Source organism: Melanerpes formicivorus, unplaced genomic scaffold (assembly GCF_026170545.1).
Source record: "Melanerpes formicivorus ecotype bairdi unplaced genomic scaffold, bMelFor1.0.p_v2 SCAF_6, whole genome shotgun sequence".
Classification (NCBI taxonomy): Eukaryota; Metazoa; Chordata; class Aves; order Piciformes; family Picidae; genus Melanerpes; species Melanerpes formicivorus.
This window is the reverse complement of record NW_027142358.1, coordinates 34,287,368-34,415,218: the sequence shown is the minus strand read 5'-3', so window position 1 is coordinate 34,415,218 and position 127,851 is coordinate 34,287,368. Positions and strand designations below refer to the sequence as shown.

The window sequence follows — 127,851 nt, the reverse complement described above, 5'->3', positions numbered from 1 at the left end:
AAAGTGTTGTTCCACTGGGATCAGAAAACACAACAGCTGACCTGAAGGTTTTCCTCAGCCTGAGTGGTGGTTCCCACCTCCCCCAGGATGAAGGCACATCCTTACAGGGGAAAAAAAAGGTCACTGTCAAAGCTTGGTTTGACTTCCCTCGCTGAAAGCAGCAGCACAGCGCTGATTACAAGCTGCCCATTCCAGCTCAAAGCTGAGCATTGCAGCTCAATCTTTCTCTCATACTGCCACAAAAGATGAGAGGAAAGGAAAAAAAGAGAGACTTTTCAAGAAAGCTTCAAGTGACAAGAAAGAAATGTCCTCAACATGCTTCAAAAATACCTTCCTCCCATCCAGCTGAGCGGAAGGTGTCAGTGAGAGGGGATCCTGCCACAGCGTGCAGGAGCCTGCACAGCCTGTCCCTTCACAGTGATGCCTCACCCTCACCCCCCACCCCGCTCCCTTGCTCACTCTGGAAGCTCTCCAAACGATTGCAGCTCTATTTCTATCCTGCTTGCTCCTTCTCTCAAACCCTTTCCCCCCAATAACTTGCAAGCCATTTGCAATGCAAATTATGTTTCATACAGGTGGGCCTCAGCCTGCAGGCACACCAGTGAGTATGAAGGAGAATGCTGGAACAGGGGTTACTCATTTAGTAATCTATTAATTTGTTTGGTTTTCAGTAGCTTGGTTGACTATCCTGCCTAATCAGCCCCACAAGATGCTGTCCATGTGCCAATCCAACCACATCCTGTCCTTGCCAATCCAATCACATCCTGTCCTTGCCAATCCAATCACATCCTGTCCTTGCTGCCTTGCTTTGCTGATAAAACATCCAAGGAATAACTCAGATCAGCATCTTCCCAGACTAGGTTGCTTTCCACAGCTTGCCCTGGGACTGTCAGGACCTAGATCATTCTGAAGCACGTGCAAAGGGATTACTGCTCTCCCTAATCCAGGGTATCTAAGGCTGTCTTTCTCAGAGGTCTCTGTTTAAAGATGGGATAATGCATGGGTGCAGATGCAGATGATGTAGATGGTGGGATACCGGGAACGAAGCAGTAAGGATTAGCTCTTCCATCCTCAGGCCATTTGACTTTTCTGATCAATGACCAGCCTTGCCATCTTTTTCACTTCCAAAATCACTTTGAGATAAGATCTGTGGCTCTGTGTATTAGCATCTACTTGATTAACCTCTGAATCTATGACTTTAAAGATTTGACATGAAGGGATGGAGGTTTTGTTCTTGAACTCTACCTTGGAATGTGCTGCCCAGGGAGGTGGTGGAGTCACCGTCCCTGGAGGTGTTCAAAAAGGGATTGGATGTGGCACATAGAGCCATGGTTTAGTTGTCAGGAGGTGTTGGGTGACAGGTTGGACTTGATGATCTCTGAGGTCTTTTCCAACATTATTGATTCTATGATTCTTTGTATAGCAATTTTCTAACTCACCTCTTCTTGAGCTGTGTAAAGGGCAAAAGGGCTGCTCTCAGATCATTAACTACATCATGAGGAATAAATCCAAGCTATAAGCTCTCTACCCTTTGAGGAGATCAGGTTTTGTAGACAGTGCCAAGTTTAAGCTGCAGATAGAAGCATGCCTGCCATTGTCATCCTGAGCCTGTCAACATGATTGTTACCGACTGTCTGAGAACAATTCTGTGTTTTTAAAGGCAGATCCCTTGAAGAGTAGTTTCCACATCACACAAACCGTGCCAAAACATTGTGGGAAAACAAACCTCTTTACCTCTTTTGCTCAAAAAAAGTATCAATCCATGAGTAACTGAAGTGTCCCTGGCCTCACATGCAGAGAGCTTTCAGTACAGTGCCACCAGCATTCCAGACAATAACACAGTTCAGCTCTTCTTCATCTCAAACGAGTGAGGCGTTCCTTCAGTCTGATCAGCTCCCCTGGAATTCGATTACCTGCAATTACCTTTAAGAGATCTGGGTCACCAGAGGAAATAGCCTACCAACAGCTGTTGAGTGTGGTGCTTGACAACTGGAAGCAAACTTTGTTATGCAGGAAAGGACAAAGTGTCCCAGGCCTTCTCACTTGAGAACATCACCAAACATCTGCATAATCTTTCCAGTGCCTGGCCAGCTAATTTTATCTCTGAAACCCTGCACGAGAAACACACATTCTTGTCGTTACATGGCAACTCAAAGTCAACAAGCAATCCTCTCTGAGGCAAATCCTCACAACTACAGCTGAAAAACACGAAGAGGGGGAGAGAGCCAGGCTTTAAAGCACCAGCATTTGCTCGTAGCTGTTGCAGGCTGGAGTGCTGGAGCACGCCTTTGAAACAGCTCCTTTAGGACATGCACACTTCATGACCAGCCTCCCTGTCTTAGAAACACACTGGCAGACACAATCGTGTAGACTTCATAGGTGATGTGGACTGTGAAACAAGTTATGCAGGAGATCATGAAACTACAGAACCTCAAAGGAGTGGCTGGCTTTTTGTTTCCCTGCTAAGGACAAAAGTTTCCTTCCCTTACCAGACACTCCCCTTGGCTTTTGGTAATGTCTCAAGCATAATCAGCAAACTCCTTTGAGTCTAGACAGTTTTAAATTGAAAGGACTAAGAAAAAAATTACTTACCCAATTTTCCTCTAGACTACAAGTGAGAAGGCACCACTCTGCCCCTGACTTTCATAACCTTCTTCACTGCTTCACTCCTAGCTGTTGTATGGATCCCCTTTCTCCCTGGATCACATGAAAGTGTTCTATTAATGTGAATTGGCTTATGTTTGAGAACACTATGCTGGAGAGCTATGAAGTGTAAGGAATCTGACCCAGGGAGCTGCAGGGCTATGACACATCAGTTCTTCACAGGAATGCTCGGTTGCTGGATGAGAATAACACAAGGCAGGTCCTGCACACTGGGTGCAGAGCGCTGCTGTTGTTCGTATGCTGCCTGCTGAAGGCAGTGAGACAAGCTCCATGATTCACCCCTGTCCCTGGAACCTTACCCTCTGGCTTTCCACTCGAGAACTGCAAGGAAGTGTGAAGTTGTCTGTCTCACCTGACTATTACTAAGCAAAGTTTGGGGAAATGAATCTGTTTAGCGCATGACAAATGTGTGTAACCACAGCACTGCCTTAAGAAAACCATTGCAAGGCAGCCTTGCTCTCCATATTTCTCCAGGAGTGCTTGGCTGGAGTTCAGAATAAACAGCCAGAGTCTAGAAATGTTAGTGGATTCCCTGGCAGGAGGCAGAGAAGGAAAAAGAAGTCTCCTGCCTCTGTTCTGTTCTTCATCCTTCTCCTTGTGCTCAGTCTTCTCTTTACCCACATGGTCAGAAAGGAAGGAAAGAGGATGGATAAATGGAAGTGGCTGAAGTTAGAGCATTACAGCTGTGAGCCTTTCAGAAGGGGGGAAAAAAACCCCAAAACCCAAAACTTGCCACTTGAGTATGGAGTTGTCTTAACTGTAACCCCCCCAAAGCACAAGTCACTGGAAGAGGAAATCCACACCAATCATAGCAATGACTTCTAAGCAGAAGACTTCCAAGTACAAGGCACTGGAAGAGGAAACTCACACCAATCATAGCAATGACTTCTAAGCAGAACATGTTCTCAGCTACATGGGGCTCTTGGAAACCCCTCCCTTAGAATGCATCATGTCAGAGAGGACAGCATTATTCCTTGTGCAGCAGGTTGTGATTTGCAGGCCTTTAAACACTTGTAATAAAAATACATTCCCAGCAGATGTAATCAAAACATATTCCAGCAGCATGAGATAGGAAGAAATCATTGCTGTGATAGGATTAAAGCTAGCAGGAGTGCTTAGGTTTAAGTCAATACTTAGCAGGGTGTTGGCTGTGTCTGACAAGCAACACCTGCTAGAGGTTGGTACAAGGAAAAGTGACTGTCTCTGGATTTACAGGAATGATTGGTACAAGAAAATAGCAGTGTCCAAAAAACCCAATCCAAACCAAACCAAACCAAAAATGGCCATGCAGTAGTGCAAAATATGGGTGCAAGCCTACACAGCACTAACTGGCTTTGGCTTTTGCAAGAGTCTGCCTTCCTGCCACATTTGCTTCTAATTCCTTTGCTCCTCCATCAGAAATGTGCTGGATGGACCAGCAAGGCAGCAGCTGCCTGGCTCCTCTCTGTGCTGAGGCATCCCTGGTGTGTGTCTCTCTGTGCTTTTCCTCCTCCTTCTTGCAAAGATTCTTTTCATCATTATTTTCCTCAACTGATTTGCTGCTGGATTGCAGAGGGGGAAAGTGGCAGCCCTGCAGCAGTTTGGTCTCCACCAGCACCACTTCCACGTGTTCTCCCAGCAGCCCCCTTTCAGTTTGTCACTTAGTGAAACCTTCCAAGTCATTCAGAGGAGAGTGCCTGGCGCTGGTGAGGCTGTTGGGTGGCTGGGTGGGTGGGTGGGTGGGTGGTTGGCTGGGGGGGGGGGGGTGGGTGGTTGGTTGGCTGGTTGGCTGGCTGGTTGGTTGGTTGGCTGGTTGGGTGGCTGGGTGGGTGGCTGGTTGGTTGGTTGGTTGGTTGGTTGGCTGGTTGGTTGGTTGACTGGTTGGCTGGGTGGTTGGGGTTTTTTTCCTTTCCCTCTGACATCCCACCAGATTGGGCCCCAAGTTTGTTTTCTTTTGTAAAGAGTTCTATTAATAGCTGTTCTGTTCTATTCCTCTGGAAATACCTTCTTAGATGGGCACAATGCAGGCTGTGATTTGATGTGCTGTAACCTAACCCACTCTGCTGAAAGAGTGTCTGCTGCCAGATCCCTACCTCCCACGGGATTATCTCTGTAAACATGGAAACAAAAGCTCCTGTGAGAAACAAGTAAGTGAAGTCACACTCCTGTGCTGCTAAAGTTTTAACGTCAGCCCCACTCATGAAAAGAAACTCCCCTCATCTGTGTTTGCTTGCAGGGCTGGCAGCTGAATGGCAAGGATCTCAGACAGGCTGCTTCTGATGTTTTCAGTTAGGCTAAGCCTCACTTCAGATCGCCAGGATTACTTTGTACATCAGGAACAGCCCCCACTGGGCAACAGGTCCTGTGTGACTCTGGTGTTAGACAACAGATTTCTTGCTTTATCTCTTTGTCCTGGACAGCAGCATTCAGGGGGTCCCCTCCAACCCAGACCATTCTATGATTCTGTGATTCCATGATTTACAGTCTCACAGAATCACCAAGGTTGGAAGAGACCTCAAAGATCATTGAGTCCAACCTGTCACCACAGACCTCACGACTAGACCATGGCATTCAAAACCATGGCATTTAAAACCATGTCTCTTTCCATTGAGGTCTGGGAGCACCTGCTAGCAGAGTGGGGATCTTCACATCAGGAGACCAAGCTTCCCAAACTGGACAAATGATTAGATTTGATACTAAATCCAGTGGTGGTAGATCCTGAGTTTATTGGCTCTAGCTGAGAGCAGCTGCATGCTGCACAGCTCCTGAGCTGTGGGGTGCACTGTGAGCACCACTGGCAATTCACTTCTCAGCAGGGTAAAACCCCAGTGCATTATTGCTCTGTGTGAGGACCCTAGAGACTGTCTCTTTGCTGAAACACAGTGCCCAGAGGAGCTGCTGCATGTCATGGGATGGACCAAATCTGCAGAGTTAAGGATGAGAAATCACAGATCATAGAACAATGGATGTAACTGGGAGACAGAAGTACCACCTGTGACCCTGCATATGTCACCAGCCAGGGCACTCTCGTTAACAGCAGCTCCTGCTCTAGCAGCAGAGGTGGGGATTGGCCAGCCAGTCAGGGACATGCAGTACAAGAAGGCTCCTGGGTCTTCAATACCCAGAAGAGACAGCAACAAGGCTTGCAGAGGCAGGTAGCACTCCTGCCTGAAAGATGCTGTCTGCAGAAACGTCTGTCAAGCCAAAAATCTTGAGTGCTGCTTTATCCCACACTGGTTGTCTGCTGTCATTTAAGATATTGGTGCTGCCTCTTGGGGTTTTGCACCCCAATAAACTATCATTTTTACCTTGGAGTCCACTGCCAAGTGTAAATCCAGTCACTGGGTTAGAATCACAGACTCCTAGAATGGTCTGGGTTGGAAGGGAGCTCCGAAGCTCATCCAGTCCAACCCCCTCTGCACTCAGCAGGGACATCCTCCACTAGCTCAGGTTGCCCAGAGCCCTGTTGAGCCTCATCTTGAATATCTCCAGGGATAGGGCCCCAACCCCCTCCCTAGGCAACCTGTTGCAGTGTTCCAGCAGCCTCACAGTGCAGAACTTGCTCCTAACATCCAATCTAAATCTGCTCTGCTCTAGTTTGAAGCCATTGCTCCTTGTCCTGTCACTGCAGGCCTTTGCAAACAGTCTCTCTCCATCCTTCTTGTAGGAGATCCTCTGCTAAATGCCAGGCACTTGGTGTGTAGAAGAGGGAAGGGTGAAATCTGCACACAGTGAATCTCTGCTGGAATAAATCTGCAATATTTGTTTCAGGATTCCTCTATGGCAGTCTTCTCATTTCAAGGAGAACAAGGCTGTGTTACACCTGCATGTATGAGAACTGAATGGGCATCAGATGAGAAAACAGTCTTGGTGAGTAACAGCAGTTTGGAAATCTCACAATCAGCTGAGCCTGAACCATTTGCTTCAGTCACTGTTTTCACCATGGAGAGTGACAGTTGCCACAAATGCACAACAACAGCCAGGGCAGGAGGGGTCTGACCACCTGGACAAGCAGAAACCTCACAATAAAAATGCAGTCAGATGACATAAACCAAATGGCACCTCCCATCTGGTGGGCCTGCTTTTGCTTCCTGGGTTTTGGATTCACTGGAAGGAGAAAGCCCACATCCATGAAGGACATATGTATGACTGAGTCTTAATAATACCCCCCTGTACTTCCCCTCCTGTTGAAGCCCTGTGTTGGGAGTCATCTTACAGGAGGCAATGGCAGTGTTGTGGAAGGTGAGGTCTGGGATATGAGAGGTTTTATCTCATGTGTTGTAAGCTCATTCTCACATTATGTAATCTCACACACAGAGTAAGTGGCATCAGAGGCAGAATCTGCTGGCTGCACGAAGCTGTTAAACTGGGTTTGAAACCTGGCTTGCTGCACAGGCTGCTCGTGCCTTCCCCAGGAGAACTGGCAGTGGGATGCCCCAGCACCGTGAATGGGAGGTGCAGGTGCTCCTGAGGAATGCACAATATGCCCTTGCTCGAGGTGAGAGAGCAGCAGTTCCTCACAACCTGTCCTATGTCCCTGAGCACTGTTTGGAGCCCTCATTCTTCTGCTCTTCTGTAACTTTCACTGTCTGTGTCAAGAACCTGCTGGCAACAGCACTGCCTCAGCACTGGTCAGAAATCATTCACTTGGTAAGATATTCTGTAGACAACTGTCACAGCAAGAGCTGGAGATGAAGGATCCAGTCAAGAACCTAGACATCTTTGTAGAGCCAGGGCAGGCCTGCAGGAGGTATGTGCCCACCTACATGGCTCTGTGTCCCCCTGCACTCATGAGGCAGCACCCTGAGGATTGTGCTGGCTGACATTTCCACCCCTGCACCTCTGTCCTCCTGCAAAAAGCTGAAGGGACATTTACCCTCAGTGCTCCCAGGTGAGCCAAGGGGATGTGACACTTGATCTTGCTGTCTGAAACTGCCATTCTGCAAGGAGATGATGGAATGGGAGTGCAGAGAGCATCCATCCACCTTCTGTCTCGCACATGGTGTGTGCTGTGACAGACTGCTCCACAGGACAAGCAGCTGTAGGCTTTCCCTCTCCTTCCTACCGCTCCCAAGCAATATGTGAAAGAGGTTTTCTTTGTGATTAGAATGAGAAGTGAACTGGGATTGAACCCCACTGCTGGGTGTGGAGTCATCTTGTTTCACACCCAGCCCGATTCCCCCTGCAAACACAAGCCACTGCAGGAATGTGAGAGTGGCTGTTGAACGAGTTTGTAGTGCACAAAGTCCTTGCTGGAAGTGACTGTAAATAGTGTGTGGCATTTATTGTAACGCTGTGCTCTTCAGTGCTTCAGTTTGGGTTCATCTGGGCTGCCTCTGGAGGAGCACTTTTTGTTCCTCCATTGTGCATCTGGGACAAAGAGCAGCCTGTGGGATGTTTTGCTCTCGGACCCAAGGAGTGAAAGGCCTTCCTTGTCTCAGCACCAGGAAAGGTCAAAGGCAGATTTCAAGCAATCAAGCACCATCTTCAGGACCACAGGGACAGTGCTTGCAGGAGGCTGGACACAACAGGGCTTCCTCAGCGAGGTACTGAACCTTCCAGCTCATGCTGAAGCTTTGCCCTGCCTTGCCCCCCAGCCTCAGAGTCCTGCACAGTGCACTGTGCTACAAGGTCTTTGCAACAGGGAATATTTCCTCACTGGGTGTTTGTGTCCTGTGCTGTACAAAAGGCCTCAGCCTTGTTTGCACTGTCTCCTGAGACATTCTGTGTCAGGGTCCAAAGGAGTGTATTACTCATTGTGAATCTGCAAGGCAAATGTCACAGCCCTCAACTAGCCACACAAAGTGTAAGAGCAGAGAATTGCTCAAGAGTCCAAACTAGAATTCAGTCATTTTGTACTGCAAAATGAAATGTTGTAGAGATGTCTTTTGAGAGAGAGCTTATGCAGAGCTGCAGCCTGCAATCCAGCAGTGCTGATTACTCTGCCCTAGTGAGGCCCCACCTGGAGTGCTGCATCCAGTTCTGGGCTCCCCAGTTCAAGAGGGACAGGGATCTGCTGGAGAGAGTCCAGGGGAGGGCTACAAGGATGCTGCAGGGACTGCAGCACTGCCTGGTGAGGAGAGGCTGAGAGCCTTGGGGCTGTTCAGTCTGGAGAGAAGACTGAGAGGGGATCTGATCAATGTCTATATAGATATCTGAGGGCTGGGGGTCAGGAAGGAAGGGACAGAGACAGCCTCTGCTCACTTGTGCCCAATGGATGGAAACTACAGCACAGGAGGTTCCACCTCAATGTGAGGAAGAACCTTCCTGGAAGAGTCACAGAGCACTGCAAGAGGCTGCCCAGGGAGGCTATGGAGTCTCCTTCTCTGGAGACCTTCAAGACCCATCTGGATGTGTTCCTGTGTGACCTGTGCTGGATTCTGTGGTCCTGCTCTGGCAGGGGGCTGGAATGGAAGACCTCCAGAGGTCTCTTCCAAGCCCCAACATCCTGTGAGCCTGTGAAGACAATGTAGAGCCATGACTGTAGGCTGCATTGATCTGATCTATGAAGATGCTATGTCTATAGCTCAATATAGCTATAGGTGTATCTATATATCCAAAGGAGAAGGCAAACCCAGCATGGCACTCATGCAGCTCAGATGACACTGGTGCCAGGAGAGAGGGGAGAAACTCTTACTCTTTACATCTGTAATGACAAGATGCTCACCACAAAAGGACACTTGGAGTGTTGCTGACTTCTCCAGACTCATAATGCTTTGTTGTGGAGAGCTTAAAAATACTGCAGCTACATTTCCTCCCAGTTAATTAGTCATAGATATTCTTACATTTGACTCAGCTTTAACTTTGGTGGGTGTTGTATAAACAACCCACAGGTCATGTTTAACTACCCCAGGAGTCTCTTTCACTTCAAAGCATGAATTTGCTACTTTATTTGCCAGAGCACAGAACCCTGCTTTAGTGATGAATCAACCCTGCTGAGTGATTAAGCTGCACATTTATATGGCAACACACGTACTAGAGATGCTCAGTCAAGTTATCATCTCCTTGTCTCTAATTGCCACCTCTTCTGCTCCTCACATCACAGAATACCTCTGGTGGAGAGAGACCTCCAAGATCATCCAGTCCACCCCTTGACCTCAACACCAAACCATGGGCACTCAAACACCCCCAGGAATGGTGACCAATCAATGTCTTTATTGATGATCTGGATGAGGGCATTGAGTCCATCATCAGTACATTTGCAGATGACACCAAGCAGGGGGCAGGAGTTGATCTGCTGGAGGGTAGAGAGGCTCTGCAGAGGGACCCTGCCAGGCTGGGCAGATGGGCAGAGTCCAAGGGCAGGAGATTGAACACATCCAAGTGCCAGGCTCTGCACATTGGCTTCAACAACCCCATGCAGTGCTACAGGCTGGGGTCAGAGTGGCTGAGAGCAGCCAGGCAGAGAGAGACCTGGGGGTGCTGGTTGATGGTAGGCTGAACATGAGCCAGCAGTGTGCCCAGGCAGCCAAGAGGGCCAATGGCATCCTGGCCTGCATCAGGAACAGTGTGGCCAGCAGGAGCAGGGAGGTCATTCTGCCCCTGTACACTGCACTGGTTAGGCCACACCTCGAGTCCTGTGTCCAGTTCTGGGCCCCTCAGTTTAGGAAGGAGGTTGAGCTGCTGGAAGGTGTCCAGAGAAGGGCAACCAAGCTGGGGAGGGGTCTGGAGCACAGCCCTGTGAGGAGAGGCTGAGGGAGCTGGGGTTGCTTAGCCTGGAGAAGAGGAGGCTCAGGGGAGACCTTATTGCTGTCTACAACTACCTGAAGGGAGGTTGTAGCCAGGTAGGGGTTGGTCTCTTCTCCCAGGCAGCCAGCACCAGAACAAGAGGACACAGTCTCAAGCTGTGCCAGGGGAGGTTTAGGCTTGAAGTGAGAAAAAAGTTCTTCCCAGAAAGAGTAATTTGCCACTGGGATGTGCTGCCTGGGGAGGTGCTGGAGTCCCCATCCCTGGAGGTGTTCAAGAGGGGACTGGGTGAGGCCCTTGGTGCCGTGGTCTGGTTGATCAGCTAGGACTGGGGGATCAGTTGGACTCGGTGATCTTGGAGGTCTCTTGCAGCCTGGCTGGTTCTGTGGTTCTGTGACTCCACCACCGCCTGTGCAGAGCACCCCGGGGCTGGCCAGCCCGTTCAGCGCAGAATGCTGGGGAAGCTTCAGGAGATGGGAGCCCTGCTACCGCTCGGCTCCTGACCACATTCCCACTCCTTGTGGAGGTGAAGGCTGTAGGACTGTCCTGCTCAGTCTTACAGGAGCTGGTAAAAGCCATGACGGGAGAAGTCCCGCCGCGGGCCTCCCTTTCCGGATCTCTCGGAGACCGATTCGGAACAGGCGCAGGTGGTCCGGGGCGAGCGGAGGTGGGCTGCCTGCGAGCGGCCAGCGGCGGTTGGGCTGAGCCGGTAGGGGAGCGCCGTTGCCTCACCAGCGGAACCCCAACTGCTTCAGACAGCGCCCGCAGCCTCCCACTCATCCCGCCCCGACGGCGCCCTCCTGCGGCGGCGGCGGTCACAGCGGCCGCTCCTGCGCGGCTGCGGCGGCCGCGGCCTCGCCCCTCGGCTCCGCCTCCTCCGCTCCCGGCCGCTTTGGGCCTCTCGGGCCGCCGTCGCCACCGGCAGCGGCTTCTCTGCGCCCTCGGCGCCTGGCGCGGGGCCGGGCTGCGGCCTCCCGGGGCGGCAGCCTGCCGCTTCTCTACGCGGCGGCTCGGCAAGGCCCGGGCGTCGCCCAGCGATGTCGAAGGGGGCCGGGAAGGCGGACCGCTCCCTCTCGAGCTCGAGCACGGAGAGCAGCATCCTCTCGCAGCCGTCCACCTCGAGTAACGGCGCCGTGCCCCTGCACGGGCGGCTATGGGAGGGGGAAGAGCCGGAGGCGATGGACGAGCAGCTCAGGCGGCCGGGGAGCGCCGAGGGCGCCGGCGACGAGCGCAGCAGGAGGATGATCCGAAACCAGTACCGGGAGCTCATCTCCAGCGTGCAGCGTAAGCCGCGGGCGCCCCTGTCCCGCGCGGGGGGCCGGCCGGGCGCCAGCCTGCTGCCGTGTGAGGCTCCTCGCGTGAGGAACGCCTGAAGCTTCCGCGGGAGCTCCCCAGTGCCTTGTCCTGCTGCCATGCCGGGCCTGTGGCCGGCCGGGCGCCAGCCTGCTGCCGTGTCGGGGCTCCTCGCGTGAGGAACGCCTGAAGCTTCCGCGGGAGCTCCCCAGTGCCTTGTCCTGCTGCCATGCCGGGCCTGTGGCCGGCCGGGGTGCGTCTCCCCGGAGGCGTTCGCGCTCCCAGAGCCAGCAGGGTCTCGGGGGCTGACCTGCGCTGTGCCTGCCTGGCCGCAGGGTCACTGGGCACTGCCTGCTTTGCACCTGGGAACGCGCTGAAAGCCTTCGGTTCTGTGTTCCTGCTGTTTGGGCTTTTAGGTTAAAACTGCAGGCACCAGCATCTCGGATGTGTCCGGAGGAGGGCAACAAGGCTGGGCAGGGGTCTGGGGCACAGCCCTGTGAGGAGAGGCTGAGGGAGCTGGGGTTGCTTAGCCGGGAGAAGAGGAGGCTCAGGGGAGACCTCATTGCTCTCTCTAGCTCCTTGAAGGAAAGTTGTAGCCAGGTGGGGGTTGGTCTCTTCTGCCAGGCACCAGAACAAGAGGACACAGTCTCAAGCTGTGCCAGGGGAGGTTTAGGCTGGATGTTAGGAAGAAATTCTTCATAGAAAGAAAGATTGGCCATTGGGATGTGCTGCCCAGGGAGGTGGTGGAGTCACCATCACTGCAGGTGTTTAAGAAGAGAGTGGATGAAGCACTTGGTGCCATGGGTTAGTTGATTAGATGATGTTGGGAGATAGAATCCATAGAGTCAATAAGGTTGGGAAAGACCCTGACAACTAAACCATGGCATTGAAGTAAAATGTAAAATTACTGCTTCAAACTGATGTGATCTCCTCTCCTATGAGGACAGACTGAGGGAGTTGGGGCTGTTCAGTCTGGAGAAGAGAAGGCTCTGAGGTGACCTCATTGTGGCCTTCCAGGATCTGCAGGGGGCTACAAGGAAGCTGGGGAGGGACTTGTGAGGGTGTCAGGTAGTGATAGGACTGGGGGGAACGGAACAAAGCTAGAAATGGGTAGATTGAGATTGGCTGTGAGGAAGAAGTTGTTCCCCATGAGGGTGGTGAGAGCCTGGCACAGGTTGCCCAGGGAGGTGGTGGAAGCCTCCTGCCTGGAGGTGTTTGCAGCCAGGCTGGATGTGGCTGTGAGCAACCTGCTGTAGTGTGAGGTGTCCCTGCCCATGGCAGGGGGCTTGGAACTGGCTGATCCTTGAGGTCCTTTCCAAGCCACAACAATAAAAACTGGCATACATAATCTTGCAATTTAACACACTAGAGCTGTGTTGTGTGTTTGTGTGTTAGATGGGCTAGGAACCAGCCGCTTTTGCTTAAGGTGTAAGTAGGTATTTGTGGATGCTCCTATAGGTAAGTAATTTAGGATTCCATCTGTGTTCCTCCCCCCCAGAAAATCGTGAGGATATGCTGAGTTCAAAGACCAACAGACTGACAGAAGCTTTGGAGGAAGCCAATAAGCTGTTTAGTGGAGGTAAGACATACTCTGTGGCCCTTACATGTTTGCTTGACAGTTGGCTAAGCATGAGGCAGTGATGCCTTGTACACAGAAAAGGGCAAAAGAATGAAGCTGAGGTCCACTTACTGCATCAGAACCGTTAAAGTGTAACGTGAAGTAGACATCTTCAGTGGAATTGTTGGAACCAGCTGATGTGAGAAAATAAATAGCAGTACTTCAGTGTTTATTTGTGCTTAGAAGTCCTCCTTGCTTTAGCTTCCCTCTGGAACAGACATGGAAGCAGTACCTGTTCCACGTGTCAGTGAGAACAGCGTTCCATTTCATAAGACAACGTGCTGGTTTGCCACCTTTGCCTTTATTGGTATCATCCTCACCTTTTCTCTCTCTTCTGACGCAAATGTTGTTGTAAGGATGAAGTGAAAGAGTCTGTCTGTACCCAGCAGAGTGAGTCTGCCCAATGTTCTCTTTTGGACGCTCCCACCCTGCCATTCCATCTTCCCTGTAACAGTTTCCCGTGCGCGGGAGGCGGCGCTGGACGCCCAGTTTCTTGTCTTGGCATCGAATCTGGGAAAGGAGAAAGCCAGCGAGCTGCACTCTGAGATGACATCATTTGACTCACTAGTGTTTGCAGAAGACTTGGTAAGTCTCAGGCTCTCCATCTGCCAACAGTTTGCTAGAGGTTTGTAGCCTGTTTGTTACAGAGTCGTGAAGGCCTCAGGTGGTCAGGGGCTACGTGACAGTCGTGATGGAATTCAACACTCTTCCTGTGAGTCTCTTTGATTAGTGACAGTAACCACAGCACTGATTGTCTTAAACTGTGTACTGAGTGTCTCCAGGATGCACAGGGGAAAACTTGAGTTAAAATGTGAACATTTCCCCTCCTCATTGTTGCATTGCTGCTACTTCATCTCAGTTCTATGAATACAGACTTGAACGCAGAAGGTTTCACCTCAACATGAGGAGAAATTTCTTTGCAGTGAGGGTGATGGAGCCCTGGAGCAGGCTGCTCAGGGAGTCTCCTTCTCTGGAGACTTTCCAAACCCACCTGGATGCATTCCTGTGTGCACTACCCTGGGTGATCCTGCTTTTGGCAGGGGGATTGGACTCGATCTCTACAGGTCCCTTCTGACCTCCTTTCTTTGTGGTGTCCTAGGAGCTGAGCGGTTTCTTTCCTGTCCCTGCTCTGTTTTCGGATGGAGTTCTGAAGGCCATGTGTGATACTGCCACATTGTGTCACTGGCATGAAAGGGGACTTTGGAATGTGCTGCCCAGGGAGGTGGTGGAGTCCCCATCACTGGAGGTGTTTAGGGAGAGCCTGGCTGAGGCACCTGGTGCCATGGTTTAGTTGATCAGATGGGTGATAGGTTGGTCTTGATGATCTCAAAGGTCTTTTCTAACCCTCTTCTGTTGCTTGCATGCTTTCAGATTTGGAATGTTTGTTTCTTTGTGCTGCCACTACATGGAAGAGTCAGTTCAGAAGAGCTTTGAAGCAGACTTGATTCTTTTTTCTTCACCCTCCCTGAATATTTTCTCCTATGTCACAGCAGATTAATAAGGAGTCAGAATCTTTGGTCCAGTGTGGAGTGCTGCCATACCAAGTTCAGTTGTTCTACTGGAGTTTTTCCTGGGCAAGTCTGGGGTGGTGCATACAGGGATTGGGCCAAATGACTTCACAGTATTTGAGAAGCTTGGCTTCCTGGATGTGTGTGGTGCTCAGAAACTCAGACACCTTGGCTTTATAGTGCAGTTTAAGTAATGCTTTGCTGCATCATCAGAATGTAGGCTGAACCCTCTAAAAATGATCACTTTCTTTACCTCCAGCTCTTTTGTTTTCATTGCTTGCTAGTCCGTGCTGCATCCAAGGCTGTGAGTGTTTTTCTGTGTTCACAGTACCTTCAGGGAAGTCAAGGTGGTTCTGCAGTGACATGAAATGTTAACCTCACCATAATGCAGTATCTATCCAGTGGTATTTCCCTTCAGTGAATTTTCACTGCAGCTCTTTGCTTCTGTTGTAGCTGACCTTCATGGGCATAAATCGCATTGAAGGCCAAGAGGATGACAGTGACTCTGAGGATGCTCCAAGTGGCTATTTACCTCAGGATGCCTGGCACAAACTGGGAGCAGAATCAGAAAAGTACTTCAGAAGAGCACCTTGCTTTCACTACATGTAAGTTTATTTAAGGGAATAGTATGTACTGCAGCACAAACTGATGGCCTTCATTGATCATCTTCAACACCCTGGGCTGCAGAGTGTCAGCAAAAGCTTCTGTGTGGCCTCCCTTCTTGTGGTGCAGTGAACTCCTTGTCTCCAGAATATTCTAAAGTAATGCTTGCTTTGATTTGGCTTGGTTACAAAATAATACCACTTGTATCTAACAGATAGTCAGGTATTCCTGATACACCTGTTTCACACCCCAAGCAGTAGAAGTGGTCCTCTTTTCCTGTAGAACCTGATCTTCCCTCATCTTTCTCTCCCTGCACAAGCTGCAGCCAGAGTCATGAACAGAGGGATCTCTGGGACTTTCCCCCTCTTTCCCTGGTTGGTGTGGAAGGTCAATCTGCCAGGGTCTATGTCTTTTGTATTGTCATGAAAAGACCAACAGTTCTCCTTGTACATCTGTGTCAATGACTTGTCTTTTAGACTCTTGCTTGTATTCTGTGCCTGCAGAAGGAATCACCTAATTACTGGCAAGTGGCCTTATGTATGATCAGCATCATCTCTCCTTATGCACAAGCAACCCTTTTAGCAAGAGCTTTTGTGGCTGCTGTCAAGTGATCCTTAGTCATTTGGCTTACAGGTAACTCTCCAGCTGAAACCTCTCCATGAAGTCATAGACTCATACCTTCATCGAATGGTTTGGGCTGGAAGGGACCTTAAAGATCATCTAGTTCCAACCCCCCTGGCACTGTCAGGGACACCTTCCACTAGACCAAGTTGTTGAAGGCCACTTGTCAGCCTACAAGTAGCAGAATCTACTTCAGTGAAGTTACTAACAGTAGAGCTGGCAGAGTATTGTTCAGTTGTCTCTGCTCTTGGGCTTGTTCCACTCCCCAGAAAGTGTCATTGCAGTTGTAAGAAAGCTGCTGAGTATAGCAACTTGATCATATCATACCTGACATTTAATGTGAGACAACTGAGATCTTTCAAACTGATGTTTGCATTCTTGAGCTGTAAGCTCTACATGATGTTTTCTAGTCATTTGTGTGATCTCAAGACAAAAGTGCAAGAAGAGAGACTTTGATTTCTCATTGGTTGCATTTGGCCATCTTAAGCAATGAGCATTTGGCCATCTTAAGCAATGAGGGACTCCTTTTGATTGAGGATATAGGAATATTCAACGTGTTACTTTTGCATTAGGAAGTGCACTTCTCAGGTGAGGAAGACAGCTGCTCCCCATCTGTTCTTCTCTGAGGCCTCAGTTGTTTGGTGGGTTTTGGTTGGGGTGTTTTTCCTGCTCAGTCTCTGACTTCTGAAATCAACTCACAACTGACCTGAGCTAGGGGAAACAAATGTGCTGCAGAATTGTTGGGTACCTGCTGATCTAACTTGAATTGAGCCTCAGTTCACTCTCCTTTAGGCATCTAATTTGGTGGAGATTCAAGGCAAGCAAAGCTAGGAGCCTAAGTGCCTTAGGTAGTCCATGGAGAGAGGTGCCAAAATGTAGCAGCTGTGTTACACTGTTTAATGGGAAGTGTTGGATCTCAGTGCACTGAATGTTGCAGGGACTGACTCCACATTGAAAAGCTGGGGCTTAATTGGTATTCCTGTTGCAAACATCAACTTGCAGAAACTGAAAAAGAGATGGGGGGGAAAAAAAATAGTGTGGGGAAAGTTCAGGCAGGAAAGTTTGTGACCAATGAAAATTGAGATAATGGAGGATACAAACCATGTGCTCTTTCACTTCTCAGCTAGTTTGAATAAAAGTGGATACAGAGTTTAAAAGAACAAAGAAGGCTGGAATCTTTACATCAAACTTTATACAGCTGTTGATAAAGCTGCCTTGAGGCTGCCAGCATGTTTGGAGCAACTTGAGGATGATTGTTTTGAGAGGAGGCTTTGGTTTTAGGTATCATAGTATCAGTCAGGGTTGGAAGGGACCACAAGGATCATCCAGTTCCAAGCCCCCTGCCATGGGCAGGGACACCCCACACTAGATCAGCCTGGCCACAGCCTCATCCAGCCTGGGCTTAAACACCTCCAGGGCTGGGGCCCCAACCACCTCCCTGGACAACCCATTCCAGGGCTTCACCACTCTCATGGGGAAGAACTTCCTCCTCACCTCCAGCCTGAATCTCCCCACCTCCAGCTTCATTCCATTCCCCCTAGTCCTATCACTCCCTGAGATCCTGAGCAGTCCCTCCCCAGCCTTCCTGTAGCCCCCTGCAGATCCTGGAAGGCCACAATGAGGTCACCTGGGAGCCTTCTCTTCTCCAGACTGAACAGCCCCAACTCCTTCAGTCTGTCCTCATAGGAGAGGTGCTCCAGCCCTCTGCTCATCCTCCTGGCCCTTCTCTGGACACCTTCCAGCACCTCCAGATCCCTCTTGTCATAGGGGCTCCAGAACTGGAGGCAGTACTGCAGGTGGGGTCTCCCCAGAGCTGAGTCACCACTTCTCTCAGGCGATCACTGCTCACTGTGTCGATTTCTTAGCTACAGTGTAAAACATTCTTCCAAATGTATCTTCTGTTTGTTTTGGTTAGGTTGGGCTCTTTCAAGTCTGATCCTCCTGTACCGAGGCAACGGATAGAGAGGCAGAAAAAGGCAGCAAGAGGGGAAGAGAGACGGGCAATGCCTGCTCAGGTTTGGGAAATGTTCTCTTAACGCTGATTTGTTGTGGCATATTTATTACAAAGGACTCTTCAACCTTTCTGTTTGTGTTCCTTGGGGGTTTGAAGTTACCAACTGTAGTACTAAAGCATTCAGACTTCATTATTGGGTGCTTGAGTAGTTTTGCCTGGACTGCAGCATTTGAGTGGAAGGAAAGAGGATTGCCAGGCTGACTTGGGGTTCAGGAATGGTTGACAGGCTGGCTTTTCACATTCAGATTAACTTTCTTGCTCTGAAGCTCATGCCTTTGAAATGAAACAGGAAGAAGCTTCTGTACATTGATGTGTGTTCAGCTTCTGAAGTGGAAGTGTCTCAGCAGTGTGTGACATTTGCACAGAAATGGGGCCAACAGCAGCAAACTAATTAACTCCCTTGCCCACTGCTTTCCCTGCTTTCTGTCTCACCATTCTTTCTGTCTGTCTTTAGCAGAAAGACAAAAGTTTGAGGGTGCCTACAGGGGTTTATATTTGAAACCAGCCTCTGGGGAACCCCTGGCTGATACCATCAGTACCTAGTTTGTCTCTCTAAATACAGCCTTCATACTGACCCAAATGGTGGTAGAAACTCTTCTGATGCAGTTTGGACTGGGAAGAATAGACTCTGGAGGGCTTTGAGAGAGTTGCTTCCAGAAGTGACTGACTGTTTTGGAGGCTTGCTTAGCTAAACACTGCTGATCAGCATTTATCTTAACCTGTGTTAGACACATGGTCATGCAAGGAGCTCTGTAGCTTGCTTGATGGCAAGGTGCTTGAAGGGAAAGTGTTAGCTAACAGGAACTGCACACTGGTTGCTGGGGACTGTACCTGAGCAGTGGATTTGGTGCTGTGCTGCTTACAGCATTTGAAGGGTAGTTTGGAGTACCTTGTGTTACAGACAAGCTGTGAAATGACAATAATTGGTCCTTTGACCGTGTCAGACCTGCTGAGTGATGCTTCTTACACATCAGCTTAGGTGCCTTTTCTGCAAAGGAGTGAAAGATCTTGATGAACTGCCCCTCCATGCTTGGGAATAAACTCCTTCAGTAAGCTCAGGCCAGGTACCACTAGGGACACCCCAGTCCTACAGTCAGAGTTGGTTCAGTTGGGAAAGGCCTCTCAGGTGAAATCCAATCATTAATTAGTGGTGACTGCTAGGTCACCAATTAATCATGTCCCTCAGCACCACATCTTCAACTACTGGCAAGTGAGCACAGACTTGTGAGTAGGCTCAGAGCATGCCAAGTGTGGCCTTAGTTTGCCACTGGGAGGGGGGAGTGAATTCCTGAAGCACTTTCTAGGCTGTCTCACGTTTGCATGAGCGGGTGGGGTGTGGAGAGAAAGCTTTATCCTCTGTTGTGTTCCTTAAAGGCCCTTTTCAGGGTCTTGTCTTACCACAGTGGTTACTCAAGGTGAAACTGTGGTGGGGTTTTTTTCAGTTGAAAAAAATGGAGGAGTCTCATCAAGAGGCCACAGAAAAAGAAGTAGAGAGGATCCTGGGACTACTGCAGACTCACTTCAAAAACGATCGTAAGTAGGAGTCAGTTGAAGCATCCTCTGGAGAAGGTGACTGCACCTCATCTCCTGCCCTTGGGAGTGGCTAAATGACAGCACCAACACCACCTGCATGTTCCTAGGAGAAATCTTTAAGATGAAGGATGTAGCTTTGCATTTTTTGTGAGCACCAAGCAGTTGCTGTTCGAGTGCAAAGTTAAGTTTAAATCCTGTCCCCTCCCTCTCAGTGGAGCCTGCAGGCTGGAAGGGGCGATGGAACCGCAGTGCCTGTCTGTGTGGGAGCAGCAGGGGGTGGAAGAGAAGAATGTTCTTGAGAAACTTTGTTTCTCTCTGCAGGCAACTGGAAATTGATCATTGTCACTACATTGACACAGCCATTGAGTTAGCCTTTGAAAGCAGTGCTGCCCGGCTTGGGTCTGTTGATGTGTGTTAGCTCCCTGCAGACCACCTGTCTGTCTGTCTGTCTGTTTGTTGTTTAACGCCTGCCTTTCTTTCCCCCCTCCAGCTGATACACCCATTTCCTTCTTTGATCTTGTGATTGATCCAAACTCCTTTGCACGTACTGTGGAAAACATCTTTCACGTTTCCTTCATCATAAGGGTAAGGCATGGCCTCTTCTGCACATCTTGTCACACCCTGGGGCTCGCCACAAACACTGAGTTGTATGGCTTGGGTACTGACAGCTTAGGGATCCTGATTTGTTTTCTGCAAACAGTCTGGGATGTTTTGGTAGCCCTGGCAGTCTGGGGCAGTCCCCACAGACTGGAACAGGGGAAACATTGCCCCCATTTTCAAAAAGGGTAAGAAGGAACCAGGGAACTCCAGGCCAGTCAGTCTCACCTCTGTGCCTGGAAAGATCATGGAGCAGATCCTCCTGGAGGCACTGCTGGCTCAGAAGAATAGTGAAGAGGTGATTTGGAACAGTCAGCATGGCTTTGCCAAGGGCAAATCCTGCCTGACCAACCTGGTGGCCTTCTATGAAGAGGTGACAACATTAACAGATGAGGGGAGAGCAGCTGATGTGGTTTGCCTGGGCCTGAGCAAAGCCTTCGACACTGTCCTGCACCACAGCCTGGGCTCCAGGCTGGTGACACATGGGTGTGATGGGTGACCACTAGATGGATAAGGAACTGGCTTGATGGCCGCACCCAAAGAGTGGCTGTCAATGGCTCCATGTCCTAGTGGAGGCCAGGGACAAGCAGAGTCCCTCAGGGATCAGTCCTGGGACCTGTCTTGTTCAACATCTCTGTGGGGGACATGGACAGTGGCACTGAGTGCACCCTCAGCAAGTTTGCTGATGACACCAAGCTGTGTGGTGCAGCAGACACGCTGGAGGGAAGGGAGGCCATCCAGAGGGACCTTGACAGGCTGGAGAGGTGGGCACAAGCCAACCTCATGAGGTTCAACAAGACCAAGGGCAGGGTCCTGCAGCTGGGTGGAGGCAATCCCAGGCACAAATCCAGGCTGGGCAGGGACTGGCTGGAAAGCAGCCCTGAGGAGAGAGCCTTGGTGCTGGGGGAGGAGAAGCTCACCAGGAGCTCTCAGTGTGCACTTGCAGCCCAGAAAGCCAATCAGATCCTGGGCTGCAGCAGGAGAAGTGTGGCCAGCAGGGCAAGGGAGGTGATCCTCCCCCTCTGCTCAGCTCTGGGGAGACCCCACCTGGAGTACTGCCTCCAGTTCTGGAGCCCCTATGACAAGAGGGATCTGGAGGTGCTGGAAGGTGTCCAGAGCAGGGCCAGGAGGATGAGCAGAGGGCTGGAGCACCTCTCCTGTGAGGACAGACTGAAGGAGTTGGGGCTGTTCAGTCTGGAGAAGAGAAGGCTCTGAGGTGACCTCATTGTGGCCTTCCAGGATCTGAAGGGGGCTACAGGAAGGCTGGGGAGGGACTGCTCAGGATCTCAGGGAGTGATAGGACTAGGGGGAATGGAATGAAGCTGGAGGTGGGGAGATTCAGGCTGGAGGGGAGGAGGAAGTTCTTCCCCATGAGAGTGGTGAAGCCCTGGAATGGGTTGTCCAGGGAGGTGGTTGGGACACCGTCCCTGGAGGTGTTTAAGCCCAGGCTGGATGAGGCTGTGGCCAGGCTGATCTAGTGTGGGGTGTCCCTGCCCATGGCAGGGGGGTTGGAACTGGATGATCCTTGTGGTCCCTTCCAGCCCTGACTGGTACTATACTATGATACTTGCATGCTTGTACTGAGTTCAGACCCTGAAGGCTAACTCAGTATTTGATGAATAGCAATCATAGTCACTGTGTAATGAAACATTTGTTCCAGGGCAGTTGGTAAATGTTGAATCACATCAGCTGTGCTCTTTATGAACAAGAGATACCTGGAAACAATTTTTCTTGTGGTTGCCTGTTAAGATTCTTTGCCTGTTTATATGACTTAAACCCAAGAAATAGTCTGCTCTCCTGATTAACCTCTGGACTTTTCCATGCTGTTCTCTTCCAGGATGGCTTTGCCAGAATAAAGCTGGATGATGATAAATTGCCAATGATAGGTAAGATTCTGCTTTAAGAGACTCTAATGATTTCTGTTGCAGCACTGAAAAGCAGCTGCATGCCAGGTGTTCACAAGGTGTTAGGTATGTTCTCAGCTGCAAGAGCAGAGGTTTGGGGATGTGCAGTGTGCCATGTATGGCCAGCAGGTTGAGGGAGGTTCTCCTCCCCCTCTACTCTGCCCTAGTGAGGCTACATCTGGAGTACTGGCTGCAGTTCTGAGCTTACCAGTTGAGAGACAAGGAACTACTGGAGAGAGTCCAGTGGAGGGCTGCAAAAATGCTGAGGGGACTGGAGCATCTGCCTGATGAGGAGAGGCTGGGAGACCTGGGGCTGTTTAGCCTGGCGAAGCCCAAGTAGGGCTCTTGTATCTGAAGAGCAGGTGTCAGGAGGGTGGGACCAGCCTGGTGCCCAGAGGAAGTTCCACCAAAAGATAAAGAAACCCCTTTCCTGTGAGGGTGCCAGCCTGCCCAGAGAGGTTGTGGAGTCTTCTTTCTAACCCCTCTGGATGTAATCCTGTGCAGGGTGATCTAGGTGAAGCTGCTTTAGCTCAGGGTTGGTCTAGATGATCTCCAGAGGTCCTTTCCAGCCCCTGCCATTGTGTGATGCTGTGCAATGAAAGGCATGAAGAGTTTTAGGAGAGGAACTGCAACCATTTGAGTCTCTAAATACTAAGTTATGGCAAGAGGCCATTATTCTGATCCATATCAATCAATTCTGTGGCTAGACATAAATGGCTATTCTCTGGCCTTGTAAGTGGCACCTTAGCTAATAGATGGTTACATGCTGCTAAGAAGTCTCCTTTGTCTCTCTTGGTTGGGAATTGCTGCATCTCTGAGACAGCTGGAAAGGGGATGCCATGCAGGTGTGAGGCCCTTGGTTTTCATTCCCACAGGATACCAGTGGTACTAAGGCTTTGGTGGCATTTCTAAATGTTTAGGAGGTAAGCCTCAAATTCCTTATGTGGTACAGGCTTTTGAGAGAGATGAGCTTAGAGGAACCTATTGATCTGCTTTTTAAGAAGCTTTTGTGCTCCTGGAGGGAAGTGCCTTTAGAAATGTGCAAACACTGTTTTGAACAGAGCCCACAAAAGAAAATGAGAGGAAGGGCAATGACCACAACACTGGAGCACGGAACCAGGCTGTCCTGTCTCTCAGCCATCAAGAATGGAAGGTACAGTACATAGCACTTGATACTTCTGAAGGGGCAGATTGCATCCAAGAGCTGTGCTGTTGTGTGCTCTGAGCACAGGTGTTCCTGCATCTGCTAGTGCTATGTAAGCATAGGGTATGGCTTGCAGAACAATCACAAAGCTAATGAAGGCTTTTAGCTGGAAGATAATTGGGGTAGCAATTTCATCTTGGAGCCTCAAAGCCTGGTCAGTTTAAGTGCCTTTAAGGCTTACAGTGGCTTGCATTTACTGTTTTATGTCACAGTTTTACATGAGGACTGAGTAAGTGCAGAGTTTGTTCCTTCCCTCTTAGAGGGGAAGTTCTCCATACAATTTCCTCATAAGAAATCATAGACAGAAAGTTTTTAGCACATAGCAGGAAGATGATCAGAGGGCTGGAGAACCTCCCCTGTGTGGGGACAAGCTGTGAGAGCTGGAGCTGTTCAGCCTGGAGAAGAGAAGTCTCTAGGGAGACCTTATGGCAGCCTTCCAGAACCTGAAAGAGGCTTACAAGGAAGCCAAGAAGGGACTTTTGACAAGGGCTTGTAGTGCTGGGATGAGGGGGAATGGATTAAAGCTTGAGAAGGGTAGACTTAGGCTGGATATTTAGGAAGGAACTCTTTAAGGGTGAGGAGACCCTGGAACAGGTTGCTCAGGTGGGTTGTGGCTGCCCCCTCCCTGGAGGTGTTGAAGGCCAGGCTGGATGAGGCCTTGAGCAAGCTGGGCTGGTGGGAGGTGTCCCTGCCCATGGCAGGCAGGTTGGAAGTAGATGATCTTTCAAGTCCCTTCCAACCCAAGCCATTCTGTGATTCCTTTGTCCCTCACTCAGAGCATGCAGAAGAGTAATACTAGCTTAGCACTTCTCTGGGGGGAACTGCAGTTATGCTGGAGTGGATCAGCTTTTGTAACTTGGACACTCTTGTCATCCCTCACCAGGAGATTGTAGAAACATATGAAATAACAGAGCCCATGATTAGCCCTCCTTGTCACACAGAGGATGATGAAATGGACATAGCTTAATTCTTCAAGTAAGTTCTAATGAAGCAGACTAAGGATGTAGTGCATGAATTCCATGTGCTGTGGGAAGATCTGTGACTTACAAACACAGCTAAACCCATAAGCAGGGTAACTGTCTGCAGTGTTTCTGTATTCTCTAGCCTGTATTTCTATAGCCATGGGACAAAATGTAACTTAGCCTTCTGCAGAGTGACTAACTGGGCAAAAACCTTTATGCTTACACTTGATGGTGAGTTAAGGGATACACTTGACTTGATTCCTGCAACCTTACTTGGAATGTAGGACTGTCAAGAATCGTAGCTTACTTTTGGTGCTCTGTTTTAACCCACTGATATTAACAGAGGAATCTGAAGAGGGACTTAGGGAAGCAGGGAGTGAGGGCAGCCTGGCTTCCTCAAATCCCTTTTGAAAATAGGGTTGAATTCTTCAACTGTCACAGGGATTTAACTTCTTAATGCATATTTATGACTTACTGTCTTTCTTTCTTTCCCTCTAGGTGCCTTAATGTATTTTTAAACGCTTTCTCTGGAAGAGGATGTGTATATACTGTAAAATTAAATCTATTTTTATTGGAGTTTGTTGGCAGTTGATGTAAGATACCTCCTTTATACCCATGACCCTGACACAGGGCTTTTGCCCTGTGCTTCTGTTTATTATGGCTTTGTTTATCTAAAGTAGTGAAGTTTACTGACACAAGCTCTCAGGAGAAGGCAATGCTGTCCTTTTCCCCCAGCTCTGTCTTTCAGCCCTTGCCTTTCCCCAGGAGCAGCCTGCACATGGAATTGCCATGATTAACCATCTCTGCTATCATCACTTTCTCCAGATCATCTTGGGTGGTGCAGGAGGAATTGGGAATGCCTTTCTGCTCTTCCTTTAAAGGAAATCAGGGTTTGGGCTGGAAACTTGGTCTCAATTAGAGGTAATTCCTCCTTCCTCAGTGGAGCAGGAGAGCTCTGCTCAGCCCCCACACCCTCGGGAATAAGTGCAGTGCACCTGTCTGCAGAACATGCTCTTCAGAGGACCACCGCCTGGAGGCTGCAGGCTCTCTCGCTGAAGTGGGCAGGGTTTCTGCTTCAGCAGCCGAGGTAGCCGCGGCCTCTGCTGCCCTGCTGCTCGCGGGCTGGCGGGGGCTGGCCGAGCGGTGACCTGAAGCGATGGAGCCCCGAGGCCTGGCGAGAAGGCAGTTGGGTTGTCCTCCGTCATCTGCACCCAAAGTGACCCCTCTGCTACTCCAGGGCGAGCGCGCGGGGGCAGGGCTGCTCGGGCACGGCCCGCACCTCTGAGGCGGCAGCGGCCACCGGCTTCGCCCCGGCGGGGTCGTGACCGGGCGGGGCGCTGCGGGGCCGAGCGGCAGCGGCGAGCGGCAGCGGCGGGCGCCATGCCTGCCGCCGTGGTGGAGTACAAGGGCTGGAAGGAGGGCTACCGCTGCGGCTACTGCTCGTCGGAGCGGGGGAAGGTCTCTGCCGGTAAGCGGGGGGAAGGTTGGACGGGACGGGGCTGCCCGGGCTGCTGTGGCCGGGACCCAGGGCGGGGGAGCGCGGCCGCCCTCACTAAAGATGGAGGGGCTGGCCGGGCCCGAAGGGAAGCCGCAGCGGCCGCCCGCGGTAAAGATGGCGGTGTCGCCGTTTCCTGTGGGCGCTCCCCGGGTGCTGCCCGGAGCCAAGATGGCGGCGGCGGCGGCTGTTTCCGGGAGCCCCGGGGTGCCGAGTGGGGCGGCGGGCAGGGTGCTGTCCTGAGCCCGGCAGCGGGGCAGGCCCAGGGGGGCGGGAGAGGAGATGGCGGCGGCCTGCAGCTCTGCGAGCATCGTCGAGTACTTCGGCGGGGAGGATGGCTACCGCTGCGGCTACTGCAAGAGCGAGACCGGCAACCTCTCCTATGGTGCGGCCCGGGAGCGGGGAGGGCTGGAGGGGAGCTGTGAGCGGCCGCGCCGGTGCGGCGGGGGGAGGCTGCAGAGCTGCTCCGGGCTGAGGGCGGCCTGCGGGTGAAGGCGGCGGTTCGGAGGTAACCTCCGGCCTCTGTCCTGCCGGCAGCGGGCACTGCCCTGCCCTGCCCTCCGGGGAGTGCCCGAAACCCCTTACCGTGGGCTGGAGGAGGGGGCCGAGCAGCGCGGGCCCCCGGGGGCAGCCTGCCGGGAGACGCCGGGGCGGTGTGGGGCCGCGGCCGCCGGAGGCCCTGGGCTCAGCAGGAAACCTCGCCCCAGGGTCTGTTCTAGGAGTTCTGCAGCCAAGGACGAGCCGCCGCAGATAGCGGGCAAGCTTTGTCCAGGATAAAGCGTTTGAACTGTTGCCGTCTTAGCGGCTGCAGCCTGCCTCGGGGGGCACTTTGGAGCTCGCCCGAAGCCCCTTCCCTCGGTGCAGCCTTCCGCAGGGGCAGCTGCCCTGCCCGCCCCGCCGCCGCCAGCCGCAGCCCGGTTAGTCGCAGGTCAGAGCCTGTCTCGTCTGCCTGGCAGGGCTGCGGGGCTCCCCGGCTGTGGCCAGACGAGCGTCCCGCAGCCCAGCGGGGAGCGGGCTCGGCTCTTGGCCCGGGGGGAGAAGTGCCACTTCGGTGGCAGCGTGGTTGCGCCCCCAGGGAAGTGTCTGTGTCAGCTTCGGCACCTGGCGAAAGCCTCTGTCTAGCCCTGTGTTTCTGACTGGCTTCCAGCAGCGGTAAAGAGCAATTTTACTTTGTTTTGTTGGTCTCTGGGAAAGAGAGGAGGCGGAGGGGTGAAGTTTTAACTTGTGCAGTCAGAGCAATATAGTTCATAGAATCATAGAACTGTCAGGGCTGGAAGGGACCTCAAGGCTCAGCCAGTTCCAACCCCCCTGCCATGGGCAGGGACACCTCACACTCCAGCAGGTTGCTCACAGCCACATCCAGCCTGGCTGCAAACACCTCCAGGCATGAGGCTTCCACCACCTCCCTGGGCAGCCTGTGCCAGGCTCTCACCACCCTCCTGGGGAACAACTTCTTCCTAACATCCAATCTCAATCTACCCACTTCTATTTCTTTTCTGTTCCCCCCAGTCCTATCCCTCCCTGACACCCTCAAAAGTTTCTCCCCAGCTTTCTTGTAGCCCCCTTCAGATACTGGAAGGCCACAATAAGGTTTTCTTGGAGTCTTCTCTTCTCCACACTGAGCTGATTGCATCCCAGGATTTATGGCAGGCTTGGTTACTTTTACAGTTAATGTGGGTGTTGAAATCAGTCACTTATGGCACTTAGGAATATGCCAAGTCCTTGGAGAAACCTCTCCTGGCAAGTCACCATTAGCTGCTTGGATTTATTGTGGTATTTCTGTAGAACTTGTGGAATCTGCAAGCACAGCTGTGGGCAGTCAGGTGTGGTACTGTGTCTGTTTCAGGTATGTGGGCACACTCAATGACAGTTCAAGATTACCAGGATCTCATAGACAGAGGATGGCGAAGGTAAGCTTAAAATGCCTTGTTAGCAGCTCAGGTGCAGTGCAGAATCCAGGCTTAACTGCAGCTCTGTGAAGACAGCTGGCTAGTTTCCACAAGCAATTGACACAGAAGTGCTTGCCCAGTGCTCTGTGACTTTTTGCAAGGTGACACTGCTGAACAGGAAAACCCTGGGTTAGTTTAGAAGGACAGTGCTTAATGTAGCTGCAAAAAGCTGGAGAACTTGCTTCTGCACTTTCACTGCTCACCATGTAATGTTGGGATGCTGTTTGAACTGGGAAGGTGGATCATTGGTTTTGTGGTACAACAACAACAAATCAATACCTGTTCTTTGTTACTGTTTTTAGAAGTGGAAAGTATGTCTACAAACCTATCATGAATCAAACCTGTTGTCCTCAATACACAATAAGGTAAGAGGCACAAAGCACACAGCACACTGCTCTGAGGGATTGGGGCACTCCAGGTATGTTGAGCCATTTGCTTGCTGCTTTAAATACATAACACTTGAAAAGGTTGATCTAGTTGTGATGATACTTTGAGTGCTCAATATGTGCTGCAGAGTTTGCAGCTGGGCACACCAGCAGCTCGCTGATCTCTTAGAAGAGAATTGAATGAACCAGGTTGGAAGAGACCTTCAAGATCACTGTGTCCAACCTGTCATCCAACACCACCTAATCAACTAAACCATGGTACCAAGCACCCCATCAAGTCTCCTCCTGAACACCTCCAGTGATGGTGACTCCACCACCTCCCCAGGCAGCCCATTCCAATGGGCAATCTCCTGTGTCCCCTTTCCTTTTGGCTCGTGGGTCACAATCCGAGGCAGAGAGTCCTGTGACTGCTCTCTCACTCTTTGCAGTGAGCCAGTGGCTCTGTGTCCCACAGACACTGCTTTAGGAGCACACATAAGAGAGGCTCAACAGGTGTAAATAATTCTGGATGCCCTTTTCCAGCATCAGTAGGTAGTGGCAATGCTGTATCTGAAAGCTGGATCAGTGAATAATTCCCGGGGGTTTAGCCTCCTAGGAAAGCCTTTTTTTATGCAGTGCTTTAGGTCACTTGGGCTGATTTCAGTGGTTGTAGTGGTTCACAACCAAAACATGCCATAAAGGATGATTGTATGCAGACTGGCTGGTGGCCAGCCACCAGTGGTGTCCCCCAGGGAGCAGTGCTGGGCCCCATCCTCTTTGACATCTTCACTGATGATCTGGATGAGGGGATTGAGTCAGTCAGCAGCAAGTTTGCAGATGACACTGAGTTGGGAGCAGATGTTGGTCAGTGAGAGGGCAGAAGGGCTCTGCAGAGGGACCTTGTCAGGCTGGGCAGATGGGCAGAGTCCAACAGGATGGCATTCAACAAGTCCAAGTGCCAGGGGCTGCACTTTGGTCACAGCAACCCCGTGCAGAGCTACAGGCTGGGGTCAGAGTGGCTGAGAGCTGCCAAACAGAGAGGGACCTGGGGGTGCTGATTGACAGCTGCCTGAACATGAGCCAGCAATGTGCCCAGGTGGCCAAGGGGGGCAACGGCATCCTGGCCTGCATCAGGAGCAGTGTGGCCAGCAGGAGCAGGGAGGTCATTGTGCCCCTGGACTCTGCATTGGTTAGGTCACACCTTGAGTCCTGTGTCCAGTTCTGGGCCCCTCAGTTTAAGAAGGACATTGAGAGACTTGAAGGTGTCCAGAGAAGGGCAACAAGGCTGGGGAGGGGTCTGGAGCACAGCCCTGTGAGGAGAGGCTGAGGGAGCTGGGGTTGCTTAGCCTGGAGAAGAGGAGGCTCAGGGGAGACCTTCTTGCTCTCTACAACTCCCTGAAGGGAGGTTGTAGCCTGGTGGGGGTTGGTCTCTTCTCCCAGGCAGCCAGCACCAGAACAAGAGGACACAGTCTCAGGCTGTGCCAGGGGAAGTTTAGGCTGGAGGTGAGGAGAAGGTTCTTCACTGAGAGAGTCATTGGTCATTGGAATGTGCTGCCCAGGGAGGTGGTGGAGTCACCATCCCTGGAGGTGTTCAAGAGGGGATTGGATGTGGCACTTGGTGCCATGGTCTAGTCATGAGGTCTGTGGTGACAGGTTGGACTGGATGATCCTCGAGGTCTCTTCCAACCTTGCTGACACTGTGACATTTTTATTGTCTCAAGTGTTGATGTTGTTTCATCCAGGGAAACTTGAGAAATAATTGTATGGTGTAATTCTTTGAGTGATTCTGAAATCACCTTTCACAGCACAAATGCTGACTTTGTGTTGCTCTTGTTCTGCAGGTGCCAGGCTTTGCACTTTCAGACCTCCAAATCTCATAAGAAAGTTCTGAAGAAAATGTTGAAGTTTATTTCCAAAGGAGATGTTTCCAAAGCAGGGGGTGGAGGTAAGAGGTTCTAAGTGATGCTGATGTGTGAAAGGAGGATCCAGTGCCTGCTGGAGTGATCATCTGCCTAATGCACTTTGAATTTTGTGTGTAGACCCTTCTGCAAAGGTCTGGGGAGGTTCATAAAATATTAATGTGTTGGGAGACCTTTAAAGATCATCTTGTCCACACCCCTTGCAGTCAGCAGGGACATCTTCAACTCCATCAGCTTGCTCAGAGTCCCATCCAGCCTGACCCAGGATGTTCCCAGGGATGGGGCATCTGCTGCCTCTCTGGGCAACCTGTGCTGGTGTTTTACCACCCTCAGTGTAAAATACTTCTTTCCTCTATCCAGTCTGAATCTTCTCTCTTTTAGTTGGAAGCCATCAGGCCTTATCCTCTTGCAACAGGTCCTGCTAAAGAGTTCATTCCCACCTTTCTTGTAGGCCCCCTATAAGTACTATGAGTTTCCCTGGAGCCTTTGCTTCTCCAGGATGAACAACCCCAACACTTTCAGCTGTTCTTGGTAGGTTGTGTCTTTACCTTGTGGTTTGGCTTCTGTAGCCCACAGGCCAAATTGTGCATCTGACTTGCTCTGAAGAATGCCTTTCCTGACTTTCTGCACTCCCCAGCTTATTTGTGCCTCCTTCTCTGGGCATGTGTTTACCTTCTAGCTCAGGGCTGTAGAGAATTAGGCCCTGTTTTTACCTCTGCCATAAAAGTGATAATTCTGGAGAGGACTGAGCAGGGCAGTGAGTGGCAGAGAAAAGGAGGAGGAAGCAGGAAAGGAGAGGTTTCTTCCAGGTGATTGAATAGTCACACCCACCAAACCCAGCTGCTACCAAACCTCTGCTCTGTTACAGAATTAGCCAGGTTGGAAAAGACCTTTGAGATCATAAAGTCCAACCTATCACCCAACACCATCTGATCAACTAAACCATGGCACCAAGTGCCTCAGCCAGGCTCTTCTGAAACGCCTCCAGGGGTGGTGACTCCACCACCTCCCTGGGCAGCACATCCCAGTGGCCAATCTCTCTGGTTGTAGTGGAAACTGTACTGGGATCATTACAATTTGTCCCTGCTGTGTGAGGGTTTGGGGAATTTATTTGTGTGTTGTTGCTTGCTGGAAGTCATGGCCTGAGATGAGCTGACTGCCCTGTTTCAGGGGAGAAAACCAAACTGTTGTCATCAATGGCTGGGTGCTAGTGTTTAAGGGCCACAGTGGAAGCTGTCTGTTTCCAGACTGCTGAAGACAATCACTTTCATAGTATCAGTCAGGGTTGGAAGGGACCACAAGGATCAGCTAGTTCCAACCCCCCTGCCATGGGCAGGGACACCCCACACTAGATCAGCCTGGCCAGAGCCTCATCCAGCCTGGGCTTAAACACCTCCAGGGACAGGGCCCCAACCACCTCCCTGGACAACCCATTCCAGGGCTTCACCACTCTCATGGGGAAGAACTTCCTCCTCACCTCCAGCCTGAATCTCCCCACCTCCAGCTTCATTCCATTCCCCCTAGTCCTATCACTCCCTGAGATCCTGAGCAGTCCCTCCCCAGCCTTCCTATAGCCCCCTTCAGATACTGGAAGGCCACAATGAGGTCACCTGGGAGCCTTCTCTTCTCCAGACTGCACAGCCCCAACTCCTTCAGTCTGTCCTCACAGGAGAGGTGCTCCAGCCCTCTGCTCATCCTCCTGGCCCTGCTCTGGACACCTTCCAGCACCTCCAGATCCCTCTTGGAATAGGGGCTCCAGAACTGGAGGCAGTACTCCAGGTGGGGTCTCCCCAGAGCTGAGCAGAGGGGGAGAATCACCTCCCTTGCCCTGCTGGCCACACTTCTCCTGATGCAGCCCAGGCTCTGGTTGGCTTTCTGGGCTGCAAGTGCAGACTGAGAGCTCCTGGTGAGCTTCTCCTCCCCCAGCACCCCCAAGGCTCTCTCCTCAGGGCTGCTTTCCAGCCAGTCCCTGCCCAGCCTGGATTTGTGCCTGGGGTTGCCTCCACCCAGCTGCAGGACCTTGCCCTTGGTCTTGTTGAGCCTCATGAGGTTGGCTTGTGCCCACCTCTCCAGCCTGTCCAGGTCAAGGTTTACCTGTTGGAAAACAGTTGTGAAATTGGAACTGAGCAACCTGAGCTGAGCTGTGGCTGTGCAGGGAGGAACTCTTCATGCAGCTCTTCCTTGCTTGCAGAGGAGCCCATGGATGCCCATATCGAGGAGGTGGTCGCCTGTGACTTCCCGTACCAAGGCGAGGCCCACGCCGCTCCATCCGAACTGAATCCCTTGAGTCAGTGGATCACACACAGCATGGATCACACAGAGAAGGTGGAGAATGAAGATGAGGACCCAGGGGGAACAAAAGAAGCGGTGAATGTGCCAGAGGTGGGGTCGAGCTCTCCGCAGATAAGTGCGGCTGAAGGCACGGCAGTCCCCGGAGGAGCATCGCACTCGGCTAAGGCTGGGCATGCACCACCCAAGCCAGGTACTCACATTGCTGTGGTGACTGGAATGTACTGTCCTGGTCTCACTTGTTGGGGAGGTCTTTTATCCTGCATACTGAATGGCTTCCTTTTAATTCCTTGTGCCCTTCCCAGTCCCTGCTGTGTGAAGTGCGAGGTGCTTGCTGTCTGTTCCTCCCTCTCTGAGTTGTTCCTGAAGGTTGCACTGAGATTTCTTCATGATGTTAATTGTTTTGGTTGTGTAGTTCTTGAGAATACCTCTCTGCAGCTGACAGCTGTAAGCTATTTAGATTGGAATCAGGTCAGTGTGACTGAATCTTGGGAGACATTGGGGCCAGTTTCCAGTTTGGGATGCTTTTGTGTGCAGAGTTGGATGGTGTGTCCTGGAGGGACATCCAGCCTTCCCTTTCACCAGGATGTGGTGACTCAGGCTTTATGTACCTTGAGATGTGACTCTTAGATTCACAGAGTGTCTCAAGGTCAAAGAGACCTGTAAGGATCATGGAGTGCAGCTCCCTGAATTGGACTCCCTGGTTGTGCAATACTTGGGCAGGTACTAGGCACTGAGTTGTTGGGTTAAGGCTGCTGCTAGGTACTGAGTTAGGTTAAGGCCTAACCTTGTGGGAAACGAGTTTGCTGCTCGAGCAAACCCACTCCAGGTGGTGTTTCTTACATCTCTCCATGTTTGGAGGCAAACTTGGAATGCAGACTGTGTTGTTGGCACTGTGTGAAGACACCCTGGTGAATAATTCTGTGTGAGGCTGTGTTTCTGCTGCTCTCCTGGGCTGCTTGGCACAGGTGTAACTGACTCTGGCAGCAGGTTCAGGCTATTGTTGTGTTGTTGGTTTGTAGGCTGAAAGAAAATGGTGTAGCTTGCTACTGGTTTCTAGGTGAGCTCTTTGGGGGCTTTCCTTGTTTTGGCCACCTTCAGATAAGAAGAGCTTTATCACTATGGGATGTGGGGCAGTTTCTCCTTCCTTTCTTGCTGTGAACTCAGTATTACATTTCTGTAAGGCAGTACAAGCTTTTCTAGCCCTCACACAGTTTATGTCACTTGATTGCTGTGGCCATTTTCAAACCCCTCTTGACTGTAAAATAAGGACTGACAGATTCTGGGTTGCTTCTCCCAGGCAGCCAGCACCTGAACAAGAGGACACAGTCTCAGGCTGTGCCAGGGAAGGTTTAGGCTGGAGGTTAGGAGGAAGTTTTACACAGAGAGAGTGATTGCCCATTGGAATGGGCTGCCTGGGGAGGTGGTGGAGTCACCATCACTGGAGGTGTTCAGGAGGAGACTGGATGGGGTGCTTGGTGCCATGGGTTAGTTGTTTAGGTGGTGTTGGATGGTAGGTTGGACATGATGATCTTGAAGGTCTCTTCCAACCTGGTTCATTCTATTCTCTTCTGTTTTGGAAGCAAACTGAGAAGATACTGACAGTAGATGGCAGTCCTGGGTAGGTTATTAGTGGTTTAAAAAGGGGGAGGTGTGGTCTTCAGTTCAGTTAAGAACAACCTTGTGTAAAGCTTGAAGCACTGGAAATCCAGACAGAAGAAGCTGGCACCACTGCACTCTGTTTCAGAAACCAGGAGTTTCCTTTCACAGAGGATAAATGTTGCATTAATGTGCTGCCTGCTTTCTGGGGCTTTGAAATGCAATACAAACACTTAGTAAGAAATCTTCATTGATGATCTGGATGAGGGGATTGAGTCAGTCAGCAGCAAGTTTGCAGATGACACCGAGTTAGGGGCAGATGTTGGTCAGAGGGCAGAAGGGCTCTGCAGAGGGACCTTGACTGACTGGAGAGATGGGCAGAGGCCAATGGGATGGCATTGAACAAGTCCAAGTGCCAGGTGCTGCACTTTGGCCACAGCAACCCCATGCAGAGCTACAGGCTGGGGTCAGAGTGGCTGAGAGCTGCCAAACAGAGAGGGACCTGGGGGTGCTGATTGACAGCTGCCTAAACATGAGCCAGCAGTGTGCCCAGGTGGCCAAGAGGGCCAATGGCATCCTGGCCTGCATCAGGAATAGTGTGGCCAGCAGGAGCAGGGAAGTCATTGTGCCCCTGTACTCTGCATTGGTTAGGCCACACCTTGAGTCCTGTGTCCAGTTCTGGGCCCCTCAGTTTAGGAAGGACATTGAGAGACTTGAAGGTGTCCAGAGCACAGCCCTGTGAGGAGAGGTTGAGGGAGCTGGGGTTGCTTAGCCTGGAGAAGAGGAGGCTCAGGGGTGACCTCATTGCCCTCTACAACTACCTGAAGGGAGGTTGTAGCCAGGTGGGGGTTGGTCTCTTCTCCCAGGCAACCAGCACCAGAACAAGAGGACACAGTCTCAAGCTGTGCCAGGGGAAGTTTAGGCTGGAGGTGAGGAGAAAGTTCTTCACTGAGAGAGTCATTGGTCATTGGAATGTGCTGCCCAGGGAGGTGGTGGAGTCCCCATCCCTGGAGGTGTTCAAGAGGGGATTGGATGTGGCACTTGGTGCCATGGTCTGGTCATGAGGTCTGTGGTGACAGCTTGGACTCGATGATCCTCGAGGTCTCTTCCAACCTTGGTGATACTGTGAGACTGTGAATGCATCCTAGAAGCTGAGTTGAATTAATCCCTAATTCTTGTATTATTTCTGGGGAGAGTATGTGGTGTCCCAGGTCAGATCCAGTTTACAATGTTCCAGAAGGATGGTTTAGTTTCCTGGTGGAAATGTCTCCTTGGTCCATAAGCAGGGAGTTGAATTGCCTTTCCATTCCTTTATAAACCCTGCAGGTGGTTGTCCTGCAGGGAGAAGGGGCTGGTTCTGCACAGTTGCAGATAAAAAAGGAAGGTTTGCTTATGTCTGTGTGCACACTCAGGGGGTTAAGAAGTTTCCCTTGCTAGCTTACAGCTTATAGAAGATACAAGACGTGAAGCAGGTCCTGATACAGCTGAAGAGCTAATTCATCAAGTGCATTATGAGTACTTTAAATAAACTCTTCCCCTGACTGGTTTGCCCATGGACAGGTCACACAAGAGCTGGAAGCCTTTGCATTGTAGTTTTGGGGTGGTGGTTTTTCAACATATCCTTGGCTCAGGTGAAACTGTGGTCAAAAATGTTTGTGTTGATGTGCTGCATGAAACAGCTGTAGAAGAAAAGTCATCATAGAATCAGTCAGGGCTGGAAGTGACCACAAGGATCATCCAGTTCCAACCCCCCTGCCATGGGCAGGGACACCCCACACTAGATCAGCCTGGCCACAGCCTCATCCAGCCTGGGCTTAAACACCTCCAGGGACAGGGCCCCAGCCACCTCCCTGGACAACCCATTCCAGGGCTTCACCACTCTCATAGGGAAGAACTTCCTCCTCACCTCCAGCCTCAATCTCCCCACCTCCAGCTTCACTCCATTCCCCCTAGTCCTATCACTACCTGAGATCCTGAGCAGTCCCTCCCCAGCCTTCCTGTAGGCCCCCTTCAGATCCTGGAAGGCCACAATGAGGTCACCTGGGAGCCTTCTCTTCTCCAGACTGAACAGCCCCAACTCCTTCAGTCTGTCCTCACAGGAGAGGTGCTCAGCCCTCTGCTCATCCTCCTGGCCCTTCTCTGGACACCTTCCAGCACCTCCAGATCCCTCTTGTCATAGGGGCTCCAGAACTGGAGGCAGTACTCCAGGTGGGGTCTCCCCAGAGCTGAGCAGAGGGGGAGAATCACCTCCCTTGCCCTGCTGGCCACACTTCTCCTGATGCAGCCCAGGATCTGATTGGCTTTGTGGGCTGCAAGAGCACACTGAGAGCTCCTGGTGAGCTTCTCCTCCCCCAGCACCCCCAAGTCTCTCTCCTCAGGGCTGCTTTCCAGCCAGTCCCTGCCCAGCCTGGATTTGTGCCTGGGATTGCCTCCACCCAGCTGCAGGACCCTGCCCTTGGTCTTGTTGAAGCTCCTGAGGTTGGCTTGTGCCCACCTCTCCAGCCTGTCCAGCTCCCTCTGGATGGATCCCTTCCCTCCAGCTGTCTGCTGCACCACACAGCTTGGTGTCATCAGCAAACCTGCTGAGGCTGCACTCAGTGCCACTGTCCATGGCACCCACAGAGATGTTGAACAAGCCTGGGCCCAGGACTGATCCCTGAGGGACTCATCGCAGCCGAGCTTGGCCTCTGGCGTTGTTGGTAGCTGCACAGAGGAAGGAGCATGTTGTGTTCAGAGCAACCTGGCATTAATCCTGATTGTAAGGATTTCTGCTCAGGGTGGTGTAAGGACTGCTTGTTTGCTGTGGTTGTTAAGGCTTTGCCTGTGTCCTCGCAGGGCAGGGGGCTGACCTGAGCAAGCCGCCCTGTCGGAAAGCAAAGGACATTCGGAAAGAAAGGAAACTGCAGAAGCTCCTCCAGAACCAGATGTGCAAAGCTGAAGGCTCTCAACTTCAAGCAGGAGATCAACTTTCCCTCTTGCAGAACTCGAAATCTAAAGCAAACCAACCTAAGAGCATCGAAGAGTTCATCTTTGCCTCTTTGCCTGAGGACGCTCAGCACAAGTTAGAGGTAACGTTGCCTTTGCTGCCGGCGGGAGGGGCAAGTAGGGAAGGGTCTGGGTAAGGAGCCTTGGGACTTCTGAAGGGTTTGGCATCTGTGACTTCAGGGAATGGTTATAGTTGAAGCCTTGAAGTGTAGCTAGTACTGCCAGTGCAGCTGAGCTTGGTGTAGCCACGAGGGGGTACTCTTGCCCTTGCAGCCAGTCCTAGCACAGCGCAGTGCAGTTCCCAAACGACTTGCAAATGGATTTCAGCCAGAGTGACCTGAAACTGAAAAGCTTGGAATCACCAGAGTGGTGAATGCTGAGAGAGATTCAGTGTTCAGTTCTGCAGTACAGAAATACTGAAACCACCTATGCTAACGAATCTGGACAAGGAAGCAGTCCCTGCTGTTAAACAGAGCAGCAGATGGCTTCTCTTTGTCCATGTTGATGTGTGCTGATGTCTTTGGAGGCTGGAAAGCTGATGGTGGAAAGCAGTACTTAATGTACTGGTTGCTGTTCACCTTCTTACATTTGTTAAGCATGGAACCGTTTGGGAAACTCTTTGGAGAGAAGGATTTGCCTGTGGCTGGGGATTTTCAGTGATGCTAGTGGGAATGGGCTTTGAATATATTCCTTGGGAAATGATTCCCAGAGGTAGGAAGGGAAGGACTTAAAAAATTCACTCTGCATAAGTGACAAGCAGCCATGAAATGGCCTCACCTCCCTACCTGCTCCAGACCTGCTGGGTTGTGTGCAGAAGCTTGCTGGCTTGGTCTGAGCATCCTCCTTCAAAGCTGCAGGGAGAAGGGCAAGGAGGCTGGTCCCAGCAGCGTGCTCCCCAGTGGCCTTTGTGCTGCTGCTCAGCAAGAGTGGCTGCTTTCTGTCTGGTTTGGGCTTTGGTTTTCCCTTGTTGTTGGTTTCATTTAAATCAGAACCAATGCTCTTTGTGCAAACAGAACCATACAGCAGCTTGTACTTCCTGCAATGAACCTGCCCTGAACTACATGACAAGAAAAGCATTGTTGCTCCCATAATGTCATTCTTCTGGCTAGGAAACAGTCTTGGTTGGGTTTGTTGCTTTGGGTTTTTTTTGCTAAGAAGACATTTTAATGTAGAGATTACTTTAATCAATTCTATCATTTTTGGGTGTGTAAGGATGTTGGTGGGGAAGTTGGATAACTTCCTAGGATAATTAACTCCTAATTGAATCTGGAAACATTGTTTCCTCTTCCTTTTTCAATCTGCAAAATACCTGGAAATCCTCCTGGGACCACTGAATAAGCCCATTCTTTATCTTAGGAGCACAGAGGAGCCTGGCAAACCCATGGAGCCTTCAAGCATTTTTCAGCAGAGTGGGGGACTGCCAGAGAAGGTTTTTAAAAGTACAGAAAATGTCTTTGAAATGGTTGCCCTGCACAGCATCTGGTGTCTACTGAACACTCTTTGTGCAGCTCCTCTGTAGGCATTTTTGTCTTGGTTTGGAGTTGGAAAACCTTGCATGTTGTTCAGGGCAAATATAAAAGCCTTCCCCAGGCTACACCGAGCTGAGGAGTTGTCCAGGATTAATTGCTAGGGCCCTGCTGCAGGAAGCCAGAACTGCTCTCTGTTGTGATGTTTGCCTGTGTGTAAATACAAAGTCATTGCATGATGTTGTAATAATGAATGTGTTTAACTTCTTCTGAAGGTGAGGGTGGTGAGATCATCTCCACCAAGTTCCCAGTTCAAAGCCACATTTCAGGAGTCTTACCAGGTCTATAAACGTTACCAGATGGTTGTTCACAAGGACCCACCTGATAAACCAACTATAAATCAGGTCAGGAGGCCAAATGAACTTCATGTAAAGCTCAGCTTCCCCTCCGTTTCCCATCTCTCATTCCTGGGAGAGGCAAATGTGGATTTCATATCCATGCTATGCCCAGCAGCATGTAAAACACTGCATCAAGTAAAATCAACATCCTGAAAGTGCAAACACTTCTGCTATCTCTCTGTGAGTGCCACAAATAATCAGTCTGAATTGCAGACAGGGGAGTTAGGGAAGTTTAATGGTTGTGCTGTTGAGTAGGGGCTGGAGAGGATGAGGCCTTTGGAGAGGGATGTTGTGGGCCTTACAAACACAAATCTCATCAGAACTCAAACCAGCTGGACAGGTACCCTGATAACTGATCTCTTGGCTGTGGTTTGAATGCTTCCATAAGGAGGAGCTGGCATGCTTAGGGTCAAGGTGTCAGCAGAAGTTTATCACACCCACAAAATGCTGCTGGCAGGTTCACAGCAGTTCTGTAAACCTCTTGACTTGCAACCTGAGCCCTCCAAGAAGTCACCCACCTCAACTGCACATCCTTACTCCATGCAAGGACCAGGCACTGAGGGGTACTTAACTGCCAGCCATGCTACCTCTAATACTCTGAGGGAAAAAATGAAGGAGATGAGAGGAAAAGGTAGATGTAGTAAGAGCATGTAATTGCTAAACTGGGGCAGCCAGGCACTAAAAACTACACATTGGAAAGCTCCTTGAGTTTGTACAATGAAAATCAGGCTTGTGGCTGAGCTGGTCACGGAGCAGGGTGACTCAACTGGCACTTGGGAGTGTTCCAGGGTAACAGAATCCTTTACTGAAGGTAGCATCCACAGTCAGTGTAAGCTTGCTGCTGGTTGTCAGCCTTCCCCCTCCAGGAGGATTGTCTGGGTGCTATGTTTAAAGTAGAAAACTGACTTCAGAGGCTTTGAAGTGGATAGGAGGAGATCTTTCACTAGCCTTACCTTCAGAAGCATGTTAGCTGATTATACACACTCAAAATAGTATGCTTGTATTTTCCTTGCTCTGAAGGTGAGGTTAGTACCTGTCTCCTTTGAGGACCCCCAGTTCAAATCATCCTTCAACCAGTCAGCCACTTTATTTGCCAAGTATCAGATGGCTGTACACAAGGATACACCTTCAGAGTGTGGAGAAAATGAGGTACAGTTCCCTGCATGCACCTTTCTGCTAACACTGCTTCTTTAATGCACAGCTCAACAGATGGTCTCTGGGAGACTGGGTCTGACTATCACAATATTGGAGTTTCCATGTGGGAAGGGAAGTTCCTGTGGGGTTCAGCAAGCTTTTGGTGCAGGCTTCAGCCCAGGGAAACAATCTGAGCCAAAGAGAGAGAGTGGTTATGCCCCAAAAGGACTAACAAACTGATGTTAGCAAGGAGCTTAGTAGAGCTGCTGCTTGTTCCTGGAGCTGGGAATGGGCTAATGGTCTGGAAGTGGGTTTTTTACAGCAAAAAGTGTTCTTTAAAGCTCTTTGGTACCTGTTCCACATTTCTTTCTTTTCTTTGGTGGCTCTGATTAATGTAACAGGTGAAGGCTTTAAAAAGCTCAGGTTTAGTCACATTTCAGTGCTCAGCAAACCTCCTCTCAGCCAGATCTCATCTTTGCAGTAGAAATAGTGCAAAAACATGTTCACAGCAGCTGGTTGGCTGAGGTGCAGCCAGGATATGTTGCATGTGAATCAGGTCTGCTTTTCAAGTGGTGTTTACAGGATGCTAAGCCTGATGTAGTACGTGGGGGGGAAAACAACCCAAAACAAACAGAAGCTGCTCATGGGGGTTCTAAACCAGCAGCAGTTCTCCATTTCTCTGGCAGGTGGCACAACATCTGCATTAGCAGAAGTCATAAACCTGCTACTTAAGGTCTGTCATTTCCATCTTCAAATGAATGACTTCAACATTAGTGAACTTCAGTATTGGACCCCCCTGTACTCAGCACCGGTGAGGTCATGCCTTGAGGACGAGGTTCAGTTTTGGGGCCCTCACTGCAAGAAAGACATCAAAGGGCTGGAGAGGGTCCAGAGATGGACAATCAAGCTGGTGATGGGTCTGGAGAACAGGGCTGATGAGGAGCAGCTGAGGGACCTGGGTCTGTTTAGCTCCTAAAAAAGGATACAGCTGCCTGAAGGAAGGTTGGAGTGGGTGGGTGGTGGTCTCTTCTCCCTTCTAACAAGTGACAGGAGGAGAGGAAATGGCCTCAGGTTGCACCAGGGGGAGGTTTAGGTTGGACATTAGAAGAAACTTCTTCACTGAAAGGGTTCTGAAAGCCTGGCAGAGGCTGCCCAGGGAGGTGGTTGAATGGCCATCTGTGGAGGTGTCTCACAGAGGCAGAGCTGTGCTGCTGAGGGATGTGGTTCAGCAGCAGCCTTGGCAGCGTTAGGGAATGGCTGCTCTGATGATCTTGAAGGGCTTGTCCAAGCAAGATGATTCTCTGTTTCTTTCAAGTATCTCATCAGGCTGCTCTGTTCCTCAGAGTGATACTCCCAGAAGAGATACCCAGCAAGCCATGGCTGCTTTCCATGCAGAATGATAGACCCCCACAAGCCTTGCTGGCTGCAGTTCCAAAGAGTGTAAGGCGAGCTTTTCTTTTTCAGTGAGATCTCAGGGCTGCTACTGTGGACAGCCAGAACATTTATTTTGCTTTGGTTTGTAGGCTCATAGGACTTGGAACAATGAGTAGCAGGCTCTGCCCTCTTTGTAATTGCTGTCACAAAGTGGGTTAATTGTAATGATGTGAAAACTGGGCCTGTGCCAGGAAGGATTGAGCTATTTACTAGCCTTGTACCAGGTATTACCAGGTCTAATCAGGGACTTGATTTGTCTGCCTACCTTGATTTGAATGGATTCCAGCCTTAATGCTTAGATGCAGCCATAATCCACCATGCATCTGCTCTGAAAGTCTCCCTGCAGACAGGCTGCTAAGAGCTTCACAGACTTACTTAATCTTGCTGGCTTTTTTTGGTTAATACAATCATTACATCATGGAGAGTCAAGGGCAAGATCAGGGTGGCTGCTCATAGTGAAATTCTGAGCTGCCTTTACCTCTCAGGTCATCTAATCTCTGTTGGGGCAGAGTGCATGCTTTGGTGGCTTTAGTCAGCCATGGAACTTTGGTTGTTAACAGAGGGAGTGTGGAGAAGGAAAGATCCCTTAAGGACAGGTCAGATTTCCATCACCTTAAGGTGTGAAGTCTGTTATGGAGCTTGCAGCTGAGCAGGCAGGAGATGGATTTCTGGTTCCTGCTAACAGTTTGTAGGGATTTTGTCCTCCTCTTTTTCCTTGTTGCCTGCCTGAGGTGGTTCCCTGCTCTGCCTCTGTCTTCTCTCTCTGGCATCATGTTTGTGCAGGCATAGTGTAATATTCCAGGGGAGACCTAAGACCTTCTCTGGAGCTTCTGGTGAACGTGAAAACTCAGTCTAATGCTGATGAGCTTCAATTTAGGTCCTCCTTTAGCGGTAGTAAATTATCTTGCCTGTTCATGTGACTGTCTGGCTTAGAAGGTCTTTCTGTCACAGTCAGTAAGCAGTAAGGCTCAGTCACTTAAATAGAATAGAATTAACCAGGTTGGAAAAGACCTTTGAGATCAGCAAGCCCAAGCCACCACCCAACACCACCTAAAGTCAAAAGTATTAGCTGTTTGTCCCCTGTAGGACATAAACTGAGGAATACTTCACACACAATCTATGTTGCTGTAGATGAGAAGACTCATTTTTGATTCTGATCCTGAAATCTAGGAGCAGAATTATCTAAGTGGCCTTTAAAAATAGAAGATACCAAGTAGGGTAAAAACTGACCCAAGTTATTAAGAGGAAGGTTGGAAAATGGTGTTCAAAAGACCTCAAACTTTCTGTCCTTCCACTTTTTAGTGTATCATACAGACATTATGGAGCCAAGCAGCTCCTTCAGTGAAGGCAGAGTGAAATTCTGTTGCCATGCACAGGGCTTTTGCTCAGGAGATTAACAAGTCTGCTTTGGGCTTTCAGGTGGCACACAGCCAGGAAATTAGTTTAGTTTAGTTTTTTTAATCCAAAAACTTCAATTCAGCTTTGAATTTGTGCAAGCTAACATTTGGAGGCCACACCTTGAGTCCTGGGTCCAGTTCTGGGCTCCTCAGGTTAGGAAGGAGGTTGACTTGCTGGAACGAGTCCAGAGAAGGGCAACAAAGATGGTGAGGGGTTTGGAACACAGCCCTGTGAGGAGAGGCTGAGGGAGCTGGGGTTGCTTAGCCTGGAGAAGAGGAGGCTCAGGGGTGACCTTCTTGCTCTCTCCAGCTCCCTGAAGGGAGGTTGTAGACAGGCAGAGGTTGGTCTCTTCTCCCAAGCAGCCAGCACCAGAACAAGAGGACACAGTCTCAGGCTGCACCAGGGGAGGTTTAGGCTGGAGGTCAGGAAGAAGTTCTACACAGAGAGAGTGATTGCCCATTGGAATGGGCTGCCTGGGGAGGTGGTGGAGTCACCATCCCTGGAGGTGTTCAGGAGGAGCCTTGATGGGGTGCTTGGTGCCATGGGTTAGTTGTTTAGGTGGGTTGGATTGGTTGATGGGTTGGACACGATCTTGAAGGTCTCTTCCAACCTGGTCTATTCTGTTCTGTTCTATTCTATTCTCTGTGTGGTGGCTGAACCACCTCTTCAGGCAGAGTCCTGCACACTTCTGTGCTTGGAAAGTCTCTAGTTTAGGATGTGTTTAATTTTATAGGTGGCTGACCACTTCTTCTTCAGAATCCTGCCTGTCTTTAAATCCAGGATCCAACAAAAAGCGCTGTGGAACACATTAACAACTGGGGGTTTGGTTTTGAATGTATTTTTGGTGTTACAGTATGCTGTCTGCCTGTATTAGCTGCTAGACCAGCTCATATTCAGCTGATTGTGTTGAAAGGCAGCTTGGGGAGGGGACTGAGAAGTTTGGTGATTGTTTGGAAACAACAGTCCAGAGGAAAGCTGTAAAGCAGTTCACAGGAGTAACGAAAGATGTGAAGCCTCAAGCTGGTGACTGCTGAAGGAGTGTGGAAGAAGGCCTCCCTTTTGCACCTATGCAATGTGTGCAAGGTTCTTCATCTTGCTTTTATGAGAAAAGGCAACAGATTATTGTCAGGACAGGGAACCTATGAAATCCTTGACACCAAGGATGTGTTTGCACTTCTGAGCAGGCTGCTTAGTTCCACTTCGAGACCTGTGCTAGCTGGTGGTGTAGTGCCCTCCAATATGGTCAATCCTTTCTGAATTGCCTTTTTGCCTTGCTCTCAACTCTTCTTCTGCAACATCTCTGGAGGCTGCAGTGGCACTGAGGATACTGTGTGCTCCTAGAAACCAGCCTGGTTTGAGGTCTCGCTGGGGAGAGCCCTGTGATGCATTTTGGTGGTGCAGCATTGATTCCTGGCTGAGACAGTGACTTTGAATCATAGGATGTTAGGGGCTGGAAGGGACCTTGATAGCTCATCCAGTCCAACCCCCCTGCCAGAGCAGGGTCACCTGGAGCAGATCACACAGGAATGCATCCAGGCAGGTTTGGAGTATCTGCAGAGGAGGAGCCTCCACAACCCCCTGGGCAGCCTGTTCTGTTTCCATGGAACTTCCTATGCCCCAGCTCCCACCACTGCCTCTTGTGCTATCATTGGGCATCACTGAGCACAGCCTGGCTCCAGCCTCTTGGCATTCAGCCTTCTAATAAACAGCAGAGGCAAAATTTGATGTGGAATGAAGTGTTTTTTCCAAGTCCCAGAGTTGTTGTTACCCCTGGGGCGATGGAACTTCGCCTCTGTTACGGAAGCATCGTCGCTCTCTGCAGTGCTGCCCTCCTTGGCAAGCAGAGGGTTTGGTACGGCAGAGGTGTCTTGTCCAGCTGCCAAATTCACTTCATACTCCAGGAACAACCTCTTTTGAGTATCTTCTTGCTCCTGGAATTAAAACCACTTCAGCTTGCAAATGGAAAAGCTTCAAATCAGTTTGTGTCTTGACATGGAAGCTGCAGCTGCTTCTCTGCACAGGCTTCTCAACCCCTGGTGCTGCCTTTTCTCTTAGTCTGTCTGCTGTCTGTTGATCCTCCCTTGGAGATTTTCTCAGCCTTCTCAGAAAGCCTTTGAGTCAGTTGGTGGAGGGTTTCATCTTCAAAACTGCCCTGGTTGTCTCTGTGCTTCAGGGTTCAGTCGAGTACTGAAGTTATGCAAAACTGCTGGCACCTAAGAGTATTTGTCAGCATTTTTTTATGGCATGTAATTGGTGTCCTGAGGAAAAAACACAGTCAATGATTTTTCTAATTAAAGGTTGCTTCATCATACTGGCTGTGGAAGAACTGATTCTTCAGCTCTGCTCTGTGGGAACACACAGCCTCATTAGGCTGCTGTGTAAATGCACAGCCAGGCACTGTTCCAGTAAGGGTTCTCTTGTCTTAAAAAGAGTTGTTGGAGTAAAGCAGAAGAATTAGGGGGAACCTCAGCAGGTTGTAAAGCTCCTGGATGAGGTAAGGCTCAAGTATGGGAAATAGGTGTTTCACTGTTAATGGAGCCAAGGCTGCTTAGCCAGGGCCCTAAACTGCTTGTCCTTGGGACCTCTGAGGCAAGGATCCCTTAGTGTCTGTCACATTCTGTGTATTACTGTGCCCTTTCTGGAAGTGTGGTGGATGGATCTTTATCTCAGATCCAAAATGGTAGAATCATAAAATGGTTTGAGTTGAAAGGGACCTTAAAGATCACTTAATTCCTACCCCTCTGTTACAGACACAGAGACCTCCCTCTAGGGCAGGTTGCTCAAGGCCCCATCCAGCTTGGCTTTGAACACCTCCAGGGTGGGAGCCTCCACAGCTTCTCTGGTCCAGTGCCTCACCACACTCATGGGGAAGAATTTCTTCCTAATATTTCACCTCAACCAAGCTTCTTCCAGTTTGAAGGGATCACCCCTCCTCCTCTCACCCTATGCCTTTGTATGAAGTCCCTCCCCGCCTCTCCTGTGGCCCCCTTCAAATCCTAGAAGGCTGCTATGAGGTCTCCCTGGAGCCTTCTGTTCTCCAGGCTGAACAACCCCAACTCTCTCAGCCTGTCTTCATAGCAAAGGTGCTCCAGCCCTCTGATCATCTTCATGGCCCCCTCTGGACCTGCTCTAACAGTCCCATGGCTTGTGTTGGGGGCTTGAGATTTGCCCCAGCCCTCCAAGTGGAGTCAGGTTAAATGTAAGCATAGTTTTATTTCCTTCCTACTTGTTCTCCAGTGAACTTCATGATTGATCTGGGCGGTAGCTTAAAGCACAGATACAATACCCCTGATCTATTAGCACAATTTTTAAGCTTTAAATCTTCTTTCCAGCAGTCTGTCTCATAAGAACTGTGGCTGAAGTGTGACCAGGAGCAGCTATGTGGCAGCCCCACCAGTTAGACAACATCTCCATAAAAGATCATGACAATTCTACAGCAGTTTCCAGGAAGAGCAGGAGTGAGCAGTTTGTGGCTGTTTAGACCTTCTGAAGCAACTGCTTCATTCAGCTTTCCTGGAGTGTCTGCCGTGACAAGCTTGTAGCCAGTGTGTGTCTGTTCCCCCTGTGCAGCTAGCCCGGCCCTCTCCTTGCTTTGTGCCTAACTCAATATTTGTCTTGGAAGGAAGGAATGTTGCAAGGCACAGAAGAGACACTGTTGGAAAAGGTGCAAACAAAAAAGAGACTGAAATGTAGGTGTAATGGGTTTAGTGCCTCCCAGGAAGTTCCTTGAACCAACAGAGGAAAGTGAGTGAGCAGGCTGGGAAATGCCAGGGAGCACAGTGCTGATCCATTCCAAAGCTGCCATCAGCAGCCAGTTGCAAAGGTTTAGCTCTCTCACCTGATTCCCTCTGGTTTTGTTTGCTAGTGAGGGAGTGCTTAAAGCAGGCAGGAGCCTTTGTGGGTGTGTTTAACCTTCTTGCCTTGGCAGCCACATGTTTTTATAATGCCCTTGAAATGGCTCTTCTGTAGTGTTTTGGTTGGTGGCAGCCCTAAACTGCTGATGGGCTCTTCAGGAGCTGTGGCCAGGGCAGAGCAGCTCACTGCCATTTGCTCACAGACAAGAACATCTCTCTTACAAAGAAAGCCTGAGGAACTTGGGACCTTTTAGCTTAGAGAAGAGGAGACTGAGAGGGGACCTTATCAATGCTTGTACATGCTCAGAGGGTGGCTGCCAGGAGGATGAGGCCAGGCTTTTTTCAGTGGTGCCCAGTGGCAGGACAAGAGGCAACTGACATAGGCTTGAATATAGGAGACTCCATCAAAACATGAGGAGCTGCTTTATGGTGAGGGCCAGGAACAGGCTGCTTGGAGAGGTGGTGGAGTCCCCATCTCTGGAGTCATTCAAAACCCACCTGGATGCTATCCTGTGCAGCCAGCTCTAGGTGAGCCTGCTCTGGCAGGGGGTTGGCCAAGGTGATCTCCAGAAGTCCTTTCCAGCCTCTGTCATTCTGATGCTGTGTTTCTGATCTCTGATACTGCTGACTTTAAGACTTCAATCTGCTACTTGTGTATCAGCCTGATTGCTTTTGCTTGCTGATGTGGCACTCATGATGGCAGTGCTGTGGATTCAGGGGTTTCACTCTTTAAGTGTCTGCAAGAGCCAAAGAACTTAGGCATCCAGACAATCCCATGCCAGCCTGTGTGGAACTTTGATGGCAAGTGTTTTTCAAAGCAGGGGAAGTCAGGTTTCAGACCTCCCCTGAGATGCTGGGATCTAAAAATTGGAATAAATTTTGGAACCAGTAAGATGGGAATCATCTCCCAAGAGCAGCAGTCAGATCTCCTCCTCTAGGCACTTTGAAGACTCAGCTTGACAGGGTGCTGAGCCAGCTCCTTTACACTGCACCATCACCTAGGAAGGTTGGACCAGATGAGCCTTGGGGTCCCTTCCAAGCTGGCATCCTGGGATTCTCTGTGTGTGAGATTTTAATCCTAGCCAGAGTTTAGCTTTAGAAAAGCAAGCAGACCTGCAGTGTTTCTGTCCCCATAAGACTGTGACACAAATTGGAGTGCAGTGGAGCATTTCTTTTCCAGACACCAGTATAGAATAGCTGTAGCAGTAGATAACTGCTCAGCAAGCAGCAGTTCTGCTCAGGTACACTTGAAAAGTGCCCCCTTACCTCTAAACAGCCAGGGGATTGTATAGCAGAGCCTGGGGGGTGGATAGAAGCATTTGAGAAGTGTCTTTGGCTCAGTTTTCTCACCCATAGGCTTTAGCTTGCACCATAAAGCTAAAGTTACAGAGGAAGAACTACTGGGGGTCTTCTGAGATGAAAATGAATCACACATGGGTTGTTTCTCTGAAGCTTGGGTGTAGGGACTGATGCCCTGGCAGCACAGGAATTTCACTCTCTTTTTATTATGGGATCATAATTCAACCTTTGAATTGCCTTTTTTTCCCTTTTGTGAACTATTTTCTGTGTTGGTTTTTTTTTTGTCCTGCTCTTGTGGTGTTGTTTTCCTGCTCTTGTTCTCTCTCCCTATCCACCAAATCAAGACAAATGCTACAATTGCATTAAACTTCTCTGAGGTGGGGTCTTAAGTTTGTGTTCACTTTGAGCTAGAGTCAGAGTGGTCCAGTTAATGTGTGCATAGCCAGCCAGCCCTCTGCCTGCACCAGAGGCTGGGTTTTCATTTCTGCAATATGCTTATGGCACCTTCTGAAAAACCCCCGCCCAAAAGGTGATGTTTTATTTAGCCAGGCTCTAGGTGGGACTTGGTCCTGAGCCAGCAATTTACAATAGAATAATAATAATAGAATAGAATAATAACAATAGAATAATAGTAAACCAGGTTGGAAGAGACCTTCAAGATCATGGTGTCCAACCCATCAACCAATCCAACCCACCCAAACAACTAACCCATGGCACCAAGCACCCCATCAAGTCTCCTCCTGAACACCTCCAGTGCTGGTGACTCCACCACCTCCCCAGGCAGCCCATTCCAATGGGCAATCACTCTCTCTATATAGAACTTCTTCCTAACCTCCAGCCTAAACCTCCCCTGGTGCAGCCTGAGACTGTGTCCTCTTGTTCTGGTGCTGGCTGCCTGGGAGAAGAGACCAACCTCTGCTTATCTACAGCCTCCCTTCAGGTAGTTGTAGAGGGCAATAAGGTCACCCTTGAGCCTCCTCTCCAGGCTAAGCAACCCCAGCTCCCTCAGCCTCTCCTCACAGGGCTGTGTTCCAAACCCCTCACCAACTTCGTTGCCCTTCTCTGGACACCTTCCAGCAAGTCAACCTCCTTCCTAAACTGAGGGGCCCAGAACTGGACACAGGACTCGAGGTGTGGCCTAACCAGTGCATTGTACAGGGGCAGAATGACCTCCCTGCTCCTGCTGGCCACACTGTTCCTGATGCAGGCCAGGATGCCCTTGGCCCTTTTGGCTGCCTGGGCACACTGCAGGCTCATGTTCAGCCTACCATCAACCAGCACCCCCAGGTCCCTCTCTGCCTGGCTGCTCTCAGCCACTCTGACCCCAGCCTGTAGCACTGCCTGGGGTTGTTGTGGCCAATGTGCAGAACCTGGCACTTGGATGTGTTCAATCTCCTGCCCTTGGATGCAGGCACTTTTCAGTGTTGCCTTTCTTGCTCTTTTCCTCTTCCCTGGGGGAAAAAATGGCAGAACTGACAAGCAATCAACCCTTTTAAAATGTTGGTTTTATGTTTTATTTCCCTTTAATTAGAAGAGGCTTCTTCCATCTCAGCAATTGATGGAATTCCTGACAGCAGCCAGGTTTTTGTAGGTGTTCATCTGTGTTCTCTTTATCAAACTCATAGGAAGTTCCTCTTTGCTGTTCTTTGGCAGCTACTAAATTATTAAACCAGGAGGGAGTGAAACAAATTATTTAACCCTAAACCATCCCTTTGTTCAAAATTAGTTTACTTCCCAGAGCTTTGTGACGTGTTTCATGTGGGATCCACCACCAAGGGAGTGTTTGTGTCAAACAAGTAAGTGGTGGTAAACAAATACAGCATTACTCTTAGAATCTTGACTAAGCTCCAGCTGTTTAAACCCTCACCTTTTGGGTTGATTATTGGACACTAGGAAGAAGTTCTTCTGTCCTCCACAGTGGAGGCTCCAATCCTGCAAGTGTTCAGAGCTGGGCTGGATGGGGCCTTGAGCAGCCTGGTCGAGTAGGAGGTGTCCCTGCCCGTGCCAGGGGAGTTGAGACTGGATGATCTTTAAGGTCCCTTCCAACCCAAACCATTCTGTGGTTATCTGCAGCACCTCATTTTTCATGGAGTAAAGGCTCTGCTTGCACTTTCAGGAAGTTGATTTTTTGTTGTTGTTGAACATGTTTGTTTCCTCCTCCTTCTCCTTTAGCCTTAAAGCAGACTTGCTTAGGGTTTTGCACGTAAAGAGGTTTGAGTCAGTTCCTATTGGGAGAGATGTGGGCCCTAAGCTTGCTGTAGCGGGGGGCAGGTGCCAGTGGAAGGGTGGGAAAAGACTCCCTGTTGCAGGCAGTCCCAGGGAAGGGCCATGTGTGATCCTTGCAAGGGGATAATTCACATCACGTTTGAAACAAACCTCTCCTTTCACCAAGGGAAGCTGTTGGGGTGCTGTAGTTAGTGATTAGATCTGCCTGTGCTGCTCAGAACGTGGGAGTGGGCCTGTGGAGATGTTAACTCTGCCACTCCGCCGATGTTTTTCGAGTCTCTGGTTTTGACAGCGCCTTCGGGCGTTGCTGTGCCCCGGAGTGGTGCTAACCCTGTTCTTTCTCTGCCTTGCACGTCGGCCCTGTCCCCGGGGGTGCGCGCTCCGCGGCGCCGGCCCGCTGCAGTTCACACGCTTCCTCTGCGACTCGCCCCTGGAGGTAGGTGCTCCTTCTGCCTGCGGGCTCCTGCCTTTCCTCTCTGTGGACAGCAAACCATTATGGCACGGGTGGTACAGTTGGATTTTACTGTGCTTGCATCGTCACTGACCAGCAGGGAAGGTAGCAGTGAGCTCTCAAAGGAGCCTGCGGTTTCCCTTGCCGGATAAGGCGCTGGGAGGGGAGTTGACATCCCTGCAGCAGAAAGCGCCGTGCCTTTCTCTGCTTGATTTATGTCTGGGAGAGAAAACAGCAGATTGCTGAGCTCACATTTGACTGCACCCCGAGTGCAAAGTTCAGGAGAGCTGCTGTTGCCCCGTTTCAGGTATGCAAAGCGCCGTGGCTTCCTCCTGCTGCCCGCCCTGCTAGCCCCAAAGAGTTAAGAACCGCCTGACTGTAATGAAATTGTCAGGTTATAGTAATTACAGCAGGAATTTGATAGGTTGCAGTTTGAATGAATCCATGTGTGGAGAGTTTGTTGGTTTTCTTTGCTGAGCCCACTGGCCTTTACATTCCTGAAAGCTGAAGAGTAATAGAGCTCATTAGGCTTTATAGGAAAAGGGCTTTTATCACCTCGTCAACTGGGGCAGCAGACTGCCATTACACTCTTAATTTTGCAGGGCTAGGTAGATGTTGATGCTCACTGCCCTGCCAGCTTTGTACCAGCATTGTTTCCTTGCAGGCACTTTTTTATTGCCCTTTGGAAGCTGGAATGAAATTTTGTGTGGCACCACTGCAGATGGCTTCAATTAGGTGAAGTTAAATGAAAGGGGGCTGCGTAGCAGAGGCCAAGGGATTCCTGGAATTCTTTATTCTGCCACAAGCCAGCCCAGCAGTGTGGAGGCTGTTTATTCTATTGGGCAAAAAAGAATTCCAAATACCATTTAAACCTTGCAAGATTCAATCTGTCGTTTTGTGATTCCTCTGGTTTTGGTGGTGCTGAGAGCAGGAGCCCTCAAACTCTTTTTTGTCTCTTTTTATTCCCCTCCCATTTTTTTTTTAGTTTCTGGTTTGGCACTGGGCTCTGGCACAAAAAATGAATAGTTTTGACAAAACTCTTGCAGTGTGTAGTAGCAGAAACCCAGGCAATTTTCTAGCTGTAAACAGGATAATTGTTTGGGGGTTGTTTTATTCATCCTTCCATTTGAGAAGCTCTGTTTAAACCTTTACCATGAGGGTGGTGGAACACTGGAACAGTTTGCCCACAGGGAGGTGCTTGGGGCCCCATCCCTGGAGATGTTTTAAGGTGAGGCTCCACAGGGTTCTGGGCAACCTGATCTAGTTGAGTGCAGGGGGTTGGTCTGAGCTGTTTGGGTTGGATGACCTTTGGAGGTCCCTTCCAGTCCAAACCGTTCTAGGATTCTGTGCCGGTTCACCACTCCTCGGCTGCAAACCCCCCGTGCCTGGGGAGGTGTGGTCATAATGGCCCAGTGTAGGGGAATGCCATGCAGGAGTCCTAGCCAAAACCCAGAGTGAGCCTGCCCCTCTTGCTGCCAAGGTCGGGAGTGTTTATGCAAGCAGGGCTCTGGGAGAATGCAGCCTGCCCGGGGCTGGGTCCTGCTGTTTGGTGCTCAGTGGGGTAGGGGGGAGGGGATGTTCTGAGCCGGGGGCTGCACTGACCTCACTAACAGTCAGCTCTACCTTAGTCCTTCCCAGGCTGCTCTGTGTCATCTTGCTGCAGAACTTGGAGGAAGGCTCAGCACTCAGATGTGCCATGGCATTACACAACTGCCTGATGATCCTGCCTTGGTTTGCAGTCTGTCCCCAATTACTCTCTAGTCATTTTCTGTCTTGCCTGGTGCTAGGCATGAAATTGATGGCTTCATAAAGCTGTTCTCAAAAGCATCTTCTCTGAGACAGCTGCTGACTCCTAACCATTGTTTTAGATGTGCACAGGGCAGTATTTTACACCCCATGCATTGTCATTCTATGGATTTATGGACATCTGATGTTTCCTTTGCCTTTCCAATCATTTGGTATAAAGAGATCTTTATGTAGATGTTTGCACTCAGCCCTGGTTTACCCACCCTCAGTACTTTTAAATCATCAGCTCAGTTTGCTGCAGGGTTGTTCAGTCTTCAGTGCTTCACCTGGCAGTGTGGAGAGCAGAACAGATCCAGTGTGGAGGGAAGTGAGCTGCTTCCCATTCTGTCAATAGTCATGTGTTGGCACTTCATTTCCTATGCCCTTGGCAAATTGCCTTTTTAAATTGGTTTCCTCTCCTTGTAGTGGCTTAGGCACCACACTCCATGGTGATCCTGCAGATCTTTGCTGCTGAAGTCTCTGGTGAAGTCTTCACAGCTTTACTCCTCTTTTAGCACTGCATGCTTGCTCTCACTGGGACAGTACAGCTCCCATGCTGCTCTTGCCCAGGAAGGTACAGCAGTTCCCTCTGTAGATATTGTCTTACATTTTGACACACTGAATTGGTTTACTGGCAGCACAGAAGTGTCTGGGCTGGAATAAATATCCTGAGATCACCTGGTCCATCCCCTCTGCTTTAAGCAGGGTCAGCTAGAGCAGGTTTTCCAGGACCATAGATGGAAACTCAGCAGGCTCTCTGGCCAGCTGCCTCAAATGTGCTCAGCTGTGGGACCACCAACATGTGAAAGACATGGACCTGTTGGAGTGAGTCCAGAGGAGGCCAGAAAGCAGGCTGAAGCACCTCTGCTGTGAAGACAGGCTGAGAGAAATGAGATTGTTCAGCCTGGAGGAGAGAAGGCTCTGGGGAGACCTCATTGCTGCCTTTCAATACTTTAAGAGGGCCTATAAGAAAGCTGGGGAGGGATTCCTTATCAGGGAGTGTAGTGGTAGGGTGAGGGGTAACAGTTCCAAAGTGAAAGAGGACAGATTAGGACTGGATATTAGGAAGAAGTTCTTTTCTGGGGGGGTGATGAGGCTCTGGAACAGGTTGCCAGGAGATGTTGTGCAGGCTCTGAGTCCAGAAGTGTCTAAGGCCAGGCTGGATGGGGCTTTGAGCAGCTCTGAATGGTGGGAGGTGTCCCTGGCCATGGAAGGGGGCTTGGAACTGGATGATCTTTAAGGTCCCTTCCAACCCAAACCATTCTGTGAGCTTCATGATGGTTACAGACTTGCCTCAGTAAGTCTGTGTGCTTCTTGTACTGGTGACCCAGCACTGCAGAGGCAGCCTCACCAGGGCAGAGTGGAGAGGAGGGCTCACTTCCCTCAGACTGCAGGCAGACTCTGCCTGCTGCAGCCAGGATGCTCTTGGCCTCTTTTTTTTTCCTGGGAGGATCCATTCTGACTTCTTTAAAGGTGAAAGCAGGCAGTGCAGGCTCCCTGCTGACAGAGGTGGGGCTTGGAGGCTGCTTTCACAGCATCTCCTCTAATCCCTAGTGAAAGGAGGACGTAGTACTGGAAGGGAAATGTGTTACTAACCAAGAGATAGAGATCTACCATCTGGTAGGTTGTGTGTGTGTGCCTTTGGGAAGGGAACTGCTGGAATGAATCACCTCGCTGATTTGGCAAATGATTTCCACTGGAGTGCAGAAGTCAAGGGTTTCCTGGCTTTTATTGCCTCCTTTGTTACACAAGATGCATTTCCTACCATTCTCCTCCCTCCATCCATCCACAGCAGAGGGGAAAATGGAGAAGTTCAAAACAAGAAACTGCATGAAACCATCCAGAGCAAAAGAATTGACGCAGTCAGTATGGTCAGGAGCCAGCTGGGGTCAGTAGGTGTGCAGGGCCTTCCCCAGTGGCACACTGCTCTGGCACATGGGTGAGCAAGGAGAATCTCCATCATCACTGGAGTCATCATGGTAAAACATCTCTTGAAGGTAAAGAGAATGTGCTTTGAAGAGAAGTGAGTGCTCCCACCATCACTGGAGTTCACTTACAAGCAGTTCAGTACCCTGAGATGTGCTAACTGGGGCAATGTGTCATACCAGCCCCTATTAAATAGTGCAGTGTTAATGATGCTCTATAAAACATGAGCAGTCAAATGTGTTCCTGGAGCCATCAGCCAGCACAGTGTGAAGCCAGAGGTAGGACTGTCATGTGATGGAATAGGTTGTTTTGCCTCTGTATTACTGAGTCTGGACACTGGGGAGAAAACAGTTTTCATTGTATGGAAAGAAGCACAACAGTAGGAGCTGAAGCCAGTGTCCTGGACTGGTCTCTTGGTGTTGTGGCTCTTGCCATACATTCAGAACATAAGAAGTCATGAATGCCAGCTGTTCATTTGGATTAAGTGGATCCTTCTGGATGGATTCCAGGGCCAAGGTATGATTTTGGATAGGCAAGGTAAGCCCTTTCTGGTGGGCTTTGCTCACCTGATGTCACCTTTGCATTACCTTTGACAATAATGGTGCCAGGTGGACACATCAGGAGTGTGAAATCCTGCACCCTGCTTCAGGAAAACCTTTCCTATTCCAGACCACTTTGCCATCAAATTGCCTGGATGAGGCATGAGGTTCAACATGAACAAGTGCAGGGTTCTGCACCTGGGCTGGAACAATCCTCACTATCAATAGAGACTGGGGGATGAGGTGATAGAAAGCAGCTCTGTGGAATAGGACTTGGGGGTGTATGAGAAGCTGGACAGGAGCAGACAGTGTGAGCTTGCAGCCCAGAGGGCCACTGGCAGCCTGGGCTGCATCAAAAGATGTCTGGTCAGCAGATCCTGAGAGGTAATTCTTTGGTGAGATCTCAGCTGCAGTGATGTGTCCAAGGTCTGGAGCCCTCAATACAGGAAGGTCAGGGAGCTGGTGGAGCAGGTCTGGAGGAGGGCCAGGAAAATGCTTGGGGGGTTGGAGCACCTCTGCTACAAGGCCAGGCTGAGGGAGCTGGGGGTGTTCAGCCTGGGAGAAGAGAAGGCTCCAGGGAGACCTCCTAGAAGCCTGCCAGTACCTGAAGGGGGCTACAAGAAGGCTGCAGAGAGACTGTTTGCAAAGGCCTGTAGAGACAGGGCCAGGGACAATGGCTTCAGAGCAGAGCAGATTTAGATTGGATGTTAGGAACAGGTTCCTTACCCTGAGGCTGGTGGAACACTGGAACAGGTTGCCCAGGGAGGTGGTTGAAGCCCCATCCCTGGAGATATTCAATGTGAGGGTGGACAGGGCTCTAGGCAACCTGATCCAGTTGGGGATGTCCCTGCTGAGTGCAGAGGGGGTTGGACCTGTGGAGATCCATTCTGTGATTCTATGAAATCATGGGAGCCAAGTATTTGAGAGAGTGGAGAGAGCACAATACTTAGAAGCATCACAGAGGATTCCATTGTGTGAAGCTCTTCTAAGGAGAAGGAAAATGTGACTTTATGAAAGTTGTGGTTTGCTTAGCATGATGGAGAGCCCTGAACAGCTTGCTGACATCAGCACTGTGCTGGTCCTGTCTGTTACAGAGCACAACCTCTTGTGATCAGGACAAAGAGCTGCAGTTTGTGCTTTACTAGATATTCTTAACTGCTGCTAATACTTCATTCTGCAGAGGTCTGGTGGGTCACACACAGCCACAGCATTCATTTAACTTCAGAGACTTGGAGTGAAAATCTTTTCCATGTTAGCTTAGGCTCTCTCTTTCAACATTCATTAAACCCTGTATGGTGAAGTTTTGACAGAGAAAGCAGATCTGGTTTAACTGAAGCCTACTGCAGCCAGTCTGCATTCTATTACCAATCAAACCCCTCCTTGGCTTGCAGATGGTTCATTTTTTTTCCTGTCACTGGCTGCACCCTTGTAGCTGAGAAGACAACTTAACCTGTGCTGAGATAAAACTAGCTGAGATCCCTTAGTGGGCTGAAAGTTTCACTACTGACCATGGGATTTCCTTGGGCTCTGCTGAAAAGCTGAGGCTATTGCATGAAACCCTAAGTGTTGACTCAGTAACCTTTACCTGAATGAGAACAAGCTCAGTTTAAGTCAGTCCTCAGGGGCTGCAGCCAGGCCTAACCTGCACAGGTCATGTGGTAAATGGGGGACATCAGGATCTGCCTGCTCAGCACTCTCCTGATGCTGAGCTGTGTAGGAGTTCGTGGGGGCCACTGCCACATCAGCAGTGAGATGCAAAAGCCAAGAGCTGAGTGGTGGAGAAGCTGCTCTCTGCACCTTAGGAGGATGCTGATGGTTGCCAGAGCTCTCCCCCCATGTTGTTTGCTGTGGGGGATGCTTTGCTTTGCTTGCTTCTTCCAGAGCCCTCAAGTTTCATATAGTGGACAGTAAGAAACAGATACTTAGGGATGTTGCTGCTGGGACACCCTCCCTGGGAGTGTTCAAGAGGGGATTGGATGTGGCACTTGAAGCCATGGTGTAGTTAGTCAGGAGGTGCTGGGTGCCAGGTTGGACTTGATGATCTCTGAGGTCTTCTCCAACCTTACTGATTCTGTGATTCTGACGTCTTGGTATCCAGGCCTAGCAGCTTGTGTGCTGCAGATCTTGCTCCCAAAGCTTTGGCTGTTTCACTCTGCCACTGTCTGTGGCTCCATAGCCAGGTTTCTGCTTTACAACTGTCCAAAAATGCAAATGTTTGCTCTTGTGTGCCCTTGGTTTTGGGGCTTGCTGCTTGGGTAAGGCAGTTGAAGTGCTCTTTCCTCACGTGCCTGCTTTCTGTTGACACACGTGGTACCGATTAGAAGGCCTTCTCCTGCCCATCATCTCTTCAGCCTGGGCTACTGTATCAAAATCCTTGATTAAACCCACCTCCTGTCCTTGTAATGCAAACCAGTTGGTGAGAGTAGGCAACACTGTCAGATTTATTGAGTGAGAAGCAGCTTTCTGAAGCCCTGGCAATGCAGAGCACAACATGACTAGATGGAGAATTAAGTTGAGGGCAGTGGAATTCAGGATTAGAGCGGAGTTTGACGTGGGAGTGAGCAGGGCATGCCACAATTGCTTGTGTAATGCACTTGAAATTAGGAGATCATTTTCTTCTTTGTCTGAAGCATCACTTTCTGGCTCTGGGTGCTCTACCCTGTCTGGAGGCAGCCCTGAATGCACATCCAAAACCACAGCACACAACAGCAGTGGTTTTGCAGAGGGCATTCTCGTGTGGGCTGCTGGAGGAGGACCTTCCCCAGATTCTGCTGCAGCACAGTTTCAGGTTGTTAGGTAAAAGATGTTTTGTTGGGCATAAAGAGTGAACAGCCTCACACAGAGCACACTGTTTAGTTCTTTTTACAAATGGTCTTCACAAGCAGTTTTTGAGAGGTGTCCCTGCCCATGCCAGGGAGGTTGGGTTAGATGAGTTTAGGAAAGATGTTGACTTGCTGGAGTGTGTCCAGAGAAGGGCAACAAAGTTGGTGAGGAGCTTGGAACACAGCCCTGTGAGGAGAGGCTGAGGGAGCTGGGGTTGCTTAGCATGGAGAGGAGGAGACTCAGGGGTGACATTGCTCTCTACAACTACCTGAAGGGAGGTTGTAGCCAGGAAGAGGTTGGTCTCTTCTCCCAGGCAGCCAGCACCAGAACAAGAGGACACAGTCTCAGGCTGTGCCAGGGGAGGTTTAGGCTGGATGTTAGGAAGAAGTTCTACACAGAGAGAGTGATTGCCCATTGGAATGGGCTGCCTGGGGAGGTGGTGGAGTCACCATCACTGGAGGTGTTCAGGAGGAGACTTGCTGGGGTGCTTGGTGCCATGGGTTAGTTGATTAGGTGGTGGTGTTTGATGGGTTGGACACAGTGGTCTTGAAGGTCTGGTCTGGTCTGGTCCTCATGTTGGAGAGTAAGTCAGTCAAATTAAAGGCTATCTGCATTGCATGTAGTAATGCATGAACAACTTGATGAATCAAGTTCTTTATCATGTCAGGGCTATGAGTGCCAGGTGGCAGAGGCTGTATGCAGAGCTGTGTTTGGGATGTCTGATGTATGGAGTCTGTGGATTATGAGTAGAGTGCAGGTTGAAAATGATACCATGAGCTACCATTGTTTGCCCTGCTTCTCAAATGCCTTTTTTCCTTTCTCTGGTCATGGAGAGCAGGAGTGATTTCCCAGGGTGTTTACTTGTGTGTTTAAAATGATTTCTCACCTACTTTGCTTGCTGGAAGCCCTCCTGGCAGGCAGTTACATCCCGCTCTTGTTTTCACGCAGGCAGAGAGTGCACCAGATGGACCAGAATGTGGCTATGGTTCTTTCCACCAGCAGTACTGGCTGGATGGGAAGATAATTGCTGTTGGTGTGATTGATATCCTGCCCTACTGTGTGTCCTCTGTCTACCTGTACTACGACCCAGACTACTCCTTCTTGTCTTTGGGAGTCTACTCCGCGCTACGGTAAGAGGATGGTTTTATTGCCTGCTTAGCCCCACTGTCAGCTCTCACTGTTTGTTCTGAGGCTTGGGCTTTCCTCCCCAGTCTGAATTCACACTGGTAGCACCATCTCTAGCAAAGTATTTGTGTGGGGGAGGTTCCCTTCCTTTTACTTCTCCACAGTTACTTGCATTGCAGGTAGATTTGTAACTGCCACCCTTGACTGGGAATGTGTCTTGCCAGCTAGCTAAATGTTTTCAAGGATTCCCAAACCCCCTCAGAAACAAAACACCAACTTTTTATTGCCCCTGAAAGTAATTTAGTATTGCTTGCTTTCAGCAGGAAAAGCCCCTCCCCCCCCTTTTTTCCTTTTCTTTTGAATAGAAATAATTTCTCCCTTGACCTTTTTCTTAGCCCAGTCACCCAGTGAAATGAATCACTTTTATAGTTGTGTGCAGATGGAGCTCATAAATAAAAGAGTACCTAAAACCTGTTGTCTTCTGAATGAGCAGTCTCCTGCTGCACTAGCACTAAGTGTGTTTTGCAGTCATGTTAATCTCATTAGCTTGGTCTTGAAGGGCTGCCGGGGAGAGTCATCCTCTGAATTTCAAAGCCTTAAATGAACCATCAGCCTAGCCTTGCAGAACAGTAGGAGTAGTGAGTAATGCTTTTCACTCTGGATGAGACTTGGATGCTAAACTGCCAGTTACTGTTGCTCTCCCATAAGCCATTTTAGGATTCCATCACCTTTAGAAGGAGAGCAGAAAGAGTGCAGCTACTTGGGCATGTCCATTTGCTTCTCAGCTTTCTGGCTTCTCTGTTTACATGAAGTATCCTGTGATGAATGGCACTCTTGCTGTGGTATCTCCAGAGGTCTCTGTCTGAAACACTCTGAGTTAATCATTTTTCTGAAGCACTCAATGATTTATTAAGGGTTAGGGCTGGGCTGGCTGCTTCAGCAAGTGACAGACCCTCTCTATTCACCGAAGAGTGGAGAAGGGGAGATCAGCTCATCTTCACTGAAGAGGATGAGTTCTGTTCTGGCTCAAACCAGCACACAGCTTGAGGAAATCAATCAGAACTGAAAAATGCAGGGGGAAAAGTTGCAACTTCTGTGATTTTTAGAGATGATTCTTTCCTCTGTCTGTTACAGGTCTAGGTTTGTAGGCTCTCTACTAGATATGCTAGATACTTGAAGCTGGGCTGATGGTTGGTTGGTTGTGTTCCTCCCGTGCAAGGTGAACACACAGCTTAACACACTGAGTCCCCCTGAGAGGTGTTTGTTAGTATTTGTGTAGAAGACCTCATCCTGTGCAGCTGACACAAGCCATCCTTCTCAAGGCTTGGAATGACTTAAAGTTTTCTCCACAATAAATACCAAACTTGTTAGGCACAACACGTGTGCATGTCTGTGTGTGTCTGTGTGTGGCTCCACTAGTGAGGAAGCAGCTTATAGATTCTGCAGCACTCCAGGCAAGAAAAATGAGTTCCCAGCAGCCTTAGAGGGAGCCTGCCTCCTCCTCCTTCTTTTGAAAAGAGGAAAAAATAACAAATGAAAAGAAGTAGGAAGGCTTTAGGAAGTTGCAAAGGAACCTGATACCTTCAAAGCTGTTGCCAATTTTACTCTGAGGAGGTTAAACTGCATTGCAGTGCTGTCACTTCCACTTCATGCTACATGGAGAAGTTTTGCTGCTGAGCTGTAGAAAGGCTGGGATTTGGAGCTCACTCGCAGGATGTAGGCATGTAAGTGAAGGAGGAGGGGAGAAGCAGCTACTTGTGAAGGATCCAAGTATCACCAAAGTGAAAAATTGCTCAAGAACTAGCGGGCGAGTCTCGCTCCTGTTGGCAGGGAAACATTAAACCTTCACCCTCCAGCCTCGAGTCATGGAAAGCAGGCAGGCTCAGGATCCATAACCTCTGCTTGGGTGGAGGACAAATGGCTGAGTTGATTTTGGAACTGGGTTATGCAGCACTGAAATACAAAGTCTGAGTTTTGTATTGATGCAACGAGTCCAAGTCTTCCTCACCAGCTGCCTGCTCTTGCCCAGCACTAACAGCCATTGCAGCTCTTCAGATCTAATCATAGAATCAACCAGGCTGGAAATGTCCTCAGAGATCATCAAGTCCAACCTATTGCCCAGCACCTCCTGACAACTAAACCATGGCTCTAAGTGCCAGATCCAGTCCTTTTTTGAACACCTCCAGGGATGGGGACTCCACCACCTCCCTGGGCAGCACATCCCAATGGCCAGTTACTCTGTCTGGGAAGAACTTTCTCCTCACCTCCAGCCTAAACTTCCCCTGGCACAGCTTGAGACTGTGTCCTCTTGTTCTGATTGCCTGGGAGAAGAGGCCAACCCCTACCTGTCTACAACCTCCCTTCAGGTAGTTGTAGAGAGCAAGAAGGTCTCCCCTGAGCCTCCTCTTCTCCAGGCTAAGCACCCCCAGCTCCCTCAGCCCCTCCTCACAGGGCTGTGCTCAAGGCCTCTCACCTTGACCTTTCAGTCTCATAACTGGAAGCTTTACTGGAAGGTATTTGCAAGTCTGTAGTCCCTTTTCCACAGGAAACATTGAGCTGGAGAGGAAGCAGGTGGATGTGTGTTATGCCATGGAGTGACTCCTCAGTGCTGCTCCTGCTGCAAGCAGATGGAGGATGAGAAGGATATTTTGGGCCCCCTCAAATAAAACCTTGCCTGGAGTGGGGCTGGCATCTCACTGCAGTGCAGGTGAGGACACTGGCTGGAGTTCTAAGCAAGCTAGCTCTGCTCCCACGTGCATCCTCTTGCCCATGGTGAGGCTTGCTGCTGGAGCACATTTTTTACCTCATTTCATTATGGTGTGTTTACTTCACTGGCTGTTCACTTTGAGTCTTTGTGTTGTCCCATCAGGGAGTCCACTCCAATTGGAAAGGGTGCTGAAGAGATTTGTTTAAATGCAAAGCTAATAGTTTGGAGGTTTGTTTGTTTTATTGTTGGCTGTTGTTGTTTTCTCCCTATAGTGTTGCAGGTTTTTGAGATACTTGTTTTAATCAAGTGCAGGACAACCTGCATGCAAGGGTAGAGTTACTTAACTTCATGCCACATCTCAGAGACCATGTGTATGAAGCTCATATTTGCATCTTTGCACCCAGAGAGTGGCTGTCCATGGGCCCATGTCCCAGTGGAGGCGAGGGAGAAGCAGAGTCCCTTAGGGATCAGTCCTGGGAGCAGGCTTGTTCAACATCTCTGTGGGTGCCAGGGACAGTGGCACTGAGTGCACCCTCAGCAGGTTTGCTGATGACACCAAGCTGTGTGGTGCAGCAGACAGCTGGAGGGAAGGGATCCATCCAGAGGGAGCTGGACAGGCTGGAGAGGTGGGCACAAGCCAACCTCAGGAGGTTCAACAAGACCAAGGGCAGGGTCCTGCAGCTGGCTGGAGGCAATCCCAGGCACAAATCCAGGCTGGGCAGTGACTGGCTGGAAAGTAGCCCTGAGGAGAGAGCCTTGGGGGTGCTGGGGGAGGAGAAGCTCACCTGGAGCTCTCAGTGTGCACTTGCAGCCCAGAAAGCCAACCAGATCCTGGGCTGCAGCAGGAGAAGTGTGGCCAGCAGGGCAAGGGAGGTGATTCTCCCCCTCTGCTCAGCTCTGGGGAGACCCCACCTGGAGTACTGCCTCCAGTTCTGGAGCCCCTATTACAAGAGGGATGTGGAGGTGCTGGAAGGTGTCCAGAGCAGGGCCAGGAGGATGAGCAGAGGGCTGGAGCACCTCTCCTGTGAGGACAGACTGAAGGAGTTGGGGCTGTTCAGTCTGGAGATGAGAAGGCTCCCAGGTGACCTCATTGTGGCCTTCCAGGATCTGAAGGGGGCTCCAAGAAGGCTGGGGAGGGACTGCTCAGGATCTCAGGCAGTGATAGGACTAGGGGGAATGGAATGAAGCTGGAGGTGGGGAGATTGAGGCTGGAGCTGAGGAGGAAGTTCTTCCCCATGAGAGTGGTGAAGCCCTGGAATGGGTTGTCCAGGGAGGTGGTTGGGGCCCTGTCCCTGGAGGTGTTTAAGCCCAGGCTGGCTGAGGCTGTGGCCAGGCTGATCTAGTGTGGGGTGTCCCTGCCCATGGCAGGGGGGTTGGAACTGGATGATCCTTGTGGTCCCTTCCAACCCTGACTGATCCTATGATGCTATGTTCTTTTCCTGAGCCATGTTCCTGCCTCTGTGTGCAATGCCTGGGCCAGGTTGCTGCAGCATCAATAGTAGCAAGAAATCTGTTGGAGACTCTCAGTCACTTCTGTCTGTGTTTGAAGTCAAGCCAAGATGCAGAATGAAAGGCTGCTTAAGTCTGACTTGGTGCTTTGCATTTGCTTCTACTAAGCTCTAATTTTGCCTTTTATTGCCTTTGGGATCTTTTTCAGCCTGAATTTTGAGTTTCTTCTCTTCTTTTTTTCTTTGCCTGAAGTCTAGTGATCTGAAATAAGTGAAGAGCTGTAAACTGGGAAGAGGCAACATGAGTGCAAGGGATTGTGTTCTAAAGCAATCTGTCTTTCCTTTCCTGTTCACAGGGAAATTGCTTTTACCAGGCAACTCCACGAGAAGGCTCCTGAGCTCTGCTTTTATTACATGGGTTTCTACATCCATTCCTGCCCCAAAATGAGATACAAGGTAAAGTGTGGTTGGACTGATTTCCACAGTGTGCTGTTAATCAAATCAGTTGACAGTGCTCTCAGTAATATCATCTTCTCTAGTTGTCAGCTTGGATGTAAGTGGGGCCTTTACATGGTTAAATTTGACTGTTGGCTACTATTTGACTTGGCTTAGGGTTAAACTTCTTTTAAGGTCAGCTGCATGTGGTATTTATTACAAGTTGGCTTCAAAGCAGCTCACATGGAGAGGTTTTGCAGGCTGTGAGACAATGGTTTGTCATTGGGTACCTGACTATCTCATGTTTACAGCACAGTGTCCAGCAGACTCCAGTCCTCTCTATTTCAGGTTGTGTTTGTGGCTCTGTTGCTCAGTGACTGTAGGCAGTGATAAGATAAGACCCTCCATGGTCTTGGCTGCTCCTGGGTTTTGCTGCTTTGCTTCTTCTTGTTAGAGTTAGGGGATTTGCTCAGCTGCTGAAACCAGTGAGGAGCTACCTTAGCAACAGCCTCAAGCCAGGTAGCAGGTTGCTGAAGCCAGGAGCAGAGCATCCACAGAACAACCAATCTGTCACCAGAGCTCCTTTGTAAGCCCTGTTGCCTTGACCTCAGTTTAACCTTGGGTGTCTCCCTTCTGTGTGTGCTGGCTCTTGTGACTGTGGGACCTTTTCTGTGCAGATGTGTCACTGCTTTTGGAGCAATGTGATGCATCCCAGGGTGCTGAACGCTGACAGGCACTTACACACAACCACAGCTCTCTGGCAATCCTGTGGAAAGAGGAGAGAGCTCAGGGAGTCTGGAGGGAGAGCTGCAGGGATTTCTTTCTTTAGTCTTCAGGGTGTTAACCATCTGCAGTGCTTTCAAAGAGCTAAAAAATTGTGAGGCTCATCAAAGTGATGACTGTATGGGAAAAAACATCCTGGGCTGCAGCAGGAGAAGTGTGGCCAGCAGGGGCAGGGAGGGGATTCTGCCCCTCTGCTCCACTCTGCTGAGACCACAGCTGGAGCTCTGGGGCCAGTTCTGGAGCCTCTGTTCCAGCAAGGATCTGGAGGTGCTGGAAGATGTCCAGAGATTGGCTACGAGGATGAGCAGAGGGCTGGAGCTGCTCTGCTGTGAGGACAGACTGAGGGAGTTGAGGGAGTTGGGGCTGTTCATTCTGGAGAAGAGAAGGCTCCCAGGAGACCTTCTTGTGGCCTTCCAGGATCTGCAGGGGGCTACAAGAAAGCTGGGGAGGGACTTTTGAGGGTGTCAGGGAGTGATAGGACTGGAGGCAGGTGGGGAATGGATCCAAGATAGAGGAGGGGAGATTCAGATTGGGTATCAGGAAGAAGCTCTTCCCCATGAGGGTGGTGAGAGCCTGGCACAGGTTGCCCAGGGAGGTGGTAGAAGCCTCATCCCTGGAGGTTTTTGCAGCCAGGCTGGATGTGGCTGTGAGCAACCTGCTGTGGTGTGAGGTGTCCCTGCCCATGGCAGGGGGTTGGAGCTGGCTGATCCTTGAGGTCCCTTTCAGCCCTGACAGTTCTGTGATTCAGCTTTGTTGTGGCCCACACTGCAAGCATCCATAATCATTCAGCTTTCCAAACATAACAAATCCCTCCCTTTCTTTTTGTTAGAAGGTGTTTGTCCCTCCTTCCTCTCCCTGGCTAACTCAAGCTCATTATCTGCAGCTGCTGGCCAAAGAAATGGAATGAATTTGAGGGAAGAAAGTCAGAGAATCACCCACTGAAGGTTTTATTCCAGTAAAATAGAGATGTCAGAGGCTCCCTTCCCTTCATGTTAGTGTGGAGGAATGACAGGTTATAGGTAGCTGTTGTTAAACTGTCAAGTGAGCAAATTCAATAGGAGGAAGGAGGTGAAGAGCTAACCAGTGGTGATTTTCTTTGCCAATTGTTTGTCCCAGGATGTTTGGAAGTGGTGGCTAGGGACAGCATCACAGCAGTGTTTCAGTGGGAACAGATGCATGCTAGATGTATTTACAGGGAAGCTGCAGGCTTCTGGAAGTCTTGGAGGTTTTCCTCCTCCTAGTCCCAGGCTGTGAGCAGAGGAAATGCCTAAGCTGACAGTTCTGTTTGGGGCTTTTTGATGGAAGCACAGAGCTATAGGTTTGTACTGTGCAGCTGTCTCCCTTCCTGCTGACTGAGGGGGGACGGCTGATGAACTGGGATGTGTGAGGAGCAGTGACTTCATGGTGTTGATTTAAGGAGTCTGACACTTTGCATGGAGTGAAACTCAGCCTGCTGTCCAAGACCTGGCTGGAGTAACTGGGGATCTGTGCAATGAACTGTTACACTGCAGGCCAGGGCTGCATCAGTGCTGTGCACTTGAGGCCATAGCTGGGTGGTTTGGATTTCAACATACATGACTGCTGGGCTGGAGGCACAGATACCCAACAGCAAGCCTTAGAGCCTTGTTCTGCAGGGGGACTTCCTTGGAGTGCCAACTGTAGGGCTCTCTCCTTGATTCTGACTCTCTGTGGTTGTAACAGGAGAGTCAAACATCTCTCCTTGAAGCACTGCTGCTAGGGCATCACATATGCAGACATCTGGGCTGCATGTAGGAGCATCAGATCTCTGAATCACAGAATGGTTTGGGTTGGAAGGGACCTCCAAAGGTCATCTAGCCCAACCCCCCTGCAGTCAGCAGGGACATCCCCAATCAGAACACAGGGCTCAGAGCCCTGTCCTGCCTGACCTAGAATGTTTGCAGGGCTGGGGCATCTCCCACCTGTCTGGGCAGCCTGGGCCAGGGTTTCACCACTTCAGTTGTAAAGAATTTCCTTCCTTAGTCCTGCTCTAAGTCTGCCCCTTTTTAGATTAAAGCTTTGTGCTGTCAAACAGGCACTGCTACAAAGTCTGTCCCCATCTTTCCTTCAGTCCCCCTTGAAGTGCTGAAAGGCCACCCTAAGGGCTCCCTGAAGCCTTCTCTGCTCCAGGCTGATCACCCTCAACTCTCTCAGCCTGGTCTCACAGCAGAAGGTGCTGAAACTCTCTGGTAATTTTTCTGGCCTGCTCTGGACCTGCTTCAGCAGATTCACATCTTCCCTGTGCTGAAAAATCCTGAGCTGGACACCCCACTGCAGGTCCAGGGGGGGTCTGTGTTCTGTTGGGTGCTCTGAGGAGGTCCAAGGCATCCACAGAAGATTTTGTTGAAGTAGTTTGTTTTTTCCAGTGAGGTTGCTAAGATGCTTGTTTTGCTCATTATGCAGCTCTTGAAATACTTTCTGTGTCTTTGTCCTAGAAGGTTTCTATGAGGAGTCACCTTTAAGACCAGAAGGTCACTCCAGTTGCCTGCAGCAGGACTGCACTGTGCAGCTGCTGAGTGTGTTCAGCCACTTCTGAGCAGGTCAGGGGCTGAACTGGCAGAGATTGTGTTGTTGGAGGTCTGTGTGTGGCCTTTCCACCTGAAGAGTTGTAGTTCCACAAATGATAACAGTTTGGGACACAAATAGTGTCTAATGCAGTGGAATCCCTGGAAGAGGATCTTAAAGCCAGGATTGGTGTGGCTCAGTGGCAGAGTTGGAGAATCCTGGATTTTAAGACAGGAAGGTAAATGGTTAAGGAATATCCAACCCCCTGGATTGGGCCTGATTACAAAAGTCCTTCAGAATCAAGGTTGCTTTTGACTCCCCATTCCCTTCCTTTTCCCCAGCAGCTTAGGTTTGTTTGCAAAGTCATTTTCACACAGCGCAGTGCTGGGGAGGTTACCTAGGCTGGGGCAAGGCAATATGTTGCAATACTCAGCTGGGTTTTGGTTCCCAGCTTCTCTTAGCTTTGTCCCCATGCATATGTATGTTCTGGTAAAAGAAAATCTACATTAATCTGAGACAAAAGGGTTTCTGTGGTCCTTTTGACTGTGGCAGTATGGAAAACCTCCCTGCAAAACCTTCACCAGTGGCTGTGCTCCATCATTTAGTTATTTTGTCAGGGTGGGTTGGGGTAGTACAAGATTAAAATGGTTCTTCAGAGGAATTCATGACCTTGTGGTGAAACTTCTTGGGCTCTGTCAGATGTGGTGGTTCCTACCTTGGTAAAGAGTCTCCTGGAAGCTTTTCCAGGACTCTAAGAGGCAAAGTCTTCTTCAGAATGCACTTAGTCTGGGACAAAGGAAGCATTTGGGGATGGTGTTGGGCTCAGGCTTGCTTATTTTGTTGAAGTACTTTGAAATGACTTTCAGCTAAAGCCACTTGTTTACAAACTATAGAATAGATCAGACCAGGTTGGAAGAGGCCTTCAAGATCATCGTGTCCAACCCATCAACCAATCCAACCCACCCAAACAACTAACCCACGGCACCAAGCACCCCATCAAGTCTCCTCCTGAACACCTCCAGTGATGGTGACTCCACCACCTCCCCAGGCAGCCCATTCCAATGGGCAATCACTCTCTCTGTGTAGAACTTCTTCCTAACCTCCTGCCTAAACCTCCCCTGGCGCTGCCTGAGACTGTGTCCTCTTGTTCTGGTGCTGGCTGCCTGGGAGAAGAGACCAACCTCTGCCTGTTTACAACCTCCCTTCAGGCAGTTGTAGAGACCAATAAGGTCACCCCTGAGCCTCCTCTTCTCCAGGCTAAGCAACCCCAGCTCCCTCAGCCTCTCCTCACAGGGCTGTGCTCCAAACCCCTCACCAACTTTGTTGCCCTTCTCTGGACTCGTTCCAGCAAGTCAACCTCCTTCCTAAACTGAGGGGCCCAGAGCTGGACACAGGACTCGAGGTGTGGCCTAACCAGTGCAGTGTACAGGGGCAGAATGACCTCCCTGCTCCTGCTGGCCACACTGTTCCTGATGCAGGCCAGGATGCCATTGGCCCTCTTGGCTGCCTGGGCACACTGCAGGCTCATGTTCATCCTACCATCGACCAGCACCCCCAGGTCCCTCTCTGCCTGGCTGCTCTCAGCCACTCTGAAGTGCTGTACTTTGGAATGCCTTTCAGCTAAAGCCACTTGTTTACAAACTTAATTATTGAGTTACAGGAATCAAGGAACCCATTTCAGCAAGCAGCTGTAGCAGAGAGGCCTTGAGAGGCTCCTGGGGGGGTGTTTTTGCCCCCTCTGCTAACATTCAGTCTGTTTCAGCCCACAGCTTCCCAAGCTACAAATTTTCCTCCATGCCTCTCTTACTAAATTCCCATTTTCCAGTCACTGCTGAACTCTTGGAGAAGCTCTCTGTTCCTTCCATCAGAGTTGTGGTGGGTGGCACACTGTGGGGCTGTGCTGCTGGTGCAGACGCTCTGGGGCACTTGCTGCTGCGTATTTGCCCTTCAGACCTCTGCCGGCCTTGCATCAAGCTCTCTTCTGGGGTCTGGTACTGCAAGGGGTTTGTTGGTGATGTTTTCTCTGTGAGTTTCTGGGGTTTCTGAGTTGTGGTTGGGTTTTCTTTCCAGTGTCAATGTTTGCATGCAAAGACAGCAGCTGGAGCAGTTATGGTTGCTTGTTCTGCTCCCTTGTTATGGTCAGTGCTCTGCTTTCCCCGAAGCCTCTCCGCTGAGCTTGGAAACAGCTATCGGTGGGCTTTGAAGTGGGTAGCAAATTCTGAGCCTTCTTGCTGTGTTATCTCTGTGTCCTGGTTGAAGCCCATTCTGTGATGTGAAGAGGTGTTTTGACTGAAATCTTTATCCAGACTTGTACACAGGCCAAAGTAAATGGAACTATTTCAAGCAGTCTCCTTCGGTATCAAGGCATGGCCAGACTTCAGATAGATGGAATACTAGAAAGGGCTCTGAAATGGCAGGAAAGAAACAAAAGGCTGATTCAACTGTGATTAATCATTCCTGAGCTAAATGCCTCGGACTGGCTGTGCTCATAAGTGGTGCCCCTGGAATTTTATGGCACTGCAGAGCCAATTTCTTTGGCTGCTCTCAGGAATTTCAGCGTCACTCCTCCTGCGGCAGTGAAATGCCTCTGGTGGTAGCCTGGAGTTCCACATCCATGGGATCCACACAGGCCTGGCTCATCCCTGCTTGTCCTGGCTCTGAGGCTGTTTCTGACCATGGAATTTAGTTAAACTCCTCAGAAGTCTCACAGATCTGCTGTGTGAGCTGAAATGTGTGAAGGGGGGGAAGGACTTTCAATGACATCACTTCTGTTCTCCTCGTTGTTCTGGGGTACAAACACCGTTGTGTTTCTGCACTGGGCAGCGAACAGCTCTGTGAAGTGTAGCACCAGCTCCACACAGAGAGCTGGGGGCTTTATCCAGCATCTCCTGCAGTGGCTACCAGCTGTCAGCCTGCTGTCCTCGCTGCTGTTTACTCCCAGCCTATCATCTTTTCCCAGTACCCAAGCAGCTGGGAGGAGTGGAGCTGCTCTGCTCAGGTCTGTTAGCACTCTGCCCTGCTGGCTTTTCCAGCACTAATTGTGGCAGTTTGTTGGAACTGATGTGCACCCAAATTAGTACAAAACAATTTCATTTTTGTGCAGCAGGTCATAAACAGTCAACTAAACACTCTGCAAAACTCAGTACTGAACACTCTGCAAAACTCAGTGCTGAGTTGTTGCTTGAAATGCTGTTTGGTTGTAAGGATCTGAAATGCCTTGGTCCAAAAGCCACTATCTAAGAAAGCAATGGAAGTTACTGCAGCACAGTGGGGCTTTGGAAAGCCTGCCCCATCCCCTGCCCCATCAGTGATCTCTGCAGAGCTCTAAGCTTACCCCATATGTTCCTTCTGATGGATTGGGTGTCTGACTGAGGTGGGGGAGTGGGGGTGGGGGAACCTCCTCTAAATTATGTTGGGAGTTGTGGCATTGAAACCCAGAGGGATTTTGAGAAGTCTTTTAAATATGGTGCCATGGTTTAGTTGATTAGATGGTGCTGGGTGAGGGGTTCGACTGGATGATCTCAAAGGTCCATCTCATCCCATTCCAGTCCATCTCATCCCATTCCAGTCCATTTCATCCCATTCTGAAGGGGGCTACAGGAAGGCTGGGGAGGGACTGCTCAGGATCTCAGGTAGTGATAGGACTAGGGGGAATGGAATGAAGCTGGAGGTGGGGAGATTCAGGCTGGAGGTGAGGAGGAAGTTCTTCCCCATGAGAGTGGTGAAGCCCTGGAATGGGTTGTCCAGGGAGGTGGTTGAGGCCCTGTCCCTGGAGGTGTTTAAGCCCAGGCTGGCTGAGGCTCTGGCCAGGCTGATCTAGTGTGGGGTGTCCCTGCCCATGACAGGGGGGTTGGAACTGGATGATCCTTGTGGTCCCTTCCAACCCTGACTGATCCTATGATACTAGAAGCAGGAATGAGGAGATGTGCCACTCTGGGTGGCCAGCAGCTGACAGGGGATTGCCACTGAGAATAGAATCACTGAGAGCAAGATGTCAGCTCCTGTTGTTCTCACAGCATGCAGAGAGGGAGGGCAATGAATTCTCTTTGCTCTCCTGGGCTGCTGGTTTGTGCTGCAGCTGGGAAATGATAACAGATTTCCCTTGGTGCAAGTGGTGAAGCTGTGCTCAGTTCCACACAGCACTTTCAGAGTTAAAAGCAGTTAGAATCCCATTTCTTTGTCCACTGGAAGCAAACACAGATCCCAGCCTTCTGTTGTTTCTGTTTCCCTCTCATTTGCTTTTTCCCTGTTTTACTTTTCCTATTAAAATCTTTGCAGTCAGGATTCTGCCTTTGTCAGCTGGAGCTCCCTTGTGCAGGATGTTCAGGTGTCCCCAGGGCTTGCTTTTCCTGATCTTGGCAATGTGGGGTTTCTTTTGTTGATTTTGTTTTATGTAGTTGTTTACTTGAAGTTTGAGATGACTGAAGTGCAGCAGAAGAGAAGTGCCCATGCTGTGTGTGTTTGTGCCTGGGTGGATGATGTGCAGGCTTTTATCAGGGTGGAAAGAGGTGTCTGTGGTGTAGATCATAGAATCACAGAACTGTCAGGGCTGCAAGGGACCTCAAGGATCATCCAGTCCCAACCCCCCTGCTGTGGCCAGGGACACCTCACACTGCAGCAGGTTGCTCACAGCCACATCCAGCCTGGCTGCAAACACCTCCAGGGTTGAGGCTTCCACCACCTCCCTGGGCAACCTGTGCCAGGCTCTCACCACCCTCATGGGGAACAACTTCTTCCTAACATCCAATCTGACTCTCCCCATTTCTAGTTTTGCTCCATCCCCCCCACTCCTATCACTCCCTGACACCCTCAGAAGTCCCTCCCCAGCTTTCTTGTAGCCCCCTTCAGACACTGGAAGGCCACAATGAGGTCTCCTTGGAGCCTTCTCCTTCTCCAGACTGAACAGCCCCAGCTCCCTCAGTCTGTCCTTATAGGAGAGCAGCTCCAGCCCTCTGCTCATCCTTGTGGCCCTTCTCTGAGCACCTTCCAGCACCTCCAGATCCTTCCTGTGCTAGAGGCTCCAGAATATTGATTTACTGATTTAGTTGGTGATCATTTTGATAATGTTGATATCTGCCAGGAAAGATTCTTTGTTCTGTGTGCAGCAGGGATATGTTTGTGCATAAGGAGGGGTTTATTTGTCAGAGAATCACAGAGTGGCTTGAGCTGGAAGGGACCTCCAAAGGTCATCCAGTCCAACCCCCTCTGCACTTAGCAGGGGCATCCTCCACTAGATCAAGTTGCCCAGAGCCCTATTGAGCCTCATCTTGAATATCTCTGGGGGTGGGGCCCCAACTACCTCCCTGGGCAACCTGTTCCAGTGTTCCATCACCCTCATGGTGCAGAGCTTTTTCCCCACAGTTCAGGTAGTCTGAAGAATGTATGTGGAAGTGTGATAGAGATGATATTAACTACTTATGTACATCAGCAGGGCTAAGCTCTGCACAGTCTAGACTGTTACAGGAATATTATTGGCTTAAGCCAGCTTCCCTGTCATGTTCCTTTAATAGATGAAATGCTGAGCTTTTAATTTGTGTGAAACTCAAGCAAATCTAACCTCCATTCCAGACAAGCTCAAGAAATATAGCTTGTTAAAAGATCATCCAGTTCTGCCTTGATGGCTTTGCCTATCTCTGTCAGAAAGAGCTACTAAAAAGATTTACTCAGGATCATGTTAATAAACCTGAGGCACAGCATCCTCTGAATGGTAATAGCTGCTGGGAATTTATCCTGCCTGGTTCATGACTCTGCAGAGTCATAAATTCACTGCTTATTGCTGACTTGTCCTAAATCCTACCTGAAGGCTTACTTGGGGGCTCCAGAGCAACCCTCAGCAATTAAAGTGAGGTCTGTAAACTGTGAAATATATCCCCAAAAGAGCTGTGGGGCTGGCTTGGCTGGGGCTTTTCTGGAGGGGGGAATAGCATGCTTCCCAATGCATCTGTCTGCAGGTTTTCTCCTTCATCTGAGGGGGGAGGAGGTCACAATTCATGGGTCAGAATTTTCCAATGATGGTTCAGTCTGGAGAAGAGAAGGCTCCAAGGAGACCCTCTTGTGGCCTTCCAGTGTCTGAAGGGGGCTACAAGAAAGCTGGGGAGGGACTTCTGAGGGTGTCAGGGAGTGATAGGACTGGGGAGGGATGGAGCAAAACTAGAAATGGGGAGATTGAGATTGGATGTGAGGAAGAAGTTGTTCCCCATGAGGGTGGTGAGAGACTGGCACAGGTTGCCCAGGGAGGTGGTGGAAGCCTCCTGCCTGGAGGTGTTTGCAGCCAGGCTGGATGTGGCTGTGAGCAACCTGCTGTGGTGTGAGGTGTCCCTGCCCATGGCAGGGGGGTTGGAAGTGGCTGATCCTTGAGGTCCCTTCCAGCCCTGACAGTTCTGTGATTCTATAATTCTATTACCCCTTGCATGGAAGTGAGTGCAGCTTGAAAGCAAGTCACCAGTGCTGATCTGTCAGCTTCTCTTCCCTTTTCTGTTGAGTTGAACACCAGTTCACTTCGTTTCTGAGTCTGACTCTCTTACTGTCCCCTGGTGAATATTCCCCCAAATGAGTGAATTTGAATGTGCAGAGCTGGAGAGCCTGAAATGCCATGACACAAAAGCTTGAGCCCTATCTCTGCCCTTCCCTTTTCCCAGCACAGTCCCTGTGTGAAGTTGTTCATATCCCTGACAGCTTTGAAGTGTTGGGCCAAATGTCAGCGTTGTTGTGTCCTGGAGGAAAAGCATCCCTTGAAACCTGTCTCTGAGGTGCAAGTCACTGAAAGGCTGCCTGGTTTTATCTGTGCACCACATTTATTGACTCTGGATCTCTCTGTTAACTTGACATGTGGCTGCTTTTACTGTGCTCTTTCTTGTGGGTGCTGTTTTGCTGGCTATATTAGCTTTCAGTAGTCAATATTAGCAAGTGGATGGTGTTTGGCCTGGAAGGCAGGAGCTCCTGCTTCTGCTGGCTGTGCCATATTTCACCTTGTGGCCTTTCCAGTAGGAGCTGGCTGACAAGTCAGTTAATCCCCACAGGAGATGGGTTTTTCCCAGGAAAGAGTTGATGGTGATACTTTAATGAGGTCTGCTTTTACTGAGCCCTCAGTGATTTTACAGAGGTATCACAGGACGCTGCTCTGAAGTGTTACCTTTCATCTGGATGACAATTCCTCCTTCTGAATGAGTCTTTGCTTTGTCTGAGTTTGTTTAGCTGCTGACTATTCTGCCTCCAAGTGTGTGACTGAGGTTCCACTATTTGTCCCCAAGGCACGATGCTTCTAACAATCCAGTTTGCAAAGAGCTCAGCATCAGTGTTTGCATGGGGGGAGGGTCCCAGATCCCTGTAGAGAGAGGTGAATTGGAGCATGGAGGGAAGAGTCAAGTCCTAGAAAACCAGAGTTTTCAAGGGCCAGGGGGGATTGGGCAGCCCTGTAGTCCTTCCCCTTACTCCAGCACAAGCTCAGCTATGTTTGTGTTGACTTTCTGTTGTGGGTTGGATTGGGCCACCCAAGCATTTGGAAGGTTACCCCAAGGAGTATGTTTGCCACACTTAGCCAGGATTTGGAAGTGAAATGGAAACCTATTGACAAAAGTAGATTAAATACAGAAGTATGAAAGGCAATGAATGTATACACACCATAGCTGCTTGTATTTACAGTCCAACAACAGCACAGCCCCCCCTTGCACAATAACTCAGCTCTCTCCCCCCCACCCCAGAGCCAAAGCCCAGAGGGCTGCACTGTAGCCAGCCCCACTTACCTCTACCTGCTGTACCTTTGCAAACCCAACCAGAAGGCAGTCAGGCAGCATGCAAGGTCAGATGCAGAGGAGTCAGCAGTAAGCCAGAAGCAGCCCAGAGAGAGAAAATCAAGGCTGTGCTGCAAAATAGAAGAAATTCTATAGTCCAGTGGGATGAGAGAAACTAATCCAGAAGTGTTCTGTGTCCAGCCCCTAAGGCTGCCCATCCCTAGACTGGAATCCTCTGGAGAACCTTCTTTACAATTCAGACATCAGCCTTAAAACTAACACCTTTAAGACCCATTGGACACACGTGCCCCAAAGGTGCAGCAAACTTCCATCGCCATGCCTTGGGGTTATACACTTACACCTTCCTCTGCTTACCACTCTTCCCATTCAAATGATCTCCCTTCGTCACAGAATCATGGAGGTTGGAAAAGACCTTTAAGATCACCAAGTCAAACCATAGCCCAGCTGCAGTGAGCACTGAACTAACCCTCAAGTGCCACATGATGCCTAACGTCAGGCCTCTGCTCTAAAGCCCTCAGATGCTGAGGTCAGCTTCTGCTGTTTGCTCCTGTAGCTTGAGTTATTGCCTTTGTCCTACTGAAGAACCTAGTAGGCTCTGGAGGTGAAGAGAAAGGGTAGAATGGAGAAGAAAAGGGAATTTGGTGACTACAGAGCTTTCAGAATGGGCTGAGTTGGAATGTGGAGGTTTATGTAAGTGGCTGTGGAGTCTGGCAGGCTCTTGGCTGATGCTGTGCTTTCACAAAGACTACCTGAGGGTACTGGAGCTCTGTGAGAGGTTGTTTGACTCTTCTGCTCTGTGCAGAGAAGTGAAACATTTTTGTGCACAGGTTCTTCTTAAATCTTTAATAAAACCAATCCCCAAAGGCTTTCAAAGGTCACCTTGCTGGGGAGGCCCAGCAAGAGCTGGGAGCTTGGCAAATTGTTCTCTTTGGAGTGTGAAGTGGAAAAGAAGCCAAACTCACAACCCCCCCTTGCTGCTTCCACACACTGCCCTGAAGTTTCTGTTATCAAGTGAGAGGGTTAACCACTGCCAGCAGCTTTAATTGTCTCCCACTGCAGAGCTGCAGGGCTCTGAAAGGAAGGAGTCTAACTGCTCTGAGTAGCTGTTTGCTCTCTCAGATCCCTAGGAGAATGTTAGGATTCTTACTAGGAAGGGTTCAAGGGAAACTAGGGAGGTTTAGACTGGACATTAGGAGACACTCTTTTATGGCAAGGGTGGTCAGGGCTTGGAATGTGCTGCCCAGGGAGCTGGTGGAGTCACCAAGCCTGGAGGGGTTTAAAGGTGGTGCTTGGGGCTATGGTTTAGGGGTGAGCCTTGTAGAGCAGGGTTCTGGGTTGGACTTGGTGACCCTGAGGGTCTCTTCCAACCTGAATGTTTCTGTGCCTCTGTGAAGAGATCCTCTTTTGAAACAGAATGCTGGGTGCTTCCTTCCCCTTCCTTTTTCAGAGCACAAATCTTTTCACTAATAACCCTGAGCTAGAGTGACAGAGGGAAACAAACAGAAGGGTGTGAAAATGCTTCCATTGTCAGGCAGAGCAGAAGAATGGGATTGTGGAGAGAAGGGACACAGCAGCCCAGTCCTCTCGCTCCCAGCACAGATGTGCTGCTGTTCTCTGCATGGGCAGAAGGCAGGCTGGGCTTTTTGTTGCCCTGATCTGTTGATGTCATGTAGTTCAGATAGGAAAGGCTGATGTTGCAGAGGGCTGCTGGGTGCTCATGCAGTCAGTAATACTGAGCTGCAGTTTATTTTGAGTTTTTTCTTTCATTCCTGCCCTTTTAGCCCACTAATTGCCACCCTGGGGTGTGCTATGAATTGTTTCTAACCACCTTTCATTCAGAGGGAAGGAGGGGAAGGTGGAGGGATGTGAATAGTGTATTTCAGGAGGCTTTGCTGCTCTTTGCATTCTCCATTTATATCATATGGAGGCAGTAAAATGCCAGCTGAGAGCCAGGGAACCTGTCCTGGGTTCTGCTCCCTGCCTCTCCGTTTGGGCAGTGTGAGGATGATGTGCAGGAGGATCATGTGGGAAGGTTTCCCTAGGGAGAAGCTTTGGGGCTGCTCCAAAACAATTCCTGCTCAATTAGGTGTGGCACTGAGAGAGGCTCCAAAGGACAGCACCTGGGCAGCCTGAGTTATTGCAAGAGGGCATTGGCTGTGTTTCTCAGAAGTTGTTGTGTACTTCTAATACTGCTCCACTGGTAAGCCCTGACTGAAGCTTGGGTTTAGTATCATAGGATCAGTCAGGGTTGGAAGGGACCACAAGGATCATCCAGTTCCAACCCCCCTGCCATGGGCAGGGACACCCCACACTAGATCAGGCTGCCCAGAGCCTCAGCCAGCCTGGGCTTAAACACCTCCAGGGACAGGGCCCCAACCACCTCCCTGGACAACCCATTCCAGGGCTTCACCACTCTCATGGGGAAGAACTTCCTCCTCACACCCAGGTAAAATGGTAGAGCCTCTAACAGAAGTAGCCAAGAGCAATTTGACCTGCAGGATGCTGATGTTTGAACAGGGGGATTGTGGGGGGGGGAAGGTCTTACTTTAGAAGGTGAAATGGTTTCTTTCTCAGGGCTGTATCTGTTCTGCTGTCTGCTGCTGAGAGTTCAGTGGATTTAGAAGCAGAAAGTGATGGTCAGTGGGGAATGGTGAAGAAGCTCTGTGGATACTGTCTTCTTGCTCAGGTGCATGACTGAATTGTTAGTCCTCAAATGTCTGTACTAACAGCCCCACCTCTTGATGGAGTTGGAATTGAGAGGACATTTAGCTCCTTTCCTCGTGGTGAGGGAAGCAAGCAAAAAAGATGCTCATGTTCCTTGAGCCAGTACCTATGACCTTGGCAAAGCTTCAGACTGACACAGAAGTAAAGCTAAATTCTGTGTTAAACAGGCTTTCTTCAGTCCCCTGAGGTGGCTGCATGTCTTTGAGCAACAGCAAACAAGAGTGAATGGGAACCTTCTACTGAGTCTCCTGAAGCTACAGATCCTGTTCCTTGCCTGCAGTTTCTGACCTCTTTCTGGGTTTGTTGCCAAGTCTTTGGCTCCTGGCTGCATTAAGTTGCTTGGATAGTGCAACACCAACAAAACACTTCCCTGAGGGGGTAGCAGGAGACCTGCAGGGGTGGTGGTGGAGTTGGAATGTGCCATGCTTCTGCCAAGCCTCATCAGCACTACAGCCTCCCCGGGGCCCAGCGCGAGCCGCCGTACCCTGAAAGAACCTCAGATGCCATCGAGGCTGGAGAGGAGGCAGAAAAGTCTGGAAAGGCTTTTGGCAATGGTCCTTTAGATGCATAGATCTGGATGGAAGGCTTGTGGCAGTATTTATTGGCATGTGATGGCAAGTGCTGAAGTTTTCAGCATGCTTGGTTGGCTCTCTGTTGTTTCGTGGCAGTGCCCAAACTGCTCTGGTGTTTCAAGGTGCACGTGCGCAGGAATCGAGCCTGCAGCCTTATTGATTGTAAAGCTAAGCAAGGTGACTGCCTGGGCAATTGGAAATGGTTTTAACTCTGAAAAGTGAGGATTATAGGCTGTGAGGATGTCAACAGAGTGCTGAATGCATTCGAAGTGCAGTTCTGATTTTAATACTCCCCCAATCCTATAATCCTCTATTTGGATAGATGTTTAAATGTGCCCTTGGATTGCCAGGTTTGGGTATGACCAGGACCTCACAGCATATGGTGTGCTTGCTGACTCCAGCCTGCAGCTTTGTGTTCTTCTGAGGAGCTGATTGCAAAGAAAACAGTTTGCACACATCTTTGTTTTCTTCTGAGGAGCTGATTGTAAAGAAAACAGTTTGCACACATCTTTGTTTTCTTCTGAGGAGCTGATTGCAAAGAAAACAGTTTGCACACATCTGGCACTAAGAGCGAACTGAAGGGTTGCTGTTTCAGCCCAAAGACTTGGGGGATACATAATATTCACTTCTCCTAAAGATGCAAGGAACCATTCATGTGCTTTTTAATGGGTATTAATTCAGGTGAAAGCAGAACAGGGGCTCTGTTCTGCCCAGCTGTGAGGGTGGTGTTGAACTTGGGCCCTTGCACAGAGCCACAGGCTCGCACCTGCGCGCTCCCCTCGCTAATCGATGCGGAATCGCCGCTGCAGGATTTGCTGCTCTCCTTAGGTTCTGTTCTGTTTAACATCACAAAACCCCACCAGAATTCCAGTGCTATGACCTGAGTGTGTTGTTTAGAGTGAAGGAGAGAGAATTCATGAAGGTAAGAGGAGTCTGAAAGCTCAATGTCAAAAGGAACGCATTGGAAGGATACATTCACGTTTGCTGTCGTGTGTGCTGGGACAGTTATCATTCCCTGCAGAACAGCTCAACACAAACCCAATACACCTCTCTCTAGCCTTGTTTTGTCTCTTACATTTCTTTAGTGTACCCCCCCTGCCCGGGGGGGTTGTGGAGTCTCCCTCTCTGGAGATATTCCAAACCTGCCTGGATGGGTTCCTGGGCACCTGCCCCGAGTGACCCTGCTCTAGCAGTGGGGTTGGACTGGAGGAACTCTCAGGGTCCCTGCCAGCCCCTAATGTTCTGTGATTCCAAATATGCCTTTGGATATTTAGCATGATTCTTGAGGGGTTTGAATGGATTGAAGTTCAGAAACTCTGGGGCTCTCCCAGTTTCATATTTCTTCTGGTAACTGCTAAAACCACAGCCTGTTTGTCAGTGTTAAGGCTGAAAAGCTGAATGGGTTCAACAAGCTGTGGTGGCAGCTCAGATTCCACGTTCTGCAGTGCTGGGTTTTGGGGGTCCTGGAGCAGATATTGATGTGATGTCTGGCTGCTTTGCTCAGACATTTCCAGAGGAGGGCAAGGAAACAGTGAAAGGCCTGGAGAATAAATCTGATGAAGAGCAACTGAGGGAGCTGGGACTGGTTAGTTTGGAGAAGAGGAGGCTGAGGGGAGACCTCCTGGCTCTCTACAACTACCTGAAAGGACATTGTAGAGAGGCTGGTGCTGGTCTCTTCTCCCAGGTAATTAGTGATAGAAGAAGAGGGAATGGCCTCAAGTTGCCAATGACTGGACAGTAGGCACTCTGGGTTGTGGGTTGGACTGGGTGATCCTGAGGGTCTTTTCCAACCTGCATGTTTCTGTGCTTCCAGTTTTGGAGAGCAGCTCTTCTGTGCTGTCGAGTTACAGGGGTTTGCAGTACAGATTTTCCTCTCCTTTGGGGTCTTCTGCAGTGAGCTCAATAATGGCTTCAGTTCAGACATGTGGTTAGTGAGCTCCGCATGTCCCAAGGTGAAGTAGGATGTTCTCCTGCTGAGAAGGGACTCAGAGCACAAAGAGGCTTTGTCTGCAAATTCTCCTCTGTCAGCAAACAAAGCAAGCTTGTTTACCAAACACTTGACAAACAAAAGGGACCTCGAATTAGAATGCTGATTTCATGAATGAAAGCCTGCTAGGAAAATAAACACTGGGGGGAGACAATAGGAGAAACTTCTTTTGAAGTGTGCTGCTTTGGATGGCCCAGCCTTTATGTGCAGGTACTTGTAGGTGGTTTGTGCCTAGAGCTCTTGCTTTGCACCTTGTTAAGGTTTAGGTTCTAACAGGCGCTGCAAATACCTTGTTATTGATTGAGGGACCTGGGGCTTTTTAGTCGGGAGAGGAGAAGACTGAGAAGGGAGTTAATCAGTGTTTATCAATAGCTGAGGGCTGGGGGTCAAGAGGGAGGGCACAGGCTCTGCTCACTTGCTCCCTGGGATAGGACAAGGGGCAATGGATGTAAGCTGCAGCACAGGAGGTTCCACCTCAACACAAGGGGGAACTTCCTTATTGTAAAGGTGACAGAGCCCTGGAACAGGCTGCCCAGAGAGGTTGTGGAGTCTCCTTCTCTGGAGCCTTTCAAGGCCCATCTGGATGTGTTCCTGTGCGACCTGTGCTGGATTCTGTGGTCCTGCTCTGGCAGGGGGCTGGACTTGATGATCCTAGGAGGTTCCTTCCAGCCCCTGACATCCTGTGAGCTTTGCTGAACTCATTGGGTTTTTCTTTGCCCAGCCATCCGTCTGTCCCAGTCTCACTTGAATGGCCTCACAGCTTTCAGGTCCTAAAATTGCTGTTAACATTGAGTGCTTTGGTGCCACAGTTGCTGAAGCTGTTTTGCCAGTGCTGTGCTGTGTGTATTTCACTGTTGAGTGACTAATGCTAAATTGGTTGGCTTTTACTAGGTTTTACTTTTTATTGTTAGACTTGGGGAGGAAAAAACCAAACCCATGTCAAGTGTACTGTACATTGACAGGAAGGCTTAAAGTAAAGAATGATCAATGCACAGAATGATTTCTTGTTCTTCAGCTGTCTAAAAGCAAGCAGAAATGACAAGAGCTGGGGTGGCAGTTTTTAAAGGGACATTGTTTTTCCAGCGTGATTTACTTGCATAAATATTATGAATACTTCTGGAAATCCCACACAGCATATCTTAATCCAAGGCCAACATCTCACAGCTGAATTCTTAATGAGGACTATATTTCAGCTTGTGAATATCAGTGCTTCACAATTAGCAAAGCTGTCAATTAGTCCACTATTTATTGTGCCTTCAAATGTTCCACAGGCTGAGTCAGTAGCTGGGCATGAAGGTGAAGTATGAAATTATTTATTCAGTGGCAGGCTACCATCAGCCCAGACTTTCCTGGGTAGGTCTGATTTTCTTTCCCTCAGAGACTTGTCTGGATAGATCCTTGGCACACTCTCTGTGTTTCTGGCTGGGGTTTTGGAAAGCTCATTAGAGGCAGGAGGAGGACTTGGGGACAGGCTAGCACAGAGGCAGGATTCCTGGCAGTGGTGTGAGGGGTATAGGTGCTAATGCAGAGAGACAGCTGATGCACAAGGCTGAGCAGAAGAAAAGGCACTGAGCAGCAAGTGCTTAGCAGTGCTCTGAGCAGCTTGGGGTTCAGGGCTGGCTGAGTGAGGTAAAGGGTTGAGTTGTGGAGCTGGGAGAAGAGAAGGTTTGCATGAGAGTCATTTGAGAGGTGCTAGGAAAGGTGGGGAAAGCTTGGGTGCTGACCAGCACGTGTGCTTGCTGGGGGGAATGGCAGAAGGTCTTTGAGGGGACCCCAGAATATGACAAGTTGTCGTAGTTTGGCTGGGTGCCCTCTACTACAGGGGTGTTTCCTGTGTCCAGAAGTCCAGCCCAGTGAGTGGACACAGGAAATTAGGTTATTTCCTACCATGATCCCTTGCACCACTATAAGTCTCACGGCGGGGTCTGGCACTTCCTCTTTCCTTCCTCCTCGCCACCCGGTAACTGGGGGAGAGATCTCCTGGCCATGGGCCTGGCTAGGCCCAAGGCCACGGGGGGATGGGCAGTCTCAGATCTGGCCAGCTGAGACTAGCCTAGCAATGGGAGGGGGAAGGAGGAGCCCTGGGGGTTTGGGTGCACCCTCAGGTGGGGATGGAATCTCTCTGGGTCTGTTTTGGGGTCTCTCTTGTCACTGTGTTTCTAGCTCTCTGCACTCACTCACTGTTCTATTTAAACTTTCCATCACTTTTACAATCTGTTTGAGTCATCATTTCTGTGCGTGGTGGGGAGGGGGTCTGCCCCAACCCATTACACAAGTGCAATATGGAGTTTGATCTGAAGGTAAGCATCAAGAGAAGTGTTAAAAAAGCAGAGAAATTGCTGCAGAGGAGGGCAGGCAGCTTTCAGCAGCGCACAAGAGTGAAACTTCTCATTCACAAGCCAAGAACCTGCAGCTGGGTGAAGCTGCAAGAGCAATGCATGTGTTATGCCTGTGTAAGAAGAGTAAATGGGAGACTTCAGAGGTAGTTGAGAAGTAAATCTGGTGTCTAGGTGTAGAATATGCCTGCTTATCTCTTGTGTTGTCCCTTAGAATGATTGCTTTGGAAGAGGAGGACAAAGCAGGTTTCAGGTGGGTCCTGCAAGTAAGGATTAGTCCTTGCTTTCTTTTAGTCATCATAACACAGAATCACAGAAACATTCAGGTTGGAAAAGACCTTTGGGATCACCAAGTCCAACCATTAAACCTACTCTAGAAAGTTCACCCCTAAACCATAGCCCCAAGCACCACATCCAAACAACCTTTAAATACCTCTGGGGTTGGGGACTCCAACACCTCCCTGGGCAGCACATTCCAATCCCTGACCACTATTGCCCTGAAAATGTGTTTCCTAATGTCCAGCCCTGGTGCAGTCTGAAGCCATTCCCTCTTGTACTGTCACTAATTACTTGTGAGAAGAGACCAGCACCAGCCTCTCCACAATGTCCTTTCAGGTAGCTGGAGACAGTGATGAGGTCTCCCTTCAGCCTCCTCTTTTCCAAACTAACCATCCCCAGCTCCTTCAGTTGCTCCTCACAAAATTTATTGCCAGGCCCTTCTCAGCTTCCTTACCCTGCTCTGCCCTGGCTCCAGCACCTCCACATCTCTCTTGTATTGAGGTGCCCAAAATTGGACACACCACTTGAGGTGTGGCCTCCCCAGAGCTGAGTACCAGGGGTCAGTCACCTCTCTGCTCCTCCTGGACACAGCATTGCTGATCCCAGCCAGGATGCCACTGGCTTTCTTGGCCACCTGGGCACACTGCTGGCTCCTTGTCCATTAGAACCCTCAGGTCCCTTTCTGCTAGACATGTTTCCAGCCACACTGCCCCAAGCCAACAGATTAAAAAGTTGCTTTGCATGGGTTTGCTTTTGGGTACCTTGAGGTGAGGAGAAAGTTCTTCACCGAGAGAGTCATTGGTCATAGGGATGTGCTGCCCAGGGAGGTGGTGGAGTCCCCATCCCTGGAGGTGTTCAAGAGGGGATTGGATGTGGCACTTGGTGCCATGGTCTAGTCATGGGGTCTGTGGTGACAGGTTGGACTCGATGATCCTTGAGGTCTCTTCCAACCTTAGTGATGCTGTGAACTGTAGCCCGTGTTTGTAAAGGATGGAGCATCGTGCCCCCATCCCTGTGGTGCTGCTGCTTGAGCTCTGTTCATCTCCTGGCTGCCTGTGCCTTTGTGCAGGAAAGCATTTTAAAAGGTGCTCCCTTTCATTTAACTTCTCCCCATTTCACTTGGCATTGGGATATTTGTGTTGTTATTCCTGTGAAGTGCACATGGTCTGTGGTGCTTTCACTTTGACAACTGGAGGGCAGGAGGCTCTTTGACAGGGCATTAGTTTAGCTCTCCCGTGGAGTGCCTCTGTAAGCTGCTTAGATGAATGCTGCTCTCTTAGATTTGCCTCCAGCTAGTGAGGTATCAATGAGTGTTTTAAGCTATTTGATAGGGATGTGATGATTTTGTGTATGCAAGTGTGAAGTGTAATGTATTAGGTTGTGCATAGTTCTCCTGTGATGATTCCACTCCTTTATTTTGTTATATTTAACCTAATACTTGATTTCATTCCCTGCATTTAATGATCTCAAAATCCATATTTCAGTTTATGGCAGCTCTTCCAGAGGAAGCTATGGGATCCACATGACTGAAACACTCACTTGGGTTTTTTCTTTCCCTTCCCCCTTCTGCTTCTCCCAGCTGCCAAAATAAACTCCTTTTGAGATAGGCCTAAGTCAACAGAGTTGGCATGTCTCTCATGAAGCATTCCTCCTGAGGCCCCTGCTTGAGCCTTATCTTTTTGTCAGAGGTGGTTTTTTCAAAGCTCTTTTGCCAAGTGCAATGCTAGGGGTCTCCTTAAGACACTCTGCTGCAGATGTAAAGTAAACAAGGTCTGTTTCAGTAACCAGGCATTGTTATTCCCCAAGACCTCAGCTTTTAGAAGCGAAAAGGCAGCGCCTGGTGAAAGTTTCCCTGTAATATGCTTCATATTTTTTTAAGTTGTTGAAAAAGCTGGCTGAAACTTGGATTTGAGAACTATTAGCTTCTCTACAGGCTTCATTCTGCTGTCTTACTGTTCCCCACTCAAGCTTGAGTGGATTCTTGAGTAGCTTCTCTGTGGGCGAGATGAATGCTTAGCTTCCAGCTTCAGCAGTATGTTTGGTGCCATCACTAATTAGCTTGTTCCCAACCTGATTTTAGTGGCAATCTCAGTAAATAGAATCAGAGAATCATTTCAGTTGGAAAAGACCTTCTGAAAGGGATTTAGCATGGGCAAGCAGCAGCCCTGATGCACTGGACACAGGGGCAGCCAGCTCACAGCACTTACTATGAGACCCTTACAGCACTGCTGGCCCTGCAGCTCCCACTTGCAAAAAGGGATAGTAATTAAACATCTCCAAAGACTCCATTACAGCTTAGTGCTAAAAACCCCACATTAGTGTACCTTGTGTGGGAGGGAAGGATCTCACAGGATTCCTCTTGCTGTCTGTGATGTGTCATTGGGTCATGGACATCAGTGAAGGGCAGCACCACACAGACAACTTACACTAACCTCTGCTCTTGCGTTGCTTGAGAAGCAAGCGTCTGAACATGAACAAATACTGCAAAGCAGGGGAAATGCTCTTCACTTGCCACACAGTCAATCCAGTCCTTAGAACACTTGGTTTGTGTTCTTGGGCAAGGCTTGGCTCCTTCATTCTCCAGATTGCATCAAGATACTGCATGATGACCCTTCCCACGCTGTGAGAAATGGAGCTGGTTGTGTGTAGATGAAACGGTTGCTCTTTTGATAGCATTTCTTTAAAGTCACAGAAATCTGGGGGGGGTTGTGCTCCCCTCCCCCCATCCCCAACGTTTTTTACCACACCAGTACTGTACATTTCCAGGGTACCACACTTGGCAGAGGTTGGCAGTGCGTGCCAGAGCTGGGCGTTATCTTCAGCTGCGGCCAGTTGCATCCCGAGCTGATAAGCGCCGGCGGGGCACACATCGCCTCTGCTGCAGCCCTCCACCAGAGCGGAATGAAAGCCTCTTGAGCATGCTAATTGCTGCTGGCTTTGAAACTTGAAACCGGAGTTATCCCCCTGGTCAGTGCGGTGGCTCTGGAGAGGACAGTGGGGGCTGTTTAAGCCTGGTGGAGGCTGTGCCTTACCTTGAGCAGCGCTTTGCCGATGGCACGTTGGTGTGTTCATGGGCAGCACCTCACAGCTTGGTGATAGAAACATCCACTGCCTCCCTTGGCATGTTATCCTCGGCGAGTGGAGGGAAAGATAATACAGGCATGTAAAAGGAGGACGAAGAGCCAGGCAATTAGAGACTGAAGGGAAAAACTTGTCCCAGACTTTTCTCTTCCCTTGGGTGGAAAGCACTTTTGTCTCTAGCAGTCCATGAGCCTTTTCAGTCACCTGTTGGACACTTTTCCAGTATCAGAAGCAAGCTAGGACATGTTAAATATTTAGATGATTTTTGTGAGAGAGAACAAGGTGAAAGCAGCTATTTAGAGTGTGCACTGAGTTATGAAGATAACACAATCCAAACAATTCAGGAGATTCCTAGGAACATCATTATCAGGAGCTCAGGGTACTTGCTCAAACCGTTTCAAGGGTTGGGGGGAGGTATTTCTTTGGAAGTGCATCTCTGCAGACCACTAGAGGCGAAGAAAAGTGCTGAGAATCACCTTGCATCTGGGTGTAATGAAGAGCTCTTTAATTTAGTTCTGCCTCTGTGGTGTGTTAAGAGCATGGAGAGAGGTAATGGCCAAATAATGGCATGAGAGCTGGAGGGTGTCGAGGTGGCCCTGCTCGCTGCAGGGGGCTGGGCAAGATGACCTTGGAGGGTTTCTTCCAACCCAATACCATCTGTGATGTGGAGTGTGGAGGTGGATGGGATGTGGAGGTGCTGGAACGTGTCCAGAGAAGGGCCACGAGGATGATCAGAGGGCTGGAGCACCTCTCCTATGAGGACAGACTGAAGGAGTTGGGGCTGTACAGTCTGCAGAAGAGAAGGCTCCGAGGTGACCTAATTGTCGCATTCCAGTATCTGAAGGGGGCCTACAGGAAGGCTGGGGAAGGACTTCTCAGGATATCAGGTAGTGATAGGACTAGGGGGAATGGAATGAAGCTGGAGGTGGGGAGATTCAGGCTGGATGTGAGGAGGAGGTTCTTCACCATGAGAGTGGTGAAACCCTGGAATGGGTTATCCAGGGAGGTGGTCGAGGCCCCGTCCCTGGGGGTGTTTAAGAGCAGGCTGGATGAGGCTCTGTCCAGCCTGATCTAGTGTGGGGTGTCCCTGCCCATGGCAGGGGGGTTGGAACTAGATGATCCTTGTGGTCCCTTCCAACCCTGAATGAAACTATGAAACTATGAAACTATGAAACTATATTGAACATGGATCTTGTCCATCTTCCTTTGCATCTTTTACTCATTATCTTCACCTGTCTTACACTTACCTGAGAGATTTCAGCTGAGGAACACTAAGAAAACCTCAAGAAACACTCAGGGGTTTATTTTATACTAAGTGAAGAGCAGCTAAGTACAAATATATATATGGTTAATAGCTGTAGGAAACTCTTTGTTCCCTACTAGTTGGAAGACATGCAGGGGACAAGTGCTGGAACTATTTTCTCCCTGCAAACAGTTTGTCATTAGTTCCTCTAGTGAATTCTTTACATCAGATGGGCAAATAAGCAGAAGAGAGGTAGTGTCACAAATGAGCTGACCTGAGTCAGTCTTGGTACACTTCTCTTCAAAACACAGCTTCAAATGATGTTTTACATTGCAGTTATGGGAAAGCAACCATAGGAGAGCCACAGAATCATAGAATTGTTTTGGTTGGAAGAGACCTCTAAGGTCATTGAGTCCAACCACTGACCTAACACCACCATGGCCCTTAAGCCATGTCCTGGAGTGCCGTGTCCACCCATTTCTCGAACACCTCCAGGGGTGGGGACTCCACCACCTCCCTGGGCAGCACATCCCAATCCCTGACCACTCTTGCAGCACAGACATTTTCCTGAATTCCCAGTCTAAATCTCCCCTGGCACAATTTGAGGCCATTTCCTCTCATCCTATCACCTGATGCTAGAAAGAAAAGACCAACCTCCACCTCTCTGCAGCCTCCTTCCAGGGAGTCATAAAGAGCAATGCGGTCTCCCCACAGCCCCCTGTGCTCCAGGCTGAGCAATCCCAGGTACGTGTTTGCTCTGTGCTGTGCTTGAGGTGCATTGGGAAGCTCTCTGGCTGGCCTCAGAAATTCCCATTCCCCAAGTGTTGTGCCTGTGATAGTGTGCCCAGCAGGCTGGGACTCAGCAGGGCTTTGTGAAGAGGAAGGACTTTGTGTGCTTCTCTGAAGTGGTCTTGAGTTCTCTGAGCTGCAAGACGAATTTGGGTTATTATTCACAACATCTCTTAAGGATTGCAATGTGTTATTCTTTAATAAGACAGAAAGGGGGCTAAGCTCTCAAGAATGCAGCTCTGGGTTCCTGAAATGTTGATTGTGTAATTAGTTTGGATAAAGTCAGTTTGTTTGCTGCTGGCACTGGGGTATCAGGCAGGCAGTCTGCGCGTGCAACTGTAGACCCCACGGTTAAATCCATCGTGTTGCTTACTCATTGAGTTACCCTCAAAGTACACATTGGGTGCAGGGGTGATGGCTTTAAACTAAAACAGGGGGGATTTGAGCTAGGCATGAGGATGGGTGGCACAGGTTGCCTGGAGAGATGGTAGAAGCCCCATCCCTGGAAATATGCAAGGTCAGGCTTGATGGGGCTCGGAGCAACCTGATCTAGTTGCAGATGTCCCTGCTGACTGCAGGGGGGTTGGACTGGATGACCTTTAAAGGTCTCATCCAACCCAAACCATTCTGTGAGTTAATGCCAGTTGGAGCTACACTTTCCTGTACATCAAACCCTTTGTGATGGCAGTTCTGAGGGCTCCATCCACCTCTCACTGCTAAGTGGAGCTACTTGTTTTGCTTCATGTCTGTCAGTCTTGGGAGCCTTGGGGTTGCTTAGAACAATTGAAAATCGAGTTCAAAACCAATGGCTCTGAGGTGGGGGTGAGTTTGTGTAGGCTGGTTTGGGGTGGGGACTGCTCTGTTGCTTTTCCTTCGCCTTGCAGGTCTTCCCCAGCTGGGTGCCATGTGAGTGAGTGTGGGTGGCTGGAAGCACAAACGGATTCAGATGCTGGGCCCTTTGTTGCCGGCGGCGCTGGCTCACCGCGGGCACAGCGTGGCGCGGCCCAGCCTCCCTCTGCGCAGACACAGCGGGTCCAGTTACTGCCAAAGGACTCTCCTGGGGATCACTGAAGTCCAGTTCTGTTTATGCAATGAAATGAGGGAGCAGGGGTCTGCAGCAGGACTCTGCTGCCGGCATTCCAGCGGGCTGGCGTGCGCCTTCTCGGGCCCTGCCTCCTCCCTCCCTCCATGGGCTGCCCTGGAGAGCTTGGGGGTACTTTGTTTACCTAGGCTGGGAGCTCCTTTTCAAAGCAGCTGGCTGGAGGTGGAGATGAAGGCAGTCTTAATTCGCTTTTAATAAAAGATCAATAGGTGTACTGTGGCAAAATAGGATGCAGATGTAAAGTGTACCTGAGAAGGGGTGGAATGTGTGCTTAACCTTCCTCTTGGGTAGCTTCAGTGCTACTGCTGCTTGACCTTCTCCACTTCAGGAGGCTATTCTCTTTCCTGGTAGTTTTATGTTCTGAGTTGTCCTTAGACTACAAAAACAAACTCTGCTGGTGTTTCTCATCTCGAATGCTTCCCAAATCCCTCTGATTTAACCAAAATATTTAACAAGTAATCTCCAGATTAAAGTCTCATTAAAACCTTTGCCCTTCCTGTGGAACAAAAGTTCAGAGGAGCTCTGCTCAATTCTCATTTGGAAACTGTAAACCCAAAGGCATTGGTGGTGTGAAGGATTAACCTAGGCTTGGCAGCCTTGCAGTCAAATGTTGTTTCCAGAAGATTCCAATCAAAATCCATCAGACATGCTGCTGTAAGGGAAAGGCCCTTAAAGGCTCCTTCTTTTATATAGGAGGAAAAATGCCCCCACCATCAGTGAGAATGAAACATCTTAGTATCACAGTATCAGTCAGGGTTGGAAGGGACCACAAGGATCATCTAGTTCCAACCCCCCTGCCATGGGCAGGGACACCCCACACTAGATCAGCCTGGCCAGAGCCTCATCCAGCCTGAGCTTAAACACCTCCAGGAACGGGGCCCCAACCACCTCCCTGGACAACCCATTCCAGGGCTTCACCACTCTCATGGGTAAGAACTTCCTCCTCCCCTCCAGCCTGAATCTCCCTACCTCCAGCTTCATTCCATTCCATCTTGAGGGTGTCCTGCATTAAATAGTTACATTTATATTGCAGTGAGTTGACTTGGTAGAAGCCACCACACACTGAGGAATTGATTAGCTGTACTAATTTATTGTGTTGCAATCAAGCTGTCTGATAAGTTGCTGAAGCATTTTTTTAAGATGCAATTTTATCTCTTCTTCTATTCTTTTATATCTCTATCCTGCTTTATCCTCTCCTGCTCCTTGAGGGCTGGAGCTCTTCTCCTGTGAGGACAGACTGAGAGAGTTGGGGCTTCTCAGTCTGGAGAAGAGAAGGCTTCAAGGAGACCTAATTGTGGCCTTCCAGTATCTGCAGGGGGCTACAAGAAAGCTGGGGAGGGGCTTTTGAGAGTGTCAAGGAGTGATAGGACTGGGGGGGGGAGATGGAGCAAAACTAGGAGTGGGGAGATTGAGATTGGATGTGAGGAAAAAGTTGTTCCCCAGGAGGGTGGTGAGAGCCTGGCACAGGTTGCCCAGGGAGGTGGTGGAAGCCTCCTGCCTGGAGGTGTTTGCAGCCAGGCTGGATGTGGCTGTGAGCAACCTGCTGTGGTGTGAGGTGTCCCTGCCCATGGCAGGGGGTTGGTCCCTTCCAACCCTGACAATTCTGTGATTCTATCCTTGGAAATGCAGTTTGGATGTCTCCCCCTGTAACTTTTTTCCTGTTTCTGGCAAGGCCAAAACAGGGAAAAGGACAGATTGGCTTAGGGTGGTTAAAGATATACCATCCCTTGGGTAAGAGGAAGCAGGGAAGAACTCAGGTGCTTCCAGACTGATGGAGGTATCCTGCTTCTCTGGGTCGTTGTGAGTGGTGTGGTGATGAGGCAGTGATTGCTCACTGCCTGGTAGGAAGGAATGATCAGGCTGAAGGAAATCCCAACAGTTGTTTGGAATTACTGAGTGGGAAAATACATGATTGCTGAACTTCCCTGCTTTTAGAGGGATCTCTTTGCAAACTCTTGGAGGTCCAAAGAATGCTGCCAGAGTAACACTAGATCCTGACATAGTTTTTATTCTTCACTGAGTGTTTTATATTGACAGCTGTCAGAGAGGAGAGGCTTGACACTGTGTTAGACATCTGGTGTGACCTGCAGTGGCTGTTCTAACAGCTCCAAATGTGCTCATCCTCTGTCTCCAGAAGGGTGTTTCTGGATGCCCATGAAAATGTGAGCCAGCATCAAGAAACACTGAAACACTAGGTGGATGTGTGTTGGGTTTAGGTTCCAAACCCATTTCTAAACAGCCTGTTTTCCTTGCATAGTCCTCAACTAAATGCAGGTGCAGAGGTAGAAGTGTGTGCAGTTGCTGTGTATTGACAGAGTGCTTTTCAGCAGCAGGTGGTACTGGGTTTCAGAAGCTGAAACACAAGACAAGAGCTCAGGGATGTTCTGTAAGATGATCCTTTTGGTTGAAAGTCATGCAGGGAAGTAGTCCCAAGATGGTCTGGGCAGCGTGAACGGTGCTACTGTGCAAGAGCCTTGCTGCTGGGAGAGAAAGGAAAGCAAAATGGCTTTGTTTGTGGAATGTTCCTGTGGGCAGCATCACTTGTGAAATGTGTGCTGATGCCATCTGAAGCCCAAGACAAATGGGTTTCAAAAGCAGTTTTGCCTACCTGATGAAATTGTTCTGCTGTGACCAATAGCTCTGCAGCAGCTCCCTTCTGGAGCCCCCCTTTCCCTGCTGGATTTATGTTGGGTGTATCTTACAAGGCAGCAGTGTTCAGAATCAGGAGGAACATAAAGAGTATGCTTACAGGCAATCATTTGAGGTGATGTAATCATTTCAGATTCAGTAATGAAATCTGAACTTGTTTTTTTCTCTTGAAGCACAAATGCTCCTGGACCTGAGCACAGTCTGCCTGGGTTCTCCTAGAATCATCAGAGTTGGAAGGGACCTCGAGGATCATCCAGCTGCAACCCACCTCACATCCAATCTGAATCTCCCCATTTCTAGCTTGGATCCATCCCCCCTAGTCCTGTCACTCCCTGACACCCTCAAAAGTCCCTCCCCAGCTTTCCTGTAGCCCTCTGCAGATCCTGGAGGGCCACAATAAGGTCTCCTCAGAGCCTTCTCTTCTCCAGACTGAACAGCCCCAACTCAGGTTCAGATTTTTTTCCTAGTCCAGGAATAAATGGAGAGGGGAGGGGAAAAAACCCAAGTGAGATGGATTCATAGTTGTTTGGCTTTATATTGAAGTTTATTTGTAAGTAAATGGAGATTAAGTGCTTAGGGGAGGGGGGAAAGGCAAAAGCCCTTAGGAATGACTGCATTTGGTTTTAACAAGTTCTGTGGGATTCCCTTTCTGATGCTGTCAATTTAGACACAGCACCAAAGGTGTTCCTTGGGACCCAGCTTGCCTCCTTATGTGCCTGTGTTCCCACTTCCTCCACAGAGTGAGTCATGGGATGTGGGTTGAACCATTGGTGGAAATGAAATCCCTTTAGAGGAGCAAAGTCTTCCAGTGTGTTTGGGAACAGCTTTGGGAAGGGAGGCTGCTGAGGAGCATCAATGGCTTGTTTCATTTTTACCTCCAATGACAGTGTGTGTCATGGGCAGTGCTGTGGCCTCACCTCAGCCTCACCTATCTGCAGGGGAGTGTTTTGGGGGAAGAAAACACCTAGCAGAAGTCACCTCAGCACTTTTCCTTCCTTTTTCCTACAAAGAAGGGTGTTTGCCCAAAATAAGTAACTTGGATGTCCAGTGATGATTGGGTAATAGCTTTCCCCATTCCTGCTTGCTCAGTGTCAAAGAGGCTCTGTTGTTCCAGCCAAGCTGGTGATGCTGCAGTGCAGGGGATTTGGCACAGACATGGTGTGGCATTGTAGGGTTAACTGGGGAATTTATAGTAGGCCTTTGGTGTGATTCCTCATGTGTGGGATTCATAGGAGTGATGTATTTCAAGGTGTAGGGACAGTGCCTTCTAGGAGTACTGGAAGTGGCTGAGCAACCTTTACTTACAGCCATGAGAATCTCCATGCCACTAGGACAACCTGAATTCCCCCTTCATACTTTGAGTGCTTAAGCAGCAGCCCTGAGAGGTAGTTACTTGGCTGTTTCTGTCATCTGGGCCAGTGGAGAAAATGTCTTTAAACCAGCAGGTACTTGGGGTCCAAACTGGTGGTGATTTCTTTTTCAGTGTGACTGCAGAGGCATACTGTATTCCTCTCTTCCTCTGAAACTGCTGCCTTTGAGCCATGGTGACTGAAAGTGTTCTTGAAGCACTACCTCCACATTCCTGTCAACTGCTTCTGTTTAGATAGCATAACATTGCCAAGTGCTTTATTTAATAATGTCATTTCCACTCTCTGGCTTCAGAGGATTTTCTAAGGCCTTTTGATTTGAGCTTCTCTATGGAATTGCAGGAATCAGAGAATGCTTTGGCTTGGAAGGGAGCTCCACAGCTCATCCAGTCCAACCCCCTCTGCAGTCAGCAGGGACATCCTCAACTAGATCAGGTTGCCCAGAGCTCTGTCAAGCCTCACCCTGAACATCTCCAGGGATGGGGATGCCCTTGACTGCAGGGGGTTGTATGAGTTTAGGCTGGAGGTGAGGAGAAAGTTCTTCACTGAGAGAGTCATTAGTTATTGGAATGTGCTGCCCAGGGAGGTGGTGGAGTCCCCATCCCTGGAGGTGTTGAAGAGGGGATTGGATGTGGCCCTTGGTGCCATGGTCTAGTCATGAGGCCTGTGGTGACAGGTCGGACTTGATGATCCTCGAGGTCTCTTCCAACCTTAGTGATACTGTGATGCTGTGAGATGGCCTTTAAAGGTCCCTTTCAACCCAAACCATTCTATGACTCTAAAAAAAATAACTTGGTATCAAGCTGATTATCTTCATTCCATATTTAAAGTCATTGATCTGAGGAACTCTTGCACTGCATCAGCTGCAAAGGGACTTCTCCTACCACCCAGTCTTTTAGCACTGCCTCAAGATCTGTGTAACTGAGATCCTTAAACTCTTTGATCCTGTTTGCTCTCTGTCTGTTTTTTCTAGCTGATACATGAAATGATATTTTTCAGTTGAAAAACTAATCTGATATTGCCACCATATGGCTCTGAACGTTGACAGGCTGGGGATGAAGTGAAGGATGGTTCAAAGATGTGTTTGTGACTGAAGTTAGAGGCCGAGGAATAATCGCGTTTTAAATCAAATGAAGATCTGATTAGAGGAGGTTATTGTTGCTGAGCTGGTGATTCTCTGCGTGTGTGTAGCTGAAGGGGAAACACTGGTGACTGTTTAGCTTCTGGAAATGTCTGCAAGGAATGTGTTTTCAATAAATCACCAAGAAATGGTAGGGTTTCACTGACTGTTACCTGTAAGCTATCCCAGCAGAAGCTCCATGAGTTACTGAAGGAAATGTGACTGTTTCAGTAGCAGTGAACCAAAGGCTTCATCACTAATGCAAAAAGAACACCATCCTGCTTGCTCTTAGGTGGTTTTTCTCTTATTAGATGTTGGGGGGCAGGGGTTTCTGTCTCCATTATTGGCTCGACTTGCCAGCACTTGGTCAAGCTGCTTTTGGAGGTGCTGAGGTGTTTTTAAGTGTTAGCACCAGCTCAGCAGAACTCTGGGGGATAACTTACACAGAGTCTCAGTGAGCAAAGCCAAAACCATTCTGGTTCATCTAGAATACCATAAAATGTGTTTTGTTCATTTGACATTTTCTGCAAGTGTCAAGGTTGAGTTTGTATTCCTGAGATGGTGCTGAAATCACTGAAGATTTAGGTACTCGCAGTGCAGCTGCTCCTGGCTCGTTTGGCGTGGATTGCATTTGAACTACTCCTTGTTCACAGGGAAGTCTGGCAAGTTGGAGCCAGAGTGCTCTTGTGCAACTGGTGCCACTGATCTCTTTTTCAGTTGTTCCCTTTTCTCCTTCCTAGGGTCAGTACAGGCCTTCTGACTTGCTGTGCCCGGAGACATACATCTGGACACCGATTGAGCAATGCCTCCCCCTGCTTGAGCGCTCCAAGTACTGTCGGTTCAACCAGGATGCGAAAGCAGGTAAGCTTCCAAGTGAGGGGAGACCCCTTCCTTGTCTCTCTTGGCTGGCATGCTTTGGTACCATCTGCTGATCCAGCATTGTGGAAAGCTTACCTGTGAAGGATAAAAAGTGTAGAATTCTCCACTTCTCCAGCAAACAGAGTTTTACCTGAAGGGGCTACAAGCAAGCTGGGGAAGGTCTTTTGAGGGTGTCAGGGAGTGATAGGACTGGGGGGAATGGAGCAAAACTAGAAGTGGGTAGATTGAGATTGGATGTGGGGAAGAAGTTGTTCCCCATGAGGGTGGTGAGAGCCTGGCACAGGTTGCCCGGGGAGGTGGTGGAAGCCTCATCCCTGGAGGTTTTTTAAGGCTAGGCTGGATGTGGCTGTGAGCAACCTGCTGTAGTGTGAGGTGTCCCTGCCCATGGCAGGGGAGTTGGGACTAAATGATCCTTGAGGTCCCTTCCAAGCCTAACAGTTCTATGATTCTATCTTTTGACCTGAGCAGTACCAATTGGCAGTACCTTTGTTTCACAGGCTGCAGGCAGTTCAAAATGAACACACATCCCTGCCTTTCAGGTAGTTACATTTGTTACTCTCTGCACGAGCAAAACCAATCAAATAATTGTTCCTCTCTTCCATTCCTGTCAGATGAATGTATAAAGGAAATTAAAACCAATACAGGGAAGCTGAAAGGGGTGGAGAAGCTTCAAGGCATCACAGGCAGATGTACTGGCAGATGTAGTCTCTCCATCTGTTAGTGGCTTTGCAGAGCACAGTGAGCAGCAGAAACACCTTGAAGTAGCTGGGGAGAGGGGTTTTGCATTCTGTCAAGTGGATACCTGGAATGGTCAAGAGTGCACTGCCCAGAGCATAACTCATTAGTGATACTCTAGAACAGTTAATCAAATGGGGGGGGGGAATGCATGTACTTGCTTGTAGCTGTTGACTGGCTGGATGGATTCCATACCCCAGGGGAGCTGTGCTAGAGGAGACTTGATGTGCTTGGGTGATGCACTTTATTAACTGTGAATTGTTCAAGATGATACTCAGCACTGCTTGCCCCACTGCATACCAGTGCTGGTGTTATTCAGAGATGTCAGTGATTAAGCTCAGGAGTATGTAAAGGCATGGTCTGTTTGTAGCCATCATCTGAGCTTCAGTGGTCTTCAACAGCTGCTTCCTTTTTGCTTCCCCTGGCAGTGCTTTAATACCATCTCATTCACTAGCTGGTTAATTGTTAACTGCTGGCAGGGCAGGATGTAGGTAAGTGAAAGAAATTTGGGGAGAGATGACTGCTTAAGAAGGATTGTGAATTTCTGGAACAGCTGCTTGAGTTCCTTGCTTTTCCTCACCCTGTGCATGTTAGCTTTTACACTGTGGTTTGCTTAGCTGGAACACTGAGGTAATAATTAAGAACTATGATAATGAGGCTCAAAAAGATTTCTAGGTGCAGATAATGCTTTAAATGCTTTAGCAGCATAATCACACCCTAAGTGTTCTGTGCAAAGAGAGTATTCTTCAGGGATAGGTAGCTGTGTGTGATATGCTGGGGAACAGACTGGGAAGCGTGCTTGCATGTTCTTGTTTATCACCATGGGAAAAGCTCCATGTGTGAGGGATTTGAACAGCACATCATGCCTTACTCAACTAGAATCATCCTCTGATGAGAGGAAATTGGGAAAGCATTACAAAGGTAGGAAGAAGGGAAATGGTTTGGAGGCCAGTGGTGTTCAGAAAGAAAAGAGTGCATTCATCTGAGCACAAACATGGCAACTAAACTCCTGCCTTTGAAGGTGTTAGCTCTCTGCAAGCCAAGGGACATCATCTTCTCCATCCTGGGAAACTTCTGTGGCATGCCACACATTCAGAAACAGCAGGATGTGAAACTTGGCCTCGTTATCAGCATGGAGTATCCCGCTCCAGACACTGCTGGAACTGCAGCTTAGGTCCTGTGGCTTAAGGAAATTAAAGCACAGCTACAATTTGAAATGCCCTGGGCCTGCTGTGAGCCTGTGGTCATTTGAGGCTTGAGGAGTTGCTAGCTCTAAGGAAGCTGTTTCTCAACAGTGGAATCAGTTTCCTCTCTTGCTCCTTTGCTCCCTGCAATAGTCAGTAATATGAGTTTAATGAAGTTATGGTGAATTTAAGAGAGAGGGATAGGAATGATGGTGTGCTTTATTCCTCTTGAACCAGCTCTCTGTAATGCTGCCCATAATTATGTCAGCTAAGTAGGTCATGATTTATCGGGGGCGAGACTTCCAGCTGAGAAACTGAGGGTGATAACCAGTTCCAGTAAACAACTGGGAGAACTAGTGTGAGTTGTATTGCTGCCCTGGGGCTGTAAAACACTCACTGGAGATGGTCATCTCTTAATACTGTCCCTCATGTTCTGAAACATTACCTCATGCTAGTTTGTTTGTCATGGTTGGCAACTTTTGAACTTATTCTCCCTCCCTTTAAAAAGAAACAAAAAAATAACCAGCAAAACCAGACCACCACCAAAACACACTCAAGAAACAACCCCAAACCAGCCAGACAAAAAACTTACCCACTACATTTAGCAGCTGCACGTTGTGAGAATGTGGCAGAGAACATGCCACCTGCTTGCAAGTCTCTGCAGCGTGGGAAGGGTTCCTCAGTGTTCATACACCTTGCGTTGCTGAGCACCTCCCTGTAAGCACCTTTTGCTCCTGGAAGAGGAGGGAAGGAAGGAAAGAAAGGAGGAAAAGAGGAGAGATGCTCCCAAAAAGTAGCAAAATGTCTCCAGAGTATGAGAAAATATTGACTGATGTTTGCAGAGGGGCTTTGCCTGCTTTGCATTATGTGGTTGTCCTGAGCCTGAGCACTTTCAGATGGTTTTTCCATGTATTGTTTTCCATCTCCTTCTCCTCTCAGAGAGTCAAGAAGAGAGGACAAAGCAAACCAAGTTCTTAACTCTTTATACCAGAGAGATAAGTCTGAAAACAAAGTGTCTAACAAGTTCAGTGAGGCATTCCTAAGAACCACGATAGCATCTTATTGTTGAGGATGGCACATCGTGGGTGCCTGGGGGGTGAAATGAGTCCCAGCTCTTCAGTTCTTCTGGCCAGGGTGATGTGACTCAGCCTCACTTAACCTCAAAACACTTAAGTCACACAGAGACAGCTATGAGCTCTTCTGTGCCAGCAAATGCTCCAATCTGATACTTAAATAAACTGCTGGTAGGCTCTTCCTGTGCAGTTCCTAATAGCTCTGAACAACATCAGCTGCTGCAGGACAAAGGATTGCACAGCAGCACCCGGGCAGCTTCCTGGATGAGAGGTCATGTTTGTCAAGTGGTCTGGCTTGTATAAATCACTGCTTCTGCCTGGATTCCTCATGCCTCCAGAAGAGATTCTTCATTTTAATTCTCTGCTCAGCTTGAGAAATGGAGAAGCCCTGGCACCATCCTCTAAATGAGAGAGCTTCATTAGCACTCTGACGTGTTCCTGATTAACCAGCGGCCACTCGTTTACTCACAAACAAAGCAGCAGTTAGTGAGGCAGGGCAAGCCAGCAAGGCTTGGGGTATTGCTGCCTTGTGAGAGCTGAGGTAGTGCTGAGCTCCATTTAGCAAACCATTAGCTGTAAGGACAGATGGAGTTATGCTCAAGCAGAAAGAAGTTCATTAAAAGATTGCTCTCTCTGTCAGTGCCTTGAACATGACCACAAACTGATGAGCAAGATCCAGTCACATGGTAGCAGCTGCAGAAACATTCTGGAGCGTGATCATCTCTCACTGCACTTAACTTGCTCTGCTCAAACCTGGTCCTTGGGGCTGTACTTCCTTGGGGCTTTCACTGACAGCTTTGCCCATGGAACAAATGAGTTGTGAAGAGAATCATAAATCACTTACTCGCTGTCCTGGCAATGCTTTTGTCCCTCCACTTACCTTTATTTTCTCAGACTAACCCAATAACATCTCTGTCATAGTATCCTAGTATCAGTCAGGGCTGGAAGGGACCACAAGGATCATCTAGTTCTAACTCCCCTGCCATGGGCAGGGACACCCCACACTAGATCAGGCTGGCCAGAGCCTCATCCAGCCTGGGCTTAAACACCACCAGGGACAGGGCCCCAACCACCTCCCTGGACAACCCATTCCAGGGCTTCACCACTCTCATGGGGAAGAACTTCCTCCTCACCTCCAGCCTGAATCTCCCCACCTCCAGCTTCATTCCATTCCCCCTAGTCCTATCACTGCCTGAGATCCTGAGCAGTCCCTCCCCAGCCTTCCTGTAGCCCCCTTCAGATCCTGGAAGGCCACAATGAGGTCACCTGGGAGCCTTCTCTTCTGCAGACTGCACAGCCCCAACTCCTTCAGTCTGTCCTCATAGCAGAGCAGCTCCAGCCCTCCTGGCCCTTCTCTGGACACCTTCCAGCACCTCCAGATCCCTCTTATGTCTTCTTTTTTTTTCCCCTTTTCTAATCTATTATCTGCTGAGATTTTCATTTTGTAGCTTCTGAGAGCAGCCTGTGGAAAAAATATCTCCTTCAAATCAAATCTTTACCAAGGCCTACTTTGGGGACAATAATTAAGTTGGTAGGAAGCTTCAAGTCTTTCTTCCCATCAGCACTGGACTGCCAATGCCTACAAGAAGCAGCTTCAGATAAGGGCAGATACATTCCCAATCTAAAGTGGTGGCTTCAAAGCCTTCATAGTCCTGCAGGCTCCTTGCTGTGTCACACCACGTGAGGTATACCTTGTGCCAGCCAGGGTGAGCAGAGCTCTTTTACTCAAGTGAAGAAGCTGGGCTTGATCCAAGTTGCTAGGCATGGCCCATGGCAATTTTGGTGGTGGAAGCTGCTCCACACCTTCCCATGTCTGCTGCTTTGAGCACAAACTTTGTGTAGTGTAGATCAAAAAGGACTTTAATGCCTTTTTTCCCCTTTGTTGACTGATTGTTTGCTGGAGTTGATAAATTGGCCAAGCTAATCCACATCTGTTCAGCTTCCTGTCTATCTAATAATAGAGTGAAATCAAAATGGAATCGAATGGAATACATTCATTCAAATGAAAGTGCTTTCCACAGGGTTGAAAAAGCACATACAGGAAGGGCAGATGTGGGCTCCTGAGCCAGGCCAGGCTGCTGCATAAGAGATGTTTCTACAGTGCAGTGTATTAGCATGCTGCTGGTCTTATTCCTCCTCCTTCTCTTGATGGAAAAGCCATGATCATGGATTTCCATCTATGAAGTGTCTGTGGCTGCCATCTGGTAACAGCCAGCAGTTTAGATCCCTGGCAGAGTGGGGGGGGTGTGTGTAGTGTTGCCCCTCTGACTGTGGGCAGATGGATGAAGGCACGAGGCAGGATCCATTCATGTTTGTAAGTGTGGTGTGGATTCATGGGGTTTTTTTAGAGAGAAATGCACTGAACTTCTTGAGATGCTGAAAATGCAGTCACAAAGCTGTGACAGATGGAAAACATTAAACCAATTGTTTAGAACTGTCCAATCAACTGATTAGGGAGAAGTTGCTGGTCTGCTCTGAGCCAACTGCTGCTTAGAACATTTGAAAGACAGAGTGTGGGGAGAGGTAGGAAACAGTTGGAATAAATGCTAATAGTTCTATGGAAGAATTTACTTCATGATCTAACTTTCCACTCTCTTATCAGAGCTATAGGTAGGACTGTTTCAATTGTGTAGCCAAGAAAAAGGCAGAGACATCATTTCATTCTAGCAGCCCCTCTGGAAGAGACACATCTGACAAGCTTGGATCTGTTTCTAGTCAAGTTTATAAACACTCAGAATGTGTGTTTCCAAACCCAGTGTTGTGCTGCAGCTCACAAGATACTTAGACAGTGAAGACAGTGCCAGTAAGGTGTAGCCAGGGGAATTATCCCCTTCACTGTCTTTGGGTTAAATTGAAGTGACTGGCTTGGGCTTTTAGCCTCTCACCCACAAATACAGATCAAATATCCTGGTGCTTCTGTAACCAAAAGGTGCTATGTTGTGGGTCCTGAACAATTGGCACTGCCTGAGCTGGCTTGTGAGTCTGAAGTCACATGAGCCATCAGTTTTGCAGGGGAGTCCCCAAAACAGGCAGGTGCAAAGACAGAGAGGTCTTCAAAACACCATTTGCAGTATGGCTGTGAGATGAACTCCCTTTTGTGGTGTTCCAGCAAATCTGCAACTTGCCTACATCTTTGTGATTGAAAGGTTTGCATCATGGACACTGAATAAATCCACTTCTGACATGCACACAGCAGAGCAAATCAGCGCCCCCAGGAAGGGCCACTGGCTGGCTTCTAGTGTTCATGACACTGCAAAAGGAGCAAGAAGAAAAGAGTTCATTTGGGCTGCAAAATCACATCACAGGCCTTGTGTAATGAGCAGATGTATTTTGAAAGCACATGTGTCTTTGAGGACTTAAAATCCAGCACTCTCTCTCCTCCCCCTGCAGAGCCGAATCCTGGGCGGCTGTGCGCTCAGGGCACTCCTCTGGTTGAACGCTGTAACGTTTGATCCTCTGGCAGAAACGCTCTCTCTTTTTGTGATGGGGCTGCACCAGAAGTGAACTCACTGCTTGGTGAAGACTCAGGGGAATGTGGGGAAGGGCAAGGACTGCCAAATCCTATAGGAATCGTTTCCCATCCTCGGGAGGGCTTAGCAGCACAAGGACAGAAATCAGAAGTGAAACGATGTGGGATAAGTGGAGCAGTGCTGCAGATTTATTTCATGCTGAGGGTAACTGGCATGTGGGACTAGTTTCAAGATGTGATAAAAGTTAAAAGCCTGTAGTGAGGCACAGATCCAGAGCAGCTGTGGAAGTGACACCGCAGGCATGTGCTGAGTCCCAGCTCAGCCACACGCCACCAGCCACCGCCGCAGCTTGCTCCAAGGTCAGACCTTGGGTAACGATCCTGGGTGCCTCAGAGCGTGTTTGCTCTCTGCTCCGCTGGCATCATCCCAACTTCTCACGTGGAACTGAATTCAATTCCATGTTTTAATTAATTTAGCCAGTAAATTGATTGCTGTGATCTGATTTAGTTAGCTGATGAGCTATTGCCAATTGCTTCAGTTTTGCCTGCTGCATAGAAACGCTTGGGTGTGGAGTTCTCAGCTTGGCTCTTGGGGTTGGGGTTTCCCCTCCTCACATGCCAGTCTTAACCAGCACTTTGCTTTGCCCTTCTGTTTGAAAGACCCTCCTAGTGCTTTCTGCCATTTTCACTTCTCTGCCCTTCAGATCTTGTCACAAGCAGTGTTCAACTCTTTCAGCATTTCTCCTGTTTCCATCAGGCTTTCTGGAGCTGTGACTGGCTCAACAGTAGCACAGTCACTTGTGGCTTTCAAACTTGCTTTTGTTCCATTGGTGTTATTGTCACTGTAGGCTCAGGGCTGCATTTTGCTGTTGCCTTGAAGTATCAATAAAATAAAACCTTTGGTGAATTGTGGGGTGGTCTGGGTTGAAAGGGACCTCCAAAGGTCATCCAGTCCGACCCCCTCTGCAGTCAGCAGGGACATCCTTCACTAGATCGGGCTGCTCAGAGCCCTGTTGAGCCTGACCTTGAGTATCTCCGGGGATGGGGCACCAACCGCCTCCCTGGGCAACCTGGTCCAGTGTTCCACCACCCTCATGGTGCAGAACTTGTTCCTCCCAGTTCAAATAGTCTGAAGAATAAATGTAAACTGTGATAGAGATGATCCAGTCTAAATCTGCTCTTCTCTAGTTTGAAGCCATTGCCCCTTGTCCTGTCACTGCAGGCCTTCATAAAGTCTCTTCCCATTCTTCTTGTAGCCCCCTTTAGGGGCCTGGGAGTCTGGTTAAAAGTGGAACAGCCTCCTGAGCAGCCTTCTTGTCAAAGCCCTCTTTAGTTGCTGTTCACTCCCAGCTGGCTTGGGCTCAGTCTCACGGGGATGAGAGGGAGGTTTTGCTTTGGCAAAAGAAAGAGCGCTGCCAACATCATTTTATTCTTGCATGGATGTGATCAAATAGATTGATTAAATAGAGTGGGGCTCTGAAATAGAGAAAAGCAGAATTGCAAAGGTTCCTTTTGTTTGTATGAATATTTATATCTCTGACACAAGAAGGCTTTATATTTAATTCCCTGCAAGCAAGGTTAGAATGCAGAGGGTAATGCTGGCCTCTCCAAAGTACAAAGTGTGTGTGCAGTGCAGAGTGACTCTAAAATGCATGAAATGAGGCACTAACACTATCCCTCCACTGTTAGGCCTGGTAAAATGAATGTGACTTGAAAAATGAAGGCTGAAACAGTTTTGCATGTCATAAATGTGAGCTTTGAAGCCCCTGGAGGTTGCAGAGAGTGAGGTGGTGGGAAGGCCAGTCACGATTTGCTGGTACACAGGCAGGAGGGGCAGTCGGAGGCACTGCTCTTGTGCCAAAACTTGGACTCCTTAGTGTGACTTTGTGGTTGGAAGATTACTGGTTTTCTGGAGTGGAGTATCTGCCTTGGGTAAATCTTAGTGAACTGCAAGGTATTTTAGCTACCAGTTGAGAAGAGAAGGCTGAGAGGGGATTCAGTCAATGTAGATAAATATTTGAGGGCTGAGTGTCAAGAGGCAGGGGACAGGCTCTGCTCAGCTGCACCCTGGGACAGGACAAGGGGCAATGGATGGAAACTCCAGCACAGGAAGTTCCACTTCAACACGAGGAGGAACTTCTCCACTGTGAGGCTCACAGAGCCCTGGAGCAGGCTGCCCAGAGAGGTTGTGGAGTCTCCTTCTCTGGAGCCTTTCCAGCCCCATCTGGATGTGTTCCTGTGTGACCTGTGCTGGACTCTCTGGCCCTGCTCTGGCAAGGGGGTTGGACTGGAAGGTCTTTGGAGGTCCCTTCCAACCCCTAACATCCTGTGATCCTGTGAGATGCAAATGCACTTGATGTAGTGTCTCTGCTCAGGAAGCAGAGGGACTAAGCTGTTCTGTTGGAGCTGTCAGTGCAGTTAGTAGTTCTAAAGTTCTGCTGGAGTCAGTAATTGAGGTAAGCATTTGGTGGTTACTCTGAGAAAAAGATTTGGTTGTGTTTTTCCTGAGCAATGAATGAAGTATTTCATTTGTCTCTAACAGGAAGTGTTTGTGTGGGAGTTACTTCCCACCCCTCATTGCTTCTATTTAAGCTGCACCCCCAGTTTAGCATTCTCAGCCTTTCATTCACAGATTTAATGACATGTTTGCTGGGGCTCTCCCAGCACTATGTGAGGCACTTTTGGTGATGATGCTCTTGAGATGAGGGGCACCTTGCTAAACTCTCTGGAAAGATACTTGTGCAGTTTTAATTCCCTGCCAGTGAGTGAATTCAAGAGGTGCTCTCCAAGTGCTCAGTGGATTTTTTGACCATGATTTTTCCTTTCTGCCTCTACCAAGAAATAGCTCAAAATGCTGAAGTGTTGTTCTGAGTAGCCTGAATACTTGGAGGAACAGGAAAAGCTCAGTTAACAAAGGTCCTGAGGAACATAGAAGAGAAGAGCATCTGCAGAGCCATGCTTAGAACCAGTGTTAATGCATTTAAAACCAAACTTGTCCCTCTTGCAGTTCTGCTTCTGGTCCTTGTATGCCTGGTGCATTCAAATGGAAGGCATAATTGGAAGCTGACTGGATGACACAAAGGGGTAAACCAAGAAAACAGCTTAAAAACCCCAAACAACAACAAAACAAAGACCAAGGCCTCGTGGGTATGCAGTTAATGTTCTTGAGTGGCAGTTCACATTCTCATCTCTGCTATCTGAAGTCATCTAGAATAGCATCAGATACACAGCTTCAAAGGGATGGAGTAGCTCATTTTATCTTCTGGAAGAGCATCTAAAAGTTCAGTAGTTACCTCTGTCAGCTTGCCACCTACTAGATTAGATTCCTTTTTGTTTGGTTTGTTGCCTTGACTCTGGAGGCACTGGATAGCGTTTTCAGATGGGAATTTGTTCAGTTTCATGTAACTAATATTTTCCCAGGTCCTACTAGGTGGTGGGGTTTGGTTCTTTTCCATAGTGCATCCCTCAGAAGCAAGTCCTTGGAGAAATAACCAGGGTCATTGAAATCAATCTATTCCTTGAAGAAATCACCAGGGTCATTGAAATCAATCTATTCCTTGGAGTAATAACCAGGAGCATTGAAATCTGGTCCTTGGAGAAATAACCAGGGTCATTAAAATCAATCTATTCCTTGGAGAAATAACCAGGAGCATTGAAATCAATCTGGTCCTTGGAGATATAACCAGGAGCATTGAAATCTAGCCCTTGGGTGTAGCCATTTCTCAGTCATCATATTTCAGGATCATAAATGGAGATAGGTTAGGAACATTGGATTCTGTGAAAGCTGCTCATAAATCCAGAGGGAATTCGATGCTTGGGGGTTTCTGTCCATCTCTTTCAAAGGTCTCCAGAGCAGCAGGACATGCTTGGATTTTAGTGTTAGGCAACGTGCTCCAAGGATTGCATTTGCAGGTAAGCCAGAAGCCTTGGCAGGTCGCTGTGGCTTACAGCTGAGAGGGAGAGCTGCTCTGAAGCTCTGTATTCACAGGAAATGTTTTCCATTGGCCCCTGTTCATGTTTACTACTGGAATAATAAGAGTCAAAACACAATGAGTTATTGTTTCCGTGTGGCACAGCAGGCTGCGCGCGCTCTGAATGCGTTTTGTCGAGTGATTAGTGTGCTGGCTCCTCCAGATTGAATTGCAAAGCATAAACCAGTTGTATGATTCCAGGCACACAGCCCAAAAGCTCTGTTCAGGAGGTGTCTTTAGGATTTACCCTTGTTGCAGTTTCCTGCTTTACCCATTATAAGGCTCCCTCTGAGTCAGTGCTGGTAAAACTGTAATTCACCTGTCACGTTCTGAGGCTCAGTGACAATGTTTTGGTGCATTTCCCCCTGTGGAAACATTCCCTACCTGAACAATGGTCTCAGAACTTCCTATTTCTTATTCTTCTTGCATCAGCTGCAGAGGGTTGGCTGAGAACATCCTGAGCATTTTACTGTACTTCCTTTGTGACTTGTGCTCTCTGGCTTCGATTAGAATTCTTGTCATTGAAATCGTTGTTGTTGTTGTTGTTAATGATTCGTTTTAGCTGTGCTCTTATTGTGGTTCAAGTCAGTGGTTTTATAGCCCAAGGCATACTGCTCTGGCATATTTCTTAATGTATGAATCTAGGATGGAAGAAGCAATATGAGAGAAGAGCCACTCCAGCTCAGCTGGTTTCACAGAATTGAATAAACCTTAGAATAAACCAAACCAGGTTGGAAGAGACCTTCAAGATCATCCTTGTCAGCCTTGGAAGGGACCTCAAGGCTCAGCCAGTTCCAACCCCACTGCCATGGCCAGGGACACCTCACACTACAGCAGGTTGCTCAGAGCCACATCCAGCCTGGCTGCAAACACTTCCAGGCAGGAGGCTTCCACCACCTCCCTGGGCAACCTGTGCCAGGCTCTCACCACCCTCATGGGGAACAACTTCTTTCTAACATCCAATCTGAATCTCCCCATTTCTAGTTTTGTTTCATCCCCCCCAGTCCTATCCCTCCCTGACACCCTCAAAAGTCCCTGCCCAGCTTTCTTGTAGCCCCCTTCAGATACTGGAAGGCCACAATGAGGTCTCCTCAGAGCCTTCTCCTCTCCAGACTGAACAGCCCCAACTCCCTCAGTCTATCCTCATAGGAGTGGAGCTCCAGCGCTCTGCTCATCCTCGTGGCCCTTCTCTGGACACCTCTTTTGCACAAATGCTGCTATTAATGGGTGTTGTTTATTTTGTCACTGAGCATTTTGTGTTTGAGGATGAGTTCCTGTGCTTTGCTGGTGAGAGAAAAGAAAGGGCATTTTAAACTGAGCAAGGCAGGAGCTGGGATTCAGAGGTCAGACGCGTTAGACTTCTGACTGAGGTGGAAACATCTTCTCTCCCCAGTAATTAATATCTCATACATTTCAGTCATGAAATTTGGAAAGCTGATTTGTTTCTTCCTTTTCAAGTTTCTTTGTTTAAAAATCATTGATCATTAGCTGTGACAAGGTCATGTAAACCAGATGTAGCTTTTCCTTAAGGGAAAAAAAACAACACTGGGCAGGGCTGGAGCCGTTCCTCAAATAAATGAACATTGCCACAGTGGAACCAGCGAGGGATGGCTGCTGCTTGGCATCATTTTTTGCACCTACTTTGAAACTTCTGGAACTCCTTGTGCATGTAAGTTTAAAGCTGTTATGGTTTTCTTTCCCCTCTCTCTTTGATTTGGGGAAGGTGAAAGCTGTGTTCATCTCTCACAGTCAGTGCTCAGCAGAACGGCTTTGAAATTGGTAATTAAAAACTGGGAGCAGCTTGAAACAAACCCAAAAGCCCAAGCACAGCCTTTGGACCATCAGTCTGAATAGAGAGCAGTGGCCAAGTGCTAAGAGTTTTGGGTTGGTTTCTTTTGTATTTCTGTGGATTTAATTTGTTAGGGGTAAAAATAGCCTTTTTTTCAGCTTCCATTTTTTTAAGCAACATGGAAACTAATTTGTAATCTGAGCTTCTTACACCAGAGTTCCCTTCAGTGTGAAGTGCAGATTTCACTTACTGTTAAGTGTTTTAGATCTTCTTTCACTATTTCCCTCAGGTTAGGAAGGAGGCTGACTTGCTGGAACGAGTACAGAGAAGGGCAATGAAGTTGGTGAGGGGTTTGGAACACAGCCCTGTGAGGAGAGGCTGAGGGAGCTGGGGCTGCTCAGCCTGGAGAAGAGGAGACTCAGGGGTGACCTTATTGCTCTCTACAACTACCTGAAGGGAGGTTGTAGACAGGCAGAGGTTGGTCTCTTCTCCCAGGCAGCCAGCACCAGAACAAGAGGACACAGTCTCAGGCTGTGCCAGGGGAGGTTTAGGCTGGAGGTTAGGAAGAAGTTCTATACAGAGAGAGTGATTGCCCATTGGAATGGGCTGCCTGGGGAGGTGGTGGAGTCACCATCACTGGAGATGTTGAGGAGGAGACTTGATGGAGTGCTTGGTGCCATGGGTTAGTTGTTTGGGTGGTGTTGGATTGGTTGATGGGTTGGACACGATGATCTTGAAGGTCTCTTCCAACCTGGTCTGGTCTATTCTATTCTATTCTGTCCTGTCCTGTCCTGCTGTGGAGACAAATCTATGGATACAGGAGCACCAGGTAAAGATGTGGCCACATTTGTTTGTTGCTGGTTTTGTTTGTTTTGTTCCAGGGGGGTTAAGTTGCATTTAAGTAAACTGAAACTTGTGATCAGAAACAGCATCATGTCAGTCACACACAGGAGGACACAGGATGTCAGGGGTTGGAAGGGACCACCTAAGATCATCAAGTCCAACCCCCCCTGCCAGAGCAGGACCATAGAATCCAGCACAGGTCGCACAGGAACACATCCAGACAGGAATGGAAAGTCTCCAGAGAAGGAGACTCCACGACCCCTATGGGCAGCCTGCTCCAGGGCTCTGTGAGCTTCACAGTGAGGAAGTTCCTCCTCATGTTGAGGTGGAACCTCCTGTGCTGGAGTTTCTATCCATTGCCTCTTGTCCTATCCCCTGGAGCAAGTGAGCAGAGGCTGTCCCCTCCCTCCTGCCCCCCAGCCCTCAGATATTGATAGACATTTATTAAATCTCCTCTCAGTCTCCTCCAAACTGAAGAGCCCCAGGGCTCCCAGCCTCTGCTCACCAGGCAGGGCTGCAGTCCCTCAGTCATCCTGGTAGCCCTCTGTTGGACTCTGTCCAGCAGATCCCTGTCCCTCCTGAGCTGGGCAGCCCAGAACTGGATGCAATATTCCAGGTGAGGTCTCAGCAGGGTAGAGCAGGGGGGGAGGAGAACCTCCCTGGATCTGCTGGACACACTCCTCTCCGTGCAGCCCAGTCTAGAAGTGCCACGTCTCTTTGATGAATTAGGAGTACCAGGCCTCAGTGAAGGTTCTTCCTGATTCTGAATCCCCTGCTGTACAGAAGCTGTGCAGAAGAATTCCTGCATAAGGTCAGATTTGTCTAAAAAAAGATAATAATAAATTGGCAGTTTCCCTCTTTTCCTCTTCTGGACACAATGATCTCGAAGGTCTCTTCCAACCTGTTCTGTTCTGGTCTAGTCTGTTCTGTTCTATGAAAGTCAATAACTTTGTCACTTCTTTTTATTTCTTCTTTTATTGGGGGGAAAAACAAGTGCTTTAAACCCACCAAGTGAGCTCGCTTGCATCTGACAAGTGCAGCAGTGTCTTGGTTGTGAGGGGCATGTGACAGGGGCTGAGGGCAGAGGCAGCACTGACTGACTCAGCACCCAGCACTCAGGGCTCTGGAGAAGAGCAGTACAGAACACAGCCCCCCTGCAGGCTCACCTTCCAGATCACTGTTGATCAAACCCAGCTTGGCCCAGCTCAGCCAGCACTGCAGAGCTGGGTCAGTAGCAGTGTGCTGCAAACCCCCTTCGAGCCCTCACACTTCTCGCAGGCGCCGCTGGCTCCGAGCTGCGCCCAGCCTGCCGCAGAGCTCGCTCCTGCCCCGGCTCTCAGCTTTGCACATGCTGCCCCGGCCCCCCCGCCAGATGGACTTGGTTTGCACTTCAGCTTACAGAGGGTAGTAATAATAAAAGATTAATGCACTTGAAGGAGAAAAATATTTGGCTATCAGCTGCCTGAAATAGTTTTGTCAAACGCTAATCGATTTCTGCGCTGGGAGGGGGGAGGAGCAGAGCGCAGAGCTTTGTGCTGCTCTGTCAAGTTGAGGCCGGTCTTGCTGAGGATAAAGATGGTTAGATCCTCTCCCACCCGCCCCCCACTCCCCCTTTTGCATGGTGTTTCAGCAGCAATCAGCAGTTGAAACTCAGTTGGGCTTTTGAGAGGGAGGTTGTGGTTTGGGGGGGTGAGGAAGCTGGTTTGGGTTGTGCAGAGAAATGAGACCTGGATGGGACAGGAGCACGTCAGGCTTCCTGCTCTTTACATTCCTTCTGCTCCCTGGAGTGTAAAAGCATTTCTGGGGCTGCTTGCTGGCCTTTGAAGACCACTGCTGGCTCTTTTAGCTTATTCCTCACTGTCGCTCAGCAATGCTGCTGATGCTTTTGATGAAGGGGGGTGTGGGGGGGGGTAGCTGGGCCAAGAGCTCAGCCCAGGATCTGCCTGACATCTGCCAAGGCAAACCCTTGCAGAGGGTCTTTACAGCACTTCTCCTTTTTCCTTAGGTTTTTTTCTTACTGGTGCTTAGCAGCATATCTATGAATTGCATTTAAGAGTGGTGTGGGGATGGGGAAAAGGAATTAATATCTCTTTGCAAGCTTTGTGATTCTTCTTTTAATGGGATGACAGTGGCAAGGTTGCTTTATGTGTGAAATGCCTCCCATGTTCACATTTCAGTAGGTGAGTGCTGTGTAGATGATTTGGTGTCTCAGGATTACAGGGGAGAAGAGAAGGAAGTGGCAGTTAACGTCCTGAGCAGGAATCCAGCTGTATTTTCAGCTTTCAGGCTTAAAAGGATGATACTTCTGTAAGGAAAGAGGGTTGGCTTAAAGGAGGACACTTCCATGAAGACAAGAGAGTTGGCTTAAGGGGTGATATTTCTGTGAAGACAGAGAGCTGGCATCTGCAGTGCTCAGCTTCCTCTAATGGCAGCTGGTTGCAGTCTGCAGAATCACTTTTTCTCTGTTTTATGTAGCTACCATGTGAACTATATTGGTGTGACTGAATTAAGAGATGAAACCTTGTCTGTGTTTTGTGTGCCCCAGGGATCAGTGCTGGGCCCTGTGCTCTTTAACATCTTCATGGATGATCTGGATGAGGGCATTGAGTCCATCAGCAGTAAATTTGCAGATGACACCAAGCTGGGGACAGGAGTTGATCTGCTGGAGGGTAGAGAGGCTCTGCAGAGGGACCTGGACAGGCTGGGCAGATGGGCAGAGTCCAAGGGCAGGAGATTGAACACATCCAAGTGCCAGGTGCTGCACATCGGCCACAGCAACCCCAGGCAGTGCTACAGGCTGGGGTCAGAGTGGCTGAGAGCAGCCAGGCAGAGAGGGACCTGGGGGTGCTGGTTGATGGTAGGATGAACATGAGCCTGCAGTGTGCCCAGGCAGCCAAGAGGGCCAATGGCATCCTGGCCTGCATCAGGAAGAGTGTGGCCAGCAGGAGCAGGGAGGTCATTCTGCCCCTGTACACTGCACTGGTTAGGCCGCACCTTGAGTCCTGTGTCCAGTTCTGGGCTCCTCAGTTTAGGAAGGAGGTTGACTTGCTGGAAGGTGTCCAGAGAAGGGCAACAAAGTTGGTGAGGGGCTTGGAACACAGCCCTGAGAGGAGAGGCTGAGGGAGCTGGGGTTGCTTAGCCTGGAGAGGAGGAGACTCAGGGGAGACCTCATTGCTCTCTACAACTACCTGAAGGGAGGTTGTAGACAGGCAGAGGTTGGTCTCTTCTCCCAGGCAGCCAGCACCAGAACAAGAGGACACAGTCTCAGGCTGCGCCAGGGGAGGTTTAGGCTGGATGTTAGGAGGAAGTTCTACACAGAGAGAGTGATTGCCCATTGGAATGGGCTGCCTGGGGAGGTGGTGGAGTCACCATCCCTGGAGGTGTTCAGGAGGAGACTTGCTGGGGTGCTTGGTGCCATGGGTTAGTTGTTTAGGGTGGTTTGGATTGGTTGATGGGTTGGACACGATGATCTTGAAGGCCTCTTCCAACCTATTCTATTCTATGGTGAGCTGTGTGGAACACAAGCTCTGGTCTTAGTCATACAGGGCAGGGCTAGGGGTATGGCTAAAGAAGAAAGGCTTAGACGATTAACTGGCTATAAATTATAGCTTAATGAGGCATCCAAAAATCACTGTCTTGCAAAAGAACCTTTGTCCTTTCTCTCCTCAGGCAGAGAAGAAAGCCTGTTGGCATCTTCTTAAAGCAGAACCTCTTGTGCCACATGCTAGGGGCAGTTACTTGGGTTTTTTTTCTTTTGGGGGAGGGTAGAATAGAATAGAATAGACCAGACCAGGTTGGAAGAGGCCTTCAAGATCATCGTGTCCAACCCATCAATCAATCCAGCCCACGGCACCAAGCACCCCATCAAATCTCCTCCTGAACACCTCCAGTGATGGTGACTCCACCACCTCCCCAGGCAGCCCATTCCAATGGGCAATCACTCTCTCTGTGTAGAACTTCCTCCTAACCTCCAGCCTAAACCTCCCCTGGCGCAGCCTGAGACTGTGTCCTCTTGTTCTGGTGCTGGTTGCCTGGGAGAAGAGACCAACCTCTGCCTGTCTACAGCCTCCCTTCAGGTAGCTGTAGAGAGCAATAAGGTCACCCCTGAGTCTCCTCCTCTCCAGGCTAAGCAACCCCAGCTCCCTCAGCCTCTCCTCACAGGGCTGTGTTCCAAGCTCCTCACCAACTTCGTTGCCCTTCTCTGGACTCGTTCCAGCAAGTCAACCTCCTTCCTAAACTGAGGAGCCCAGAACTGGACACAGGACTCGAGGTGTGGCCTAACCAGTGCAGTGTACAGGGGCAGAATGACCTCCCTGCTCCTGCTGGCCACACTGCTCCTGATGCAGGCCAGGATGCCGTTGGCCCTCCTGGCTGCCTGGGCACACTGCAGGCTCATGTTCAGCCTACCATTGACCAGCACCCCCAGGTCCCTCTCTGCCTGGCTGCTCTCAGCCACTCTGACCCCATTTACTTCTGAAGCAAGGCCAGAGCCCAGCTTGCTTTATTTTCCATTAAACTCTCTTCCAGTCTCTTCTGCTTGGGCTCACATCCTGACTGGAGGGAGTGCCTTCCGGGGCTGCTGTGGGGGCGCCTCCAGCGCAGCAGCGGTTGAGGAGCGGCTGAGTTTGGCGGCACGGAGTGGTTACGATGATGACACAAGCTCCTATTTCTCTGCTTTAAAAGCTTAACTGTGCACCTGAGATATTTTACTGATACTTAACATTCCAGTAAAAGGGGTTTTGCTCAGATGTAGTTGGAGTTTTATATGCATTTGAGCACTTTTACAGCAGGTTCTTTTTGTCATTAAGGTTTTCATTTTGCGGGGAGTCGATGGAAAACTGTTCCCCGAGCCAGGTAACCCTTGCAGGCCTTTGGCCCAGGGTTCTGCTGCCTTGCAAACCTTGTTTGATGAATCTGGAGTCAACAAATGTAAATACTGTCAATCACACATTCATTTCTGGGAGAACAGAGGTGTCTGGCTTTACTCTCTTCCTGATGATAAACTCATTACCAAGTCTTTGTGTGTTTTGTTTAGGCACAGAGCCTCCTGTCTGCGTTAGGCTTAAAACATGTCTGAAGTATTCTTGTTGCAGTGATTTTCTTTTTTCCTCCAAGATGCTGGTAATTTTCAGTTGCTGTGAGAGAGCCTTCTCCTGCCTTAGGGCTGGGGTATAAACCTGTGCCACAAAGCTGGCCAAGAAAGGACTGGTCTGCAGCATGCTTTGGCAAGCCTTGCTTCTCCCCAGAACATGCTTAGCTTGACAGGTTTGGGTCATAATTACAGCTGCATGTGGCTGTGGAGCTGCAGCTAGCATGGGCCTGATTGCAAGAGGGATGCACCAGCTGCTTGATGCAAGGAGTAGAAGTGGAGTGAGGGTCTAAACGCTGAGCAGCAAGGACAGAGCTCCGTGCCAGCAAGGCTGTGGCAAAACTGGAGGTGCAGGAGCTTTAGTTGCTGTAAGGAGCTGAATATGGGGCCAGGAGCACCACAAGCCAAAAGATTAACTCATCCAGAGGAGCAAGCTTCAGGAGTGTTTGAGAGCAGTGAGTATCAAACAGTGAGTAATGAATGGCTGAGAGAGTGCTTTTGGCATGAGCCCCTGGAGGCTAAGCTTGGCCTAGAGCCATCTCAGGACACAGACTTGCGGTCAGCTTCGAGGTGCAGCGAGCAGAAACTTTCCAACTGCAGAAGTCAGAATAACTTTACACTTTGTGTCACCTCCAGGAGTCAGACTTGCAAACCTTGCCTGGGTGAACTTTGAGAGAGGGAGGAGGATGTAATAGAAGAGGCAGTAGGGCTGAGAGTGAAACCAACCTACTGGGATATCAGAAAGGTGTTGGCCACACATCAAAAACCTCTGATGGACTTCAAAGAGCGAGGGAAAGCCATAAAGTGTTTTTGCCTCGGTGTTTACCTAAAGCAATTGCCAACAATAATTAGTGGAGAATGCAATCCCAGCAAGTACTGCTCAGCTTTTCTCCTTTCAAGCCACATTTTCCCAGTTAAGTCTTAAGAAACAGGTTGTGCTTTCATGTCAGGAATCAAAACACAGCTAGAAGCAGTGAAGTCATTGCAAACTTTGTCAAGCAGGCTCGGTGAGGTTTCACATACTAAATTCAGGCAATCAGCAGAAAAGGGTTTATAAGCTATTGCTGTGGATGAATGGGGCAAGCTCTTAATGTCTTGCAAAGAAAAGCATTTCATGCCCTCCTTTGTTTTTATTCAAGCATACAGAAGGCCCCAGAGGGGCTGTTAAGCTTTTGCATAGTGAGGGCTGCATTTGTCTCTCAGATTTCTTCAGATTAGGCTGAGAATCACAGGCTGGTTTGGGATGGAAGGGACCGTTAAAGGTCATCTAGTCCAACCCCCACTGCAGTGAGCAGTGACATCTTTGGCTAGATCAGCTTGCTCACAGCCCTGTCCAGCCTGTCCTGGTATCTTTCCAGGGATGGGGCATCTACCTCCTCTCTGGGCAGCCTGTCCAGGGCCTCATCACCTTCACAGTGAAGAATTTCTTCCTAATATCTAATTTACATCTGGCTCTTTTCACTTTGAAACCATTACTCCTTGACCTCTAGTCATGAGGTCTGTGGTGATAGGTTGGGCTTGCTGATCTTTGAGGTCTCTTCCAACCTTAGTGATACTGCGATCATCAAGTCCAACCTGTCACCACAGACCTCATGACTAGACCGTGGCACCAAGTGCCACATCCAGTCCCTCCTTGAACACCTCCAGGGATGGGGACTCCACCACCTCCCTGGGCAGCACATCCCAATGGCTAACAACTCTCTCTGTGAAGAACTTTCTCCTCACCTCCAGCCTAAATTTTCTCTGGCACAGCTTGAGACTGTGTCCTCTTGTTGTGGTGCCTGGGAGAAGATGCCACATCTGCTTGTTTTTTGAGCACCTCCAGGGACAGTGACTCCAGCACCTCCCTGGGCAGCCTGTTCCAATGCCTGACCACTCTTCCAGTAAATATTTTTTACCTAATGTCCAACTTAAACCTCCCCCTGCCACAGCTTGAGCCCAGTGACTGGGAGAAGAGGCCACCCCCAGCTTCACTAAGCCTTCTTTCAGGTAGCTGTAGAGAGCAGCAAGGTCTCCTCTCAGCCTCCTCCTCTTCATCCTAAACAATCCCAGCTCCCTCAGCCTCTCCTCTTAAGATGTATCACAGGATGCTAGGGTTTGGAAGGGACCTCCAAAGATCATTGAGTCCAACTGCCTGCCAGAGCAGGACCATAGGATCCAGCACAGGTCACACAGGAACGCATCCAGGTGGGGATGGAAAGGCTCCAGAGAAGGAGACTCCACAACCTCTCTGGGCAGCCTGCTCCAGGGCTCTGTCACCCTCACAGTGGAGAAGTTCCTCCTCATGTTGAGGTGGAACCTCCTGTGCTGGAGTTTCCATCCATTGCCCCTTGTCCTATTGCAGGGTGCAAGTCAGCAGAAGCTGTCTCTTCCTTCCTGACCCCCAGCCCTCATATTCCAAGCCCTCCACCCTCTTTGTTGTCCTTCACTGTACCTGCTCCAGCACCTCCTCATGATCTGGAAGTGATCTAAAGACTCTCTTATGTGTGTGGTTCTGGTTAAATTAAGTCCCAGGGGGTCTGTAGGTGAGGTCAGTAGGATTCAGCTGTGCTGTGTATACCTTTGAAAGCTGCAGGGATCAGGTGGTGCCCACCCATCTCTTGCACAGCTGACTGTGTTGGTCTGCAGAGCTGGAAGCAGGGGCCTGTGTTTAACTTCATTCTCCTAAACAAACTCAGGAACCAGCATAAATGATGAGGGCTGAAGGGCCAGGGAGGCTCACCTGGGCAGCCAGCTTATAGCCTGATGCTTACCTAAGGCAAACAACGTGGAGGCTTCTTGCTGGTTTTAATACAGCTCTCACAGCTGGGGGAAGGGAGTGCTCTGTGCTGGGGGATTTTGCAAGCAGTGTGGTAATTAAGTGCAGTAGGGGAATAGCAGCAAGTCTCCTCTGGGCTGCTGTGTTTGAAAGCCTTTCCCAGATAGAGTTTCACTTCTGGCAGTGGGCTCCAGCCAGCATGCAAATGGATGTGAGTTTTCAAGTACAGCAGTAGAGGTATTTCCAGAAATGCTGTGTCCCACCTTGAGAGAGGTGTGACACCTGAGCTGTTTTGGTCACACACCACACAAACAGCTACCTGGCAAGCCAGGCTTTACTTTCAGCCATCAGTCAGCAAGATCAGCCCTGGCTTCATCTGCTGTTTGTCTGCAGATTAGTTTTATTGCCTCACACAGCTTTCATCATCACAGTGCACTAGAAGTTGGAAAGGACCTCCAGAGATCACCCAGTCCAGCCCTCCTGCCAGAGCAGGAGCACCCAGGGGAGTGCACACAGGAATGCATCCAGGTGGGGTTGGAAAGGCTCCAGAGAAGGAGACTCCACAGCCTCTCTGGGCAGCCTGCTCCAGGGCTCTGTCCCTCACTGTAAAGAACTTTCTCCTCATGTCAAGGTGAAATCTATGTTCAAGCTTGAACCTGTTGTTCCTTGGCTTACTGCTGTGCACCACCCAACAGAGCTTGGCCCCCTCCACTTGACACCCACCCCTCACATATTGATAGACATTGATCAGATCCCCTCTCAGCCTTCACTTCTCCAGACTAAACAGCCCCAGGGCTCTCAGTCTCTCTTCATAGGGGAGATGCTCAAGTCCCCTAAGCATCCTCCTGGCTCTCTGTTGACTCTGTCCAGCAGGTCTCTGTCTCTGGAACTGGGGAGCCCAGAACTGGACGCAGGATTGCAGCTGTGGTCTCAGCAGGGCAGAGCAGAGGGGGAGCAGAACCTCCCCAGCTCTGCTGGCCACACTTTTCCTGCTGCCCCCCAGGATCCCACTGGCTCTCTTGGCCAGTAGGGCACATTGCTGTCCCATGCAGGACTTGCTGCCCCCCAGCACTCCAAGGTCTTTGTGTGTGGAGCTGCTCTCCAGCGGGGCAGCCCCTGGCCTGCCCTGGTGCCTGCTGCTGTTCCTCATGGTGACCTCCAACACTAACTGCTGTCGTGTGCCTCTCGTTGCAGTGGACGCAGGTGGCCTGCAGGAGCTGGGCAGAGTGCGAGTGCTCCACAAGAGGACCGTGATGCCTTACAGCGTCTACAAGAGGAGGAGGAAGGGCCCCAGCGACGAGGCCAGCGTCCGGCAGTACGCCAGCTTGGTTGGCCAGGCCTGCTCCGAGAGGATGCTGCTCTTCAGGAGCTGAGAGGCCTCCAGCTGACTTTGGGGTGGCACTCTGCTGTGTTGCACTGCCCCTGGGTGCTGTGTGCTCTAGCTGTGTGTGGGTGTGCCTGCCCAAACAGCGGTGTGAAGGGCAGGTTGTCTCTCTAGGCTTGTGTGAGTCCCTGGTCCTGTGCTCAAAGGCCCTCTCCACTCAGACTTCCAGCAGCAAGGCTTTAGCAATATAAGTTTAGAAGCCCACGCTTGCAATAGATTTCAGTCCAGTAGCTCTGGCCTTTCTATGCAGCTTGCATAACTCTGAGTGTGTAAGCAACATGAGAAGCAGGTCTCTTGTTTTCTTTCTTCATCTGTTTTTGCAGAGACAGCAGCTGCCTGCATCGAGGTTAACAATCACTCCATTACAGATGCTTTCAAGCAGCACCTTGGGTGCCTCTCCTTACAAACTGCTCTCACGTTTATGCTGGCCTGTGGATGCTCCTGCAAGAGAATTGAAATGTCCTGAAACCTGGCCTGTGTCTTTTTATGTCAGTAGTCTGTTCAAAACCAGGGAGAGGTGACTGCCACTGCCCATTCTTCATGATTTGGAAGCAGGAGCTTGGTGCCTGAGCTCCCGGTGAGGCTCATTGTAGCTTCTCAGTGGCAGGGGATGCAGTGCTCTGGAAAGCTTGACCCCCTTAGAGGTGAAGCAGCAGAGTAGTTGCACTATGACTATACCAAAGCTTCAGCCAGGTGGTGTGGTGGCTTCTTGGTGTAAGCCTTATCCTTGGTCTCAGACAAGTGGAGATTCTCGCGCACGTCGCTCAGGTGAAGCAGAGCATGGGAGCTTTGTCCTGTGCCTCCTCACTCCACCTTCCAGACTTAGGCCAGAGAGGAGGCATCCAGTACCACTGCTGGGTTTGGTTGCAGTCCTGCTCTGCAGATCACAGGATGTCAGGGAAGGGACCCAAAGAGCTCATTGAGTCCACCCCCCCTACCAGAGCGGGTCCATGCAGTCTAGCTCACACAGGAACACATACAGCCAGGCCTTCCCCAGAGAGGGAGGCTCCTCAGCTTCTCTGGGCAGCCTGTTCCAGTGCTCTGTTTGGGAAAACTTGGGGTTGGGAAGACTCCACTACCATATTCCTGTGCTTTGCTGTTTGGTTTGTGGTGCAGCAGCCCACAGGTGAGGGCTTTAGTGAGGATTTACTGACCACTGCGTTGTACCACAGGGCATTGTGGTGCTTTATTCAAAGCAGGGTCAGGAGTCCTCTGTGGCCCTGTCCACTCCCACAAGCTAGAGGGACTTTGGGAAAGAACACCATTGTATAACTCAGTAGTGCATTGCAAGATCAAAACAATACCATTGCATTTCTGCTGCTTATCTGCTTGGCTAACAGAGCTACTCCTTACCTTGAATCAGCTCAGAGCTTCCTGTTAACCCGTGATGAGACATGCTTGTCCAAGAGCAAGCATGGAGCTGTGTTGCCCCAGAGAGGAACCCAACTCAGCTTCACCTTTCTGAGAGTCCCATCGTGGCCTGGGCTTGCATTGTAAACACTTGGCCAGTGTCTTTAATCACTGGGTTTGATCTGGGACAGATGGAAGAATCTTGGGAGTCGTTGCCTTGCAGAGTGAGCCTTTGTTTTCCTGCATCCTTTTGGTCCTGGTGATGTTGATACAGACTACACCTTCAGCACTGATTCTGTCTCACACCTTCAGCACTGATTTTTTGTGTCCCACACCTTCAGCCATCATTTGCTGTTTTACACCTTCAGCAGTGGGTTCATGTTCTATTGATTGGGATGTGTTGTATTGATCTGCTTGCAGTCTGCAACACGAATGCTGTCTGTCAGCATTATGCCTGGTGTGTGTTTGTCTGCTGCCTGGTACTGAGAAGCTGCTCTCCCTGTCTTACCTAAACCTATTGCCCTGGGGGAAACCACTAAATACTAGTTATTAACTTTCTTCTAGAGGGTTCCTTCCTGTGGAGAAAACACTCTCTGCCACTCAGTGAAATGTCAGAAAGCATAACATTTTCTGCCCACCCACTGTGTTGCAAAGTGGTGATGCCCACATCACCTCCTAAGGTGATACCAAATCACTTACCAGGGCACAGAGGAGTTCCAGTGTGACTTGCAAGGTCTCCAAGGTTGTCAGAGCCTTTTAATGATGCTCCTGGAGAATCTGAGGGTGCTGTTCAACTGCAAGGGAGCAGATACCCCACCACCACTGAGAGCTCTTGAACACCTCCATCTTGTTGTGTCCACTGCCTGCTGCTGATATGCCTTCTAGGGAGGTGTTATGCTCTTGCCTGAGGTTCTCTCTCTCGTGGGGAGAGCTGCAGCTAAAGAAAAGTGAGATTAAGCACACTGAAAGTTGAGTACAGCTTGAAGCTGTCACTAGTGTGACCACTGTGAGTTGTGAGGTGGTGCTTGCACTGAGTGACCTCCACTGGAACTGCAGCCCTGTGGCACGCTGGGCTTCTGCCTCTTGCTGAACTCATCTTTTTATACAGATTCATGTAGATATACCTACAGATCTAGATCTAGTTCTGTATTGATGTAGAGCTAGATAGAGATCTGTCCATATCTAGATATCTGTATGTAGATCTAGGTAGATATAGATCTATTTATATCTATCTAGATCTCTCTAGATCTGTAGCTGTCTAGATCTGTATGTCTGTCTCTATAGCTCTATATACATGAAAGTCGACACTGAGACTAGCTGAGGAATGGAGTTAATCCCCTCTAGTCCATTGAATCAGACCTCCTGCTTTGCTGTTCTGTTAGAAGGAAGCTGGTGCAGTGTTGTTCAGGACTGATAACCTCTATCCCTGCTTTAGAAGTGGAATAGAGCCCAAAGATGAAGTTCTGTCAGTTTGACCCCTGACTTCAGTGGAGCTGAAGATTCACCACTGTTACAACTTCATGTTGTGAGGTGCTGACCTTGAGGATTCCTGAGCTCAGAGCTACTCAGCACAAACCACTTTCTTAGTGTGAGCTGCTTGGGGTTTGTTTCTTGGCTGTTCTGTTTTGGGATAGTTGCTTTGTGAGAGTTCACCCCGGGAGTGAGGTTGCCTTGTTCTGCCTTCTGTTGCTGAATGAGCATCAAAAGGTGGTAAGAAAGTGCAGAGCTGTGACCAGTGCTAAAAAAACCCCAACAAAGCTTCTGTGTCTTGACTGGAAATAAAGGGGGAGCTTACTCATTTCCAGCTTGGACACATGTCAGTGAATGCAAAAGATCCTGCATGTCGAGTTTGTGATTGCTTTCCAGCAGGCCTGTTTGACTTGTAAGCACAGCAAATAAAGTGATTTCTAGTCTCTGTCAATTCTTGTCAGGAAGGGAGAGCTCTGAGTGCAGCCTCTCTCTTCCTTTGCAGGAGGTCATTATCCTGGGGGTTGACCAAGTGTCCAGTGAACAGCGAAATGAGGAGCAGTGAGCGGGAGGGAAACCTCTTGGGTCAAAGCCATGACCACAAACTGCATTTTCCTTTGAAGTGGACAGAGTAATGCAGGGCTTATGCTTTGGAGCAGAATGGGTAACTCTCCTGTGACTGGAAGGAAGAGACTTTGCACCAGTGGAGACTAGACAGGGCTAATGAGTTTGGGGCTTTTGTTTCAGTTGGGCTGCACCATTCCTGCTTAGTTGAGAGCAGCTCTCTCTCTGAAGTGAGCAGGAGCTGTGCCATGCAGCAGCCTGCATGCTGTGCACAAAGATAACCAAATGCTGATTCATTTCACAGAGTCACTGAGTCTCAGGGGTTGGAAGGGACCTCGAAAGCTCATCCAGTCCAACACCCCCTGCCAGAGCAGGGTCACCCAGGAGCACATCCAGGTGGGGTTTGAACATCTTTAGAGAAGGAGACTGCACAACCTCTCTGGGCAGCCTGCTCCAGGGCTCCAACACCCTCACAGTGACAAGTTCTTCCTTCTGTTCCCATGGCACCTCCTCTGCTCCAGCTTGCCCCTGTTGCCCCCTGTCCTGTCCTTGGACATCCCTGAGCAGAGCCTGGCTCCATCCTCCCCACACTGCTCTGCACATCACCAGCAGTGAGGGCAGCCTTCAGGCTTCTCTGCTCCAAGCCCCAGCTCCCTCAGCCTGTGCTCAGAGGGGGATGTTCAACTCAGAATCCAGTCAGAATTTCCCTGCTGAGGGAGGCAGGATTCCAGCTGATTCTGAATTCCTGAGGGAGACTTTTGTTGAAGCCCAGTGTCAACCATGGCTCAAAATGTTGGTGTGCCCAGGCCTGTGGTGGTCCCCCTGGGGCAGGGCTCCATCCTGCAAATCCTACTTGCTGGGAGCTTTTCTTTGTTCTGTTTGACTGCTCCATCCATACCTTGTTCTGCAGTTCTGTTACTGCCTTTGCCAGGTGCTCATCCTGGAGCTAGCAGCCTGCTCAGCCATCCCCTTCTGAACCCCCTCTCGTTATGGTTGTCCCAGAGAATCCTTTAGGTGTGGATTAAGTGCTCTCCTCATCACCATTTCCAGCTTCACTGTCCCCTCCCAAGTTTTCATCCTGCTTCTTGTTCACTCTGCCCAGTCCTGCCAAGGGCAGAGTCTGCAGGACTCATCACCGTGCTTTGGGAGAGCCAGCAGGGTTTGCAGAGGCATCACAGCCACCTCCAGCCCATGTGTTTATGAAAGTGCACATTCAGAGCCTCTTGCATGTGATCTCACACACTGAGCATTAAACCAGCCACATTGCATTTCCCCTTGCCAAGGGATTTGTTTTCTTAAGTTAGCTGAAGTGATGGAGAGTTTCCAAGGCCTGACTCTGTGGCAGTCCTGTGGAGGCCAGGGCTGTGAGCTGCCTTTCTTGGGCAGGCTTGAGCATCGGCTGGGGGGAAGGTGCTGCAGAGGAAGCACGGAGGAAGGGCCGGGGAGGATCCTGCACGACAGAGAGAGCAACTGGAGGGGGCCTCTGCTCAGAGGAGCATTCACAGGTAAGCAGCCATGTGATTGGCTTTTGGTTATGCGATGGCTGTTAGTCTCCCTGGGGAAATAAAAACGCCCTGTGGAAAAAGCAAGCATATAAATAAGTATAAATAGCAGCAGTTTATACATGGTGCTGAGCAGATGCACGGCCCATAGGTGCCAACAAACTGAGCACTCACACAGCACTGGGTGAGCACAGCTGCTGCAGGGCTGATGATGGAGGGGGTTAAGATGGGCTTGCCTGGGCCAAAACACGTCTGCAGGAACAGATGCCCAGCAGTGACTCCTGCTAAACACTGCCCAGGTGCTAGCTGTGGTCAGTGGGCTCCTCAGTAACATGGGACTCTGTAAGTTCATCTACTCTGCATTTTATGGCACAGTTAAACCTCACCTTGTGGGAGCTTTGTTTTCTAGCAGTGTTAAATAGGGACATAAATAGGATGGATGAATATGTAAGCATAAGCAGAATGTATGTTAGTGCTCTCTGTGCTAAAACTGTCTCCACTCAGTGGCAAGAAGCAGCTCAGAAGCTCTCTCATGGCTCTGTTCTACTGCTTCTCTGTGGATTCCTTTCCTTATTCCAGCCATTCCCATCAGATTGTTGGTCTCTTCCCATCAGTTATTTCCACTTGGGTTTTGACACATAATGCATGTGCCTGCCAGAAGCCCTGCTGAGAGATTGCTATCAGGACAAAAGAAAGTGTTAGAAAGTCTGTTAAGCAGTGAGAGGGGAGCAGAGTCCACGGGGACAGGCAGTCTGAGCCCTTTGTGCTGCAGAAAAAGCAGGGTTTATTTACCGTTCAGTCTGCTGCAGGCTTGGGAAGAAATGTGTCAGATTTCAGTCATTTCCCTTTGTCTGTGACATCTGATTGTCCTTGTCCAGGAAGCATCAGCGGAGCACTGTGGAATATTAAAGAAAAAGCCACCCCAGCCCCTGTGTTAAGGTCAGTGGTGCTGCATCTATGGCAGAAAAACTGAGTTGGGGAGTGAAGCTGCAGGAGTTCTCTTGAAACTCTCAGGGTCTGCCTAGGAGCAGAGAAGGGCAGAGGGGTGAGACTGCCAAAACCTGCTGCTTCTGCTCCTGCTTCTCCAGGCTGAAGCAGAGCAAGAACACCTCCACCGCCCCTCACAGGGGTGAACCTCTCTCTCTCTCTCTCTCTCTGTTAAGCTCTGACAAGGGCAGCTCAGCAAGCTCCTTAGAGTGATGTTCTGCAGGGAGCAGGGTCCTTGTTACTGGAGGTTTTCAATGCTTGGTCTCTGATTTTCACACTTTTGTTTGCAAGCAAAGCTGCTTTGGTTTGTCCTACATGGACATGAGGAGCCACTGCTGAGGATCATAGGATGTTAGGGGTTGGAAGGGACCTCTGGAGATCATCAAGTCCAAAACCCCCTGCCAGAGCAGGACCATAGAATCCAGCACAGGTTGCACAGGAACACATCCAGACAGGGCTGGAAAGGCTCTAGAGAAGGAGACTCCAAACCCTGTTCCAGGGCTCTGTGAGCCTCACAGTGAAGAAGTTCCTCCTGATGTTGAGGTGGAACCTCCTGTGCTGCAGTTTCCATCCATTGCCCCTTGTCCTATCCCAGGGAGCAACTGAGCAGAGCCTGTGCCCTCCCTCCTGACCCCCAGCCCTCAGATATTGATAACCATTGATTAAAGTTCCTCTTTGCAACAGCTCTAGGCATTTCCAGAGGCTGCTTCCAAGCCAGGGGGGTGTTTTTTTTGCCTACTAACCAACCCCAATTACCTTTCCCAGCAGTCATGTTTTTAAGCTCTTTCATTCACCCTTCTTAAGCATTTCCTCACCACTTTTTAATAGCATGGTGCCCTGGTGCCAGCTGCCCCAGTAATCAAGGTATTCATTATTTCAGTGGTTTATATCAGAAAAGAAATGTTGGTTTCCCCCTGCACACCACTTGCCACTGCCCTCCCGGATTTTCCCCTGTAACACAGACCCTTATTCCCTCTGCCTCTGCCCCACTTCAGTGAATACAGTGAAGAACCAACCCTTAACTACACCAGCAGGAAAGGTTTCCTCTCCTTCAGTGCTCTGAACCTGCAGCCAGCAGAGGGCAGGTCCAGCTTGCCAAGCTCCTCGCAGCGCTCACATTGCTCCTCTGAGCCCCCAGACTGTCTTGGCTTCTTACCCTCAGTGTGAAGTTTTACTGTGGCTAATCCTGTCGTATCAGAACGAGAGAAAAAGATACTGACCTGTGGGGTTGACAGAGCTCTGTGCTTCATTAGCTGAGCTAAGCACCAATTTGTTAGGAATCAGGATTAAAAGCTGTTTCAAGACTAATAGTTTAGCTTTTATAGCCCCAGGTTTATTAGAGATGGATTTTTACAGCCCTGGGTTTATTGGCTATGTTGTACTGGTAGTAGTATATTCCTGCAACTGAGATGGCTTCAGGAAGGGCCAGCTGGCAGTTACCTGTCTCAAAATGCTTCTGCTGGAGGAGAGGAGACTGAGAGGGGATTTAATAACTGTCTATAAATATCTGAGGGCTGGGGGTCAGGAGGGAGGGGACAGGCTCTGCTCACTTGCTCCCTGGGATAGGACAAGGGGCAATGGATATAAACTCCAGCACAGGAGGTTCCACCTCAGCATGAGGATGCTGTGTAGTCTTCAGTTCTCCACCAAACAGATTCAGGTTCTGACATCATGCAGCTCCCTGTGTCATTACCAGCACCCCTCTATCCAGATCAATTCCTGCTTCAGGAGCTCTGACAGCCTCCTGGAGTCACAGACTTGTTTAGCAGAGCAGAGAGATTCTGGGGATGGGATGGGATGGGATGGGATGGGATGGGATGGGATGGGATGGGATAGGATAGGAATAGGAATAGGGTAGGAATAGGATAGGAATAGGAGAGAGAAGAGAAGAGAAAAGAGAAGAGAGAAGAGAAGAAGAGAAGAGAAGGAGAAGAGAAGAGAAGGAGAAGAGAAGAGAAGGAGAAGAGAAGAGAAGGAGAAGAGAAGGAGAAGAGAAGAGAAGGAGAAGAGAAGAGAAGAAGAGACAAGACCTAGTTGGAAAAGACCTTTGAGATCATGAAGTTCAACCTCTCACCCAACACCACCTCATCAACTCGACCACGGCACCAAGTGCCTCATCCAGTCTCCTCTTAAAGCTTTTGATGCCTTCTAACGTTTCCCATTTGCTTTGGTGTCTTTCAGTCTTCCTTTTGCAGCTTTGAGCATCTCTCAGCTCCTTGGGCCTTAGAAACTGAGGTGTTCACCCAGAGCTGGTAAGTCAAAGGCACAGCTGGTCAAGTGCTGTGTGCTCTTCATGGTTACCTTGTGGGGTGACCTCCCGGCAGAGAAGGCAGGCCCTGGCATTTGCAGTGGATGATCTATCGATTGCTGGGAGGAGCCAAAGGCAATCAACGGGAGGGCTGTAATTGTTTCATTGAGTCCTGTGCAGAGCACATTGTGCATTGATCCAAAAGGCCTGGGGGCTGCAGCTTCTCAATGTCATGACTCTCCCCATGGGCACCTTATTTTCAGTCTGCTGGTACTCCAAAGTGCTTTGGTAGGCTCACAAAAGGCCAGCATCCGAATTCCTCCTGCTGTGGCTGTGTGAGAGACAGAGACCTGCTGGAGAGAGTCAACAGAGAGCCAGGAGGACGATTAGGGGACTTGAGCATCTCCCCTATGAAGAGAGACTGAGAGCCCTGGGGCTGTTTAGTCTGGGGAAGAGAAGGCTGAGAGGGATCTGATCAATGTCTATCAATATGTGAGGGGTGGGGGGCAAGTGGAGGGGGCCAAGCTCTGTTGGGTGGTGCACAGCAGTAAGCCAAGGAACAAGAGGTAGAAGCTTGAACATAGATTTCACCTTGACATGAGGAGAAACTTCTTTACAGTGAGGGACAGAGCCCTGGAGCAGGCTGCCCAGAGAGGCTGTGGAGTCTCCTCTGGAGCCTTTCCAACCCCACCTGGATGCATTCCTGTGTGCACTCCCCTGGGTGCTCCTCCTCTGGCAGGAGGGTTGGACTGGGTGATCTCTGGAGGTCCTTTCCAAACTCCAATGTCCTGTGATACTGTGACTGAGAGAGTTGAGGTTGTTTAGACTGGAGAAGGCTCCCAGGAGACCTCATTGTGGCCTTCCAGTATCTGCAGGGGGCTACAAGAAAGCTGGGGAGGGACTTATGAGGGTGTCAGGGAGTGATAGGACTGGGGGAGATGGAACAAAACTAGAAATGGGGAGATTGAGATTGGATGTGAGGAAGAAGTTGTTCCCCATGAGGGTGGTGAGAGCCTGGCACAGGTTGCCCAGGGAGGTGGTGGAAGCCTCCTGCCTGGAGGTGTTTGCAGCCAGGCTGGATGTGGCTGTGAGCAACCTGCTGTGGTGTGAGGTGTCCCTGCCCATGGCAGGGGGGTTGGAACTGGCTGAGCCTTGAGGTCACTTCCAACCCTGACAGTTCTATGACTCTATGGCTTTGTCCTTTTCCCCTGCTGCACTCCTGCAGGAGGGACTCTGGGGGGTGTAGCCCATGGGACCTTGCACTGGTGCTGGTAGCACTGTGTGGGAAGATGGTATCTGGCCACCAACTGCACTGCCTGAGGTTTTCATGCTGAGCTAATCCTTATTTTCCAAGGGTTTTACCACTAAGAAAGGCCAGCAGTTACCTGCAGGACTTCTTTGTTGTTGTCAGCTTGATCCCAGAAGGCTTTTTATGTGCTGGCTGTTTGCATGGCTGCCTGCAGCTTTCGGTGAGGGTGCCCTGTGCTGGGTGCTGGGACTTGTCACAGCCAGTGTGGTCACATTAGAGACAGAGAAGCCTTGCTGAGAGCCTGCAGCAGAGCGGCCAGAGTGGTTCCAGAGCTCCTCGTGCTGATGGTACAGCCCTTCCCCAAACTGCTAATGATGCTGATGTTTAGAGCTGGGGATATTCTGCACACATGTTCCAACTTTGCATCCATAACATTTGTTAAACCAACAAGTCTGCAGCAGACATGATAGCTACCATCAGGAAACTTGTTTGACAGCTTGAACAGGCAGCATCTGTGTTTCCTACATTTCAGAGTACACACACACACAGGCTGAGGACTGCCCATAGCTCAATTAATTCAAGATGTTGTCACATGGTGGAAGTCTCTTCTGGAGATGTTAGAGAGTTGTAATTGAAAAAAGGGAATTTTGCCCTTGGATTTGGCTGAGTTTCATTAATATCTCCTCCTCACTGGAATATGACTGAAAGCAGTTGGCTTGACTTGGGGGAATTAAGATCTCTTAACTGATGCACATCAGGGCTGTCCTCCTGTGCTTCCAGCTCTGTCTTTGCTGGAAGTGAACTGAGGGCTTTCACAGCATCACAGTGCCTGAGAGGCTGGAAGGGACCTCAAGAGATCAGAGCAGGATCACTCAAGGTGGTTGAAACGTTCAGATTTCCAAGCAGTGAGTGAGTCTGGAATGGGAACCAGTGAAGCATCTTCTACAACACCACTGCCATGGTCACCACTGCCCACGAAAGAAAGGCAATCCAAAAGGAAAGGAAATGAAGCCCCAAGTGCAGCAAAGACCAAGTGCTGTGGTGTTGGTGCTGTGAAATCTCCTGGTGGCAGAAATCAGAAGGGAGGTCTCTAGCTTGCCCAGGTGGCCAAGAGGGCCAATGGCATCCTGGCCTGCATCAGGAACAATGTGGCTAGCAGGAGCAGGGAGGTCATTCTGCCCCTGTACACTGCACTGGTTAGGTCCTGTGTCCAGTTCTGGGCTCCTCAGTTTAAGAAGGACATTGAGGCACTTGAAGGTGTCCAGAGAAGGGCAACAAGGCTGGGGAGAGGTCTGGAGCACAGCCCTGTGAGGAGAGGCTGAGGGAGCTGGGGTTGCTTAGCCTGGAGAAGAGGAGGCTCAGGGGAGACCTTCTTGCTCTCTCCAACTCCCTGAAGGGAGGCTGTAGCCAGGTGGGGGGTTGGTCTCTTCTCCCAGGCAACCAGCACCAGAACAAGAGGACACAGTCTCAGGCTGTGCCAGGGGAAGTTTAGGCTGAGGTGAGGAGAAAGTTCTTTCCAGAAAGAGAGATTGGCCACTGGGATGTGCTGCTGGAGTCCCCATCCCTGGAGGTGTTCAAGAGGGGCTTGGATGAGGCACTTGGAGCCATGGCTTAGTTGTCAGGAGGTGCTGGGTGATAGGTTGGACTTGATGATCTCTGAAGTCTTTTCCTACCTGGTTGATTCTATGGTTGGAGGCATCCTCTCTTTGGATATTAGAAGGAACTTTTTCCCTGGGGGTCATCAAACTCTGGGGCAAACTCCCCAGGGA

At 49.7% G+C, this 127,851-nt stretch overlaps 2 protein-coding genes across 7 annotated transcripts; both read left to right on the top strand.

Annotated features, from left to right (window-relative positions):
* Positions 1 to 11,259: 11,259 nt before the first annotated feature.
* NSMCE4A (NSE4 homolog A, SMC5-SMC6 complex component) lies at positions 11,260 to 24,762 on the top strand. The gene is made up of 11 exons (XM_068140402.1): positions 11,260 to 11,613; positions 13,121 to 13,201; positions 13,695 to 13,825; positions 15,202 to 15,353; positions 17,888 to 17,987; positions 19,429 to 19,519; positions 20,010 to 20,104; positions 21,954 to 22,002; positions 23,082 to 23,173; positions 24,108 to 24,199; positions 24,685 to 24,762. Exons 1-10 carry the CDS (start codon positions 11,367 to 11,369, stop codon positions 24,189 to 24,191), a joined length of 1,122 nt encoding a protein of 373 aa, XP_067996503.1. The 5' UTR covers positions 11,260 to 11,366; the 3' UTR covers positions 24,192 to 24,199; positions 24,685 to 24,762.
* Positions 24,763 to 25,339: 577 nt separating this feature from the next.
* Positions 25,340 to 119,986, top strand: ATE1 (arginyltransferase 1). 6 transcript variants are annotated; one of them, XM_068140399.1, is made up of 13 exons: positions 25,340 to 25,654; positions 27,528 to 27,591; positions 27,933 to 27,995; positions 29,837 to 29,940; positions 32,106 to 32,396; positions 36,638 to 36,870; positions 38,529 to 38,657; positions 39,672 to 39,800; positions 50,400 to 50,432; positions 58,469 to 58,650; positions 63,157 to 63,256; positions 94,282 to 94,402; positions 116,526 to 119,986. In XM_068140399.1, the coding sequence occupies exons 1-13, from the start codon at positions 25,567 to 25,569 to the stop codon at positions 116,702 to 116,704; spliced, it is 1,716 nt and encodes a 571-aa protein (XP_067996500.1). In that variant the 5' UTR covers positions 25,340 to 25,566; the 3' UTR covers positions 116,705 to 119,986. The 6 variants fall into 6 exon arrangements, with proteins under 6 accessions (XP_067996500.1, XP_067996501.1, XP_067996496.1 ...); XM_068140395.1 differs by lacking the exon at positions 25,340 to 25,654 and adding an exon at positions 25,846 to 26,066; XM_068140400.1 differs by lacking the exon at positions 38,529 to 38,657 and having other exon boundaries at positions 25,345 to 25,654.
* The last annotated feature ends 7,865 nt before the right edge of the window (positions 119,987 to 127,851 follow it).

What these genes read in the sequence shown, in the direction of transcription:
- ATE1 (XM_068140395.1), top strand. Translation starts at nt 25,964, where the DNA reads ATGGCGGCGGCCTGCAGCTCTGCGAGCATCGTCGAGTACTTCGGCGGG. An exon ending in TTCCAAAGCAGGGGGTGGAG is followed by an intron (nt 29,941 to 32,105) that starts GTAAGAGGTTCT and finishes CCTTGCTTGCAG; the next exon opens with AGGAGCCCATGGATGCCCAT. An exon ending in GGAGTCTACTCCGCGCTACG is followed by an intron (nt 58,651 to 63,156) that starts GTAAGAGGATGG and finishes TCCTGTTCACAG; the next exon opens with GGAAATTGCTTTTACCAGGC.
- NSMCE4A (XM_068140402.1), top strand. Translation starts at nt 11,367, where the DNA reads ATGTCGAAGGGGGCCGGGAAGGCGGACCGCTCCCTCTCGAGCTCGAGC. An exon ending in GACGGGCAATGCCTGCTCAG is followed by an intron (nt 17,988 to 19,428) that starts GTTTGGGAAATG and finishes GGTTTTTTTCAG; the next exon opens with TTGAAAAAAATGGAGGAGTC. An exon ending in ACGTTTCCTTCATCATAAGG is followed by an intron (nt 20,105 to 21,953) that starts GTAAGGCATGGC and finishes GTTCTCTTCCAG; the next exon opens with GATGGCTTTGCCAGAATAAA.